The following is a 144,179-nucleotide window of genomic DNA, read 5'->3' on the forward strand; positions in this document are numbered from 1 at the left end:
CATATTTTGGAGAACTTGTAAGCATTTTAATTGATATTGTGGCAGTCCCAAGAGGAGAGAGTTACACTAGTCAAACCTTGAGATAACAAATGTGTACTGGATGTGGACCCTTAGTCCGGAGCGAAGGATGATAACCCACTGAGGATCAGCCCCGATGAACTCGTCTCCGGAAGGTGGTATGGGCGACAGCCCTATAGAAGAGAAAGTCCCACAGCACCACCAGGAGGCCCTCTGAGGAGCGGATAGCCTGGAAGCGTCAGGAAGCCCCCGAGGAGCGGGTACTACAGACGTTCCTATAGATATCGGGTACTACGAAGGAACAGGGTCTGAGACAGGTCGGAGACAGGTGGAGAAAGGCAGAGACGGGCCCAACCGGAAGTCTGAGGCTGGTAGCAAGGTGCGAGGTCGGAGTCCAGGCAGAAGATCCGGGGCCGGCAGCAAGATGTGGAGTCGGGGTCCAGGACAAGGTCAGGGCAGGCAGCAGACAGAAGAAAACCAAAAACAAGTCTGAAGTCAAGTCAGGAGAGAAAACAGCAAAGGCAAGGCAGGTAACACCACAGGGACCTAGTTGCAAGGCGTCTTGTTGGTCCAAGGGGAGGTTTAAATCTCCCTGGTTGATGACGTCATCTTCCGGGGCTGGCCTGGTTTTCACGCCGCAGCCCCTTTAAGGAGCGGAGCCTGCCACGCTCTCCCCGATGCTGCCTGCAGGGATGCCGGGGAAGTCGTGCCGCAGCCCACGCACCATCCGCCGCGTCGGGGGGGTCCCCCGCTCCGGCGAACCACCGAAGGTAGGGGTCCTGGCAGGGGGCTACCACGGCCAGGTATCACAACAGTACCCCCCGTCTTACGCCCCCTCCTGGAAGGACTGGGTTTACCAGGATGTGTTAGATGAAAGTGCTGAAGTAAAGTCTTATCCAAGATGTTCGCTGATGGTTCCCATGAGTTCGCCTCTGGACCAAAGCCTTCCCAAGCAATCAGATATTCCCACCATCTGTGGTTACGATGGATGTCAAGAATCTCCCGTACTAGATAGATCGGATCATCATCCGATTCAACAGCCGAAGGTCGAGGTGGAGCAGCGTGGAACAAAGAGGAAATCAACAATTTCAGCAAGGAGACATGGAAGGAATTAGGGATTCGAAGCCGTAAACGATAGGTTATGGGTCCCAGGTGTTTACTGATGAAGAAAGGTCCAATGTACCTGGGAGCGAGCCTCATGGACGGAACCCTGAGGTGTATATGGCGCGTACTGAGCAAAATTCGGTCTCCCGTGTTAAACAGTGGAGAAGTTCGACGATGTTTGTCCGTCATCCGCTTAGTAGTTTCAGCAGCATGTAGAAGTCTAGCGTTGGTAACCACCCATAGCTCATACAGCTGTTGTGCTGAAAGGTGGGCCACCGGGGAGGCGACGGAAAGTGGTAGAGGAAGGGGAGGCTTGACATAGACAACCTGGAATAGAGAATTCCTAGTAGCCGAGTGCGCGTAGGAATTATGCGAAAATTCGGCCCAGGGTAAGAGCGTGGACCAATCATCTTGGTGGTCGTTCACAAATAGACGTAGGAACATCTTCACTCCTCTGTTTATCCGTTCAGCCTGCCCATTCCCTTGGGGGTGAAAGGCTGTGGTAAAGTCCAACTGTACTCCAAATTTCCTGCACAGTGCACCCCAGTATTTGGCAGTAAATTGTGGGCCTCTGTCAGATGTTATATGGAGTGGAAGACCATGATAGGTGGAATACATGTAGAGAGAAGAGCCCTGCTAACTCAGGGGCGGATGGTAATTTGGGCAATGGGACAAAGTGCGCCATCTTTGAAAATCGGTCGACCACAACCCATATTACCTGATTCCCGGAAGAAGGAGGGAGATCCACTACAAAATCAGTGGATATATGGGTCCAGGGTTCTTGAGGCGGTGGAAGGGGTTGGAGGAGGCCCCATGGCTGGCCAGGTAACTGTTTTTGTTGGGCAGACTTCGGGCAAGAATCAACGTAGGCATGCACATCCCGACTCATATGGGACCACCAATAGTAGCGAGATAATAGTCCCAAGGTACGTGCTCTTTCAGGATGGCCAGCAGTAAGGGAATCATGTGCCCAGGAGAGTACTTTGGGACGAAGGTGAAGGGGAACCACCATCTTCCCTGGTGGTGCCGTATCTGTAGTGGCAAGTACCACCTTAGCTGGATCTATAATATAGGCAAGGGTTTCTTGCATGTCCTCCATCTCGTATAACCTGGAAAGGGCGTCTGCACGAGCATTCTTGGTTGCCGGGCAATAGAGTAACACAAAATCAAAGCGGCTGAAGAATAACGACCAGCGGGTTTGGCATGGATTCAACCGTTGCGCCTTGCTAAGGTATTCTAAGTTTTTATGGTCTGTGTAGACCGTAATTGTGTGTTGTGCCCCCTCCAGCCATTGCCTCCATTCCTCGAAAACCATTTTTATAGCCAACAACTCCTTATCCCCAATACGTAGTTCTTCTCGGCCTGAGAAAATTTGCAGGAGAAGTAAGAGCAGGGGAGTAGTGTTCCTTGATTGGAGTGTTGGCTAAGTATTGCCCCTACTGCAACGTCTAAGGCATCTACCTCCACAATGAATGGCCGAGTGGGATCTGGGTGATGGAGACAGGGTTCTTGCGAAATGCTGTCTTGAGTCTCTCGAAGGCCTGTACAGCCTCGCTTGGCCAATTCCTGGGATCCGCTCCCTTCTTGGTCAGAGCCATAATGGGTGCCACAATGTGCGAATATTGTGGAATGAAATTCCTGTAAAAATTGGCAAAGCCAAGAAAGCGTTGTAATGCATGGAGTCCCACTGGTTGCGGCCACTCCCGGATGCTAGCTAACTTATCCGGGTCCATTCGGAAGCCGGTGGTAGAGACAATGAAGCCCAGGAATGGTAAAGATTGCTTTTCGAAAAGGCATTTTTCCAGCTTTACAAATAACCGGTTTTCTCTTCGGCGCTGAAGAACTCGTCGGACACTGTGCAATGGGTGGCCAAACTCTTGGAATAGATTAGAACATCATCAAGATAAATGATTTCTCCTTTATGCAACATGTCCCGAAATACTTCATTCATTAAATTTTGAAATACCGCAGGCGCATTGCATAGTCCAACGGAATCACAAGATATTCATAGTGACCGTCGTGTGTATTAAACGCGGTCTTCCATTCATCTCCCGGTTTTATACGGACCAGGTTGTATGCGTCATGCAAATCTAGTTTAGAAAATACTCTGGCTCCATGAAGGCAGTCTAATAGTTCTGGAATCAGTGGAAGAGGATATCGATCCTTGAGCGTTATTGCATTGAGTCCCATGTAGTCAATGCATGGTCTCAATGACCCGTCCTTATTAGGAACAAAAAAGAAGCCCGCACCAGCCGTAGATGTAAAGGGATGGATGAACCCCAGTTCGAGATTCTCTTTACTATATTGGGACATGGCATGTGATTCCGGGCCAGATAGTGGATAAACCTGCCCTCTAGGTGGACTGGTATTAGGTAGCAGATCGATTGCACAGTCAAATGTATTGTGTGCCGAGAGGATCTCCGCCTTTTCTTTGGAGAAGACATCTGAAAAGTCTGCGTACTGAGGAGGCAGTTGAAGTTTAGTGGCGGCTAGTTGAATCTTGGATTGCGGTCTCTGATCTAGACAAGTGGTAAAACATTCCGAACTCCAAGCTGTGATCTGAAGAGTCTTCCAGTCAATGATGGATGAGTGTCTTTGTAACCAAGGGAGGCCCAGTACCACTGGGTGGACCGCTTTTTCCAGAATGAAGAAGGATATCTCTTCCTTATGGAGGATACCCGTATGGAGAGTAATTGGGGCTGTACAGGCAGTGACTTGACCTGGAAGATTCTCCCCTTGGATGGAGGAGATGAATAAAGGTGACTTGCGGTGAAGTTCCGGTATTTGTAGCCGATGGACCAGTTCCGCTAGGATGAAATTTCCTCCTGACCCTGAATCGATGAGGGTCAAGGTCGTGAGGGATCCTTGGAAATAATGTAGCGTAACTGGAACAGTACAGTGAGGAGCGAGATTGCTCCCTAGGGTCATCTCCTCGATGACTCCTAGGTCCAATAGTTTCCCGGACGTTCAGGGCATTGAGCCAGTAGATGTCCCTTGTTTCCGCAGTAAAGACAAAGTCCCATCCTCCTTCGGCGCTGCTTTTCCTCGGTAGTCAGGTGGCTCCTCCCCAACTGCATTGGCTCCTCCCTTCCCTCTGATGATGTTTCTGAAGTGGTTGGGGTAACCATGGGATGAGAGAAGGTAGGGGCCAAAGGAACCATACGCCGGGCTGATCTCGACTCTTTGGCCCGCTGTTGTAGTCGCCGGTCGATACGGCCCGCTAGGTCAATCAGTGCCTCCAGGTCATCTGGAATCTCCCGTGCTGCTAACTCATCTTTAATGCGGGGAGACAATCCCTCCAGGAAGATACCTCGTAGGAAATCTGTACGCCATCCCAGCTCGGACGCCAACGTACGAAACTCAACTGCGAAATCAGCCAACGTGCGTGTGCCTTGATGAAGGTTTAGGAGTTCTGAGGAAGCTGTAGACAGACGACCAGGCTCATCAAATACTTGGCGGAATGTCTGGACAAATCGAGGCAAGTCACCCAAAATGGAGTCTCCGCGTTCCCAGAGTGGGGATGCCCAGGCCAGGACTTTCCCGTCTAACAAGGAAATAATGAATGGAGTCTTCACATGATCCGTTGGGAATTGTTGTTCCTGCAAGGAGAACCTAATGAAACAGTGGTTCAGGAACCCTCTACACTGTTTGGCTTCTCCTGCAAATTGGGATGGAGCAAGCAGGTGTGTCACTGAAGTCTGAGTACTCGGAATTATTGGAGGAGGGACAGCAGCTTTTGCTCCACGAACCGAATGAAGGCGGCTTACCAAGCGTTCAACGGTAGCGGTCAAAGTCTCTAGACACTGCTGCTGCTGCTGTTGCTGCTGCTGCTGCTGCATAAGTTGTTGAGCCAGGCCTGGAATAGCCTGGAGGCCAGTCAAATCCACCGGGTCCATGGCCTTGCAACCTGTACTGGATGTGGACCCTTAGTCCGGAGCGTAGGATAATAACCCACCGAGGATCAGCCCCGATGAACTCGTCTCTGGAAGGTGGTATGGGCGAGAACCCTATAGAAGAGAAAGTCCCACAGCACTGCCAGGAGGCCCTCTGAGGAGCGGATAGCCTGGAAGCGTCCAGAAGCCGCTGAGGAGCGGGTACTACAGACGTTCCTATAGATATCGGGTACTACGAAGGAACAGACCGGTCCGAGGGTCTGAGACAGGTGGAGAAAGGCAGAGAAGGGCCCAACCGGAACTCTGAGGCTGGTACCAAGATGCGAGGTCGGAGTCCAGGCAGAAGATCCAGAGCTGGCAGCAAGGCGTGGAGTCGGAGTCCGGGCAGAAGATCCGGGGACAGCAGCAAGGTGCGGAGTCAGAGTCCAGACAGAAGATCCGGGGCCAGCAGCAAGGCGAAGAGTCGGGGTCCAGGACAAGGTCAGGGCGGGCAGCACACAGAAGAAAACCAAAAACCAGTCCAAAGTCAAGCCAGGAGAGAAAACTGCAAAGGCAAGGCAGGTAACACCACAGGGACCTAGTTGCAAAGCGTCTTGTAGGTCCCAGTGAGAGGTTTAAATCTCCCTGGTTGATGACGTCATCTTCCGGGGCCAGCCTGGTTTTCGCGCTGCGGCCCCTTTAAGGGGCGGAGCCTGCCGCGCTCTTCCCGATGCTGCCTGCAGGGACACCAGGGAAGTCGCGCCGTGGCCCGCGTGCCGACCGCCGCGTCAGGGGGGCCCCCCGCTCCGGTGAACCACCGAAGGTAGGGGTCCTGGCCGGGGGCTACGGCGGCCACGTATTGCAACAAAATGCATGTGTAAGCAATTTAAGATCAAGGTAATCTAAAAGCTGATGAAGCAATCAAATATACAAAGAAAGTATGATTTCTGTATAATACAGGAAATATAAGAAACCATAGACAGTTTTGAGTCAATCAAGACACAGGACTTAATGCGCACGTGCGCATGTAGGAGCGTATATTATAAAATAGCTCTGGTATGTGTATGTGTGCATCTAATTTTGCAAGTGGGCATGGTAAAGTCGTGTTTCAGTTTTGCAAGTGGGGGAATTTTATAACAGGCAAGTATCCACGCCATGATCAGTTTCACCAGTTCGTCCACCAGTTTGCCCATTCTCCAGCTCTGTCCTCCAAACCTCCCTGGTTCATTAGCCTGCATACCTGCCCAGTTAACCCAGACCCCTAAAACACCTCAAAGATGCTTGCAAACAGTTTTATTTACACGTAGACCTCCTCATTAGCAGAAGTAAAGTCATGTGACACTAGAACTGGGTGTGTACCCAGGTGCATATGTACTTACCCACTCATCTCTTGGCCCTATTCTGGCATGCCCACACCCTGCCCACATCACGCCCCGCCCTTTTTTCTCTGAAGTGAGATATTTGTGCATTGGGACTTGTACATGCATGTGTTCTACATGTGCCGACTTCTCACGATTGTGGCGCATGCACAACTTTTAAAATTCACCTTCAAGAGAGGAGATTACATCTTTGAGAATGATAACATTACCTAACATAATGGGCTGAGGAAGTAAAGGAGAACATTCATGTTGAGAAATCCAAATAGCTTCTGATTTAGAAGGGTTGACCTTTAACTTATGGAGGAGGAGCCAGTTTGCAATCAGATGGAAACAATTATTAAAGATGCTATAGAAGATGATGTTTTAGTATTTAAATATGCAGCTATCTGGATATCATCGGCATATAGAGAGAGCCTAAACCCAAAATTCTGAATCAATGTAGGAAGTGATGAACTGAAAAAATTAAAATACACAGTTAAAAAAAAGATGGGAAAGATAGAACCTTGTGTATGGTGTTGTAATTTTAGTATGTTTTGAAGATAAATTTATGATTGCGTTCCAAATTTTAAAAAATCCAGGGGAGCGTATAGAGAACTCTGTGGGTTCCTACTAAGGGGAATAGTCCAACTTTGTAGGCGGAAAAGATATAGTATAAGAGCAGGTGTTAGTTCCCCCATGAGGAAGTCTGAGTTGATGAGCTCCTGCTACCATCTTAAGTTGTGGAATCTTTAGTTGACCATCCCAGGAATTGCATGTTCCTTTTGCTCTTCCCTCTTTGCTTTATTTTTTAGGGAATGTCCCTGGGGTCTCTTTGATTGAGACAAGGATAAAGAAAGAAGACAGGATACCTGTTTTTATTATGATTTTAGAAACCTTTTATTTTGAAGGGGGATATTTTTCCTTCTTTCCTGCCTTTTATTTGGTTTCCCCTTTTTTTTTTTTGAGTACTTTCTATTTTGTTCTTTGCCTGAGTACCCTAAGGCCCACGACTCAATTCTTTAACATCAGAGGAAGTGATGTCTCTCACGGAGAGAGAACCATAGAACCATTAGTGTCTTCATGGAGGAATGAATCAACATTCATTCCAAGGAAGAAGGTGTAAGGAACAAGAGGAGAAGACCAGGGCATCAATCAGCTGTGTCCATGTCATCTCAATGAGATTAATAGGAAGAAAGGAGCAGAAATGCATCAACCAGGTCTGATGTGAAGAAAAGAGAAGAACAAGGAGTAACTGAGGTAAAGTTATACAAAATGGGACTTTTAACTAAAACAACTAAATTGGGTTAGAATCCTTCCCACCAGCTCTGGAATAGAAGCTTAAAAACTGCCTCAATGCTTGTTTGACAGACCCTCCTGGTCTCGCCACCAGATGTCACTATCCCTGAAATTTTAACACTCTAGTAAAGGGCCATCCATACCCTTCAATCCCTCCCAACTGGAAGATCTAGATTGGATGCCTGAAGACTATTTAGCCCAGCCATTTAAGACACTAGGGGTTCAGTTTGAGAAATCAAGGGAAGAGTAAGGATGATTGTTTTACACTATGGTGAGGCCTACCAACTTTACAATGGACTTTAATGTTTGATTAATAATGGTTTAGATGATGGTACAACACACAGGACCTAGAAGAGTAATCTTCCATTGTCAGGAAATTCTGGACACTGAGTAAATTAACATTAAAAGGCAAATTTTAAAAGCCCTACATGCTTCAAAGCTGGGAGATATGCGCAAAGGTATGGGCTGGCACATGTTGCATGGATTTCAAAAGGCGCCCAAGTTCGCGTATCTCCCGGTACACCCACAAAACCTTTTTTTCAAAAAGGGAGTGGGACGTGGTGTGGAATGAGCATTCCTGGATTTATCAATGAAACCAGTGCATAAATACTTACGTGCAGAGGCACGTGCCAGGGTCCCCTACCATGTATCGTTACTTCTGCTATGGATAACCTGTAAGTAATAAAATAAAAAAATCTAGGCTAGTCAGCGGGGTTTTAAGGGTGGGTGCTAACAGGGTAAAAGGGAGGCTATTTAATTAGGGGGGTTAAGAAGCCCTATCCTTTACCTGGGCCAACTGGGAACGAACAGGGGAAACTGGTAATTGCATCGGCGCGCGTCTACTAAAATTCTACCAATTTTCACAGTAGAAGCAGCATTTGCATGCACATGAACAGCCTACTTTATACCATGCAGGCATATACGCGTATATGTTCTAAAACAGCTGGGTCTCTGGGCGTAAGCTGGCATACGCACGTACATATGTGCCCACACTCCGGTATCAAAGTTATCCTCTAAGAGAGGACTGTAACATCTAACATTGTGTTTGAGGGGTGATTCCTGGGTCCTAGAGGGTACACCTAAGTTCTAAGGAATATTTATTGATCGATGGTGCCTCATGTACTCTCTTTGGCCTTATTCAAATCCAGTCTAAAAACTCTCCTTTTTGATGCCACTTTTACACCTTTACAACCTGATAATTTCTCTTTCAGCTTTACTGATTTTAACCCTTTTCTTAAGAAATGAAATTCCCAATGTTTCTTTTACATTGTATGTTGGTCTTGATTAGATTGTAAGCTCTATGGAGCAGGGACTATCTCTTATGTGTTTTTGCACAGCACTGTGTACATTGATTAGCACTATAGAAGTGATAAGTAGTAGCAGTACTGGTTGAAGCGATGGGGGTACAATAAAATTACTTTCTATTTTTTAGGTTCCCTGTGGTTTTCCCCATTAGGAATTCCTTGGTGTTCATCTCTGGTCTGATTAGAATGACATAACATTTGGGGAAGAATATACAACCCAACAACCCAGCACTGGAGGACAAAATTGCAAATATTTCCACAGCCACCGTGTATTTCCCTCTTGTGCTTAGGTAAGCAGGGATGAAAGAGAGCCAGACAGCAATGAATATAAGCATGCTGAAGGTGATGAACTTAGCCTCATTAAAGCTGTCGGGTAACCTTCTAGCTAAAAAAGCTACAATGAAGCTGATAGCAGCCAAAAGCCCCATGTATCCCAGCATGCACCAGAATGCAATCAATGACCCTTCGTTGCATTCAAAGATTATCTTCCCCATCTGAGATTTCATGCTTATTTGGGAAAACGGGGGAGCCACGATCAACCAAGTGACACAGATGAGGACTTGGACCAGGCTGCAGGCTAACACCAAGGTGCTGGGCAGTTGTGGTCCTACCCATGACCTTAGATTGCTGTTTGGCTTGGTGGCCTTGAAGGCTATGGTCACTATGATGGTCTTGGCCAACAAGCAGGAGATGCAGATGACGAATACAACACCAAATGCAATCTGACGCACCATGCAGACTGGGTTTGTGGGGTGGCCTATGAACACTAATGAGCAGCCGAAACACAGGATAAGGGCCAATAGAAGGAGGTAGCTCAGTTCACGATTATTCGCTTTCACAAGTGGAGTGTGGTGTTTCCAGATGAAAACTGCAAGTATAGCGGCTGGCACCAGGGCTCCTAGCACTGAGGTAACAGCAAGCATCATGCCCAGGGGTTCTTGGTAGGACAGAAACTCAATGGACTTCTCCTGGCATCCGTCATTTCTCTTGGTGGGCCATTGGTCATCAGGGCATTTCATGCAATCTGTGGCATCTGTAGGAAAAAAGAGATTCCATGTGTGGCTTAGATCAGGGAAAATCATTACAGGAATAAAATGAGAAAGTAAACATGATTCATCTTTACAGAGGCATTATCCTTTGCCAACTACGTTTTGCCAGAACTTGTTGAGTTTTAAGTATGAGGGGGATAGTAAATTGCTGGGCTCCGATTACTTTCTAGGAGGACTTTAACCCCTAACAAGTGACTCACAATATGATCAAACATATCGTCGGTACAGTGTGCTGCGGCAGTCAAAAAAGCAAACAGAATGTTGGGAATTATTAGAAAGGGAATGGTGAATAAAACGGAAAATGTCATAATGCCTCTGTATCGCTTCATGGCGAGACCGCACCTTGAATACTGTGTACAATTCTGGTCGCCGCATCTCAAAAAAGATATAATTGCGATGGAGAAGGTACAGAGAAGGGCTACCAAAATGATAAGGGGAATGGAACAACTCCCCTATGAGGAAAGACTAAAGAGGTTAGGACTTTTCAGCTTGGAGAAAAGACGACTGAGGGGGGATATGATAGAGGTGTTTAAAATCATGAAAGGTCTAGAACGGGTAGATGTGAATCGGTTATTTACTCTTTTGGATAGTAGAAAGACTAGGGGGCACTCCATGAAGTTAGCATGGGGCACATTTAAAACTAATCGGATAAAGTTCTTTTTTACTCAACGCACAATTAAACTCTGGAATTTGTTGCCAGAGAATGTGGTTCGTGCAGTTAGTATAGCTGTGTTTAAAAAAGGATTGGATAAGTTCTTGGAGGAGAAGTCCATCACCAGCTATTAAGTTCACTTGGAGAATAGCCACTGCCATTAGCAATGGTAACATGGAATAGACTTAGTGTTTGGGTACTTGCCAGGTTCTTATGGTCTGGATTGGCAACTGTTGGAAACAGGATGCTGGTCTTGATGGACCCTTGGTCTGACCCAGTATGGCATTTTCTTATGTTCTTAAACACCTGATTCCGCGAGATTATGTAATGGGAGTGTATTTTTTGGATTTGAGATTAATGAACTGCTACTGTGGTGCCTGCAATGCCATCCTAAAGCTCAGGTACTGTAGTTTAGTTGCATAAATCAGTTACTATGCCAGGTTTAATGCAGACCTGCCTCTACAGGGTTAATGGTCAGGCTGAGAGTGAGGGAGGTTGAGTATGCTTAGCCTTTAGGATCCCTGCTGACCTGTCTGGAACCAATCAGAGATGGGAATATGCCTCAGAGACAGTGCGGGCCTGCAAATTCTGCTTGCGTTTTCTTTCTCTTGTGGATTTTCTTCCAGAGTTACAAAACTGGTGCCAGAAAAGGGCTGAGTCATTAGATACAGGCAGAGTATCTAATCCTGGAGACAGGAATGTTAGTGTAGCCCCTAAGCCATTGAAGAGCTGTTAAAAACATTAACTATTGAGGCTTTTAAATGTATATTTCCTACTGAACCATTCTGTATTTATGTACTAGGGATGTGCATTTATCCTGGTTCGGCCACCCCGAAAATCGAAGTGGATTTTCCCGAAATTTCGTGAAAATTTGTTTTTCGGGGTTAGTGCGCACTAACCCCGAAATTCAGGGTGGCCGAAAAAAATCGGCCCGAACTGCGGGAATACGAAATTTCCCGTGGCAAGCCGATAACGAAGGCAGAAAAAAAAGGTTTGGCCGAATCACATGTCTATTATGTACTGTAAGAGAAAGATTGATTTTGTTTCCTCTTGAGGATTTTAGTTTAGGTTTTTACTGGGTGGGTCTGGATTTTTATGTATTTAATTAATGTAATATTTAATTTGGTATATGTTACTGAGTTTTTTTGTATTTATGTCTGTTTTGGGTTGTATTGGTATTATAATAAGTGTGGTGGGTTGTGGGTGGGTAGGTTGTGTTGGATGTATGTAATTATTTAATTATTGTTATTATGTATTGTTCATGCTTGCCTTGAACTTTATGTTTGTATTTTTCAGATTATGATTTATGAATATATAGATTTATTTGTATGTATATTTCAATTAAAGAAATTTTGTGATTTATTTGTTAGAATCCAGCCACCTTCCCAGATACCTCAGCGGCAGATGTTCACCATGTGGCAGGGAGCTGCATTGGATGCTCTGATGCTTGTGATCTTGGGACCCGGGAAGAGATGCTTAGAATGTATGTGCACATTGGTGTGCACGATTCAGCACACGTTGCCTGGAGATTCGGGTACTTGCCGCGATGATGTCACTGACTCAAGACTACTTAGCTTGGGGGGGGGAGGGCGCTGTTGAGCTCCGAGGGAGATGGCTGCCTGAAACTTCAGTTCCCGTCAACTTCTTTTCGTTTTTGCTTATTGCGGAGCATTATGCCACTGTTTCTGCCTACTTGTACTGCTCTCTGCCTTCCAGGATGTCTATCCCCAAGTCAGACAAGATAGAAGCAGCCTCTGCAGCTGTTTCTGGATCAAAATGTACCAAACATGATCCCCGACACCAGAAAAGCAGCCGCCGAATAAAATTGCATCATCTTCTGATCTCATCATTACCGAGCTCCAACAAATGAAAGAAATGCTACGACAGAACACTGAAACTACCCGTGCTATTAAAATGGAGCTGGCTGATTTATCCTTGGCAGTGGCTTCCTTGTAGCCGCACCTCAACTTCCTGGAACAGCGGATCAGCCTATGTGAGGACGCCATTGCGGATTTGAAATCAACCTCCATCAAGATGGCGGCACTGCAAATTGACATCGAGGATCTCTCTAATCGCAATCGCAGATACAGCCTATTTATTTATTTATTTTATTTAAAAGAATTTATATACCACTTTATAAAATTAGTTTTTTGTCAAAGTGGTTTACATTAGGAAAAAAAATAATAAGAAAAAAGAAAAAGAAAAAGGTAATAAATAAATAAAATTAAAAGTACGTAAAATTACTTAGTAGCTGGAAGAAATTCCAGCTAGAAATAAACAAGTATTTACTAAAGTAAATAAAAATAAAACTGTTGCCGTGGAACTTTACTAATAATATGGAAGGAAGGGAAGAAGGTAGAGAAGTGACAAAGTGAGTCCGTAAGCTAGGGAACAGCTGGGAAACAAAAGGAAGGGAGGGGAAACGAGATGAAAATGAAATGAAAAATATGATGATGACTGTAAATGAAGTGGTGGAGAGGAGTTTATGTTTGTTCTGGAGTAAGTGTTTTAAATGCTAATTGAAAAAGATGGGTTTTGAGTGATTTTTTGAAATGGGAAGGATTTGAAATTAAACGAAGAGGGTTGGGAAGGGAATTCCATAAAATGGGTCCAGCTACCGAGAAAGCTCGTTTTCGGGTGACTTCTAGCCTTGCTAATTTAGGAGAGGGGATATCTAGAAGATTTTGGGTAAGAGAACGTAGATAACGGGTAGGTTTGTAGATCCGCAATGATGAGCAAAGCCAGATGGAGGTTGGGTTATGGATCAAGCCATGTATAATAGACAAAATTTTAAATTGAATCCTAAATTTTACTGGGAGCCAGTGTAACGATTGAAGGATTGGGGAGATATGGCTGTGTAAAGGGGTCCTGGTTAATATTCGGGCGGCACTATTTTGAATCAATTGGAGGGGATGTAGAGAGGAATCAGGTAGTCCTAGATAGAGTGCATTGCAATAATCTAATCCGGAAAATACTAGTGATTGAAGAATGGTTCTATAGTCACGGTAAAAGAGTAATGGTCGAAGATGTTTTAAAAGTCGTAGTTTGTAGAAGGATTTTTTGGTGAGTAAAGAGATTTGTTGTTTCATGGAGAGATCTGAATTAATAATTATGCCTAGATTAGTGGCATAACGAGTTATGGGGATAGATATATTATTTATTGTCAACTGTGTAGGTGGACCTATTGAGGAATCTGTAATGGAGGAGAGATGTATGATTTCTGTTTTTGAAGAATTTAATTTTAGACGGTTGTGAGAAAGCCATGAATTTATAGTAGAGAGATAAAGAGAGACCAGAGCTAGTGTTACAGACCAGGATGTTTTGTATGGGACATAGAACTGAATATCATCTGCATAAATTTTGAATTGTAAATTTAGAGAAGATAGAATATTACATAGAGGAAGAAGATATATGTTAAACAAAATAGGAGATAATGATGAGCCTTGAGGGACGCCAGAATTAATAATATAAGAAGTGGAAGTGTGTTGGTTAAAGTTGACTTGCTGAGGGCGGTCTAAAAGAAATGATGAAAACCAGTTTAAAACTGTACCTGTGATGCCAATGGATTTTAAACCGGAAATGAGAATTTGATGGTCTATTGTATCAAAAGCTGATGAAATATCTAAGAATACTATAATGTAGTCAGTGTATGAGTCGAAAGCACGGAAAAAAGTGTCGAAAGATGATAGTAGAAGTGTTTCTGTTGAATGTCCCTTTTTAAATCCATGTTGATTGATGTGAAGAATATTGTAGTCTGAGAGAAAATCGGTAAGTTGTTTTAATACTGCAGATTCTATTAGTTTTGCCAAGGAGGTAAGAGAAGCAATGGGTCTATAATTGTTGAGATCTGTGATATCCTTAACTTTTTATTTTAGAATTGGAAGTATAGATGTCTTTTTCAAATCAAATGGAAATTCTCCAGTTTCAAGAGACTGGTTTACCAGTAGGTGAAGAAAAAAGCAGGCCTCTTGTTTGAGGGCTTTGAAGAAAGCTCCGGGGCATGGGTTGTAAGGAGAGTTAGAAACTTTATGCTTACTTATGATAGTCTGGATAGAACTTTCTGATACCGGGGAAAATTGTGACCAAGAGTGGATGGGGTCTATCTTTCATTGTGTTGGGTAGGGTAAGTTGGAAAATTCCTTTGAGATATTAAGTACTTTTGTTTCAAAATGCTTAGCGATTTTATTGCAGAAGTTAGAATCAAGATCTATGACATATTCATTTTGAGAAGTGGTAAGAGATTTAACAATATTGAAGAGAGCATTGGCATTGCCATTGGCTTTGGAAATTATATTTGCATAATGATGTTTTTTTGCTAGGTTTATTTCCTTATTGTAACATCGTAAATTGCAACGGTATGCGTTTTTTGTTTCGGGAGTTCTAGTAATACGCCATTTACGTTCTAATTTCCTGAGGTTACTTTTGAGAATATGTAAAGCTTTAGTATACCAGGGGGCATTGGGTTTCTTCCGAATATTAGGTTTTATAGGCTTGTAGGGAGCTATGTTATCTAGAGTGTTTGTAATCGCGATATTCCAGGTTGCTACAGTGTCATTTATATTGGATGATAAGGTAGTAGGTAAACTGGGGGAGACTGTTTCCACAAATGAATCAGTAGTGATGAATTTCCTTTTATAAACTATTGGTAGTTTCTTTGAAGATGTGTGTTTGCTGGAGTTAATACTAAGGGAAAAATGAATTCTGTAATGGTCTGACCAGGGAATAGGAACTGTTGTAATTGTATTCCAAATAGGGAAATGGCAGAGTGGATTGAAAAACACCAAATCTAGTATTTGTCCTTTAATGTGTGTGGGGGTGTTTATGAGTTGTTCCCAGCCTAGGCCGTTCATGGCGTCTAAAAAGGAGTTGGTGATTGTGTTTGGGTTGGTAATATGTAAATTAAAGTCACCAAGCAGTATAGTTTTATTCAAATCTATAGAAAGTGTGGAAATAGTTTCTAAAAATATTGAAATATCTAAGTTAAGACAACCAGGGGGGCAGTAGATAAGTCCTATATTTAAGATAGAAGTAGAAATAAGAAGCATTTCAAAGGAACCAGGAAGTGTTAATTGTCTTTTTATGGGTTTTAGAGATGATTTAATGATAGCTAGTAAGCCCCCACCTCTGCGGTTCGTTCTGGGTTCTGATATAGTAATGTAATCTGTGGGAGTTAAATTGTTTACAATGGCTATGTCAGAGGTGGTTAGCCTATGTATCCTCGGGATCCCTGAAGGCAAGGAGGGAACAAATATTCTCTCTTATCTACATACCTTAATTCCGGCATGCCTACAGATCTCATTTGGCCTGCCACTGGAGATAGAATGGGCACATTGGCTTCCGTCTCACTCCACACCTAACGCGCCATTTCCTCGTCCGGTGATCCTGAAACTACTGCGCTACCAACACATCTTGGCTATTTTACAAGCTGCAAAATTGCGCCAGTCAATTCATTTTGAGTCATTGAAGCTTTTTTTTGTGCTGGATTTGGCCAAAACAACAGCACAGAGTAAAAGAACTTTCTTGGTGCTGTGGCCTCAACTTTGGGATGCTGGTGCTAAATATGGCCTATTGTATCCGGCCAGGATGAGGGTAAAAAATAATAATTCTACCAAAGTCTATGATATGCCAGATGACCTGCATTCTTATTTGCCCTCTTTGCCTGCTTCTTCAGCCATGGTGGGTTGAATATACTGTTTTCCTTTTTTTTTTTTTTTCTCATCTGGATGCCTTTTTTTTGTGGGGCTGGACTTCTTATTTTTCCTTCTGGATGGACTCCTTCACCTTCATCATTTTCCAACTTTGTTGACCATGCTCTACCTTCTTGGCAGCTGCCTATAACTTTCTTAATTCTCCAGTTCTATTGCCTACTAGACATTCTCCTTACAATATTTTTGCTGCTTTTTTTCATCATACAACTGTTATCTCTGCTTTCAATACCACGCTTATTGTTTTCTGGAGTTTTGGGATCGGCTACTGCTTGTCTCACAGACTCCTTCACTTATGTCCATATGTGGGATTGGTGTGGCTCTTTTTTGCTCTGCCTTTGCTGGTAGATGTTCCTCTTCCTTTACGTTTATTCACACACTTATGGACACACATGGTTTGGTGGATCTTTGGTGGCTTTTACATTCCACTGATAAGGATTTCAATTATTTTTCATTTCCACATTAATCCTACTCTTGTATTGATTATTTTTTAATTTCTAAAAGTATTTTAAATTTGGCTTATATGACAAAAACGTTTCCCATCTTGCTCTCAGATCATGCTTTGATTTCTCTCTCCCTTCACTGGAACCTTACATTATCTGATACACCTAGCTGGCGTGTTAATGCGGTTTCTTGGAGGATTCATCTTTTATTTCTCAAATATTGACCACCATTTCTGATTTTCTTGCTGTTAATGAGGTCCCTCAGACTCCCTTACCCATTGGTTGGGAAGCTTTTAAGGCCACTCATAGGGGTATGATTATCAATTATTCTGCGCACCTTAAACAAATCAGGTCTAGTGAATTACTTGATTTAGAATCTCAGACCAGCCACGTGGAATCTCTGCATATATCTACCTGGAACAGCATTGTTCTTGCTTCCTTATATAAACTCAAATATCGCTACAATAAACTTTTAAGTGCTTCTGCGGGTAAATCCATTTTCCTTCAAAACTCCTGTTACTATGCAGAAAATAACAAGTCTGGGTGACTATTGGCTACTTATTTACAGAGGCTGAAGGAACATAAGAGGATTGTTGCTCTTAAGTCCAAGTCTCGTACCTTGGTCATCAAGAGGGAAGAGATTTTATGCCAATTTCAAGATTTCTATAAAGATTTGTCTTCCTTTGAATTACAGCATGATCCCACTTTAATTACTAAGTTCCTCTCCAATTTGACTCATCCTACTTTATCATCTCTAGAGAGTGACCACCTGAATGCTCCTTTAACTGTCTCTGAAGTGAAGAAAGCTCTCTTTTCTCTACAAGTGGGTAAGGCTCTGGGTTTCGATGGCTTTTCGCTCAAATTTTATAAGGCATTCTCTTCCCTCTTGGATCCTAAGTTGTATGCTTTATTTTTGTATATGGGAACCCAGGATCCAACTTCTTCTTGCTTTAATGAAGCTAAAATTGTGGTTTTTCCTAAACTGAATCGGCATCCGCTATCTCCTGATAATTATCAACTCATCTCTTTCTTAACACTGATTATAAGACATTAGCTAAAATATTATCCTCCCATCTGGAACAGGTTCTGGATAAACTTATACACCCAACTCAATCTGGTTTTATGAAAGGTCAATTTATTACAGATAACTCGCGCTTATTTGTGGATATACTTCAAATTTATAATAATTTGTCTTCCCCTTTAGTGGCGATATCCCTCGAAGCTGAAAAAGCATTTGATCATGTGAATGGGATTTTGTGTTTGAAATCCTTTGCTGGTTTGGTTGTGGCGCTTCTTTAATTTTCTATATTAACTCTCTTTATTACCCGCCTGCCACCTCTGTTTCAATTGATGGAGCGTCTTCTGACTCATTTATATTGCACAGAGGTACGAGGCAAGACTACCCATTTTCTCCCTATTTATTCAACCTTTTATTGGAACCTTTATTGCTTGCTTTATGACAACATGTTTTAGACCTTACTTGTAATAACATGGAATATAAATTATCAGCTTATGCTGGTAATTTAATTTTATATGTTTCTCAATCTGAGATAGTATTACCTCATATTATTCGATTTATTTCCTCCTTCTCTCTTATTTCTGGCTACCATGTTAACTAGAGCAAATCTGAGATGATGCCTTTTAATATCCATGTCACTTCTTTGGCCTCTACGTTTTCTACTTTTCAATGGGTTACTAGTGGTTTAAAGTATCTTGGTATTTCTGTCCTACACTTGATCAAGCTATTGCTAAAGCTGCAGATAAAATATGTGCAACGGTATCTGACCTTACTAATCGATGGTTCTCCTTACATCTTTCTTGGTGGGGCTGTTTGGATACTATTAAAATGGTCATAGTGCCTACAATTAATTTTTTACTTCGTATGCTTCCTTTTTTTTTTTTTTTTTTTTATAAAAGATTTTATATCGGCTTGGTTAGAATGCTCCCTTTATTTTTGTGGAAGCATAAGACTCTACAGAGTGCTCTGTCCACACTTAAACTACCTAGGGACAGTGGTGGTGTAAAGTTACCCGATTTCAGAGTGTATTTCAGAGTGTATCATTCAGCATTCATTTTACGCCAAGCTACTGCCTGATTGGCAGGTCATGTTCCCGATGTTACAAAACCGATTTGGCATGATATTGAAGTATATTTTGTACATCCTCTCCCTCTTTTTGCACTCCTGGGCTTTTGGTCAATTTTCCATCTCTGAAGTCCACACCACCATTTATGCTACTTGCTCTGTGTTTCACTATCTAGAATCCACTTTGGAGCACTTAACTACACCATGGGGCACTTCCTCTTTGACTCTGATTTGGCGTAACTCATTTTTTGATTGGATTCCTTGGATTCAAGTTGGTATCTGGTCTCTAAGCCATCTAGTATCAGGGTCCAGTTGGCACTCATTCTCCCAACCAATGTCCATGTATGGTTTACATGCTTAACAGTTCTATCGCTACCTGCAGTTTCAGCATTGTGTTCATATGTTACACTTGGACATCCTCACTGACCCTCCACAGTAACTTGTTGTTTTCTTTTTTCGTAGATATTATTTTGTATGTTAATATACTCATCCTTTGTTTATCTCCTCTTTCTGGAGAGGCAGTTTTACCTTTCAGACTTCTGTGTTGTTTAATAACCTGTTTTTCAGTTTTTTTGCTGAAACTTGTAATTATAAATCAATAAACAGATTTGAACAACAACAAAAAAAAAAAGACTACTTAGTCTGCCTGGACTTGGATTCGTTGCCTCAGCAAGAAAGTCTCCTGGTTCAATATCCTTCTGGTTCTAGTCTTATGTCTTGCTCAAGCCCTTCTGCTTGGTTCCATCTTCTCAGCCTTCAGCTTTGCTTCACTCTTTGCCTGTGGCTCTACTGAAGACTTCAGCTCCACTTCAGCCTCACCCTTGTTTCAAGGCATCAGCTTTGTCACAAGCCATAAGTCTCAAGCCATTAGTCTAGTCATTGCTTGGTTTCATCCGTAGTCTGGTGTTTGTATAAAATTTTGGACTCAGTAATAATCTGGCCAGTGCCAAGACTCACTCACCTACTGCTGGCATTGGTCTCAGAATTCTACCTACGAGGCTGCATCACGGTAATATCGGCGCACGCATACGCAGTTCCTTCCAGTTTGCTGAAGCCATGAGCTCAGTGAACGCGTCCCTGCTACAGGCCATCACTGCCTTGATCACCAAGATGCAGAATCAAAAAACAGAATTGATTGGTCTCCTGCACCCGTTCAAGCAACAGGCCCAGCAGTAACTCGATCAAGTAAAAGACTCATGTCCATCCTCAGTTCCACTTCTTGTGAACCCTGCACTGGCACCTATCCGGACTGGTGAGTCTTTGATTCAACTACCGCCACTGCAAGGTATGGGAGTTATCCTAAAGCATGCAGAGGATTCCTTAATGTGTGCAAGATGCAATTTGAATTACAGCTAGCTCGCTTTTTCTTTGACCATGTCAAGATCATGTATATACTCTCCCTGTTAGACAGTCTAGCTGCCTCTCCCTTTTGGGAAGAAGATGATTTGCTTCTCAGGAATTTGGACAATTTCATTCAGCAATTTCATCTGATCTTTGATTAACCTAGGTGTGTCTCATCCACTGCCACAGAGCTCCTTCATATTCATCAGGGCAATTGTTCTGTTGGTCAATATCTGGTACAATTCCATACCTTAGCTTCTGAACTAGGTTGGGGCCAAGGTAGCCAAACTGTCATTATTTGACAAGGATTATCCAAGAGAATAAAAGATAAACTTACAGCCCAGAACCTTCCTCTATCCCTCGAAGCACTCATTGCCTTGCAAATCTTATTAATCTGAGATTCCAGGAACAGACTCGTGAAAATAAGAATTCTCAGTGACATCACTCGTGGTTCCCAGACCTCTGAATCTTTCACAATCCATCCTGGAAGCATCGAAAATGGCTACTTTTGAAGAACCCATGCAGTTGGGTAGTACCCAACTTTCCCTTGATGAGAAACAAAAGTGAAGATCGCAAAATATCTGTTTCTACTGTGCCGCACAAGATCATTTTGTCCATTAGTGTCTCTTGAGACCAGAAAACTCTATAAAGAGAAGTCTCATCGGGAAGGCAGCCTTGCACCATCCTGCTTCCTCTCCACTACTAATGGTTCTGATGTGTATTACCTATGGAAAACACTAAAGCTTTAGTAGATTCCGGAGTTGGGTGCAACTCTATTCAAGAATCATTGCTACATCAATGTGGTTGTCCTACTACAGCTTAACCACCCTTTTGTCATTTCGTCCATTAACGGAGAACCCTTACCTGGTTGTGTGATGACAGCTTCCTCACCCATCATGATTCAGATTGGGTCTCTCCAAGAAAGCATTAAGTTTTATGTGCTATCTAAAGCATCCAGCCCTCTTGTACTTGAACTACCCTGGCTGAATCTTCATCAAACATCTATTGATTAGAATTTCTTACAGATTAACCAATGGGGTCCATCCTGCCGAAAACATTGTATCATTTCATCTTTGTCTCTGGCCTCTTCACTTCAAACCACCTCGTCTGAAGTGCAGGTTTTGCTACTTCAATGTACATCCTTTTCCCACGTGAATTCTGAACTGTGTTGTCCTCCTGCCAAAAAACATTTGTCCGTTGATTAGGACTAGTCTCAGTATTTGTCCAAGCTTTCAATTTTTTCTTCAGTTAAGTCTTCTGCTTTGAATGGTTTTTCAGTCCAGTCTAGAAACCAAAGAATCTCTGGATCCTGGGTCTGGACCCCCGAGCCCACAATTGGTAAAATAGTACCTTCATCTCCTGAGAAGTCAAAGAGAAGAGGCTTGATAAGGGGACTTGAGGAGGGAGTACTGTTGGAATCCAGTCACCTTCCCAAATTACTCGGTGGCAGAAGTTCACCATGCAGCAGGGAGCCACCATTGATGCTCTGACATGTGTGATACTAAGACCCGGCAAAGAGATGCTTAGGAAGTATGTGCACATCGGTGTGCATGATTTGGCACATGATGGTGGGAGAGTTGGGTATCCACCCTGATGATGATGTCACACACTCAAGACTTCTTAGCGTGCTTGGACTTGGCTTCATTGCCTCAGCAAGAAGGTCTCCTCATTCCTTCTCCTTCTGGTTCTAGTCTTCTGTCTTGCTCAAGCCCTTCTGATTGGTTCCTTCCAAAAAAGTATTACCTGCAAATTTTTGGGACAGCGATGGGTGCCACTATGGCCCCTACCATTGCTAATTTGTTCATGACAGAATTTGAAAAACAGTGGCTCAATAATGTATCATTTTTGACAAAGATTGTTTTCTACAAATGTTACATCGATATTTTTAGCTTGTGGAGTGGAACAGGCAAAGAGTTATCTTTTGAAAGATAGATTAACACCTGTGATGAGAAAATACAGTTTGTAATGCACTATACTTTTTTGGAAATATCATTTTTGGATGTATTGTTGAAGAAAGTAGATTCAGGAGATATTATTAAAAGTGTCTTCAAGATACCTATGTTACATTTTGAAAGTGCACATCCGTTGCCATTAAAAAACATTCTTCCCTTCTCACAGTTTTTGAGATATAAGCAAAACTGCTCAAATTCCCAGATTTACATAAAGGAATCAACTCCATTAATATCATTATTTCAAACAGAGAGGTTATCCCAACAAATGCATAAAAAATGCGTTTAAAAGAGCATTATATTATGATTGGGATGCCCTGTTAACCCCACAATGCAAACAAAAAGATCCAGAAGTAGTCACTTGTGTCACCAAGTATTTGCCCACATCACGTAAGATTCTTAAATGTATGCGTAATCACTGTTTCCTTATCCAGATGATTCCGGGTATGGAAAATTTGGAATTTAGAGTGGCTTTTTCAAGAAGCAAAAATTTAAAGGAAATTTTAAGACCATCTACACTATATGAAAAATCAGATCGAATAAGTTCCATTGATGGGAATATTCCACTTGGTCATCACAAGTGTGGTCATTGTAAGATTTGTGACCAAACTTTGGAACTTAAAGAATTTAGTTGTTCACAAACTCAGTACCAATACAAGTTGAATAACTTCACGACATGTCAAACGGATTTTGTTATTTACATCATAAAATGTCCCTGTAACAAAATCTATGTGGGTCAAATGAAAAGATCATTGAAATTAGGAATCTGTGAGCACAAAAGCTATTTAAAGAACAGAAAGGAAACCGCTCCAATTGTTGCACATTGCATCAAAGAAAATCACAATGCAAGAGAATTGCGGTGGTTTGTGACAGATCACATTAAACAAGATCTGAGAGGGGGTAATCGAGAAAAACGACTGTTTAGAAGAGAACAAGAATGGATTTTCAAGTTGCGTTCAGAAGAGCCCATTGGTCTTAATTCTAAGATTGAATGGTACAGTTTACTTAACTAAAGACAGACGGATCAGCGGCCAGCAATCAGATACATGGCTGGGCATGCGCGGATCTGTCAAAAGAGTCAAGAAATTTAAACCTGACGTCAGATTACAACATACATTATTACGTGCTTAATGATTGGTTCTTTTTCAAGCAAGTCAGCTGTTTAAAATGTGCGGCCATGTTTCAAACATTTAGATTAAGCCCGGCAACCAAGAAAGAGGGTAGAGATAAAATTTTGAGTATTTCCGACAGCACCAGTCATAGAAAAATATTAATGAAGGTAATAACTAAGTTTGTTTCATCTATGGTTTCAATTATAGAGTCCACCCTGATGCAGCATTGAAGAGAAACGATGGCCACGTTGGCGGCAGCCAAATAATATATGGTGTTGGCGAAGGGTACGGTATTGATGTCAGAAGAAAAAACAACTGAGAACGAGCAAAAAGATAAGTGCCTTGTTGTTAAAAGATGTCAGGCTAAAATTCATATTATAGGACATATAAAGCAATGTTCTGTTAATTAAGGTTCAGAACGGTATAAGGTTTCCCGTCTGGAACTAAAGTAGGGCTATAATGTAAAATGGCTGAAGACTATTTGCTGTGGTAAAAGTTCACATTAATTGAAGATATTAAAAGAAGATCATCAGCTGTGTGAAAGCAGAATTTAAGTGAAGATAACAAAAAGAACTTTTCATGAAAAAACAAAATTAAGGGGGCATAAAAGACCAGTGACTGAAACAATTGGCTAACAATAAGTTTCTGTGATAATCGGATCCTTTGCTAATACTGAGGTCTTCCCTCTATTATAATTTTTTTTCCTTACAGTAATTTGATTGAGTGATTAATAAAGTTTATATTTTTAACAGTAAAGCTATACATTAGAGCAATAATAATGTTAGTGATTTTTGACAGCAAATAGTCACATTCATAACTAGTTATTTGTTGGATACAAGCACCTGTGCACCAAATTTTAAGTGGGTGGGCACACGCATGTGTGTGCAAATCCCAGTTACATAAGAACATAAGATATGCCATACCTGGTCAGACCAAGTGTCCATCAAGACAGTATCCTGTTTCCAAAAGTGGCCAATCCAAGTCACAATTTCCTGGCTAGTACCCAAACATTAAAAAGATCACAAGCTACTAATGCTGGTAACAAAGAGTGGCTAATCCCTATTGATTAATAGCAGTTTATGGGATTCTCTTCCAGGAACTTATCCGAACCATTTTAAACCCAGCTACACTAAATGCCTTAACCACTACTGTATACATCAGGGGATTTTAACTTGGCATGCGCTGACACCATTGCCAGTTAAACCAGTTTATCCCCAGTTCACCCAATTCCAAGTTTAATAGTCTTCACTCTCCCCAGTTAACCCCGACCATTAAAACCCCGTAGATCTGCCTATTTTTCTTTATATTATAATTTACCCCTCCTCCGTAGCAGAAGTAAACTTACAGGGCAGGGGATCTGAGCGTGTGCCCAGGCACGTAAGTATTTATGCGAACATCTCTGATTCATGCTCCAAAACACCCATTCCCTACCCAGACCACACCCACGTGCTGCCCTTTTTGGAAAACTTTGATGCGCGCATTCCTGGAGATTCACACGGATTCAGGTGGCTTTTCAAATCCACTCGATGAACAAGCCTGACTTATTAGTTCATCCTCTAATTAATGTGTGTGCCAGGCTTTTAAAATTCACCTTTAAGATGGTTACAAAGCGGAGCCCAGGGGTGCGGCAATTGTATAACTTGCAGGTGCATACACGCGCATGCTATAAAATACTCAGGTCGCGCACACGTCTGCTCAGTTGTAAGTGGGTGCACGCTTAGGTGCGTAAATCCCATTTCTACCATGTAAGTGAGGGTATTTCATAATGGGCGCTCATCCACACCATTGCCAGTTCACCCAGTTAAAAGCTAAGTCCTCCAAACCCCCCTGGTTTAATAGCCTGCACGCCCCCCAGTTTCCTCAGTCCCTTTAAACCCATGAGAAATGGCTATTTTTGTTATTTGTAAGTTAAACCTCTTCCATAGCAAAAGTAAATTTACACAGCATGGGACCTGGGTGTGCAAGCAGGTGTGTAAGTATTGACATGCACATCTTTTGGATCTGCCCCGGAGCACACATGCCCCGCCCAGACCACGCCCACCCCTTTTTTAATCTCTGTGAGATGTGCGCGCAGCCCAAGTTCTGTGTGCATTTCGGAGCTTTGAAGATAATTTCAGCACGCATCGGGCTTTTCAAATTCACTTTTAATTATTTATCCTCTTAAGTGGAGGGAAGAGAATGGGTGTCACGGGGAGAGGTGAGTTAGCCAGATAAGTTATCCAGCTAACACTTGTCCCTCCATAGAGGTGTCCTAAAGCTAGCCAGATATATTCAGCTGGGTGGTAGGCTACGTTAGCCAGAGAAGTTATCCAGCTAACACTTGTCCCTCCATAGAGGTGTCCTAAAGCTAGCCAGATATATTCAGCTGGGTGGTAGGCTACGTTAGCCAGATAAGTTAGCTGACACCTATTGAAACTTCAATGGGAAATAATTACACTTGAACCTACCACTCTCGTCCATATCCCCCCGCACACTTGTGAGTCTGCATTCATCCTCTTTCATTTGCTAGCGGATTTTAAAAATGCTACACGTGCCAAAGTCGGGAGATATGTGTGTGACTTGGTCTGGCGTGCAATGCGCAGATTTAAAAAACCGCGCAAGTATGCGTGTATCTCCTGATATGCACACAAATGAAAAAGATCAAGAAAGGGGTGGAGCATGGGCAGGCCGAGTCTTTAATATGAAGTCTGTGAATAAGTATTTATGTGCTCGAGCACGTGCCGGGGTCCCCTATTGCGTAACTTTACTTCTGCTAGGAATGGCGTATAAGTAAGAAAATAACAAAAACTTAGTGGGGTTTTAAGGGTTGGGGCTAATAGGGTATTTATTTTTTATTTATTTAAAAACTTTTCTATACCATTGCTAAGTTAAATACCATCGCAACGGTTTACATGTAGGCATATATTTAATGTCGATAAAAGTGTACTATAGTACATTCTAACAGGTGCCATTAAAGGTTCGGTTACAATATATCAATATACATAGTCATTTAGCGAAGTAGATCATGACCAGATGTACCAAGGTACTTACTCGGGTAGTTTTATTACACATAGTATTATAATTATGTTTTATTGTGGTGTAGAGTTCATAGACTAATCTACTGTAAAGTCCTAAGTGCTGTGTGTCGGTACCTTTCTGTCTTTTCCTGACTAGTTTCGCTCTTTTCACCCATCTCTTTGTAAAATGCTTGTTTAAAAAGCCATGTTTTTAAACTTTTCTTGAATGCCTTGAGATCACTTTGTAGTCTGATCTCTGGAGGCATTGTGTTCCAGATTATGGGTCCTGCTAGTGATAGGGTAAACGTGAGGAAGTTCGCTACGGGGTTTAGGAAGTCCTCTCCTTTTCTGGGGTAAACGGGGAAAGAACTGGGGAGGCAGGTAATTGCATCAGTGCATGAATGTACTAAAATCGCCCTACTTACGTGATCGAGGCAGCATTTGTGCACACATGCGCACGTCAATATAAAGTCATGTGCACATGTATGCGCATATAGTTGATTTTATAACAGGTGCACATATACACCTGGTCAAGATGGTGAGGCTGACAGTGAAATGCTAAGAGAAATTAGGGAAGCTAACCAAATTGGTAGTGCGGTAATAATGGGAGACTTCAATTACCCGAAAATCCAAAGAAGCAAAACCTTGCACATCCGCAAGTATTAGGGAAACATGGTGCAGGACAAAACTCACTTCCACTAGAAATTCCAATTTTTTTGTTTATTTCAAAATATTCAGCATTTCAAAATTGTTCTACTGGCAACTCCTGTCTATTTCAGCATTCCCTTCCCACTCCTTCTTTTTCCCCCACTGCACATTCACCATGAATTCCTACCCCATCCCCATCCTCAAACACTACATCCCCTACCCCCACCCAAAGTCAAATTCATCACCACAACCCTATAGATCACTACTCCCCATCATTACCACCCCTCTCACCCAACTAATCGGCCTCACCACCTTTGCAATCCTCCTTTTAAATGCACAATCCATAGTCACAAAAACTGTACTTCTTAATGACATCCTCTCTGATGATCGACCAGACATCTGTGCCATTACTGAGACCTGGCTAAAATCCTCTGATACTGTTTTGCTCAACCAACTTCCCACAGACCAATACGACATCATCTCCGTCCCGCGTCCCAAGAAACGTGGAGGTGGACTCCTTTTAGCTGCAAATAAGAACCTTCAATTATCCCATCACCCTACCCCCTCTCCTCACAAATTGGAAATGGGATTATTTAAATCCCTAAGAACCCCCCACCTCCAAGTATGCTTAATCTACGCACCCCCAGGTATCCTCGAGAAAAACCCCTCCTCAATAAAATTCATCACCAAAAACATTAACATATACCTTCCTGTATCATCCTTGGAGACTTTAACCTCCATATTGACTCCACCCCCCGATCAGTCTCCTGTGACTCCCTTATCAGCTCTATGAAGGCCTTAGGCTTTCGTCAGGCTGTCACCTCCCCCCCACACAAGGCAGTCCATACCCTCGACCTCATTTTCACTAATGCACTCGTACACTCAGAACCCCCCACATGCACTCCAATACCCTGGTCTGACCATTACCACATTGAAACTACCTGCTCTTTAAAAATCACTAATAACACCACACTACCCAAAAAAACTATCTACTTCCGCAAACCATGCAAAAGTGATGACCTCATCCCAGCCTTCACCAAGGAACTCTCCAATCTAGATCTCACTAATGCAGATTCCGCTTTCACCTACTGGTCCAAAATAACAAGCACAATTGCCGACCACCACTGCCCTACCCTGTCCCGAGAAATAAATCCAGCAAAGCACAAAAATAAGCCATGGTATACCTCTGAACTCAAGAATATGAAACTCCCTCTTCGTAAAAGAGAAAAAAGCTGGCAACAAGATCCATCTACCTCACAACTCGCAAACTTCAGAGCCTACCTTAACTCCTACAGAGAGACTATCAATAAAACAAAAAGAGACTTCTACGTCCAAAGAATATACCAATACCAATATAATGCCCGAGCTCTCTTTGAATTCGCAGCCAACTTAACCAAATCACCCTCCCTCACCACCCCCGACTCTGATGCCCAGGCCAATTGCGAAAAGCTAGCGCAATGCTTCCATGACAAAATCCTCAACATTATGTCACGCTTCCCTGTACCGCTACCGCCAGTAAACAACCACTCTACCCAAATTGTTGATGTCCCTCTCCCCACCACCACCAACACCCCAATTTCCGATCCCCCTCCAAACCTCCCGTTCTTTATCAACACCACTGAAATGGAAGTTGACTCCATTCTTAAGAAAATTAAACCAGCAGTACACCTTTCCTACAACACATTGGGGCGGATTTTCAGAGCCCTGCTCGCCTAAATCCGCCTAAATCTGGGCGGATTTAGGGGAGCAGGGCCCTGCGCGCCAGTGTGCCTATGTTCAATAGGCCTACCGGCGCGCACAGACCCCGGGACTCGCGTAAGTCCCGGGGTTTGGCGAGGGGGGCGTGTCGGGGGCGGGCCCGGTCGGCGCGGCGTTTTGGGGGCGTGTCGTCAGCGTTTTGGGGCGGGCCCCGGGGCATGGTTACGGCCCGGGGCAGTCCGGGGGTGTGGCTGCGCCCTCTGTACCCGCCCCCAGGTCGCGTCCCGGCGCACTAGCGGCCCGCTGGCGCGCGGGGATTTACGCCTCCCAGAGGGAGGCGTAAATCCCCCGACAAAGGTAAGGGCGGGGTTTAGACAGGGCCGGGCGGGTGGGTTAGGTAGGGGAAGGGAGGGGAAGGTGAGGGGAGGGCAAAAGAAAGTTCCCTCCGAGGCCGCTCCGATTTCGGAGCGGCCTCGGAGGGAACGGGGGTAGGCTGCTCGGCTCGGCGCGCGCCGGCTATACAGAATCGATAGCCTTGCGCACGCCGATCCAGGATTTTAGCGGATATGCGCGGCTACGCGCGTATCTACTAAAATCCGGCGTACTTTTGCTTGCGCCTGATGCGACAGCAAAAGTACGCCAATTCGCGCAGTTTGAAAATCTACCCCATTATTCTATATAATGTGTTCATAGATATTTTATTGTATATAATATATATGTTATAATGCATTCATGCTTTTCAAGTCTGCTGTAAATCCAAGTTTGTTGAATGTTTATGTTTATTTATATTTTGTATATTTATACTTATATTTATAATTATTTTATTTTAAGTCGTTCGCTGCTTTATCTATAAGTTCATACGAAGTTAGCCCTGTTATCTGTACCCTCTTGTTTGATGTAATTTCCAACTTTGGTTCTATGTAAACCGACGTGATATGTACTAGTACATTAACATCGGTATATAGGGGAGCTTACCCGGAGAGACGCTCCGAAAGGAGGAAGGGCACTCTGGACTGAACGAGCCTCGGTGAGCGGAACAACGACTCCCCTCCCACCCGTGACGTCAACAACAGCGACGCCTGGCTGTGCCGATTTAAGGAGAGGCATAGCGGCGCACAGCCAACGGCGCGCGGCCAAAGCCGCGCGCCAAAGAGGCGCACCCCTGGGGAAAATTTTTTCTGGGTACTTCTAGTGGCATATATATGGGTAAAAAGAGGAAAATCAAGATATCAACATCGACTCCATTGGGGAAAGAGATGAAAGGCCCAATGGACACCCATATCATTCGGAGTCAGACCTCTCGGGAGGTGGCCCAGGAAATATCTTTTTCTTCGGGGACTACCGTGAGTCCTGCCCAGGACCAGAGATCCAACGGCCCTCCCGATCAAGAAGGGGTAAGTGTTTCAAATACCCCTGAAGTGAGGGAGGGAATAACATCTAAAGAAAATGGACAAAAGTCTCTAGAGCAGGCGCCAGAGGAAATTCAGGCGCCTGATAATATCTCCCTAGTGGACGTTTGGAAAGCCATCACCAAAGTGGAAAGGATGGTTTCCCAGTCCATAACTCAATCCACTGTCTTTACTGCAGAAATTAATGTGAAAATGGAAGATTTCAGCAAAAGGATGGAGCAGGTTGAAGCCTCTAATTTATTAATGGGCTCTCAAATAGGATCCCTACAGACAACTGAGGCCACCTTCATAAAAGACACTGTGATATTATATAAGAACTTGGAAAATATGGAAAATTTATTACGCAATAAGAATCTGCGATTTTTAAATTTTCCATATACGAGGTTATTATCTCCTCAAGAACTTTTCAAAAAATATGCAAATGAGATTTTACATATTACAAATGATATTTTGATATAAAAAATGTACTATGTATCTAATTTTAGGAGAGAAACAATAGAACCTGAAGGAGGAATAGATGTTTTGAGTGAAAAAAGCCCAAATTTAACATCCTTTTTAGAGGCCTCAACGGATGATATAGCCACAAGGGCCACATTAATTGTGGCTTTCTGTTTAGAACAAGATAAGAATCATGTTCTACAGAAATATTTTCAGAATAAAAGTTTTCTATTTTGTGGCAAATTGGTACAAGTATTTCCTGATGTCTCTAGGAATACCCAGTGTAGAAGGAGACAATTTCTTTTGATGCGTCAAAGAGTGTTAGCCCTAGGGGCAACATTTTTTCTTAAGTTTCCCTGCAAATGTATTGTGATTTACCAGAAAAATAAGTTTGTTTTTCTTGAACCTTCTAACTTAGAGGTATTCCTTTCAGATAAAGGCGGGTAGAGATTGAGTTATTAGTTGGAAGCTTGCTGGTCAAAAATATATTTTCTCTCTTATATTCAATAGATATGAATATTTCTTTGAATTATATTCTTAAATAATCTCCCCTATAAAGTGGACTTTTATGTAGAATAGAGGAAAGTATTTGCTTTGTTTTGATTCAAATGTGGATGTATTTGTTTGCTCTTTTTACATTATACCTTTTCTTTCATTGTAAAAAATGTTTGAGAAACTCAATAAAGTATAAATAAAAAAAAAAACCCATCGGTATATAAAAGCCTTAAATAAATAAATAAATAAATAAATAATAGCAATAACTTGTCAAAGTCCCCCGACACGGTCCCGTGTTTCGCTGTGGCTGCATCGGGAGGGACCAGGCATATAATTGTGATCTGCAATAAGATGTACATACAAATAAATAGTGGAACATATTGGCTACTTGAATATATCATCATAGAACACACATACCTTTAACATCAATAAGCGGAGCGCGAACGCCCTCAAAAGTGACAGCCATTTAAAGAGGGAAAAAGGCGCGAAAACGGAACCTCTCGCGAGATCCATCTTAACCAATCACAAGTAAACGGATTCACTCACTCAGTCAAAAAGGTACCATTCAATGTCTTTGTTAAGTCCTTTAGGGTGAACAGTATCAAGGGTAAAAATCCATCTCTGCTCTCTCCGACCCAGCATCTCTGAGAAGTCACCCCCCCCGAGGTGGGTGGCTGACCACCTCTAATACTGTGAAGGAGAGATCAGAAATGGAGTGTCCGCTGTGGGACCAATGGGACACCAGGGGTTCATCCATTCTGAGTGACCGGATGTTAGAACAGTGTTCAATCATCCGCGTTTTAACCATCCTAATCGTCTTGCCTACACATAAAAGAGAGCATGGGCATTTTACTACGTAGACAACGCCTTTAGTGGTACAGTCAGAGTCTGAATAGAGTCTAAAAGAGCGACCAGAGATAGGGTGTACAAAAACTGAAACGGTGTCTGTATGGCTACATATAGTGCAGTGCCCACACGGTCTATGAGTGCCCCCCGTGCTGCAAGCCCTGTCAAAATTTAATGATGCAGTGTGCACCAACCGGTCACGCAGGTTTTTGCTCCGTCGGAATGTGAATCACAAGGGACTGTGAAAGAGAACTGTCAGTTCTAATGTGGACCAATGGCGCCGAATCATATCCGCTATCGTTTTACCCACAATTGAAAAGGGAAGAATACAGTTATTAACCATATCATCTGATCCGGTGGGTGGGAGAAAGAGCCAATCCCGGTTGGTATACAGAGCCCTTTTAAATGCCCTCTTAATCACCCGAGCCGGGTAACCCCGTTCCAAAAACCGGGCGGTCATGACATGAGCTTGAGTCAAGAAATCAGCACGAGAGGAGCAGAGACGACGAAGCCTTAGGAATTGTCCAGTAGGTATATTATCCCGTAGGGCCCTAGGATGACAGCTATAATAAGACAGCAAAATATTGCGATCCGTTTCTTTCCGAAACAGAGTAGTTTCAAATTTATCCTCCTTCACAAAGATCAAAATATCCAGAAAGGCTATATATGAAGGGTGAATGCAAAAATTAAACTGTATATTACAACTTAGGGAATTTACCCAATCAACGAACATATAAAACTGCAAGTCAGTGCCTACCCAGATAACAAATACTTCATCGATAAAGCGTAACCATAGATGTATAAAACTAAACCATTCTGAAGGATAAATAAATGTAGTTTCAAAATAGTCCATGTATAAACAAACAAGGCTAGGGGCCATAGTGGCCCCCATAGCCGTGCCCTTAATTTGTTGGTAATATGTCTCACGGAACTGAAAAAAGTTTTTAGTAAGGGCCAATTCCGATAACTGAATCAAAAACGACGTAGAGACCCGATGGGGTGCAGGACGTGTATTCAAGACGTTCTCAATGACTCGAAGTGCCTCACCCTGAGGGATATTGGAATACAACGAGACCACATCCAAAGTCACAAAGAAGAATTTTTCCAAGGGGACCATTAAGTTGGACAGTATCAAAATTAGATGAGAGGAGTCCCTTACATAAGAGCGAATCATAGGTACAAAGGGTTTTAGGAAAACATCTACAAATTGGGACAGAGGCTCTAAAAGGGAGCCAATGCCCGAAACTATCGGGAGACCCGGAGGCTGAGATAATGTTTTGTGGATTTTGGGGAGGGTGTAGAAAAGCGGCATGATGGGATGCAATGTGACCAAAAACTTAGCCTCTTTATTTGTTATCATTTTACAGTCTACTGCCTGTTGAACAATATGTTTAATGTCCCTCATCAAAGATTCCATCGGGTCCGTTTGTAAGGGCATGTAGAATAGGGATGTGAATCGTTTTTCAACGATTAAAATTATCGTCCGATAATGTTAATATCGTCTTAAATCATTATAGAACACAATACAATAGAAATTCTAACGATTTATCGTTAAAAATCGTTAAATCGTGTTAGTGCGCACTAACTCCCGTTAGTGCGCACTAACTCCCGTTACTGCGCACTAACAGAAAATGATACAAATTGACACTTTCCTGGTCAGTAAAGGTCAGTTAGGAATGAATATGTGTTCCTATTGGCTGGCTGCCCTCTTATCTATTGATGTTACCAAGGTTCCCACTGAGGTGATGGTTGGGGGGATGGGAAATGGAACTGGAAACTCACGAACACCAACAGAAAATGAAACAAAGTGTTGACACTTCCCAGGTCAGTAAAGGTCACGTAGGAATGAATATGTATTCCTATGGGCTGGCTGTGCTCTTATCTATTGATGTTACCAAGGTTCCCACTGAGGTAATGGTTGGGGGGATGTGAAATGGAAACAGTTGGAAGCTTGACAAAAAAAGTAACGTGATGATCATCACTCATGTGACTAGAACTTGTTTGTTTATTATTTTTGTTATTTTTGTCAGGAAGCTCCCCCCTGTCTGTGAAGCCAGCCTCTCACTAGTAATGCAGGGAAGGAGCTGTCTCACCCTTCACCATCCTCCCCCCCCCCCTCACCCACACACCATTCACTGGCTGGGACATGGGGAGGGGAGGAGTGAGGGTCAGGCAGCTCCCCCCTGTGTGTGAAGCCAGCCTCTCACTAGTAATGCAGGGAGGGAGCTGTCTCACCCTTCACCATCCTCCCCCCCTCACCCACACACCATTCACTGGCTGGGACATGGGGAGGGGAGGAGTGAGGGTCAGGCAGCTCCCCCCTGTCTGTGAAGCCAGCCTCTCACTAGTAATGCAGGGAAGGAGCTGTCTCACCCTTCACCATCCTCCCCCCCCCCTCACCCACACACCATTCACTGGCTGGGACATGGGGAGGGGAGGAGTGAGGGTCAGGCAGCTCCCTCCTGTCTGTGAAGCCAGCCTCTCACTAGTAATGCAGGCGGGATAGGGCACTGCATGCAGGAAGATCACAACACCCCTGGTGTCAGGGTTAGGGCACTGTGTGCAGGAAGATCACAACACTCCTGGTATTAATAGGGATAGGGCACTGTGTTCAAGAAGATCACAACACCCCTGGTGCCAGGGTTAGGGCACTGTGTGCAGGAAGATCACAACACTCCTGGTATTAATAGGGATAGGGCACTGTGTGCATGAAGATCACAACACCCCTGGTGCCAGGGTTAGGGCACTGTGTGCAGGAAGATCACAACACTCCTGGTATTAATAGGGATAGGGCACTGTGTGTACATGAAGATCACAACACCCCTGGTGCCAGGGTTAGGGCACTGTGTGCAGGAAGATCACAACACCCCTGGTGCTAGGGTTAGGGCACTGTGTGCAGGAAGATCACAACACTCCTGGTATTAATAGGGATAGGGCACTGTGTGCATGAAGATCACAACACCCCCGGTATCAGGAATAGGGCACTGTGTGCAGGAAGATCACAACACTCCTGGTTTTAATAGGGATAGGGCACTGTGTGTACATGAAGATCACAACACCCCTGGTGCCAGGGTTAGGGCACTGTGTGCATGAAGATCACAACACTCCTGGTATTAATAGGGATAGGGCACTGTGTGCATGAAGATCACAACACCCCTGGTGCCAGGGTTAGGGCACTGTGTGCAGGAAGATCACAACACTCCTGGTATTAATAGGGATAGGGCACTGTGTGTACATGAAGATCACAACACCCCTGGTGCCAGGGTTAGGGCACTGTGTGCAGGAAGATCACAACACCCCTGGTGCTAGGGTTAGGGCACTGTGTGCAGGAAGATCACAACACTCCTGGTATTAATAGGGATAGGGCACTGTGTGCATGAAGATCACAACACCCCCGGTATCAGGAATAGGGCACTGTGTGCAGGAAGATCACAACACTCCTGTTTTTAATAGGGATAGGGCACTGTGTGTACATGAAGATCACAACACCCCTGGTGCCAGGGTTAGGGCACTGTGTGCATGAAGATCACAACACCCCTGGTGCCAGGGTTAGGGCACGGTGTGCAGGAAGATCACAACACTCCTGGTATTAATAGGGATAGGGCACTGTGTGCAGGAAGATCACAACACTCCTGGTATTAATAGGGATAGGGAACTGTGTGCATGAAGATCACAACACCCCTGGTGCCAGGGTTAGGGCACTGTGTGCAGGAAGATCACAACACTCCTGGTATTAATAGGGATAGGGAACTGTGTGCATGAAGATCACAACACCCCTGGTGCCAGGGTTAGGGCACTGTGTGCAGGAAGATCACAACACTCCTGGTATTAATAGGGATAGGGCACTGTGTGTACATGAAGATCACAACACCCCTGGTGCCAGGGTTAGGGCACTGTGTGCAGGAAGATCACAACACCCCTGGTATCAGGGTTAGGGCACAAGTTCTAGTCACATTGACTGATCACATTACTTTTTTTGTCAAGCTACCAACTGTTTCCATTTCCCATCCCCCATATCCTGTCAGTGGGAACCTTGGTAACATGAATAAATAAGAGGGCAGCCAATAGGAATACATATTCATTCCTAAACTGAGCTTAACTGACCTGAAAAGTGTCAAATTGTATCAATTTCTGTTAGTGCGCACTAACTCCCGTTAGTGCGCACTAATCGGAAAAAACGATTTTTAACGATTTTTCAACGAAATAATCGTGCCTAACACGATTTTCTTCTCCTGCCACACGATTTCAATCGTTAAGACGATATGGCACACGATTCACATCCCTAATGTAGAAAGAGGAGTCACTTAGTTGACATAGTGCCTCGGCCTCATAATCTGTCCTATTCTGAACCACAATACCACCCCCCTTGTCCGCAGGTTTTATTACTATAGAATTGTCTCTATCTAAACCACCTATGGCTATTTCCTCCTCCTTAGATAGATTGTAACGTACATATTGTTTTCTCAAAACTATAGTTTGGGCATCCTTACAGACCAAGCGTTCAAAAGCCCCTAATAGCGCATCCGTCGGACTTAACAAAGACATTGAATGGTACCTTTTTGACTGAGTGAGTGAATCCATTTACTTGTGATTGGTTAAGATGGATCTCGCGAGAGGTTCCGTTTTCGCTCCTTTTTCCCTCTTTAAATGGCTGTCACTTTTGAGGGCATTCGCGCTCCAATTATTGATGTTAAAGGTATGTGTGTTCTATGATGTTATATTCAAGTAGCCAATATGTTCCACTATATTTATTTGTATGTACATCTTATTGCAGATCACAATTATATGCCTGGTCCCTCCCGATGCAGCCACAGCGAAACACGGGACCATGTTGGGGGACTTTGACAAGTTATTGCTATTAACTTTGGAGTTGCCAGTAGAACAATTTTGAAACGCTGAATATTTTGAAATAAACAAAAAAATTGGAATTTCTGGTGGAAGTGAGTTTTGTCCTGCACCAGACTTCAATTACCCCAATATTGACTGGGTAAATGTATCATCGGTATATGCTAGAGATAAAAAGTTCCTGGATGGAATAAATGACATCTTTATGGAGCAATTGGTTGAGGAACTGACAAGAGAGGGAGCAATTTTAGATCTAATTCTCAGTGGAACATAGGATTTGATAAGAGAGGTAACGGTGGTGGGGCCACTTGGCAATAGTGATCATAATATGATCAAATTTGAATTACTGACTGGAAGGGGGACAGTAAACAAATCCACGGCTCTCGTGCTAAACTTTCAAAAGGGAAACTTTGATAAAATGAGAAAAATTGTTAGAATAAAACTGAAAGGAGCAGCTACAAAGGTAAAAAGTGTACAAGAGGTGTGGTCATTGTTAAAAAATACCATCCTAGAAGCACAGTCCAGATGTATTCCACACATTAAAAAAGGTGGAAAGAAGGCAAAACGATTACCGGCATGGTTAAAAGGGGAGGTGAAAGAAGCTATTTTAGGCAAAAGATCTTCATTCAAAAATTGGAAGAAGGATTCAACAAAAGAAGACAGGATAATACATAAGCATTGGCAAGTTAAATGTAAGACATTGATAAGACAGGCTAAGAGAAAATTTGAAAAGAAGTTGGCCGTAGAGGCAAAAACTCACAGTGAAAACTTTTTAAAATATATCCAAAGCAGAAAGTCTGTGAGGGAGTCAGTTGGATCGTTAGATGATCGAGGGGTTAAAGGGGCACTTAGAAAAGATAAGGCCATCGCGGAAAGATTAAATGATTTCTTTGCTTCAGTGTTTACTGAAGAGGATGTTGAGGAGGTACTCGTACTGGAGAAGGTTTTCATGGGTAATGATTCAGATGGACTGAACCAAATCACTGTCAACCTAGAAGATGTGGTTGGCCTGATTGACAAACTGAAGAGTAGTAAATCACCTGGACCAGATGGTATACACCCCAGAGTTCTGAAGGAACTAAGAAATGAAATTTCAGACCTATTAGTAAAAATTTGTAACCTATCATTAAAATCATCCATTGTACCTGAAGACTGGAGGATAGCTAATGTAACCCCAATATATAGAAAGGGATCCAGGGGCGATCCGTGAAACTACAGACCAGTTAGTCTGACTTCAGTGCCAGGAAAAATAGTGGAAAGTGTTCTAAACATCAAATCACAGAACATATAGAAAGACAAGGTTTAATGGAACAAAGTCAGCATGGCTTTACCCAAGGCAAGTATTGCCTCACAGATCTGCTTCACGTGTTTGAAGGAGTTAATGTTGTGAATCTGTCCGCATGCCGCGGGCAGATTCCCCACCTACCTGCCTTAGTTTCACGGCAGTCTGCCGCTGCCACCATCCCCTGCGGCCTGAAGGCCGCAGCAGTTCCTGCCCTGCTCGGCAGGGCTGGTTCCGCCGCTAAGCCGCCGCTGCTGACATCCCCCCTGCGGCATGATACCACTGCCGAGATCCCTCCTGTGCAGCCAGGGGAAGCCGCAGCTGTCCCGCTGACATCTGCGGCCTGGAGGCCACTTCTGAAGCCTGCTGGCCTGCCTCCACGGCCGGGAGCCGCAACGTCATCACTGGGGTCCTCGTCGGATGGCAGAAGGCCTCCCTGAAGCCTGCCTGCTCCTCCCTGCGCTGTTTCCTCCGTGTGGCTGGTGCCGCTGTCCAGGGTCCTGTCTCTCTTCCTGCTTCCTCTTAGGCACCAGCAGTCGCCTCTTCACTGCATTTAAAGGGCCCACGGCCGGATATGCCCTGGGCTCCACATGACAACTTCCTGCTTCAGCCCTATAAGAGGGCCTCCTCTTCAGTCATTCCTGGCCTTCGGATCAGGTTGCACATTTGTCTGTATCTTCTGACCGGTCCAGGTCCTCCTTGGTCTTCTCCTGCTTTGACAGCTTTGTCTTCTTGTCCCTGATGTCCTTCTGCTCGCACCAGCTCATTTCCCACGATGTGTCTTGGGGCTCCTCCCTGAGTCATGCCGTGGCTCAAGGGCTCACAACACCCACTTCAGAAACGACCGTGCCCTCGGTTTGTAACAGCCGCCAAGGCCGTGCTCGTAACAGTTAATAAACATGTGGATAAAGATGAACCGGTAGATGTAGTGTACTTGGATTTTCAGAAGTCGTTTGACAAAGTTCCTCATGAGAGGCTTCTAGGAAAAGTAAAAAGTCATGGGATAGGAAGTGATGTCCTTTCATGGATTACAAACTGGTTAAAAGACAGGAAACAGAGAGTAGGATTAAATGGACAATTTTCTCAGTGGAAGGGAGTGAGCAGTGGAGTGCCTCAGGGATCTGTATTGGGACCCTTACTTTTCAATATATTTATAAATGATCTGGAAAGAAATACGACGAGTGAGGTAATCAAAATTTGCAGATGATACAAAATTGTTCAGAGTAGTTAAATCACAAGCAGATTGTGATACATTGCAGGAAGACCTTGTGAGACTGGAAAGTTGGCCATCGAAATGGCAGATGAAATTTTATGTGGATAAGTGCAAGGTGATGCATATAGGGAAAAATAACCCATGCTATAGTTACACAATGTTATGTTCCATATTAGGTGCTACCACCCAAGAAAGAGATCTAGGTGTCATAGTGGATAACACATTGAAATGGTGGGTTCTAGAGATGTGAATCGTGTGATCAATCGTCTTAACGATCGATTTTGGCTGGGAGGGGGAGGGAATCGGATCGTCGCCGTTTGGGTTTTTAAAATATCATGAAAATCGTGAAAATCAAAAACCGGCACACTAAAACATCCCTAAAACCCACCCCGACCCTTTAAAATAAATCCCCCACCCTCCCGAACCCCCCCAAAATGCCTTAAATTACCTGGGGTCCAGTGGGGGGGGAGGGTGGGAAAACCGGCACACTAAAACAACCCTAAAACCCACCCCGACCCTTTAAAATAAATCCCCCACCCTCCCGAACCCCCCCAAAATGCCTTAAATTACCTGGGGTCCAGAGGAAGGGTCCCGCTGTGATCTTCCACTCTTGGACCTCCAGTGCTTGTAGAAACGGCGCCGGCACTACCTTTGGTTTTTCCGTACGGAAAAACGATTCGCGGCAGGAGATCGCTCCCGGACCCCCGCTGGAACCCCAGGGACTTTTGGCCAGCTTGGGGGGGCCTCCTGACCCCCACAAGACTTGCCAAAAGTCCAGCGGGGGTCCGGAACGACCTCCTGCAGTCGAATCGTGTTGTCTACGGCCGGCACCATTTTGCGCAAAATGGCGGCGCAAAATGGCGCCGGCCATAGACAACACTGGATAAAGGGTATCCTCGCTGTAAAATCTTTCTGCCAAAATTCGAGCCTGTTTCTTGAATTCAGAGTTATCTGTACACAGTCGTCGTATGCGCATAAACTGGCCAACAGGTAGATTTAACTTAAATGTGGTAGGGTGAAAACTATCAAATCTTAAGAGATTGTTGCGGTCACTGGGTTTTCGGTACAGAGTGGTGATGACAGAATCTTCATTTTTGGTGATGAGGATATCTAAGTAGGACACTTGATAATGATGAAAATTCATAGTAAATTTGAGACAAGAATTCAATGAGTTGAGCCAAATGTGGAATTCCTGAAGGGCTGTTTGCGGTCCTTCCCATATGATGAACACATCATCTATATATCTTTCCAATGCTTCAAGAATGGAGACCATGGATGCTGTTGAATGTATTGATTTTCAAATGCTGTAAAGCACGGCAGCATTGAAGACAAAGGTTTTGAAGCGCGGCGGCGCTCCGCACAAGTAAGGAAATTCCGCTTCAAATATATTTACTCTAATACCGTCAAAAATATTTTATCATAAATGGACAAAAAAAGATAAAAAGAGAAAATTTAATAAAGTAGTGAATTGAAGTAATTCAAAAGACTTTATCGGACCGATGATTAAAGATGACCCGTTGTGGTTGAAAGTGTGGCTTACTGCCTAAATCAACCAAGGGTGGTATGATGGTCCACATTTCTAGATAAATTCTATGCACAGAAAAAATTTAAAAAAAACTTTTGGTTTTTGCAACGTCTTTTTGTGAGATAAGTGTGGTTCGTTGCACGTTCATCATTAACTGTTTTTGTATAGTAGATTTCAATTACCCCAATATTGACTGGGTAATTGTAACATCAGGACTTCCTAGAGACATAAAATTCCTGGATGTAATAAATGACTGCTTCATGGAGCAATTGGTTCAGGAACCAACAAGAGAGGGAGATATTTTAGATTTAATTCTTATTGGAACACAGGATTTGGTGAGAGAGGTAACGGTGGTGGGGGCCACTTGGCAAAAGTGATCATAACATGATCAAATTTAAACTAATAACTGGAAGGGTGACAATAAGTAAATCTGCAGCTCTAACACTAAGCTTTCAAAAGGGAAACTCTGATAAAATGAGGAAAATAGTTAGAAAAAAACTGAAAGGTGCAGCTGCAAAAGTTAAAAGTGTTCAACAGGCATGGACATTGTTTAAAAATACAATCCTAGAGGCGCAGTCCATATGTATTCCACAGATTAAGAAAGGTGGAAGGAAGGCAAAATGACTACCATCATGGTTAAAAGGTGAGGTGAAAGAGGCTATTTTAGCCAAAAAAGAATCCTTCAAAAATTGGAAGAAGGATCCATCTGAAGAAAATAGGATAAAACATAAGCATTGTCAAGCTAACTGTAAAACTTTGATAAGACAGGCGAAGAGAGAATTTGAATTGAAGTTGGCCATAGAGGCAAAAACTCATATTAAAAACCTTTTAAAATATATCCGAAGCAAGAAAACTATGAGAGAGTCAGTTGGACTATAAGATGACCGAGGGGTTAAAGGGGCTCTTAAGGAAGATAAGGCCATTGCAGAAAGACTAAATGAATTCTTTGCTTCCGTGTTTACTAATGAGGATGTTGGGGAGATACCAGTTCCGGAGATGGTTTTCAGGGGTGATGAGTCAGACGAACTGAATGAAATCACTGTGAACCTGGAAGATGTAGTAGGCCAGATTGACAAACTAAAGAGTAGCAAATCACCTGGACCGGATGGTATGCATCCTAGGGTACTGAAGGAACTAAAAAATGAAATTTCTGATCTATTAGTTAAAATTTGTAACTTGTCATTGAAATCATCCATTGTACCTGAACACTGGAGGGTGGCCAATGTAACCCCAATATTTACAAAAGGCTCCAGGGGCGATCCGGGTAACTATAGACCAGTGAGTCTGACTTCAGTGCCGGGAAAAATAGTAGAAACTATTCTCAAGATCAAAATCGTAGAGCATATAGAAAAACATGGTTTAATGGAACACAGTCAACATAGATTTACCCAAGGGAAGTCTTGCCTAACAAATCTGCTTCATTTTTTTGAAGGGGTTAATAAACATGTGGATAAAGGAGAACTGGTCGATGTAGTGTATTTGGATTTTCAGAAGGCATTTGACAAAGTCCCTCATGAGAGGCTTCTATGAAAACTAAAAAGTCATGGGATAGGAGGCGATGTCCTTTCATGGATTTCAAACTGGTTAAAAGACAGGAAACAGAGAGTAAGATTAAATGGTCAATTTTCTCAGTGGAAAAGGGTAAACAGCAGAGTGCCTCAGGGATCTGTACTTGGACCAGTGCTTTTCAAAATATATATATAAATGATCTGGAAAGGAATACGATGAGTGAGGTTATAACATTTGCGGATGATACAAAATTATTCAGAGTATTAAATCACAAGCGGATTGTGATACATTACAGGAGGACCTTGCAAGACTGGAAGATTGGGCATCCAAATGGCAGATGAAATTTAATGTGGACAAGTGTAAGGTGTTGCATATAGGGAAAAATAACCCTTGCTGTAGTTACGCGAAGTTAGGGTCCATATTAGGAGCTAACACCCAGGAAAAAGATCTAGGCATCATTGTGGATAATACTTTAAAATCGTCAGCTCAGTGTGCTGCAGCAGTCAAATAAGCAAACAGAATGTTAGGAATTATTAGGAAGGGAATGGTTAATAAAATGGAAAATGTCATAATGCCTCTATATCGCTCCATGGTGAGACCACACCTTGAATACTGTGTACAATTCTGGTCGCCGCATCACAAAAATATATAGTTGTGATGGAGAAGGTACAGAGAAGGGCAACTAAAATGATAAAGGGGATGGAACAGCTCCCCTATGAGGAAAGGCTGAAGAAGTTAGGGTTGTTCAGCTTTGAGAAGAGACGGCTGAGGGGGGGATATGATAGACGTCTTTAAGATCATGAGAGGTCTTGAATGAGTAGATGTGAATCGGTTATTTACTCTTTCGAATAATAAAAGGACTAGGGGGAATTCCATGAAGTTAGCAAGTAGCAAATTTAAGACTATTCGGAGAAAGTTCTTTTTCACTCAACGCACAATAAAGCTCTGGAATTTGTTGTCAGAGGATGTGGTTAGTGCATTTAGTGTAGCTGGGTTCAAAAAAGGTTTGGATAAGTTCTTGGAGGAGAAGTCCATTAACGGCTATTAATCAAATTTATTTAGAGAATAGCCATTGCTATTAATTGCATGAGTGGCATGGGATCTTCTTAGTGTTTGGGTAATTGCCAGGTTCTTGTGGCCTGGGTTGGCCTCTGTTGGAAAAAGGATGCTGGGCTTGATGGACCCTTGGTCTGAACCAGCATGGCAATTTCTTAGGTTCTTATGTCTTACATTTCACCTCATAGCCTTCCAGGCCTCTTTACTCCATCAGTTGTTGCCTCTGTGTTTTCCAGGCATGTGCAGCTGTTACACTCTCCTCCACCAGAGGGGAGGAGTTAGCTATCTGCTATCGCGCACCCCGCCAGGAGGGTGGAGTTAGCAATATATTCTGCTTTTCTCCTGAAAGAGGGAGGAGTTAGTAATATGACATGATCTGCTCCTCCAGAGGTGAGGAGTTAGCTATTTGTAGTGCTTACCTTGCCAGGATGGCGGAGGTAGTAATCTGTTAGCGAACTGCTGTTAGATGCTCCTGTAAGGAAGGAGGTAGTAATCTGTTATGGAGCAACTCCCCATGGAAGAGGAGTTGACAATCTGTTCAATGATACTCTTCTGAGGAGAGAGGATAACAATAGGTATATTGTAATTCACTTCAGAGATAGCAATCTATCATGCCTCTGCTACGGAGTAGCAATCTGTTATATATATAGGCTGCTGGCAAGTCCCATAGAAAAAGAAGGTAGCTTTCTATATAATACTTCCGTAAGTGGTGGTAGTGGTCGGTAGTGGTTGGTTCCCACAGAGTGATTGTAGTGTAAGAAATGGCCACTAGGAGGAAATGGTGAATCCCTGGGCCGATGGCAGATGACAGCGCCCCCAGGAGTATATCCTGAGAGGAACCAACGGCTAGGCTAGAATATGAGATAAACATAAATAGTTCTTTATTAGACTGGAAGCTGGACCACCAGTGGTGGCAGTAGTGAGTCGAGGTGTTCGGCAGGGCTGAAATCCTTCTGATACTGGAATATAATCTATGGCTCGCTGAGCTGTAGAACGAGACTAGAAGTAGTGAGTAGACAGGGTATACTGGATACAAGATGGTACACTCACAATAGTAGATGTGTGCAATGGTCTCTATGCCACAGAGAGTCTTCAGTATATTCAGGAACAGGAGCCGTAGGTGATCACTGGTTCCTATAAACAGTCTGTAATAAGAACTCACAATAGCTGTATATGGAATGGCTTCTAGCGTAAAAGAGAGTCTGTAAAGGATTCTAGGAACATGGGCCCTCATGGAGCGCGTACCGGTTCCTATCTGCAATCTTGCCAATGTAACTCTCGATCTCCGTACCTGCGATAACACCTTGGACGGAAGGGCGTCTTTAGAGCTATAGGAATATAGGTCCTCATGGAGCGAGTACCGATTCCTATGTACAATAGAACTCACTGTGTTCACATCCACGATTGCCTCCAGGCAATGAGGAGTCTTCTGAGTATCCAGGGATGAAGGCCCACGAGGAGCGAGTACCAGATACCATCTTGGCAATCTGAAATCAAGAAGAGAGAGCGGAGCCCCCATGGAGCTCGTACTCCTGGTAAGTTTGAAAAGGCCGAGCAGTGGAGAAGGATTCCCCTCACTGACTCGGATCGTTGTTGCAAGTATCGTGGACTGCCGAAGCAAGTCCTGTTGGAGTTCCTTGTTTCAAGTAGCGTGGACTGCCGAAGCAAGTCCAGAGGAGTTCCTTGCTAATTCGTTAGAGGTTAGCAAACAAAGACCTTTTAAAGTGGTAATGGATGACGTCACTAAGAGGGGACGCCCCTGAGGTTCGCGCCCTTGCTGGTACAAAGTCTGGAGCGCGCGCGTGCGCACACCCTTACGTCATCAGGAACATGGCGGATCCATAGCGTCAAGCCAGCCCGGGGACACCGGGACCAAAAAGCAGGGAGAAGCCATGCCTGCATCTGTCCATCAGAGCCGAAGGGAGTCGCCAACAAGGTAGAGAGGGTGGAGCAAGGGGCGAGAAGAGGCACAAACGCAACAGCAGCTTTGCATAGTATGCGTGACTGATGATGAACAGCGCTCCCTGGTGGCTTCCATTGTATCCATGCACACTGTGCAAACCCCTCCTCCTCTAACCGACAGACTTCACCATCCATATTATAGATATAGATTGTTTGTTAGCTTCCAGGACCTCATAAGTCTCCTCTGAGATCACAACATAAATACATACAATACAATATAATTCTTGTTGGGAAATGTAATTTTTAAGATTGCAATATATATGTTGCTCTCTCTCCCAAGGACGCTACCCAGATGACTTTAAAGTGGCTTCCCTCAAACCACTCCTAAAAAACCCAACCTGGATCCTAAAGACCCAAATAATTTCCGCCCAATCGCCAACCTCCCCTTCATAGCAAAGGTCATGGAAAAATTAGTGAACACTCAACTCTCAGACTACTTAGAAGATAACAATCTCCTTTTCCCCTCCCAACATGGGTTCCGCAAAGCCTTTAGCACAGAATCACTCCTTATTTCCTTGACAGACTACCTCATCATGGGCCTCGACAAAGGACAATCATTTCTACTGATTCTACTGGACCTCTCGGCAGCGTTTGACACTGTCAATCACTCCATCCTCATAAATCAGCTGGCTACTATAGGAATCACTGGCGCCGCACTCAACTGGTTCAAAACCTCTCTCAGCAACAGAGGCTACAAGGTTAAAATCCAAAACAAAGAATCATCACGATACAACTCAACCGTAGGAGTCCCACAGGGTTCCTCTCTGTCCCCTACCCTCTTTAACATCTATCTCTTACCGCTATGCCAGCTCCTCTCGAGCCTCAATCTAAAACATTTTCTATATGCGGATGATATTCAGATAGTAATCCCCATCAAAGACACTTACTCGAAAACTCTAGATCACTGGGAAAACTGCTTCCAACAAATCAAACACCTCCTCACTAGTCTAAACTTAGTATTAAATTCTTCCAAAACTGAACTCCTGCTCATCTCTCCTGAGAACAGTAACTCCACTTCCACTCACCCTTGTAACCCACAATCCACGCAACTGAGAGACCTAGGAGTTTTAATTGACAATCGGTCGAATCTGAAAGCTTCCATCAACAAAACCATCAAAGACTGTTTTTACAAACTCCAAGTCTTGAAAAGGATAAGACCTCTCTTTCACTTGCAGGACTTTAGAACAATCCTCCAGGCAATAGTTTTTTCAAAGTTAGACTATTGCAATTCTATCCTACTTGGTCTCCCTTCCTCCTATACCAAACCGCTTCAGATGGTACAAAACATGGCAGCTCGAATATTAACAAACACCAGGAGAAGAGATCACATCTCCCTTATTCTAAAAAGCCTTCACTGGCTGCCTGTGCACTTCAGAATTCTCTACAAATCCATCTCCGTCATCTACAAAATCATTCATCAACATACTTCTATCGACCTGCAAATACCTCTCCTCTTTACACCATGCTTCTAGACCTACCAGAGACGCATATAGAGGATCACTCCAGGTTCCTCTAACTAAAGCCACTAGACACATCACCTTGAGAGATCGGGCTTTCTCTACCGCCGGTCCCCCGTTATGGAATTCCATCCCCCCCGACCTAAGACAGGAACCCTGCCCCCTAACCTTCAGGAAGAGACTTAAGACTTGGCTCTTTAAACAAGCTTTCCCGGACTCCAGCTAACGTCCCTCAATTTCAAGGTCTATAACACAACCAGCTCATTTAACTGTTCGTTGTAAATATTTAAATTGCTTTTAACCTTTTTCTTTTTCATTCCGCTCCCAGTTTAAGCATCCCTGTTTTTTGTAACTGCTCTCTTCCGCACCACAGTTCCTGTTTGTGTTTTCTGTTTATGCACCATCGTTTTATTGTAAACCAGCATGATGGGATTTTATCTTGAATGCCGGTATATAAAAACCTTAAATAAATAAATAAATAAATAAAAAATGTTGGAAGATGTCTATCTATTAGCACCTGTTCAGAATTGAAAATTCCAGTAAAATGTTTGCCCATTGAAGTGATCTAGATGGAACCCCCATACCCTCTAATACCAACCCTCCATCCTACAAGAAGTGCTCATTACAGGGTGGAATTCATAGCACTCACCGGTTTGGTTACTAAACTCATCTTCAGAGCAGGGGACGCAGTCAAAGCAGCAGGCAGGTTTCCCATCCAGAATGGCCTTCCGGAACCCAGGACCACAGCTCTCACTGCAGGTAGAGATGGGAGCCTTAATGGAGAGAAGTGTGAAGGGGAACAGAGCAAATTTATGTATTAATAATGAACCAAGGGACTCTCTTTTTCACACAAAAAATTATGTTATATTATTTATTTAATACTATTTATATCCCGTCTATTGAGAAACAATTGTACTAGGTGGGTTACAACATCTTAAAATCAAACAATCTTAAAATACAGCAGATAACTTTTGTGATCTTATCTTGGAATGACGGTATATAAAACACCTAAACAAACAAGCAAACAAATAAATAAATAATTATATAATTAACATACATAATACATAAAAATCTACAACAAACCTTTTATCATGCTAGCCATCAATGAGAACACACTTATTTCAGGTTAAAAATTTGCTTAAAGAAATGGGCTTTTAAATATTTTCTAAAAAGACAAATTTTGTCAATTGTACGCAATTTCTCTGGCAAAACGTTCCATAGCTTAGGCCCCATCACAGTAAAACTTCTAGATCTTGACATTTTTTTTTTAATTCTTTATTTATCAGTTTTAACTTTACAAAACCATCAATTTTGTAAATATAGAAAAAAACACAGATAGGATGGAAAAGGAAAATACCTATATTCTATAAACATTACAACATATAAGCAATAATATTTAAACTTCCATCCTTCTTAAATTTATAAATCAATATACAATAAACTTGCATGAGTTTTTAGGATCCGAAATCATAGAGAGTGTCTAATAAATGAATAATTCATTTTTTAAACAATAAGGCCGACATCTAACAACCACTTATCTTTTACGTATTAATGGGAGAGGATGTAAGGGGGGTTTTAGATGTAAGAAAACTTTTTAATTGCTGAAAAGTGAAGAATATATTGACTTCTGCTCCTTTCTTTAAGATACACTTACAAGGAAACTTTAATTTAAAACTATATCCCAACGTAATAGCCTGTTGGCGAAGGGTTAAAAATTCCCTACGCCTTTCCTGAGTGATAGGAGACAAATCAGGAAAAAGTTTTACATTTTCATTATGGAAAACGGTGGGAAACTTCCTAAAGTAATTTTTCATTATTAACTGAACATCCAGCAATGATATTAACAAAACCAATAACGTAACCCTGTATTTTACTTCTGTTGCCGAATCTTCTAAAAATTCAGTTAAATTTTCCTGTATATTTACTCTATTTGTTGTTGAAATTACTTTAGGCAAAAAGAAACATTTATTTATAGCAGGTCAATTTTCTTCCTCAAAACAAAGGACTTCCTTCATAAATCTCTTTAAAGAAATATATGGGTTTTCACCCAAAACTCGTGGAAAATTTAAAATCCTTATGTTTAAGTGTCTAGAGGCATTTTCTAATGTTTCCACTCTTCTTGCAGTGAATTGGTTATCTTTAACCACTGCAGCTTTAACCTTTACATTTTCTTGCTCCTTTCCTCCAGTTTCACAATTTTCCTTGAAACTTGATCAAGTTTCTTCTGAAATTCAGACAAATTTTGGGAGCCTTGAGATGCCAATAACTCCACTTTTTCACTTAGTTGATTTACAGCAGATACAACCCCCACCATCAGGTCCCATAATGCAGCCATAGTCACAGTCTCGGGGCGGTCTGGGATTTTCAGGGGTTTAAACGCTTGGGCAGTTTCTTGTGGTAATGGCAGGAAAATATCCACTGGACTTACCCAGCTACCCCTTCTCCCTGCCCGCATCCAGATATTCCGGCGCTGGCACTCACTTCTCCTGGGACGACCAAGTTTGTAGAAAATGCTTGAAAAGCTGCGGTCAGCGTTGGCGTCTCTGCCTGTAACCCAGAAGGAGTTCCCACTTTCAGCGCGTCGGGTTGAAACACCAGCCCCGTTCCTTGTGTCAGTGCTGCTCTTTGCTCTGGACTCAGGGTAGTCTCTTCCGGAACGGAATCCTCTCTCTCAGACCGCCGCTCCAAGGGCTCCTCGACTCCTGGTACATCTATGGTTGAGGAGATAAGGAACCAGGTAATCTCCTGTTGTAGTACCGATATCAGTGGGGGTGTCGAGGGGTAAACTCTGACTTTACCCTTCCTTTTAAGTGGCAAATTAGGAAATTAAAGCAGCTTTTCTCGAGAAAAAACAGGAGCGCCTCGGCGCCAGCTCTTAACGTGCCGCCATCTTGGATCCCAGGACTTTGATCTTGACATATTTAATTTTACTTCCTTTGCTGGAGGGATTACCAGCAGCTTCCTATCACTGGATTGCAAAGAACGAGCAGGAATGTAGTATTTCAAAAGATAAGAACATAAGAACATAAGAAATTGCCATGTGTGATGAGTTGAGCCAGAGTGGAGTCTCTGTGCTGTAAAACTTTGAGGTGTTTTCCTCAATGGGACGGTTACTTTGCAGGAAGGAAACTACATTTCCCAGATGCCCCGGTAGTCGGCCTAAGGAAGGGTTGGGGGCAGGGAAACACAGAGGCGCTTCCTTCCTAGGGAGGGGCACTCTATCTGGACATAAAGAGAGTAGCCCTCCAAAGAGAGAGGGAGAGGAGAGCTGGAGGGAAGGCAAGTAAGATCCAAAGCCTGAGGCTGGGGGATGGTGCCCAGGTAGACCTTTTCCACTAAAAGCTAAGTCAGCTCTAACAAATGGTTTTAGGACTGCACAAGCCCGGGGAGCTTGTAGCAGGGAAAAGAGTTGTTTTACTTAATTAAGGCAGCTGGAGGAAAAGAGGTAATTAGGACCTGGCAGCTGGCCTAAGGAGTCGTTCCTGCAGGGGGGGAGGTTTCAGTACTATGTTATACTTGGGGGATGAAGAATGTACTGGGGGAAAAACCTACTTGGCCCACATGTTGTGCAGGGGAAAGTATGCTAGAAACTCAGAGTGAGAAGCTTGGTTGGTAATGCTTGTTAAGTTGAGTGTTTTGCCTTTCTGTGGAGTTTGATTTAATTAATAAACTTCAATACATAAGAAGCTTCTGCCTGAATGTAATATGTTATGTTAAAGGGCTGCCAGGGAGGTGACCCTTACTCTAGTGGAGAATGAGGGAAGTTTGGTCTCAGGGGCCTAGTTGTAAGAGGGCCTTCCCTTACAAGTGGTGCTGACCCATAGCCTCCTTGCCTCATGGTTATCCTCTACTCCTGTCTCGCGGGAGAAACTTCAGGAAGGGATCTGCTATAAAGGACTTTGTGGAAGCAGTCCTTGATAATTAGCCCCGAGCCTGAAGTCACCGCTGAGGACCTGCCACCAGGGGCGCCATCATTGCCACACATGCTGGGTCAGACCAAGGGTCCATCAAGCCCAGCATCCTGTTTCCAACAGAGGCCAAACCAGGCCACAAGAACCTGGCAATTAACCAAACACCAAGAAGATCCCATGTCACTGATGCAATTAATAGCAGCGGCTATTCCCTAAGTAAACTTGATTAATAGCAGTTAATGGACCTCTCTTCCAAGAACTTATCCAAACCTTTTTTGAACCCAGCTACACTAACTGCACTAACCACATCCTCTGGCAACAAATTCCAGAGCTTTATTGTGCGTTGAGTGAAAAAGAATTTTCTCCGATTAGTCTTAAATGTGCTACTTGCTAACTTCATGGAATGCCCCCTAGTCCTTCTATTATTCGAAAGTGTAAATAACCGAGTCACATCTACTCATTCAAGACCTCTCATGATCTTAAAGACCTCTATCATATCCCCCTCAGCCGTCTCTTCTCCAAGCTGAAAAGCCCTAACCTCTTCAGCTTTTCCTCATAGGGGAGCTGTTCCATCCCCTTTATCATTTTGGTTGCCCTTCTCTGTACCTTCTCCATTGCAACTATATCTTTTTTGAGATAAGGCGACCAGAATAGTACACAGTATTCAAGGTGTGGTCTCACCATGGAGCGATATAGAGGCATTATGACATTTTCCGTTTTATTAACCATTCCCTTCCTAATAATTCCTAACATTCTATTTGCTTTTTTGACTGCTGCAGCACACTGAGCCGACGATTTCAATGTATTATCTACTATCACGCCTAGATCTCTTTCTTGGGTGGTAACTCCTAATATGGAACCTAACATTGTGAAACTACAGCAAGGGTTATTTTTCCCTATATGCAACACCTTGCACTTGTCCACTTTAAATTTCATCTGCCATTTGGATGCCCAATCTTCCCGTCTTGCAAGGTCCTCCTGTAATGTATCACAGTCTGCTTGTGATTTAACTACTCTGAATAATTTTGTATCATCCGCAAATTTGATAACGTCACTCGTCGTATTCCTTTCCAGATCATTTATATATATATTGAAAAGCACCAGTCCAAGTACAGATCCCTGAGGCACTCCACTGTTTACCCTTTTCCACTGGGAAAATTGACCATTTAGTCCTACTCTCTGTTTCCTGTCTTTTAACCAGTTTGTAATCCACGAAAGGACATCGCCTCCTATCCCATGACTTTTTAGGTTTCGTAGAAGCCTCTCATGAGGGACTTTGTCAAATGCCTTCTGAAAATCCAAATACACTACATCTACCGGTTCACCTTTATCCACATGTTTTTTAACCCCTTCAAAAAAATGAAGCAGTTTTGTAAGGCAAGACTTCCCTTGGGTAAATCCATGTTGACTGTGTTCCATTAAATCATGTCTTTCAATATGCTCTACAATTTTGATCTTGAGGATAGTTTCCACTATTTTTCCCGGCACTGAAGTTAGGCTCACTGGTCTATAGTTACCCGGATCGCCCCTGGAGCCTTTTTTAAATATTGGGGTTACATTGGCCACCCTCCAGTCTTCAGGTACAATGGATGATTTTAATGATAGGTTACAAATTTTAACTAATAGGTCAGAAATTTCATTTTTGAGTTCCTTTAGTACCCTAGGATGCATACCATCTGGTCCAGGTGACTTGCTACTCTTTAGTTTGTCAATCTGGCCTACTACATCTTCCAGGTTGACAGTGAATTCGTTCAGTTCGTCCGACTCATCACCCCTGAAAACCATCTCTGGAACTGGTATCTCCCCAACATCCTCATTAGTAAACACAGAAGCAAAGAATTCATTTAGTCTTTCTGCAATGGCCATATCTTCCCTAAGAGCCCCTTTAACCCCTCGGTCATCTAATGGTCCAACCAACTTCCTCACAGGTTTCTTGCTTTGGATTTTTTTTAAAAAGTTTTTATTATGAGTTTTTGCCTCTATGGCCAACTTCATTTCAAATTCTCTCTTTGCCTGTTTTATCAATGTTTTACACTTAACTTGACAATGCTTATGTTTTATCCTATTTTCTTCAGATGGATCCTTCTTCCAATTTTTGAAGGATGATTTTTTGGCTAAAATAGCCTCTTTCACCTCACCTTTTAACCATGATGGTAATCGTTTTGCCTTCCTTCCACCTTTCTTAATGCGTGGAATACATATGGACTGTGCCTCTAGGATTGTATTTTTAAACAATGTCCAAGCCTGTTGAACACTTTTAACCTTTGCAGCTGCACCTTTCAGTTTTTTTCTGACTATTTTCCTCATTTTATCAAAGTTTCCCTTTTGAAAGTTTAGTGTTAGAGCTGCATATTTACTTATTGTCCCCCTTCCAGTTATTAGTTTAAATTTGATCATGTTACGATCACTGTTGCCAAGTGGCCCCACCACCGTTACCTCTCTCACCAAATCCTGTGTTCCACTAAGATTTGCTAAATAAGGCCGGGATTCATCATTCTTCGCATAATGATGAATCCTGCGAAAACGGGGGGGGGGGGGGCGGGCCTGCGAAAGCCTGCTGCCTTCGCACCACGGCAGTTCGCCAGATGCAGGCTTTCGCACTGAATAGCACCACTGTTCCGACTCTGAGCCTCGTTCTGGACGAGAGTCTCCCTAGCGCGAGTGTGCGCTTTTTCCTGAGACTTAAAGGGGCCGTGATGCGCTAGGGCTTCCGGACTCCCTTTGATGATGTCACTTCCTCTGGAGTATTTCATGCAAGCTCTTGCAATCAGAGCTTGCCTTTGCAACTGGCTTCCTCCATAGTTGTCTGGGCTCCTGCTACTGTGCCTGTCTCTAAGGATCCTGTCGTTTGTCCGCTGCCTGACCTCGACCTCTGCTTATTCTTCGCCCACGTCTGACCTTCGGAATCTGACCTTTGCTGATTGACCATGCTTATCCTCCAGTCCTGTTCCGTCACCCTGTTGTCTCATCCCCTGTCTGTTCCTGCACTCCCCCAGGTAGTACCTTTGGACTGACTCTTGGTGCTGACCCTGGCTTGCTTCTTGATCCGCCTCTCTGCCTGCTGCCTGCCTGTGACCTCTGCCTGTTCCTCGACTCGCCTGCCTGCTGCCTGCCTCCTGTCTTCGGCCTCTCTGTGACTTTGTCTGACCTCCGGTATCTGATCTCTGCCCTGTTGATCATCCTTCGGTGTTGCGTTCGTGCCTCTTCTCGCCCCATGCTCCACCCTCTCTACCTTGTTGGCGACTCCCTTTGACTCTGATGGACAGATGCAGCCGCGGCTTCTCCCTGCATTTTGGTCCCGGTGTCCCTGGGCTGGCTTGATGCTATGGATCCACCATGTTCCTGATGATGTAAGGGCGCGCACACGCGCTCCAGACTTTGTACCAGCAAGGGCGCAAACCTCGGGGGTGTCCCTCCATAATGATATCATCCTTTACCACTTTAAAAGGTCTTTATTTGCTAACTTCTAATGAGTTAGCAAGGAACTCCTCTGGACTTGCTTTGGCAGTCCACGCTACTTGCAACAAGGAACTCCAACAGGCTAGATTCGGCAGTCCACGATACTTGCAACAACGATCCGAGTCAGCGAGGGGAATCCTTCTCCACTGCTCAGCCTTTTCAAGCTTACCAGGAGTATCTGCTCCACGGGGGCTTCGTTCTCTCTTATTGATTTCAGATTGCCAAGACGGGATCCGGTACTCGCTCCTCGAGAGCCTACGTCCCTGGATACTCAGAAGACTCCTCATTGCCTGGAGGCGATCGCGGACATGAACACAGTGAGTTCTATTGTACATAAGAATCGGTGCTTGCTCCACGAGGACCTACATTCCTATAGCTCTGAAGACTCCCTTCCGTCCAAGACGTTATCGCAGGTATGGAGATCGTGAGTTACATTGGCAAGATTGCAGATAGTAACCGGTACTCGCTCCACGAGGGCCCATGTTCCTAGAATCCTTTACAGACTTTCTTCTACGATAGAATCCATCTCATAGACAGCTATTGTGAGTTCTTATTACAGACTGTTTATAGGAGCCATTGCTCGCCTATGGCTCCTGTTCCTGAATATACTGAAGACTCTCTGTGGCATAGAGACCATTGTAGACATCTACTATTGTGAGTGTACCATCTTGTATCCAGTATACCCTGTCTACTCACGACTTCTAGTCTCTCTCTACAGCTCAGCGACCCAGAGATTATATTCCAGTATCAGAAGGACTTCAGCCCTGCCGATCACCTCGACTCACTACTGCCACCACTGGTGGTTCAGCTTCCAGCCTAATAAAGAACTATTTGTGTTTATCTCATATTCTAGCCTAGCCTGTGGTTCCTCTCAGGATCTCCTCCTGGGGGAACTGTCATCTGCCATCGGCCCAGGGATTCACCATTTCCTCCTAGTGGTCATTTCTTATACTACAATCACTCTGTGGGAGCCAACCACTACCAAACACTACCACCGCTTACGGAAGTATTATATAGAAAGCTACCTTCTCTTTCTATGGGACTTGCCAGCAGCCTATATATATAACAGATTGCTATTCTGTAGCGGAGGCATGATAGATTGCTATCTCTGTAGCGAAGTGCAATATACCTATTGTTAGCCTCTCTCCTCAGAAGAGTATCATTAAACAGATTGTCAACTCCTCTTCCCTGGGAGTTGCTCCATAACAGATTACTACCTCCTTCCTTACAGCAGCATCTAACAGCAGTTCGCTAACAGATTACTACCTCCGCCCTCCTGGCAAGGTAAGCACTACAGATAGCTAACTCTTCACCTCTGGAGGAGCAGATCATGTCATATTACTAACTCCTCCCCCTTTCAGGAGAAAAGCAGAATAGATTGCTAACTCCGCCCTCCTAGCGGGATGAGCGATACAGATAGCTAACTCCTCCCCTCTGGAGGAGGAGAGCGGAGCAGATTGCTAACTCCAGTGAATCCGGCTCTCAAATATGAAATATTAACTCCAGTGAATACGGATGACAAATATGAAATATTAACTGCAGTGAATCCGGCTGACAAATATGAAACACTAACTCAAGTGAATTCGGCTGACAAATATGAAACACTAACTTCAGTGAATCTGGCTTAAGTTTGTTACCTTTAACTTCAGAGAATTCTACCTTCAAGAAAAGAATTGGAGAAGCCTAAACTTGAAGCCAGCTTTCAAGAAAGAATTGGAAAAGCAGAACTCCTGGGAATTCTGCTGAAGGTATTGGATGTTTGTAGCCCATGGAACCGGCTCACCTTTCTGCCTTGCAGGCTATACCGGGCCTGGCTCAATGCCTTTCAGGACAGCAACAAACCCTGGAGAAACTTACTGCAGCCTTTCACCAGCTTCATACACAGAAGGCACAAAGCACAGCTTCTATACAAGAAAACCAGTTATCAGAGATATCTTTAAAAGCAGCTGTTCCACTGGCGGCGCCTATTCGATTCTCTGGAGAACTACAGAAGACTTGAGGCTTCCTGAACCAGTGCAGCTTACACTTCACTCTACAACCTTCATTGTTTCCCACAAATCTCTCCAAGACCAGCTACATTCTGTCCTATTTGGATGGGAGAGCCTTGTCGTGGGCTTCTACATTGTGGGAACACAAGGACCCTATCTTGCAGGACATAGAAGGATTTATGGACTTGTTTAAATCAGTCTTTGATGACCCTGCTCGTATGTCTGTTGCTGGATTTGCTTTGGTGGACTTAGAGCAAGGTAACAGATCCCTGGCGGAATTTGCCATTGAATTTAAAACTCTAGCAGCAGAGCTATGCTGGGACCCCAGATGTTTGAAGACACTCTTTTGCAGAGGCCTGAACACTCGCATAAAGGAAGAGTTGGCTGCTCGTCAGACACCTGACTCGCTGGAAGAATTGATATCCTTAGCCACTCGGATTGACTGGCGGCTCCGAGACAATGTGAAGGAATCCGGCCTAAGATGTTTCCTGGGTAAAAACCTACCAGTGCTTCTGCACGAACAAGGGGATCAGCACCTCCTGCTGTGGAGAAGAAGGAACCGAAGGAATCTGGTCATGGTCACTTGACGTCTAAAGAGAGAAGATATAGAAGGAAGAATGGCCTGTGCATGTACTGTGGTCAGCCAGGCCATGATGTTTCTGTTTGCCCTAGTCGTCCGGAAAACGGACAAGCCTGAGTCCCGCGGGAGGACTGTTCTTGGGCTATACAGTAATATCTCCTCCACTCTCTCGTCCAGTCTCAATGAACCCTGAACCAGTGACGGTTCGAACCTCTGCCCTGAAGGACTCAGGGGCAGGAGACAACTGAGACAACTGAGACAACTGAAGAGAGTGCCTTGGACCCAGGGGCAGGAGACAACTGAGACAACTGAAGAGAGTGCCTTGGTATGCTCTTCTCATTGGCAGGAGACCAATGAGAAGAGCATACCAAGGCACTCTCTTCATCCCTCAAGCTAGAACGTCTCTAAGGAACAGGGCCTTTTCTACCGCAGGACCCACTCAATGGAACAATCTCCCACCGGACCTCAGACAGGAGCCTTGCCCAATATCCTTCAAGAAAAAACTAAAAACATGGTTACTCAACCTTGCATTTCCGGAATCCGCATTTTAGCTAATCACATTCTCTCTATATTGCAGCTCATCCCTGCTCATTTCTCTTCACAAATTTGGTTTGGTGGTTTAAGTTCTCTCTCATATCTCACTTTTTTTCACTAACCCATGGTCCCTTTTAAGAGACCCTCAGATACCCCTTAGTCTTATACTGCTTGTCTTTCCTCTATTCCTAGCCCTCTGCTTATCATCTTATTTTTTACCCTAATAGATCCATTCCCAACTCATTGGATCGATCGCTTTTATGACATTTATGACTATGTAATTCAAATTGTTTTCCTGGTCAGTTAAATTTATAACTATGTTGCCCAGTTTATTATACTGTATGTTCTTGGTTCTATGTATCGCCTTACTGGCAGTTTTTTGTTCCTTGTAAACCGGTTTGATTTGTATCTAATGCAAGAAGATCAGTATATAAAAACAAATAAATAAATAAATAAACTACCATCTCAGATGTTTTGTGGAATACCTGAGGAGTCCATGTGGTAAATTTGAAGATCCAATATTATATCACACTATGAAGTGGGCCTTGGACGATTCTTTTCACCACCTCTTCTTTTGAGGATCTTATCAACATCACCAGCAGTCTTTCTATTTCCTGCTGGTAGTCATAGCGGTTGCTATGCACGCCATAGCTAGGTGGCGCTCTTCATCTACAATGTCTTCTTGGATTACAAATTTGAGAACATTTCTACATTCTACCTACTTGGAAGCCGTGCTGAAGGACTACAGCACTGTTGATTCCAAAGTAGAAGTTATCTCTACCTCTCAAGTTGTGTTGGTCCATGTTCCTAGAATCCTTTACAGACTTTCTTCTATGCTAGAAGCCATTTCATATACAGCTATTGTGAGTTCTTATTACAGACTGTTTATAGGAACAAGTTCTCGCCTATGGCTCCTGTTCCTGAATATACTGAAGACTCTCTGTGGCATAGAGACCATTGCAGTCATCTACTATTGTGAGTGTACCATCTTGTATCCAGTATACCCTGTCTACTCACGACTTCTAGTCTCTCTCTACAGCTCAGCGACCCAGAGATTATATTCCAGTATCAGAAGGACTTCAGCCCTGCCGAACACCTCGACTCACTACTGCCACCACTGGTTGTTCAGCTTCCAGCCTAATAAAGAACTATTTGTGTTTTTCTCATATTCTAGCCTAGCTGTTGGTTCCTCTCAGGATCTCCTCCTGGGGGCACTGTCATCTGCCATCGGCCCAGAGATTCACCATTTCCTCCTAGTGGTCATTTCTTATACTACAGTCACTCTGTGGGAGCCAACCACTACCGACCACTACCACCACTTACAGAAGTATTATATAGAAAGCTACCTTCTCTTTCTATGGGACTTGCCAGCAGCCTATATATAGAACAGATTGCTACTCCGTAGCGGAGTCATGATAGATTGCTATCTCTGTAGCAAAGTACAATCTACCTATTGTCAGCCTCCCTCCTCAGAAGAGTATCATTGAACAGATTGTCAACTCCTCTTCTCTGGGAGTTGCCCCATAACAGATTACTACCTCCTTCCTTTCAGGAGCATCTAACAGCAGTTTGCTAACAGATTACTACCTCTGTCCTCCTGGCAAGGTAAGCTCCACAGATAGCTAACTCCTCCCCTCTGGAGGAGGAGAGCAGAAAATTCGGACTGGCCTCTGGACTCTGATCTCTAGTCTTAAACCTGATCATGCTCCTCACCTGTCTGTGGGCACGCCGGACTTCCACTTCTCTAGGAGACATTGCGAGGCCCACCTAAGTCCAAGCAGCCCGGGTCCCTACAGGCTCCTCGCGGGGGGACCTTGGGCTTCCAGTGGTGAAGCACTTCTCTGCCTCTATCTCCCTCCATGCTCTGCCCCCTTTGGACAGTCCCAGTACTACAACAGGACCAAAGGTCCACGCCCGAGCGCAACAGGTTGCAAAGGCCATGGACTTGGCGGAGTCTCCTGCCTTACAGGCCATCCTGGGCCTGGCTTCTAAAGTTCAAGAACATCAATGATGTGTTGAAGATCTCTCCGCTTCTCTGGAACGCCTACATACCCAATTGGATCAAGTGGTAGTGGATATGAATCACCTGGCTACTCGACAGGACTTCCTGAACCGGTTGAATGTTCCATTACAGCCTTCGGCGATACCTGCGCCAACTCTTGACCCAGGGCGGTCACCCATTTCCTTACCTACACCGCCTCGTTACACAGGTGACTTTAAACAATGTCGTGGGTTTCTGAACCAGTGCCAAATGCACTTCACTCTACAGTCTACCCTTTTTCCCAAAGACCGGGTCAAGGCCACATTCATTTTGTCTCTCCTGGAGAGTAAGGCCCTGGTTTGGGCCTCCCCGCTTTGGGAAAGTTCCGACCCTCTTCTGGCCAGCCTCCCACAATTCGTGTCCGCCTTCAGACAAGTCTTTGATGAAACTGGCAGACTTCCCACGATGGGCTCCGACCTGTTACAATTAAAACAAGGGAATCGTTCCTTATCTGAGTATGCCATTGAGTTTCGCACCTTGGCCACGGAACTCAACTGGCAAGGGAATAGCCTACATGCTATCTTCTTGCAAGGATTGGCACCCAGATTAAAAGACGAACTCGAGAGATTCCTGTGTCTCTCAAGGAATTAATTGATCTCGTAGAGAAGTGGAGAAGAGACGACTGAGGGGGGATATGATAGAGGTGTTTAAAATCATGAGAGGTCTAGAACGGGTAGATGTGAATCGGTTATTTACTCTTTCGGATAGTAGAAAGACTAGGGGGCACTCCATGAAGTTAGCATGGGGCACATTTAAAACTAATCGGAGAAAGTTCTTTTTTACTCAACGCACAATTAAACTCTGGAATTTGTTGCCAGAGAATGTGGTTAGTGCAGTTAGTATAGCCGTGTTTAAAAAAGGATTGGATAAGTTCTTGGAGGAGAAGTCCATTACCTGCTATTAAGTTCACTTAGAGAATAGCCACTGCCATTAGCAATGGTTACATGGAATAGACTTAGTTTTTGGGTACTTGCCAGGTTCTTATGGCCTGGATTGGCCACTGTTGGAAACAGGATGCTGGGCTTGATGGACCCTTGGTCTGACCCAGTATGGCATTTTCTTATGTTCTTATGTTCGTAGGAAAATTGGACTGATGACGTCAAGAGCGGGTCCAAGAGAACCAACTCAATCTGAAGAACCCTCGAGGACATCTTTCTCCACTGTTGAAAACCAGTTCCTGACTGCAGAGAACACTGAAGAACCAATGCAAATCAGTCGCGCCCATCTATCAGAAGCAGAGAAATCCCGCCGTCGCCAACTGGGCCTGTGCCTCTATTACGGAGATCAGGGCCACCATAGTCTTCGCTGCCCTGCGAAGAGAGAACCTTCTTCCCGCCAGGGAATCACAGGGTCAATACCCCTCCGTCTCACTATGACCTCACCATTGCTTCTTTTATCAACTTCAGGTTTAATACTCAGGCTCTAGTGGATTCTGGAGCTAGGGCCAACTTTATTCAATAGAGTTTAATAGACCAGTAACAGGTTCCTACTAAAGGATTATCGTCACCAATGGCTCTCTCATTGGGTTATGGTGACTCTTTTCCCGGAGCAGTGACCCAGACATCTCTACCACTTACATTAAGTGTTGGCCAAGATCACACAGAACTCATCTCCTTCTATGTCCTTCCCACAGCAGTTAATCCAGTTATTCTGGGCCTTCCATGGCTACAAAAACATCAACCCCAGTTTGATTGGGTCACAGCTGAACTCATCCAGTGGGGACCTCAATGTCCTGAGTCTTGCCTAGACCCGATTGAAGCCGCTCTTACCAACTCCTGCTCTTACCCAAAGAATCAGAAGACCCTGGAGACGAATCGACGTGAAACCTTTATCAGGACACATAAACAAGCTGTAGCGGGTCCTTTACCTCTCTTATCTTCCAAGAAAGACAAGGTCCGAGAGCTTCAAACCCTTCTACGACCAGAGATGGAGAAGCATTGCCTATCTCCAGATATAACCAGAACTCCGAGTAATTTGAGAAAACCTTTTCTCCCATATTCTGGGGAATCTCAAGCGAAAGGCCCCCATGATCTCAAGGAGAATGGGCATCCCACGCCACAAGCCTCTCTTAAGGGGGGCCTTAAGGAGGGGGTACTGTGACGAAGTCCGGCCACGGAACCCGTGGCTGGCTCTTCTCACCATGTGCTCTCTGTCCGGGCGACCACCTCTCGCTGCGCGGCACGGTGGGGACGTCGTCGTCATTTACCTCCGGTCCTCACGCGGTCCTCCCGACTCCGAGCCCCGTTCCGGCCGAGAGTCTCCCTAGAGTGCGCGCGCGTGCCCTTTCCCGAGACTTAAAGGGGCCGCAACGTGCTAGGGCTTCCAGGCTCCCTTTGATTTTGTCACTCCCTTGGGAGTATTTAAGGCAAGCTCTTGCAATCAGAGCTTGCCTTTGCAACTGGCTTCTTCCATAGTTGTCTGGGCTCCTGCTACTCTGCCTGTCTCTAAGGATCCTGTCGTTTGACTGCTGCCTGATCTTGACCTCAGCTTGTTCTTCGACCATGCTTGACCGCTGCCTGATCTTGACCTCTGCTTGTTCTTTGACCACACTTGACCGCCGCCTGACCTCGACCTCTGCTTATTCTTCGACCATGTCTGACTTCCGGAACCCGACCTTTGCTGCTTGACCATGCTTATCCTCCAGTCCTATTCCATCGCCCTGTTGTCTCATCGCCTGTCGGTTCCTGTACTCCCCAAGGTAGTACATTTGGACTAGCTGTATGGCCGTATGGCCGGCGCCATTTTGCAATACGGCAATACGGCCATATGGCCGGCGCCATTTTGCAATACGGCAACGAGTGCAGGAGGTCGCTCCCGGACCCCCGCTGGACTTTTGGCAAGTCTTGTGGGGGTCAGGAGGCCCCCCCAAGCTGGAAAAAAGTCCCTGGGGGTCCAGCGGGGGTCCGGGAGCGATCTCCTGCGCTCGTGACGTCGGGGGACAGGAACCAAAATGGCGCTGGCGCTACCTTTGCCCTGTCATATGACAGGGCAAAGGTAGCGCCGGCGCCATTTCTATTAACGCAGCCTTGGCCCGAGAGTGGAAGATCACACCGGGACCCCCCCACTGGACCCCAGGTAATTTAAAACATTTTGGGGGGGTTCGGGAGGGTGGGGGATTTATTTTAAAGGGTCGGGGTGGGTTTTAAGGTTGTTTTAGTGTGCCGGTTTTCCCGCCCTCCACGGATTTACGATTTAAACGATTTAAAAACAAAACAAAACCGCGATGATCAGATTCCCTCCCCCCCCAGCCAAAATCGATCGTTAAGACGATCGATCACACGATTCACATCTCTAATAATTACACAATGTTGGGTTCCATATTAGGTTCTACAACCCAAGAAAGAGATCTAGGTGTCATAGTGGATAACACATTGAAATCATCGGTACAGTGTGCTGCGGCAGTCAAAAAAGCAAACAGAATGTTGGGAATTACTAGAAAGGGAATGGTGAATAAAACGGAAAATGTCATAATGCGTCTGTATTGCTCCATGGTAAGACCGCACCTTGAATACTGTGTACAATTCTGGTCGCCGCATCTCAAAAAAGATATAATTACGATGGAGAAAGTACAGAGAAGAGCTACCAAAATGATAAGGGAAATGGAACAGCTCTCCTATGAGGAAAGACTAAAGAGGTTAGGACTTTTCAGCTTGGAGAAGAGACGACTGAGGGGGGATATGATAGAGGTGTTTAAAATCATGAGAGGTCTAGAACGGGTAGATGTGAATCGGTTATTTACTCTTTCGGATAGTAGAAAGACTAGGGGGCACTCCATGAAGTTAGCATGGGGCACATTTAAAACTAATCGTAGAAAGTTATTTTCTACTCAACTCACAATTAAACTCTGGAATTTGTTGCCAGAGAATGTGGTTCGTGCAGTTAGTATAGCTGTGTTTAAAAAAGGATTGGATAAGTTCTTGGAGGAGAAGTCCATTACCTGCTATTAAGTTCACTTAGATCATAGCCACTGCCATTAGCAATGGTAAGATGGAATAGACTTAGTTTTTGGGTACTTGCCAGGTTCTTATGGCCTGGATTGGCCACTGTTGGAAACAGGATACTGGGCTTGATGGACCCTTGGTCTGACCCAGTATGGCATTTTCTTATGTTCTTATGTTCTTATGCATTGAAAGTGAAGTATCAGTTTTTCTCCCCTGGCGATGAAGCAGAGATCTATGCTGGATATGCATTGAAAGTGAAGTATCAGGCTTATTAGGTTTGGGGTAGTTACCGCCATAACAAGCAAGCTACTCCCCGCTTTTTTTGTGAATGGAAATCCTTTTTTCACATTACCTCTTGCCGTTGAAGCTTAGAGCAATGTTGGAGTCGCATTAACCGTGTGTATGTTTATTGAATAAGGGTATTATCTCCAGGTAGTAACTATCATTCTCGCGAGCCACCCACTCTTCATTCACATCCTCTAGACTTTATGGATCCACAGTGTTTATCCCACGCCCCTTTGAAGGGGCGTGGGATAAACACTGTCTCACTCCGTGCTCTGCCCGCTATGGACAGTCCCTGTACTACCACAGGACCAAGGGTCCACCCCTGAGCACAATAAATGGTACATAAGAGATGAAAGAGATGAAAAAAATGAATGGGAAATTTAAAAGACAGGAAGAATGCTTTGAAAATAAACATGGATGCTAAAAAGTGTGAAATCATTCATTTGATGAAGAAATCTCCACAAGCTACATATCACTGTCTCTTTGTATGACACACAAAGCAATACCGGAACCTTTCTGACAAAGCTAACCTGCCTGAATTTCAGCTCTGTGTAGCTCCCTACGTCCATCTTGGGAGCCTGTCCATGTTCCTGGTGAGTGACTCTGTTCTGCTGTCACCAGGAGCACCCTCCCTCCCCATCCTGGTGGGACTAGAGGACCCACCCACTTTGCCACATCATCACCTGGCCTCTGAGATAAGGGTGGAGAGCTACACTGGAGGTGCCACATGCTGGTGTATTGTATGCTGAAGGAGCATGACAAAGCAGCGCACCCCTTCATACGCCCCTTCGTGTGCACTTTGTGAGCCCTATGTGATCCTTATTGATTTGCAGAAATCTATATTGTAATGGTCTTTCATTTTATCATGGTGTCAGAAAACATAAGAACATAAGACCCCCAATATTTAAAAAGGGTTCTAGGGGTGATCCGGGAAACTACAGACTGGTTAGCCTGACTTCAGTGCCAGGAAAAATAGTGGAAAATGTTCTAAACATCAAAATCACAGAACATATACAAAGACATGATTTAATGGAACAAAATCAGCATGGCTTTACTCAAGGCAAGTCTTGCCTCACAAATCTGCTTCACTTTTTTGAAGGAGTTAATAAACATGTGGATAAAGGTGAACTGGTAGATGTAGTGTACTTGGATTTTCAGAAGTCGTTTGACAAAGTTCCTCATGAGAGGCTTCTAGGAAAAGTAAAAAGTCATGGGATAGGTGGTGATGTCCTTTCGTGGATTGCAAACTGGCTAAAAGACAGGAAACAGAGAGTAGGATTAAATGGACAATTTTCTCAGTGGAAGGGAGTGGGCAGTGGAGTGCCTCAGGGATCTGCATTGGGACCCTTACTTTTCAATATATTTATAAATGATCTGGAAAGAAATATGACGAGTAAGATAATCAAATTTTCAGATTATACAAAATTGTTCAGAGTAGTTAAATCACAAGCAGATTGTGATAAATTGCAGGAAGACCTTGTGAGACTGGAAAATTGGGCATCAAAATGGCAGATGAAATTTAATGTGGATACGTGCAAGGTGATGCATATAGGAAAAATAACCCATGCTATAGTTACACAATGTTTGGTTCCATATTAGATGCTACAACCCAAGAAAGAGATCTAGGCATCCTTCTGCTTTGCCGATCGCACTAAGGGAAGGCCTGCGCAGTCGGCGCCCAGACCCGCCGGGGAAAGGCTCTTGAAATCTCCCTTCCCCCCAACGGATCTAAGCGCCGACCACGAGATTCTATTACCTGCGCCGCCCATCCGATAGCAGGCCTCTACGAGCGTCCACACTCCCCCCGAGTGCAGCCAATTACCGCGCTCGCCCGGCCAGCCTATCATCGCGGCTCGAGAGGGTTTAAATCCCCGAGCCACTCCGGAGCTGTTCTTCTGCTTTGCCGATCGCACAAAGGGAAGGCCTGCGCAGTCGGCGCCCAGACCCGCTGGGGTAAGGCTCTTGAAATCTCCCTTCCCCCCGACGGATCCAAGCGCCGACCATGAGATTCTATTACCTGCGCTGCCCATCCAATAGCAGGCCTCTACGAGCGTCCACACTCCCCCCGAGTGCAGCCAATCACCGCGCTCGCCCGGCCAACCTATCATCGCGGCTCGAGAGGGTTTAAATCCCCGAGCCACGCCGGCGCCGCGCGCCGATGGAGCGCATCAAAGGGGCAGGCCCCTTTGTGCGCCCCTTCGTGGAGCCCCGAGTGGAACCTTCTGCATACCCTTCCTGCCCAATATCTTTCCACCTCATTCATTGCCCAACATCCTACTTTATTGGGCTCCAGCCTCAAGATCCAGCAGCCCTTCATTTTCCAGCCATCTAATAAGCGACCATGCTCAGCAGGCCATCACAGCCTCCTCCATAACTATCCCTACTCTAGTTTTGCCCTTCGCTCTTTGCCCACCTCTCTAGCTACCATGCGCTCCTTCACCATTCCCATTACCTACAACCACCTGAGGAGACTTCCTAAGCCCTACACGCACTCTCTCAACCGCCAACAGAGGCTCATTCCCATCTCGCTTTCGCCCGTCACCCAAATACTCGGCCTGGCACTATTCTCACTGACTTTATTCAATGCGCAATCTATCTCCAAGAAAACGCACATACTCAACGACCTCCTCTCCGAAACTAGACCAGACATCTGTGCTATCACAGAAACCTGGTTAAAAACCTCAGACACTGTACTAATAAATCAGCTCCCCACCCAAGCCTACGACCTCCTATCTATTCCCAGGCTCAAAAAAAGAGGAGGAGGGCTGCTCCTAGCAGCCAAAAAAGGGCTAGGCCTGACCCTTCAGGTCACTAATACCTCAGCCAATCTGGAATTTGCTCTCTTCAAATCAAAACACCTACTCATAGGATTAATTTACGCTCCCCCAGGAATACTTGAGGCAGACCCATCCCCCATCATTGAACTCGCTGCAAAACACCTTAATGCCGGAAAACCAGCCATCCTGATGGGAGACTTCAACCTTCACATGGACGTTCAACCTCGCTCCACTAACTGCGAAACCCTACTCACCTCACTCAGCCATATGGGTTTCAGACAAATTATCAACGATTCCACCCACAAAGCAGGTCACACGTTAGACCTGATCTTCATAAATGAAGGAATACGGCCCCATTCCAACCCAACATGCCTACCGGTACCATGGACAGACCACCGAATCATCACCTCTGTGCTAGAGATTAAAGAGCACCCTCCTCAAGCAATACACACTACCTCAGTTTCCCTCAGGAAACCGTGCACCGGAGAACTCCTCAGCTCCCATCTATCCAAGGAGCTAGTTCACCTTGACCTTTCGGACGTCAACACAGCCACAACATCGTGGATTAACATTACCAACAAGGTCGCACATCAAGTGTGCCCCATGACCACGAAAACTCTCCATCCGGACAAGGACAACAGGAAACCTTGGTTCACCCCCGAACTGAAGTCGCTCAAACAGGAACTCAGATGTAAGGAACACAGGTGGCGTAATTGCCCTTCCACAACAACCCTCTTAGCCTATAAATCTTGCCTAAACTCATACAGAAACGTCATTAACAGAACCAAGAAAGAATTCTTCTCCAAAAAGATACACCGCTTCATCTTTGACTCAAGAGCTCTGTTTTCCTATGTATCAGCTCTCACAAAACCAGCTACGCCTCCTCATACCAGACGATCAAGCTACCAACAAAGCCAACGAACTGGCAGACTACTTTGAGAGAAAAATCACCTCCCTCATCACTCCCCTCAAGGGGCCCTCTCATCATCCAAATTACTCATCCACCTCCGGTTCTCAACTTTCGCTCTCAACCCTCCAACAACATAATTCATCCCCAGCTTCTCTTGCCACCTTCGAGCTGACGTCTGCCTTAGAAATTGAAAACATCCTTAAGAAGATGAAACCTTCGTCTCATCCTTTAGACCACATCCCATCCAATCTGCTGTTCTCCATCCCTAACATCATTGCCAAACCTGTAGCAGACATCATAAACTGCTCTCTGTCGCAAGGCCAAGTCCCTGACCAATTCAAGCTTGCTATGCTCAAGCTTCTACTCAAAAAACCCAACCTTCCTCTCGGAGACCCAGCCAACTTCAGGCCCAGAGAAAACTTGCCAATGATCGCCAAAATCATGGAGAATGTTGTAAACAGACCACTATCCGAATTCTTAGAAGAAAACAACATCCTCACCTCAAACCAATTTGGATTCCGAAAGTCTCTGAACACCGAATCTTTATTAGCCTCGCTATCAGACACCATCCTCCTTAATCTTGAAAAAGGTCAACCTTACCTACCCACACTTGCCTCCTTCAGCGTCTAGCTGACATCGGCATCACAGGATCGGCGTTTGACTGGTTCAAATCTTTCCTTGAAAACAGGTTCTATAAGGTCAAGATCAATAACAAAGAATCACACCCTATCAGTTGAAAGTTGGGGGTACCCCAAGGATCATCCCTTTCACCCACTCTATTCAATATTTATCTCCTCCCACTCTGCCATCTACTAACCAACCTCAAGCTAACACACTTCCTATACGCGGATGACATACAAATCCTCATCCCTATAGCTGAATCTCTCCATAAAACGTGGTCTTATTAGAACAACTGCCTCTCAGCAATCAACAACCTACTCACCAGCCTCAACCTCGTATTAAACACCAACAAAACTGAGAATCCTCCTAATACCCCCAGAAAACTGCATCCCGCTCAACCCTCCAACTTCCACCCAATGCTCTATCACTTCAACTTCCACCCAATGCTCTATCACTTCAATCGACCAAACATCACAAGTAAGAGACCTAGGTGTGCTACTAGACAACCAACTCAACCTCAGCAAGTTCATAAACAATACTACCAAAGAATGCTTCTTTAAATTGCAAGTATTAAAAAAATTAAAACCACTTCTGCACTTCCGAGACTTCCGCCTGGTACTACAATCTATCATCCTCCCGAAACTGGATTACTGCAACTCCCTCCTTCTGGGCCTTCCCGCTAGCACCATCAAACCACTTCAGATGGTCCAGAACGCGACAGCCAGAATCCTTACCAACACCAGCAAAAGGGATCACATCACCCCCATCCTCCAGAACCTTCACTGGCTGCCTATTAAATTCAGGATTCACTTTAAGACCCTTATGATGATACACAAGGCCCTACACAACATCTCTCCCCTCAACCTAACTTTTCAACTGCAGCAACACATCACTAAAAGACCGATAAGAAGTGCCTACAAGAACATGCTACACACCCAGCCGCCAAAAACTTCACTGAGGAAACGCGCCCTTTCCACTGCAGGTCCTCCACTTTGGAATTCGCTCCCTCCGGACCTCCGCCAAGAACCGTGCCTTATGACTTTCAAAAAGAAGCTAAAGACTTGGCTTTTCGCCCAAGCGTTCCCGGAGAGCTAAGGCCCGATGAAGTAGAGGACGTTATAGACCCCAGTCCATCTATCCCACTGTACATATGTTTTTGAGTTGTACTTGGAATGTAGTCCTTTTTATTTATTATTTCTTTGTAAGTTCTGTTTTTCAATTTTCAATTTGTTCCAATGTATTTCCGCCCCTGAGGCGACAGTTTCAGTTCCTTGTAAACCGGTGCGATATGTATTTTATACAGGAACATCGGTATATAAAAACTAAAAATAAATAAATAGTGGATAACACATTGAAATAGTCGGTTCAGTGTGCTGCGGCAGTCAAAAAAGCAAACAGAATGTTGGGAATTATTAGAAAGGGAATGGTGAATAAAACGGAAAATGTCATAATGCCTCTATATCGCTCCATGGTGAGACTGCACCTTGAATACTGTGAATAATTCTGTTCGCCGCATCTCAAAAAAGATATAATTGCGATGGAGAAGGTATAGAGAAGGGCTACCAAAATGATAAGGGGAATGGAACACCTCCCCTATGAGGAAAGACTAAAGAGGTTAGGACTTTTCAGCTTGGAGAAGAGACGGCTGAGGGGGGATATGATAGAGGTGTTTGAAATCATGAGAGGTCTAGAATGGGTAAATGTGAATCGGTTATTTACTCTTTCGGAGAATAGAAAGACTAGGGGGCACTCCATGAAGTTAGCATGTGGCACATTTAAAACTAATCGGAGAAAGTTCTTTTTTACACAACGCACAATTAAACTCTGGAATTTGTTGCCAGACGATGTAGTTAGTGCAGTTAGTATAGCTGTGTTTAAAAAAGGATTGAATAAGTTCTTGGAGGAGAAGTCCATTACCGGCTATTAATTAAGTTGACTTAGAAAATAGCCACTGCTATTACTAGCAACGGTAACATGGAATAGACTTAGTTTTTGGGCACTTGCCAGGTTCTTATGGCCTGGATTGGCCACTGTTGGAAACAGGATGCTGGGCTTGATGGACCCTTGGTCTGACGCAGTACGGCATGTTCTTATGTTCTTATGGGATATTGTTCTGTTGCCTCCTGCCTATGAGATTCTCCTGACTACTCTGCTGGCTCATGGGTGGGAACATTTCCAACAGTAAGATTTTTATAAAGAGTTTGAAAACATGGCTTTTTAATCTAACTTTTAAGGCTAGTATAATTAAATATTGATTGTTACAAGTAAGATGGTGGGATAACATCAAACAGGCAAAGATTACATTTACCAGAATGGTCAAGATAGCTTTTATTGCAGTTTATATTTTATTGTATTATGTATATTATTGTAGTGCATATTTTTTGATTTTATGGTGTGTTGTACTTTATAGTGGTTTTTAGTTTTTAAGGCCATTGGCCGGCCCCTGAATATTTGGGGCCGGCCAATGGATTGTAATTACATAGAAGTTATGTTATATTAAGAATGTATTATTGTAAATTGCCATAACCTTTGGAATGGCAGTCAATAAATAAATAAATAAAACAAGACAGGCCATGCACCATTTTTTGGGCATTTTATTGATCCTTCCTTGAAATGTCTCCGGCTTTTGTTGGTGTAGTTTACATAATTCATCCAATACTCAACATGAGATTACACCAGAGATCTGTACAGTACAGAGTAGGGATGTGCAGAGCAAAAGTTTAAGTTCATATGTCCATATGTCCAAAGGGGGTCCTATTTGCGGTCAATATGGACATAAACAGAATTCAATGAGTTGAGTATATGTCCATATGTGCAAATAAAAATTTAAACCCCTCACCCTCCTTAATCCCCCCCCCCCCCCCCCCAAGACTTACCACAACTCCCTGGTGGTCCAGCGGGGTCAGGACGCCATTTCTGACCAACTTTGCAAGGAGCACGTGACGTCGGCGTCACGTCGGAGTGACGCGTCGTCACGTGATTCCCCGCGGGGTCGCTTCCGGGATCCTCGTTCGGCCCAAAAGGAACTTTTGGCCAGCTTGGGGGGGCCTCCTGACACCCCCAAGCTGGCCAAAAGTTCCTTTTGGGCCGAACGAGGATCCCGGAAGCGACCCCGTGGGGAATCACGTGACGTCGGCGCCACGTCGGAGTGACGCGGCGTCACGTGATTCCCCGCGAGTTCCCTCCGGCACCCTCGTTCGGCTCAAAAGGAACTTTTGGCCAGCTTGGGGGGGCCTCCTGACCCCCCCAAGCTGGCCAAAAGTTCCTTTTGGGCCGAACGAGCGTTCCGGCGCGAACCCGCGGGGAATCACGTGACGCCGCGTCACTCCGACGTGGCGCCGACGTCACGTGCTCCTCGCAAAGGATTTCAGAAATGGCGTCCTCACTCCTCGCTGGATCACCAGGGAGTTGTGGTAAGTCTTTGGGGGGGGGATTAAGGAAGGTGAGGGGTTTAAATTTTTATTTTGGATCAACAATCGCGATTTCCAACTTATTCAACATTTATGTTCAATACGAATGCACACCCCTAGTACAGAGGTATTATTACTTCACTTCTTCCACTAGTAATACCTCTCTTTAGTTACCAAAGTATACTATTTACATATTATTGACTACTGCTAACCTTTTCTATGTCTTTTCATAAAAGCCTTCCCAAAATAAAGACTGGCAAACTCATGGAATATGGAGTGGTGATTCCAGACAGCTGTTAATGAAAAATAAATCAGAGTTGGATTCAAAGCAATGTGAACCTAAATTTGATTGATCAAGTCCATCCAAGTCAAATATTCAATTGGATTTCAATAAGATTAAAGAAGGCTCCTCCCATCATTACTTCTGAGCATTTTATCAATTTGTTATCTGTGAAGACAGAGAAATATCACCTAACCTGTGTATAGTCGTCATGCCACACAATCGCACTGGTGTTGATCTTGATGTCCTGGCCACTAGCTGCTCCAGAATCATAGTGGCCGATGTTTACATAGGTGAAGGAGTCACTTGAAGATAGGTGCCAGTTCAGAATATCATAAGGAACTGGCTGGTTGCCTTTTTGGTCAAAGAAAATCTCCTGGCCCATGGGGTTCTGGAAATGCACCTTCCATATGTAATGCAGGAGCTGTACCGAGAAAAGGAGATACATTGATTTTATTCAGTGGCAGCTTGCCTTCATGGAGGAGATTTGTAGAGGTGTTTCTCATTGATTGCTCACTATAATTGAAACACATCACAGACCACTAAAATTGCTCCAGGTTATAGCAGAGTTCTGTAGACAGCTCAGAACAGCATGATAGAAATGTGAACCGGAACCGGTTCTGATTCCGGTTCCAATTCACATCGTGGGTTATTTTTCGTCCGACCCGATCGCGGTTTTGTTTACCGGCTGCGCCCGAGCCGATAAACAAAAAACCCACCCCGACCATTTAAAACTAATCCCTTAGCTTCCCCCACCCTCCCGAACCCCCAAAAAATGTTTACAGTTACCTGGTGGTCTAGTGGGGGTCCCGGGAGCGATCTCCCTCTCTCGGGCCGTCGGCTGCCACTAATAAAAATGGCGCCGATAGCCTTTGCCCTTACCATGTGACAGGGTATCCGTGCCATTGGCCGGCCCCTGTCACATGGTAGGAGCACTGGATGGCCCGCGCCATTTTTAAAGATAGCGCCTGCCATCCAGTGCTCCCTCCATGTGACAGGGGCCGGCCAATGGCACGGATACCCTGTCACATGGTAAGGGCAAAGGGCCATCGGCGCCATTTTGATTAGTGGCAGCCGACGGCCCAGGAGTGGGAGATCGCTCCTGGGACCTCCAGTGGACCACCAGGTACATTTCAAAAGTTTTTTGGGGGGTCGGGAGGGTGGGGGAAGCTAAGGGATTAGTTTTAAAGGGTCGGGGTGGGTTTAGGGGTTATTTTTGTGTGCCGTTTTTCCCGCCCTCCCCAAAAACGATAAGAGAACCCCCACGAACTATTTCGTGGGGTTTTCCTATCGTTTTTGGGGAGCCCCCGATTTCTGACGATTTTGAAAATATCGTACAATATTTTCAATTGTCCAAAGCCCGATTCACATCCCTACAGCATGATCCTCCTGTGGTTTCTTTGTAGATATCTAGTAGCATAGAGTCCTAGACATCTCATAGGTCCTGAACAAAGCAGAGGTGCTTACCTGTAACAGGTGTTCTCCAAGGACAGCAGGATGTTAGTCTTCACACATGGGTGACAACATTGGATGGAGCCTGGCATGGAAACTTTGACAAGTAACTGAGCATGCCCAGCATGCCACCAAGCACGTGTCCACGCAGGGTCCCTCTTCAGTTTTATAACATAGAGTTTGCGAAAAAAGAAAATAACAAACCGTGAGAAAAACCAGCTGTGTGGGGTAGTGGGCGGGTTTTGTGAGGACTACCATCCTGTTGTGCTTGGAGAACATCTGTTACAGTTAAGCAACTCTGCTTTCTCCAAGGACAAGCAGGATGGTAGTCCTCACACATGGGTGATTAAGTAGCTCCAGGCCTCTCCAAACATGGGCAGCAGAGAACAGGTGCCAATGTGCACTACAACTGGAACTGCAGCCACCATTGGAGCAGGCCTGCACCCAAGGACAGGGCCCATGGAGTGAGAGTTAGGTTTTCATGGCTGGAATAGATTACGGAGGATGACACCATCATGAGGGGTTTTAATAATGGGCATAGATACCTCCTTATACTTCTCGATCTTTCTGCTGCATTCGACACAGTCAATCATAAAACTCTCATCTGCAGACTATCTGAAATTGGTTTTACTGGGTCAACTTTACAATGGTGTACTTCATACCTAAGCAATAGAACTTTCCTGGTACACTTCAATTCCAACAAGTCAGATACATTAACTCTGGACACTAGAGATGTGAATCGTGTGCCAGATCATCTTAACGATCAGGTTCGGCTGGGGGGGGGGGGGGGGAAATCTGATCGTTAAGATATGTGAATTGGAATCGTTTCCGATTCCAATTCACATCGCTAATTTTTTTTTAGGGAGGCCCGCGCCGCTAAAAAAAAACCCCAACCGACCCTTTAAATTGACCCCCCTTAGCCTCCCCCACCCTCCCGACCCCCCCCCCCCCCAAAACCTTTTAACATTACCTGGTGGTCCGGGGGGCCTCGGGGGACGATTTCCCGTTCCCAGGCATCAGCTGCGCTAAAAAACAATGGCGCCGATGCCCCTTTCCCCTTACCATGTGACAGGGTATCCGTGCCATTGGCCGGCCCCTGTCACATGGCAGGAGCACTGGATGGCTGGCGCCATCTTTAAAGATGGCGCTGGCCATCATTACTCATCAGCCCCTATAGGAGGCTGATGAGCGCCGGCCATCCAGTGCTCCTGCCATGTGACAGGGGCCGGCCAATGGCACGGATACCCTGTCACATGGTAAGGGCAAAGGGGCATCCCTACTGGACACAGGTGTCCCACAGGGTTCCTCTCTTTCAGCGACCCTCTTCAATATTTATCTTCTCCCACTATGTCAACTTCTGTCTGGTTTAGGCCTAACATACTTTATCTATGCTGATGATATCCAGATAGTTTTTTTTTAACTAAGATAAACTTGTCTAATTTATTCTCTTATTGATGTCATTGTTAATTATTATTAATTGATTTTTATATTTCTTTTATTGTTTTGCAGACTGTTATTCTTATTATATCTATTTGTAAACCATTGTGATGGCTAGTTCCAAATGATGGTAAAAAAAAGCTTGTAAATAAATAAATAAATAAATAAAGATGGACTGTCTGAAATGACTTTCTTGTTGGCCATCCTTGTCCAGGCAATAATGTGAGGCAAAAGTGTGGTGGAAACTCCAGGATGCTGCTGAGCAAATCTCACGAATGGGTACTGCCTGCAAGTGAGCCACCGAGACCGACATGGCCCAGACAGAGTGAGCTTTAACGTGGCCATCAAGTTGCAATCCCGCCTGTGCATAGCAGAAAATGATGTAATCTGCTAGCCAGTGGGATAGAGTTTGCTTGGAGACAGTGACTCCTAATTTTTTTCTGTCAAAGAAGATGAAAAGCTGAGTGGAGGTACGGTGGGGTGCTGTCCATTCCAAGTAAAAGGGAAGCGCAATCCAATGTGTGCAGGGCATGCTCACCTTGGTGAGTATGATCCCTCAGGAAAAAAAGGCAACACTATGGACTGGTTGAGATAGAACTCTAAATCCACTTTGGGAAGGAACTTTGGGTGTGTCCGTAGGACCACCTTGCCATGACAAAACTTTGTATAAGGCGGGTATGACACCAGAGCTTGCAGTTCACCTATCCTGAGAGCTGATGTAACCGCAAGCAAGAAGATTACCTTCCAGGAGAGGTACTTTAGGTTACACGAGCATAACGGTTCAAACTGAGGTTTCATGAGTTGCAAGAGGACTGTGTTGAGATCCCAGGAAACCGCCGAGGGGGTGGGGGGGGGGGCAAGAAGGGGACTGCAGTTGTAGTAAGCCCCTCATGAATCTGCCCACTAGTGGATGGGAAGAAATTGCAGAACCATCTGAATCCCGATGGTAAGCTCCTATGGCACTGAGGTAAACCATCACCGACGTGGCCTGCAGACCTGACTCGGAGTGCGATAACAAATAGTCTAGTAGTGCCGAAGGGCAGCAAGAGAAGGGATCTAGGCCGTGACCCTCACACCAGAAAGAGAACTGCTTCCACTTTAGATTATAGGATTTTCTAATGGAAAGCTTTCGTGATGCCAGAAGGACACGAGATACCCCCTCCGACAGGCCGAGGGCCTCTGCTGTGATCTGGTCAACATCTAGGCCGTGAGGGCAAAGGCCCACAATTTGGAGTGATGGAGCCTGTCCTGGTCCAGGGTAATGAGGTCCAGAGCCAAACCCAGCCATATTGGGGGGCACAAAGCCATGTCCCGAAAAGTCTGGAACCAGACCTGGAGGGTCCAGCAGGAAGCAATCAGAATCATGGAGCCCTGATCCTGCCGCAACTTCTGGAGTGTCTTGCTTAGGAGAGGAATGGGTGGATAAGTGTACAGCAGCCCCTTGCCCCAGTTAAGGTATAGACTGCGGAGTAGCAATCTGTTATGAATCTGTAGCTGAAGACTCCTGATGGGGAAGGAGTAGCAATCTGTTACCAGCAGAGTGCTTGGAGAGGGCACCCAGCTGTAGAGGAATGTCTATAGGTGGATCCTTGGGCCGATGGCAGATGACTGCGCCCCCTAGAGGATATCCTGAGAGGGACCACCGGCTAGGCTTGGATATGGAGACAGACACAGATAGTTCTTTTATTAGACAGTATAGTAGAACCACCAGAGGTGGCAGTATTGAACTGATATGCCCGGCAGGGCTGAAGTCCCTCAGGAACTGGAACAGCGATCCCAGGGTTGCTGAGCTGTAGAGAAACTATAGATAGTGAGTAGACAGGGTATGCTGTGTTCATAGCCAGAACTGGGTGACAAAACTCACATAAGGTCTTAAGAAAGCTCAGTAGCTGGAAAGGGTTAGGCCCTCGAGGAGCGAGTACCTGGTTCCAGGGAAAGCTCTGAGAGAGCGATGGTAACACACAAATGTCAGTATCTGTGATAGCTTCCAGGCAGTAGAGAATCTTCAGAGTGTTCAGGAACATGGGCCCTCGAGGAGCGAGTACCGGTTCCTATCGGCAATCTGAAATAAAGAAAAGAGAGCGAGGCACCCGAGGAGCGGGTACCCCTGGTAAGTCCGAGGAGGCAGAGTAGCTTGCGAGAAAAGCCTAAGCAATCCCCAGCAATCCCCTTTGCTAACTCGAATCGTTAGTGAATACTGAGACCTTTTATATTGGAAGCAGATGACGTCATCCCAGGGGGACACCCCCGAGGTTCGCACCCTTGCTGATACATCAATTGGAGCGCGCGTGTGCGCGCCCTTCGTCATCAGGCAACATGGCGGATCCGCAGCATCGTGCCGGTCCGGGGACGCCAGAGGGAGACGGCAAGAAGACGCTGCATCAGCTAACCGTCCATAAGACCCGGAAGGAGTCGCCACAGAGGTAAAGAGGGCGGAATGAGGGCGTCGAGCAGCAATAGTCACAACAGAGAGGCAATGACCCTGTCCCTCCCTGTTGTTTCAGGTACCACATGGCCACCTGATTGTTGGTCTGAACCAGAATTATCTTGTTCACGAGGAAGTCACGGAACAGTCACCCGCAGGGCATAGTGGATCGCTTGTAGCTCCAAGAGATTGATCTGGAGCTGTGACTCCTGAACTGACATCTATATAAATAAAAATGTAAATGTTCGTTTGTTCAAAATCTTATATCTCTGAAAGTTATTCACCGATTGCTTTGTAATTTTGACACAACGTTGCATTCCAATACGCGCGTGTTTTTATATACCTATATTATATAGATGTCACACCTGTGACAGGTAAAAACATGCTTTTTGGGAAAAACAGCGCCATCTGTTGCATGTAAAAGCAACACTCGCTATCTACAATATAAATGGGCTTTGACCGACGGACCGCAAATGTGCAGTAGAGAGCAGCTCTACCACGAATGTGCGGACCATAGAACTCTGCGCTACGTGCTGGGTGTCACAAAGGGGAGGAGGAAAGGGCAGACGAGTCGCCGCTCCGAGAAACGGCTCAGCCTGTTCCTCCGCCGCTGAGGAAGGGGGGGAGGGAGTAGGGACTGCCGGACAGTTACACACAGGAGGAGGAAAGGGTAGAAGAGTCGCCGAGCCAGTCCGTTCACTGCCGGGGAAGGGGGGGAGGGAGTTGGGATGGCCGGAGCAGAGCAAATGCAGTAGAAAGCGGCTGTGAAGAGATCACCAGCAGCTGCATCCTGCAGCAGCCAAAGCGCAAAGAGCTGAACAGAGAACAGCTCGCCTTCCTCCCCTGCCCCCTGAGTCCCGCAGATAAGAGAAGCCAAGTAAATATCCCGCAACTGCGGGGGGGGAGGGGAGGGGGAAGCCAGTGCTGTCAAGCCGCCCATGGGTCTCGGCCACCACAGGAAGAGTTGTGCATCGCTCCACCCCCACTCCCAGCAAAGCACCGTAACGAAAGTGAAAACCAGCGCCCTGCTCCCTCCTCCCTCTCAAGCCCCCGATCGGATTTCTTACAGACACAGGTCTCCCAGAAAGAGCAAAGTAAGCTAGGCTACGTGTCCCAAATCTGTTGCAGTGCCTGCCACCTGCCCTTTGCGAGGGGGAGGGGGGACGGAGTGTTTTCCTCACTCTCCCAGACACAACAGGCAGGGGAACTTTGCAAGCTCTTGTGAGTGCAGAGCAAAGACTTAGGTGGAGAGGGGACAAAAATATCGCCCGTTTTAACTGTGTGAGAGAGAAATGTGTTAATGTGCGTTGAAGGCGAGTGTGAGTGCCAGAGAGAGAAGGAGACTACGTGAGGGATTGCGTATGTGTGAGAGGGATTGGGCATGAGTGTGTGAGGGCCAGAGGGAGAGTGTATGTGCAAGAGAGAGAGAGGAAGCCTATGTAGGGGGCTGTATGAGAGAGAGAGTCTCTAACCCCCCCCCCCCCCAGCTCTCCACTTATAGGTTAGAGTGGAAGGGGTTGAGTGTAGAGGGGAATGGGAGAGCAAAGGAGTTGGGGCCGGTAAGGATAGAGTGAAAGGGGTCTGAGTCTGTCTCTCCGCCACCGGGGAAGGGGGGAGGGCGTTGGGATGGCAGGACCTTTATGCCTCGCGAGATACCCCTCGGCCACCGCTGCAGCTCCTACCACCGCTGCCGCCTCTGGCCCTTTGTGGTGCTGGGGGGGGGGGGGGGAGGAGTGGGGCAGAGCAAAGACGTAGGAGGAGAGGGGACAAAAATCTCGTCCGTTTTAACGGGCTTAATGTCTTGTACTAAATATTTTATGATTCCATTTTAACTTTCCGATTGCGTTATTAAATTGAATTTTCACAGATTTTGATTTATTTTCATTTTGATTTAATTATTTCATGTGACATTGCATTGGAATTGAGCTGTGTCGTTTACCATACTGTTCATTTACTGAGTATAGTTTTTTTTTCTTTTTTCATTCTTTTTCATTTCTAGAATTATGCGGTTTACATCTAGACACGGATTGCTTCTCACATGGACAATTATATGTTGCGTGTTCTAGAGTCGGAAAACCAGACAATCTCTATATGTGCACAGGCAATGGAACAACAAAAAATATTGTAAACACACAAGCATTGTGAAATTAAAGATATTAGAAATGTGCGCTTTCTCTTTTCTTTCTTTTCCATTTAATCTGACTGAGCCACTGCAACGTGTGGCCGGGTACAGCTAGTAAGAACATAAGAACATGCCATACTGGGTCAGACCAAGGGTCCATCAAGCCCAGCATCCTGTTTCCAACAGTGGCCAATCCAGGCCATAAGAACCTGGCAAGTACTCAAAAACTAAGTCTATTCCATGTTACTATGGCTAGTAATAGCGGTGGGTATTATCTAAGTCAACTTAATTAATAGCAGGTAATGGACTTCTCCTCCAAGAACTTATCCAATCCTTTTTTAAACACAGCTATACTAACCACTAACCACATCTTCTGGCAACAAATTCCAGAGTTTAATTGTGCGTTGAGTGAAAAATAACTTTCTCCGATTAGTTTTAAATGTGCCACATGCTAATCTCATGGAGTGCCCCCTAGTCTTTCTATTATCCGAAAGAGTAAAAAACCGATTCACATCTGACCAGAGCTCTTGGGTGCGATGGCCCAGCACATGCGCTCCCCATTCCATCTGAGAAGCATTGTTGATGAGCATAACCTGAGGCGGAGCACTCCAAAAAGGACAACCCTGATCCAGGTTCGGGGGGATTGTCCACCACAGAACGGATTGCCGTAGGTTGGTCGAGACAAGGATGCGAACACACAAATCCTGCAATGCCTGATACCACTGAGAGTGGAGTGTCCACTGTGCTCATCGCATGTATAGCCAAGCAAATGGGGTGACATGTACCATCTCCGGCATGTGGCCCAGCACCTGGAGAAATTGATGAGCAGAGATATGTGGGCAGTCAGAGACGTGCTGGGCAAGAGCAGCTAAGGTCTCTACCCTGCCTTGAGTCAGGAAAGCCCTCAACTGGATGGTGTCCAGGTGTGCCCCAATGAAGTCCAGCTATCTAGATGGCTGGAGATGGGATTAGGGATAGTTGATCAAGATTCCCAGGGTCTCCAAGGTGTCAATTGTCAGATGCAAGGCACTCTGAGCCCTCTGTTGGGAGTTGCCCTTGATGAGCCAAACATCGAGGTAGGGGAAAGCATGAACTCCCCATGTTCAAAGATGTGCCCTGATAACTGCCAGACACTTGTAGAAAACCCAAGGTGCAGATGCAAAACCAAAAGGGAGGACATGATACTGATAGTGCTATCCATTGACTAGGAATCGTAGGTACTGCCGATTCACCTGAAAAATGGGGATATGGCCATACATGTCTTAGATCGAGGGAGCAGAGCCAGTCTCCTGCTCAAAGAAGGGGAATTAGGGTACCCAGTGAGACCATTTTGAACTTCTCCTTTACCAAAAAATGGTTTAGAGCTCTCAGTTCCAAAATGGGCCTGAAGCCATCCGTCTTCTTGGGGATTAGAAAGTACCTGGAGTATAACCCTTTGCCCTGTTGGCTGGGAAGAATGGGCTTGACTGCCTGAGCCAAAACATGGGTACAAATCATCTTAAACATTTTTAGGGCAGACTCTACCACCACTGATTGGTGGGGGAGTTGATGGTGGTCAAACCCAGTGGACAGCTGGACTAGGTACACTTCATCTGTTTTTTGTTGACCAGTGGCACCAAGATGGGATAAAAACATAAGCACATAAGAAAATGCCATACCGGGTCAGACCAAGGGTCCATCAAGCCCAGCATCCTGTTTCCAACAGTGGCCAATCCAGGCCATAAGAACCTGGCAAGTACCCAAAAACTAAGTCTATTCCATGTGCCCATTGCTAATGGCAGTGGCTATTCTCTAAGTGAACTTAATAGCAAGTAATGGACTTCTCCTCCAAGAACTCATCCAATCCTTTTTTAAACACCGCTATACTAACTGCACTAACCACATCCTCTGGCAACAAATTCCAGAGTTTAATTGTGCGTTGAGTAAAAAAGAACTTTGTCCGATTAGTTTTAAATGTGCCCCATGCTAACTTCATGGAGTGCCCCCTAGTCGTTCTACTATCCGAAAAAGTAAATAACCGATTTACATCTACCCGTTCTAGACCTCTCATAATTTTAAACATCTCTATCATATCCCCCCTCAGCCGTCTCTTCTCCAAGCTGAAAAGTCCTAACCTCTTTAGTCTTTCCTCATAGGGGAGCTGTTCCATTCCCCTTATCATTTTGATAGCCCTTCTCTGTACCTTCTCCATCGTAATTATATCTTTTTTGAGATGCGGCGACCAGAATTGTACACAGTATTCAAGGTGCGGTCTCACCATGGAGCGATACAGAGGCATTATGACATTTTCCGTTTTATTCACCATTCCCTTTCTAATAATTCCCAACATTCTGTTTACTTTTTTGACTGCCGCAGCACACTGAACCGACAATTTCAATGTGTTATCCACTATGACGCCTAGATCTCTTTCTTGGGTTGTAGTACCTAATATGGAACCCATAGGCGGCTCACAAATGTCATGGACTGGCACCGCCACCACCTCCTTTGGGGCATCCATGAATTGTAGGATCTCAAGCATTTTGTGCCTTGAGTCCTGTTCTGTTAACAATTGGAAAGGCACCGCCTCAGCCATGGCCTTAACAAACCCAGTGAAGAGGGCTCAGAAGACAAATCTTCCAATTCCTCGGAGGAGGATATGAAAGCCTCCCCCTCCCATGGGTCATAGGGAGTTTCTCCCTCATTGTGACCCTCTGGGGATGCAAAGGTTCGAAGGCCCATTGGCATGTGTGGCTTGGTCCTCGAGGGCACCGGTAGGGGTGCCAAGGGCATCAGGATGTCCTGAGACTGCAAGGGTGACATGGGGTCCGATGGCATCATTGGGAATAGGGGCACTGAAGGAACTGGTGGAACTGACCCCAGTATCGCTGGGAAAGCTGGCAGGTGAGATAGAACCATGCATCTCCAAGCCGCTCCTCGGACGAGTTGCTCACTGGTATGGGGGCTGGGGGCAGTGGTGCGCCCATGGGCCGCGGAGGCGCTTGGTGTTGCGGTCCCGGTCGCGGCACTTGCGACCGGGGCCTAACCTCTTGGCTCCTGGCATCGGGTCCAGTCTCGCTGGAGGGCTTCGCCGGGTTCCGGGCCTGTTTGGCTGTGTCCCTGTGGGGACGACGCCATCGGGACGCCGAAGCCAGCCGCCCTCTGCCTAGGCGCGTGCACCTGCAAAGAGGCCGAAGATATAGGCCCTTTCCCGCCACTCAATGCTCCACCCGCTCCCGTGACATCAGACGCCGGCGGTTATGTAAGGTTGGCGCCTGCCTCTATCAGACGCCTTGCAATGAGGTTACCTTGCGGTTCCTAGTTGCTGTGTGCCTCGGAGTTCGCTAACGTCTCGCTTGTAGCCTGCTTCCGTTCCTGCCTGGTTCTTGCTACTGTGTCCTGCTTCAGTTCCAGCCTGGTTCCTGCTTCTGTGTCTTGCTTCACTTCCAGCCAGGTTCCTGCCTCAGTATCCTGCTTCAGTTCCAACCTGGTTCCTGCTTCTGTGTCTTGCTTCAGTTCCAGCCTGGTTAGTGCTTCTGTGTCTTACTTCAGTTCCAGCCAGGTTCCTGCCTCAGTATCCTGCTTCAGTTCCAGCTTGGTTCCTGCTTCTGTGTCTTGCTTCAGTTCCAGCCAGGTTCCTGCCTCAGTACCATGCTTCAGTCCCAGCCTGGTTCCTGCTTCTGTGCCGTGCCTCAGTTCCAGCCAAGATACCTGCTTGATCCTAGTTCATCTTCACAGCGTCCTCACTCTCCTAAGTCCCAGCGGCTGGGCTCCTACGGGCTCCTCCCAGGGGAGTCTCGGCTTCCAGGGTGAAGACTTCACCACCGATCTCCTAAGTCCCAGCGGCTGGGCTGGGAGTCTTAGGGGAGTCTCGGCTTCCAGGGTGAAGACACCTCTTCTGTTCTCCTAGCCCTAATCCCTCGACTCCCACAGGCTCCTCCTGGGGAGTACGGGCTCCCTGTGTGAAGGCCAGCTCCTTCACCCGGCCTGGAGTCTGCCTCCCGGCCTGCTCCCTCTCATATGGAGACTATAGTCCACTTTACCCTAGTCTCCGGCAGGCCGGCCCAAGGGTCCACTAAACAGTTAAACCACAACACTTGGGGCACAAGAGCCGGCTGTGTTGGTAAAATACCGATAAGAACATCGAGCGGCTCCAGCAAGGGTGCAAGCACCGGTGGAGCAGGCTCTTGCAGCAGAGGCAGTACTTGGGAAACCAGAGGCTAAATGCCCTGCAGGGCCTGGCCAACTGCCAACTGCACGTGCCTAACTCCTCCTCCAAGGCCGGCGAGGAGAGCACGGCCTGAGGAGGAGCTGGCAAAATCGGTACATACCCCTGTGTAAGCGTGTCTGAGCCATCCACCGGTGTCGGTGGAGGCCACTTGGAGGCATCGGTGGGGTCGGAGGGAATGGAGGGAATGGCCTCCTCCACCCTCGACCGCTTCGTGGCAGGCACTGAGGTTGATGCCTTTTCATGGTCTGGTTTTGTGGAAGAAGAGGACCAATGCCAATGCTTCTTAGATATTTCTCGATGAATACCGTGGTCCTTTCCCAATACCAATGGCGACGTCAAGGAACCGGACTGGGAAAAGATGAGAGGGACAACTAATGGTCCCCTGTGCTCATCTCAGGGCCAGGCATGATGGGGGGAGGAGAACCTGATGGAGTAGGAGCCGGGAGCTCCTTTCCAAGTAGAGTGGATGTTCCTGATGCTGAGGACGGCTCCGAATGCTTGGACCCAAAAGGTTTTTCCATTTTATTGAGGTGGGACCGATGACCCTTCAGGGTCGTCTAGGCACAGAGATCACAGACACAAACATCGTGGAGGAGGCCCCAGGACAATGGACATAGACCCTTTGGGGGTCTGTGATGGACATGAATGGGGGCACTGGGGGCACCATCAGAAGCCGGTCGATGCCATTCGAAAAAGAGTACGACGCGTGGTTGATGGTCGTCGGGCACCGGGAGGGGACGCCATTAGCAATCGACCGTGATGACTCATGAAACTTAATGATCGCAGGCCGAGGTGTATGAGGGACCCTGTGAGATGTGTGGAAGGCAAAAAACCACTTTAAAGTAACACATTTCTCCAAAAAGAAGCATGAGCTCTAAAACTACGAGGAACAGCTCCGCAGAAATGTAGAGACTGAAGAGGGACCCCACATGGACACATAGTTGGCGGCATGCTGGGCATGCTCAGTGTGCCTGTTAAAGTTTCTAGAAACTTTGACAAAAGTTTTCCATGCCGGGCTCCATCTGACAATGTGTGAGGACTACCATCCTGCTTGTCCTTAGAGAACCTGGGTTGTTTGTAGGCTGTGATGCCTTTTATCAGATTGTCAGGAGAAGGCCCCTGTGTCTGAAAATTTGATGTATAGTAACATCTTTGGATAAACTTTACATTAATGTAAGAAAGTTTATCACAACATGCAAAGAAACAGAGAAGCCTAGAATTTTCTTAAAAGTCTGTGCATCAGTTCAACACAAAGAAGGAAACGTTTTTGGAAAACATTATTGAGTCCATTTTGAAAGCACTTATTTGGGGTGGATTTTCTGATTCTGCATAAGTGGAATTTCATTTACCTGAACTCATGCCCAAACTTTAGTCACATGCATTCTCTTAGCCACAGACTAAAGAGCCATTCCATGGAGCATTTTGGAAGCGTGATAGGAACTTCTACATGTATATTTGTTTTAAAAATGTATGGACATAGCAGGTATGCCACTAACACACAAACGTTATAGGGACCAGCTGATACTATATACCACAAACAAAACTCTCCATTTATGTTACGGTCCCAGGCCATGCCCCGGTCCCTCCACCTCCTCCGCCGATCCGATGCACTTGGCCCCGCCCCCTAGGCGCGCGCGTGAGCAGGGGCTCGAACATTTAAAGGGACCCGCGCGGGAAGAGGGAGAACAGCCCTTGGATGACGTCAGACGCTGCAGGGTATTTAATCCCTGCAGCTTGACCTAAACCTCGCCTTGCAACGAGGTTCACTCTTTCTCAGAGTTACTAGTTACTGCGTCTGGATCCCTGATATTCCCTTCGGTCTCGCTCCTGGCTTACAACCTTGCCTCGTCCACCGACTTCTGGCTTCAGCTTCAACCCCTGTCTGTACGCCGGCTTCTGGCTTCTCTTCATCCTCAGGCGTCCAGTTCTTCGCCCACCAGGAGGTCTCGCCTAAGTCCCAGCGGCTCGGGTCATCACGGGCTCCTCCTGGGGGGACCGTGGGCTTCCAAGGGTGAAGTCTCCATCGACCTCCTGGTGCTGGCTGCGTCCCTGTTGCATTCGTGCCTGCTCTTCGCCCTCGCTCCACCCTCTTGACCTGTGTGGCGACTCCCCCCTGGTCTGAGGGATGGCTGCTGCCATGGCGTCTCCCTGCCTTGTCTCTCCGGAATCCTCGGGTTGGCCCGACGCTGCGGATCCGCCATGTTCTTGGTGATGAAAGGGCGCACGCGCGTGCGCTCTAGAGTTTGTACGGGCAAGGGCGCTAACCTTGGGGGTGTCCCCCCGTGGTGACGTCATCCACTTCCACTTTAGAGGTCCTTACTTGCAACTACGGATAGAGTTAGCAAGGACGCGAATCTTACTTGTCTTGGTATCGATTCATCCTAGCTACTCTGCCTTCTTGTACTTCCTGGGGTATCCGCTCCTTGGGGGCTCCACTCTCTCTCTTCTTGATTTCAGATACGAAGACGAGATCCGGTACTCGTTCCACAAGGGCCTACGTCCCTGAATGCTCAGAAGACTCCTACTGCCTGGAAGCGATCGCAGACGTGAATACTGTGAGTTCAAATACAGATAGGAACTGGTACTCGCTCCACCAGGGCCTTTGTTCCTAATCTCCGAAGACTCCCTTCTGTCTAAGACGATATTGCAGCTCAGCAACCCAGAGACTGCAATTCCAGTATCAGAAGGACTTCTGCCCTGCCGGGCACATCAGTTCACTACTGCCACCTCTGGTGGTTCTACTGCCTGTCTAATAAAGAACTATCTGGGTCTGTCTCAATACTCCGGCCTAGCTGGTGGTCCCTCTCAGGATATCCTCCTGGGGGCGCTGTCATCTGCCATTGGCCCAGGGATTCACCAATTTCCAATAAATGTTTATTCCTTACACTGCCACTCTGTGGGAGCCAACCCACAATAGATCATTAACTCCGCCTTCGGAGTATTACAACTTGCTAGCTCCTCTCCTTGGGGGAGCAGCATTGAACAGTCCCAGGCCTGACTCCTCAGGTCCTCGGTCACAGAGGATCTTGCCTAAGTCCCAGCGGTTCGGGTTCTCATGGGCTCCTCCCGGAGGGACGCGAGTTTCCAAGGGTGAAGTCTTAAAGGGCATTCTCCTCAGCGCTGCCTCCCGGCTGCGACATCCACTGTGGTTCCCCACAGTGCATCACCATCAGTCTCAGCCGACTCAAGGGTCCACACCCGTAACAGTTTGCAAGGCCATGGACCCGGTGGATGCCACGGACTTGAAAGCCATTTCTGGTATTGCACAGAGATTGCATCAACAACAAATATGCATTGATTCTATGATGACGACTGTGCAGAGACTAGCCAAGCGAGTAGATGGAGACGCCGCACTCAGCCCTCCGGTACCCGTAGCGGTGGCCGATATCGGACCGGTCACGCCCACACAACTGCCTGCGCCCTCACAGTACTCTGGGGATGCCAAATTATGCCGAGGATTTCTTAATCAATGCTTCATCCGGTTCAACCTTCTGCCAGCCCAGTTTCCCACGGATCGGATTAAAACCAACTACATTATTACCTTGTTGGATGGGAAACCTCTGGCATGGGCGTCCTCCCTATGGGAGCGTCAGGATACCCCCTGGCTAACCTGGAACAATTTGTAACAGTCTTCCGGCAGATCTTCAATGAGCCTTCCCGCAGGCCTTCTGCCGCCTCAGAGTTACTTCAGCTCCGTCAGGGCAACTGGCCCTTGTCCGAGTATGCAGTAGAATTCCAGACACTAGCAGCCAAGCTGAACTGGGGTAATGACAGTCTTCACGGCGTATTCCTGGAAGGTCTCTCCCCAAGACTCCAAGACGAACTGGTGGCAGGGTCCTCCTGGACGACCTGAACAGCCTCATTGACTTGGCGGGTCATGTGGACAGCCGCATCCAACGCCGCTTCTGGGAGGGGAGGTCTTTTCGGAGACTCGGGAACTCTGGTATCCCATTTTCCAGACCTGTACCCTCTTCTTCCGCTTCTGCAGGGAGTCAGGACCCAGAACCCATGCAGTTGGGCAGGGGCCCGATCTCTCAGGAAGAGAGAAAAAGACGTCGTGCCCAGGGCCTATGCCTATATTGTGGTGGCAAGGGCCACTTCCTTGCTCAGTGTGGCGAGCGGCCAGGAAACGCCAAGACCTAGGCATAGTCGAGGAGCTAACCCTAGGTAATACCACTTCTGCCTCCCCGTGCACTGTCCCAGTGACTATCCTCCTCCCTGGAGGAAACTTCGATATGCTAGCCCTGATTGACTCCGGAGAGGGGGGAAACTTTATCCACTGGGATTTAGTCCAACAACTACAAATCGGGGTCCAACCTCAAAGGTCTCCCATCAGAGTGTCTTCCATTCACGGGACTCCCCTTCCGGGCACTATTTCTACTTGCACCAAGCCCCTAACGCTTCGCACTGGACTCCTGCATGTAGAGGAGATCTCCTTCCTCATATTGGAAAAATCCATGCATCCGGTCATCTTGGGTCTACCATGGCTTCGGAAGCACTCCCCGGTTATCATTTGGGAGACTCTCCAGATTGCATCCTGGGGCTCGTCTTGCTTTGACACCTGCCTGACCGTGGTTCCTCGACCCTTGATACCTCTCCTGACCACCCCCCTGGCGTTGCCCCTACAGTATCAAGACTACTTGGATGTCTTTTCAAAAGAAAAAGCTGAACTCCTTCCGGAGCACCGACCCTTTGATTGTGCTATCAATCTGATTCCAGGTACCATGCCGCCACGAGGACGGGTATATCCTTTGTTGCTCCCAGAGACTCGAGCCATGTCTGCGTATATCCAGGAGAACTTGGATAGAGGGTTCATTCGGTCATCTAATTCCCCGGCCGGCGCTGGGTTCTTCTTTGTGGCAAAGAAGGATGGGTCTTTCCGGCCCTGTATAGACTATTGTGGTCTGAACAACATTAATCTATGTGACCGATACCCGCTACCATTAATTCCGGAGCTACTGGATCGACTACAAGGAGCCAAGGTGTTCACGAAGTTGGATCTCTGTGGGCCATACAACCTGGTGAGGATTCAACCAGGTGACGAGTGGAAGACCGCATTCAACACGAGGGACGGCCACTATGAATACCTGGTCAGGCCCTTCAGCCTCTGCAACGCTCCCGCGGTGTTCCAGAATCTCATGAACGATGTGTTGAGGGACATTTTACATACGTCGGTCATCGTTTACCTGGATGATGTGCTGATATACTCGAAGAACCTGGATTCGCACCGCAGAGATGTTCGCAGGGTGTTGTAGAAACTTCGGGATAACTGGCTCTTTGCTAAAATGGAGAAGTGCCAATTTGAGCAATAATCCCTACCCTTTCTCGGGTATATTGTGTTCTCCACGGGTTTCCATATGGACCCTGAGAAAGTAATGGCCATCAAGGACTGGCCTCAACCCGTTGGGGTCAAGGCACTTCAGCGCATCCTTGGCTTCGCCAATTTCTACCGACAATTTATACCCCACTACTCCAGGATGGTGGTTCCACTTACGGCCCTCACCAAGAAGGGGGCCGATGCTAGAAACTGACCTGCAGCTGCGCTGCGAGCTTTCCAAGAACTAAAGACAGCCTTCCTTCAGGACACATGTCTCCATCACCTGGACCTCCAATGTCAGTTCATTGTGGAAGTTGATGCCTCCGACGTGGTGGTTGGAGCCATCTTGAACCAAATATCCGGCAGCGGGAGATCCCTGCCGTGTTCCTACTTTTCCCGGAAATTCTCACCCGCAGAAAAAAAATTATGGCATAAGAGACAAGGAACTTCTGGCCATCAAAATGGCCTTCGAGGAATGGCACCAATGGTTGGAGGGAGCCCTACACCCAGTGATCGTTTATATGGATCACAAGAATCTGGAATGTCTTTGCCACGCCCAGCGCCTCAACCCCCGATAGGCTCGGTGGTCCCTCTTTTATAGCCACTTCAACTTTCTCCTAAGCTACAGGCCAGCGTCCAAGAACATCCGGGCAGGCACCCTCTCCTGTACGGCGGAGACGGAGGATACCCCTAACCCGCCACAATACATTCTCGACCCGCCCAAGGTGCTTCTTGTGGCGTCCGACGTGGTTCCTATGGGGAAAACAGTAGTACCGGTTTGCCTCCGGAAGAAGGTACTGTAGTGGGCCCATGACTGCCTGACTGCAGGTCACCCAGGGGTAGCTAGAACCCAGGAATTACTTTCCGAGTTCTACTGGTGGCCCCTGTTTAAGAAGGACATCCGGTTCTATGTCAGCTCCTGCCCGACCTGTGCTCAACAGAAGACTCCTCCCAGTGCCCCTGGGGTCTTCTTCAGCCACTGCCTATCCCTACCAAACCGTGGACCCACTTGTCCACGGACTTCATTGTCGATCTGCCCCCTTCAGAAGAATTGATGGTGATCTGGGTTATGATTGACAGATTCTCCAAAATGGCTCACTTCATTCCCCTCGCTAAGTTGCCTACAGCACCTGAACTTACAAACCTGTTTACCCACCACATCTTTCGCCTTCATCGACTCCCCCGACACATCGCCTTGGATCGGGGCTCGCAATTTATGGCAAAATATTGGAGGGCGCTTTGTAAAATATTTGGAGTCCAGCTAGATGTCACGACTCAAGACTTCCACCCTCAAGCTAACGGCCAAGTGGAGCATACAAACCAGACGTTGAAAACTTTCCTCCGGTCCTTTGTGGGAGATTTACAAAATGATTGGGTGGCTCTGCTTCCATGGGCGGATTTCTCGTACAACCACCACCAGTAGTTCTCCTTTCTATATGGTGTATGGGAAACGTCTTCGACCTCCCTTGCCCTTGCTGTTGGTTGTACCGTCTCCGGCCATACAGCTCACGGCCCAGTAGTTGCGTAGTCTCTGGACCTCTCCCGACTGAAGCTGCAACGCACTGCTATTATCGCTAAGAAATACGCAGACCGCCTACGAAGTCCGGCTCCAGCCTTTCTCCCCGGGGATAAAGTATGGTTAAGCACGAGATATCTTCGCTTGCGGCTTCCCTCCATGCACTAGGCCCCAAAGTATGTCGGCCCGTTCCCCGTCACGGAACGGGTAGGGGCAGTCACTTACCGCCTCCGCCTCCCACCTACGCTCAAGGTCCACAATGTCTTCTAATAAGAGGACATTCTCCTGCCTGGACTACAAAATGTGGTACACCATCCGATAGGACATGAGAAGTCAAGGACCACATGAGATTCAGAAACACTATAAGACTTGGCTGTTCAGATCAGCTTTCCATTATTTAAAAATAACAAGAGATCACCCTTCTCCAGTACAGGACAGCATACCTTCCATACGCATCTACCTCTCATTTATCCTTTTACTGATCTCTGCTGCTTATTGTCCAGCTATGTTATCTCAACCTAGCTTGATGGACTCTCTTCCTGGGTAACATCAAGCTAGGTTGAGAGAACATTGTACAAATCTCATCGTTGTGTGAGTTTCCACACTCTGAAAGACATCAAATCTTCACAAGAGTGCACAGTTCTGTTTGTATGTCTCACTCTGCATATCAAAGTGGTCCCTAACCCCTACACTACTACCTAAACCTCACCTTGAGTTACTAGGTGGGCCTCCTATAGTAGCATAAATAGCTGCTTACTATGGTGCCACTCCAGAGGTTCTCTCCCTCTCTCTTTCTCTCTCTCTCTCACTCCCCCATTTCAGGCCCATCCCCAGCCTGCAACAGAATTTGCAAACAAAAATCACAATTTGCATTATGGGCATATTGCACAACTTAATGCCAATGAAAAAGTTGTAGTTATTTTCAGTGTTAAAACTGTGCAATATCATGCTTTATGGCTTTGCACTTTGCTAAGCCAGCCCACATTTACAAAATTCCTACCGCTGACTCCGCCCCAATCCCTCCCCTTTTAAAAATTAGCATCGCACCATGCTTTATGGTGCTTTGCACATGCGAGTTGGAAAATGACCCTATATATTTGTTATAATATTTTATGTATGCTGCAAATTGCACAAACCAATTGTTATGAGTTGTGGACCCTTGGGCCGGCCTGCGGATGATGAAGGATGGATAGAAGATCTCCGCAGTGGATGAAGTGGCTGGGATGCGGAAGGAGCCAGTATACCAGTCAGAAGCTTCACCACTGGAAGCCCGTGTTCCCCCCAGGAGGAGCCTGTGAGGACCCAATCCACTTGGACTTAGGCGCAGTCTCCCGGAAATGAAAGTCCAAGAAGAAATCCAGATGACACAGACGAGGTCGAGAGCAGAGAGGAGGGACGGTCCGAAGGTCAGGACTGGAGGCAGACAGGAGAAACCAGAAGACGTACTGATGGATCAGTTACCAGGGCTGGATCAGGAACAAAGGCTGGATCAGGAACGGAAGCTGGATCAGGAAAGGAAGCTGGATCAGGAACGGAAGCTGGAAATGCAACTAGAAACTCTCAAGAGTGAACCTCATTGCAAGGCAAAATTCTAAAGCAGGGACTGGGTTTAAATACCCTGCCTGCATCTGACGTAATTCCGGGGGCCAGCCGTGGTTTCCCACCTCTGTTCCTTTAAATTTGTGCTCCTTGCTCGCTTGCGCGCGTGCCTAATGGGTGGGGCTATGGCAGAGAGCTAGGCGGCATCTCCCTTGTGGAGATGCCATCGCGGAGAAAAGCCTGTAAAGGTCTGAAGAAGCGTCGGGGAGTGAGGCTGCTTGCTGGGGCAGACAAAGAAGGTAAGAGCCCGGTTGCGGGACCCGCGACCAGGATCGCAACAGCAATAAATAATAATAATAATAATTCCTTATCATCCCTACCAGACCAGTCCACAGACTTGGGATATCTTAGGATATTCTCATCTACCAGCAGATGGAGACAGAGAAAGAAAGTATCATTGGCCAAGGTTTAGGGACTGTCTCTTCATTTGCTGTTGTTTATTCACAGAAACAGTATTGCAGTATGTTGCAGTCCTTTTATTTGAGCTGCAAGGATGCACATGATGGTGTTGGGGGGAGCTGAGGGGGAGGAAAAAGCTGTTCAATTAAGGTCCAAGCATCCATACGTCACTTCTGAGAATAGGGGAGTGATTGTCCCAGTTTTATGAGAAGTGGAACCATTACAACTAAGGATGTGCATTTGTTTCAAATGAATTTAAAAAATGCGATGAATAAAAGAAATTTGTTTCATTTGAAGGGCCCTGAAATGAATTAGAGCCCCCCCCCCCCCCCCATGAATGAACATAAGAACATAAGAAATTGCCATGCTGGGTCAGACCAAGGGTCCATCAAGCCCAGCATCCTGTTTCCAACAGAGGCCAAACCAGGCCACAAGAACCTGGCAATTACCCAAACACTAAGAAGAACCCATGCTACTGATGCAATTAATAGCAGTGGCTATTCCCTAAGTTTAATTGATTAATAGCCATTAATGGACTTCTCCTCCAAGAACTTATCCAAACGTTTTTGAACCCAGCTACACTAACTGCACTAACCACATCCTCTGGCAACAAATTCCAGAGCTTAATTGTGCGTTGAGTGAAAAAGAATTTTCTCCGATTAGTCTTAAATGTGCTACTTGCTAACTTCATGGAATGCCCCCTAGTCCTTCTATTATTCAAAAGTGTAAATAACCGAGTCACATCTACTCGTTCAAGACCTCTCATGATCTTAAAGACCACTATCATATTCCCCCTCAGCCGTCTCTTCTCCAAGCTGAACAGCCCTAATCTCTTCAGCCTTTCCTCATAGGGGTGCTGTTCCATCCCCTTTATCATTTTGGTTGCCCTTCTCTGTATCTTCTCCATCGCAAATATATCTTTTTTGAGATGCGGCGACCAGAATTGTACACAGTATTCAAGGTGTGGTCTCACCATGGAGCGATACAGAGGCATTATGACATTTTCCATTCTATTAACCATTCCCTTCCTAATAATTCCTAACATTCTATTTGCTTTTTTGACTGCTGCAGCACACTGAGCCGACGATTTTAAAGTATTATCCACTATGATGCCTAGATCTTTTTCCTGGGTGGTAGCTCCTAATATGGAACCTAGCATCGTGTAACTACAGCATGGGTTATTTTTCCCTATATGCAACACCTTGAACTTGTCCACATTAAATTTCATCTGCCATTTGGATGCCCAATCTTCCAGTCTTGCAAGGTCCTCCTGTAATGTATCACAGTCTGCTTGTGATTTAACTACTCTGAATAATTTTGTATGATCCGCATATTTGATAACCTCACTCATCGTATTCCTTTCCAGATCATTTATATATATATTGAAAAGCACCTGTCCAAGTACAGATCCCTGAGGCACTCCACTGTTTACCCTTTTCCACTGAGAAAATTGACCATTTCATCCTACTCTCTGATTCCTGTCTTTTAACCAGTTTGTAATCCACGAAAGGACATCGCCTCCGATCCCATGACTCCTATCCCAAGACTTCCCTTGGGTAAATCCATGTTGACTGTGTCCCATTAAATCATGTCTTTCTATATGCTCTACGTTTTTGATCTTGAGAATAGTTTCCACTATTTTTCCCGGCACTGAAGTCAGGCTCACTGGTCTATAGTTACCCGTATCGCCCCTGGAGCCTTTTTTAAATATTGGGGTTACATTGGCCACCCTCCAGTCTTCAGGTACAATGGATGATTTTAATGATAGGTTACAAATTTTAACTAATAGATCAGAAATTTAATTTTTTAGTTCCTTCAGAACCCTAGGATGCATACCATCCGGTCCAGGTGATTTGCTACTCTTTAGTTTGTCAATCTGGCCTACTACATCTTCCAGGTTCACAGTGATTTTGTTTAGTTCGTCTGAGTCATCACCCTTGAAAACCATCTCCGGAACTGGTATCTCCCCAACATCCTCATTAGTAAACACGGAGGCAAAGAATTCATTTAGTCTTTCTGCAATGGCCTTATCTTCCCTAAGAGCCCCTTTAACCCCTTGTCATCTAATGGTCCAACCGACTCCCTCACAGGTTTCTTGCTTTGGATATATTTTAAAAAGTTTTTATTATGAGTTTTTGCCTCTATGGCCAACTTCATTTCAAATTCTCTCTTCGCCTGTCTTATCAATGTTTTACACTTACCTTGACAATGCTTATGTTTTATCCTATTTTCTTCAGATGGATCCTTCTTCCAATTTTTGAAGGATGTTTTTTTGGCTAAAATAGCCTCTTTCACCTCACCTTTTAACCACGACAGTAATCGTTTTGCCTTCTTTCCACCTTTCTTAATGCTCGGAATACATATGGACTGCGCCTCTAGGATTGTATTTTTAAACAATGTCCAAGCCTGTTGAACACTTTTAACCTTTGCAGCTGCACCTTTCAGTTTTTTTCTATTTTCCTTATTCATTGCATTCATTTGAAATTAATGTTTTGGGCCTAGACCTGGGCTTGAGACTCTGGATTTGGATCCAGTGGGCAGAGGCTCATATGTGGCCATTGCAAAGAGCTCTCATCTCTTGGTGAAATCCTCATTCTCAAGAGTATGAAATCCATTTACCCCTTGAGAAGTATGCCTGAACAGAAACCCAACATGGAGAAAAAAACCCCAGAATCCTTGGTTTTCTTAGCCTGCCTGGGCTGAATGAACTCTAAGTGACTTACTGAGAATGACTTGCAGGTTTCTCAGGACATGTGGACAGGCTGGCTCCATACGACGATTCCTATTCATAGGGTCATACAAGGAAGACACCAATGGTGGCAGCTTCAGGCACTATTCTCAGGAGTTTCTATAAACACAGCCATAGATATGTTAATTGCCCTGACCAGTAAGATTCTAACAGAACAAAGGACTATCTAAAGAGTGATGGTAAATGGGCCATATCTGGAAAAGAGTAATCAGGTCAGTTCAGGGATAGTCACATCATGGTAGGAGCACAAGATGGTGCCGGCCGTCCATTGCTCCTACCATGTGACAGGGGCCAACCAATGGCACCGGTAGCCCCTGTGACATAGTAAGGGCAAAGGCTATCGGTGCCATTTTGAATACCAGTAGCCGACGGCCTGAGGGCAAGAGAATGCTTCAGGACCCCCGCTGGACCACCAGGGACTTTTTGCAAGTCTTGGGTGGGGGGTCAGGATGGTGGGGGATATATTCGTTATGATACATTGCATTCGTGTGGGTTCGCCTTATGTTTCGGAACCCCACGAATGCAACGAATAGGGACATATATGATGTGGATTGCGCATTCATTCAAAACGAATGCACATCCCTATTGTTCAATATTGAATGTTATCTATAAAAGAAGGGTCATTTCCTGTATACAGGGAGATGCTGGTCAGTTTGTCAGAGAAAGGGTATCCATCATTCAGCATCTCCCAAGAATACTTATACTGATTAATACAAAGAAATTATACTTTCTAAAAAGTCTAAGTGTTCTTGTATCCCTGGATTTAAGCGTAAGGTGTAGTTAACACCCTTTTTCCAGAGGCCAGATGCAGTCTGTTGTGGTAGCTCTCCATAGGCAACTTGTCAAGGGGGACAGAGTTGGAAATTCTGGAGTGCATGGTGATTACCATTAATACAAGTCTCAATGGTTGGGGAACACATTGGCAGGGATGGATGGTGCAAGATCTCTGGAGTGTGGAGAAGTCTTGATGTTTGGAAAAGAGGACAATCAGGAAATCCTTGCTCAAGTTTCTACCACTACTGAAACGAAAGGCAGTGAGAATATTTTTGGACAATGCTACAGAAATAGCTTATGTGAACCAGCAAAGCAGGACCAGGAGCACATTGTTTGTGACAAAATGTGAAGCTGTTGCTCCACGGAGCAGATAGTTATCTTTTAGCATTACGAGCAGTGTACATTGCTGGTGTGGAAAATATTTAAGTGGATTATTTGAGTAGACACACTGGATCCCAGAGAGTGAGAATTGTTGGGAAAGGCAATCGCTTGGATTCTGTCTGAGTGGGAGGTTCTTCAGATAGACCTGAAGGCATTTGCAGTCAATGCTTTTTCAGCATTGTCTTCTTATACTAGGGACAGTTTTGCAAGTTCTTTGGCTTCTCCTTCAGATGTGGTACATTTCCTGAAAGGGTTGGGGATGCTTCCCCAATTGAAATCTCATCCTGGTTTTGGCTACTTTGTCAACATCTCCTTTTGAGCCCCTAAAGAGAGTGACATTGAAAGCAATGTTTCTGGTGGCAATTTGTTCTGCAAGCCGGGTTTTGGAAATTCAGTCTTTGCCGTGTAGGGATCCCTTTTTGAGGATTTCTTTGGAAGGGATTTTAATTTGCACAATGCCTTCCCTTTTGCCAAACATGTTCTCAGCTTTCCATATGGATCAGTCAGTGGAATTACTGTTTTTTTCAGAGACTTGGTTTGGGCAGAAAGCTGATGGAACTGCACATGCTTCTGAGGGTTGTGTTTTCTGAAGGTAACCAACAATTTTAGATAATGAGATCATTTGTTTCTGCTGTTTAGTGGAAATAAGAAAGTTAGAAGGCTTATAAAGCTGTAAGTGCATGGTGGATTAAAGAAATGAACTCATTGGCATACATATGCAGAGATTTGGTGGTGCCAAAGGGCATGTGATGGGCAGAGTCGCAGTTTGTAGCATAACGAGATTTCTAAGGTTGCTACTTGATCCTCAAACATTCCTTTTCCAGATATTGCTTTGGGTAGAAAATACTGACAGGCTGTAGATGGCACACTGCCTTAAGAGGAAGTTTCTGTGAAACTTTCTTTCCATGTCTCCATCTGCTGATAGGGGAGAAAAATCCAAGTATATGGACTTCAGGAAATAAAAATTGAAAGTAAGAGACCTAATTTTACTTTTTTGAATATGTCTTAACAGTTAGCACTGACTTTTGGCTTTATTAACCCCTTTTTGAAGGGGATAATAAACATGTGGATAAAGAACCGGCAGAAGTAACGTATTTGGATTTTCAGAAGGCATTTGACAAAGTCCCTCATGAGAGGCTTATAAAAAAACTAAAAGTTTTCTTATAAAACTAAATATTTGACTGGGGCTCAGTCAAATTATCAATGCCCCAACACATAAAGCAGGTCATACACTTGAGCTTGTCTTCATCAACACTAACATTTGGTCAAACCACCAAACTAAGATAACAAAAATACCATGGTCAGACCACTAAAAAAGCACAACTAAATCCTTCTCATACCATCCACCTTTTTGCATTGAAACTCTTCAAGCAAATCTTCAAATTGAACTAACTAACATAGACCTGTCAAACACCAAAAACGCAACCTCATCCTGGATTACCATAACTAGAACTGTAGCTGACAAGATAAATCCCTTGATAAAGAAAACTATAAAAGAAACAAAAAATCAAAACCTTTGGTACAATGAAAATATCAGAGCAGCCAAACAGAAACTCAGAAAAAAAGAGAAATCATGGAGAAACAAAAAAACAACCACACTATTAAATGCATACAGAGCACAACTAGCTGAATACAAAAAACTCATCGCTAAAACAAAAAAGACTTCTACACTAACAAAATAAACAAATACCAACAAAACCTTAAGATGCTCTTCAACATAGTAAAAAGCCTAACCAAATCATCTTACGATGACCAACCACAAGCAACATCAAAGATCTCTAGTAACGACTTCGCAGACTTCTTTAATGAAAAAATCAAAACCCTCATAAAGTACAAGCTAAAAAATGACTCACAAGACCAGAAAATACCAAACATTCAAACAAAAAGCTGGCCCTATTTTGAGACAGCATCTTCTTTAGAAGTCCAAATGATCATTAAAAAAATGAACCCAGCCAAACACCCTATTGACGCCATTCCCATTACAACGATAAAAAATCTTGAACCACCAATAACTAAAATGATAACTGAAATCGTAAACCTCTCCGTCACGGAAGGAAACTACCCTGAATGCCTAAAATCAGCAATCATCAAACCCATTCTCAAAAACAATAATCTTGATCCTGAAAACCCAATGAACTACCGACCCATATCAAACCTCCCTTTCATTGCCAAAATCATTGAAAAAGTCATCCACACACAACTCACTGACCACCTAGAAGAAAACAATATCCTGCCACCCGCTCAATTTGGCTTCAGAAAACAACTGAACACTGAAACCCTTCTACTAGCAATGAACGACTTCGTACTCAAAGGTTTTGAAAAAGGCCAGAGATACCTGCTAATCCTACTCGACCTTTCTGCAGCCTTTGATACAGTAAATCATTCCATTATGATTAACCGTATATCCGAAATTGGAGCTAAAGAAACAACCCTACAATGGTTCTCCTCTTTCCTATCTTACTCCTACCAAGTACTACTCAATGATTCCCTCTTAAAGAAAATCAATCTAAACACGGGAGTTCCCCAGCGATCCGCTCTGTCAGCAACACTCTTTAACATCTATCTGCTTCCTTTATGCCACTTCCTATCAAATCTCAATCTGACACACTTCATCTATGCTGATGATATTCAAATATTAATCCCAATAAAAAAATCACTAGAAGAAACTTACAAATTAACAGCAACTTACCTAAACAATATAAAGGAAATTCTAACCAACTTAAAACTCATCCTCAACTTCGACAAGACTGAAATGATTTTATTAGACAGAAAAAACAACTCTCCTCAAATACCACCACTCAACCTAATGAACCAAAGTTCAGTTATATCTCCAAACAACCATGCCCGCAACCTCGGAGTAATAATTGACAGAGAACTTTCTTTTAAAAACCATATCACAACAAAAATCAAAGATGGATATCATAAACTACTTACTCTCCGTCATATAAAACCTTTTCTTTCCAATAATGACTTCAGAACAGTCCTTCAATTCCTAATTTTCTCCAAGATAGATTACTGTAACTCACTCCTTTTCAACCTACCTATAAACACCATTCGCCCACTGCAGATCCTACAGAACACTGCTGCAAGAATCCTCACTGGATCCAAAAAACGCAACCACATCACTCCAATACTTATCTCACTACACTGGCTACCAATAAGATTCAGAATTGAATACAAAGTACTATCCATCCGCCATAAAATTATATATGAAAAAGAAGAAAATTGGCTAAGTTCATCTATAAAACTACATACCCCAAATAGAAACCTCAGATCAGCAAACAAGGGACTTCAAAAAACACCTCCTATGCATTCCAAGCAACTCACCTCAACCCAAAAGAGAGCAATTTCTCTAGGTAGCCCAAAACTCTGGAACTCCCTACCAACTGAACTCACAACTCAAGAAAACCTAAAAACATTCAAAAAAGAGCTAAAGACATGGTTATTCAACAAAGCATAACAACTCACCCAATGAACAACACAACAACTTCACCCTCCACTTCAACCTGAAGATTAAATGAATATTTTTTATTTTATTTTTTTATTTAAAAACTTTTCTATACCGTCGCTAAGTTATATACCATCGCAACGGTTTACAAATAGGCACATAGACTAAGGTTAGTAAATCTAGGATATCGTACATTCTAACAGGTGCCAATAAAGTTCGGTTACAATTTCATAAATAAAATCATTATTTGAGTAATGTTGGTCAAGTCGAGGTATATTATTGAGTTACTATCTCTTTGAGATATTACTTCTTAAATGTAGGATTGATTAAATTCATTCTCATCTGCATTACTCTGTACTTTCAATCTCTGCCCTCCACACTCTTTAGTGAAGGCTTTTTTAAAGAGCCATGTTTTTAAATTTTTCTTAAAAGTTTTGAGATTATTCTGTAATCTGAGTTCAGGGGGCATCATGTTCCATAGTATGGGCCCAGTCAATCATAAAGCCCTTTCTCTCACTTGGGTTAATTTTGCTGACTTTACTGAAGGGATTGTTAGTAGTGCTTTGTTTGCTGAGCGGAGGTTTCTTTGTGTAACGTGTACTCGTAAGGTTGTGTTTAGCCAGTCTGCTTCTTTATCATATATTAGTTTGTGTATGGTACATAAGGCCTTGTATTTTATCATGTATATGAACTTATCTCAACTATGGACTATAACTATGAAGTTAAACGTAAACCAGAACAGTAATTAACTAACATTTGTCTCCCCTATGTTTAACAACAGTTTAAACCTTTTTGAAACTCTGTTTATCCCTTAACATGTAACCTTCATATTTGTAAACCGTTATGATGGATTTATAATGATGAATTCGAATGACGGTATTTAAAACCCAATAAATAAATAAATAAATAAAAGGTCATGGGATAGGAGGCGATGTCCTTTCGTGGATTTCAAACTGGTTAAAAGACAGGAAACAGAGAGTAAGATTAAATGGTTATTTTTTTCAGTGGAAAAGGATAAACAGTGGAGTGCCTCAGGGATCTGTACTTGGACCGGTGCTTTTCAATATATATATAAATGATCTGGAAAGGAATATGACGAGTGAGGTAATCAAATTTGCAGATGATACAAAATTATTCTGAGTAGTTAAATCACATGTGGATTGTGATAAATTGCAGGAGGACCTTGCAAGACTGGAAGATTGGGCATTCAAAAGGCAGATTAAATTTAATGTGGATAAGTGCAAGGTGATGAATATAGGGAAAAATAGCCCATGCTGTAATTACACAATGATAGGTTCCATATTAGGAGCTACCACCCAGAAAAAAGATCTGGGCGTCATAGTTGTTATTACATTGACATCATTGACTCGGTGTGCCTCGGCAGTCAAAAAAGCAAACAGAATGTTAGGAATTATTAGGACGGGAATGGTAAATAAAATGGAAAATGACATAACACCTCTGTATCGCTCCATGGTGAGACCATACCTTGACTACTGTGTACAATTCTAGTTGTCATATCTCAAAAAAGATATAGTTGCACTGGAGAAGGTAAAGAGAAGGACAACCAACATGATAAAAGGGATGGAACAGCTCCCCTACGAGGAAAGGCTGAAGAGGTTAGGGCCGTTCACCTTGAAGAAGAGATGGCTGAAGGGGGGATATAATAGAGGTCTTTAAAATTAAGAGAGGTCTAGAACGTGTAAATGGGAATCAGTTATTTACTCTTTTGGATAATAAAAGGACTAGGGGCCACTCCCTGAAGTTAGCAAGTAGCAGATTTAAAACTAATTGGAGAAAATTCTTTTTCACTCAACACACAATAAAGCTCTGGAATTTGTTGCCAGAGGATGTGGTTAGTGCAGTTAGTGTAGCTGGGTTTAAAAAAGGTTTGGATAAGTTCTTGGAGGAGAAGTCCATTAATTGCTATCAATCAAGTTGACATAGGCAATAGCCACTGCTATTACTGGCATCAGTAGCATGGAATCTACTTAGTGTTTGTGTACTTGATAGATACTTATAGCCTGGATTGACCTTTGTTGGAAACAGGATGCTGGGCTTGATGGACCCTTGATCTGACCCAATATGGCAATTTCTTATGTTCTTATGAGTACCTGGTGTTTGAAGATCAGTCGAGTTTCCGCAGACTGAAAAGCATACGTGAACTTTTGCAGTTAAATGACCTTTTAAAAATGTACCTCATACTGTTTGTCATTACCATGTAGTGAACTGTATGGGTCAAGCATACTTACAATCACATATCTCAAACAAACACTGGCACTTACCTGCCAAGGCTTAAAGTGTTTGATGTCCCCGCATGATCCATTGAAGAAAGGTCCTTTTCCAGGTTTACAGGAATGCATGGCATGCAGGGCATGAGCCACCACGTACACAGTGTAATAAGCATTATACGTATACCTTAGGTTTGTCATATCAAAGAAACGAATATCAAGTGTCCTTGGGTCTTCCTTCCCTGTGCAGAGTTGCCCTTTTCTGCTTAGTTCTTGAAGAGTGGCCTGGTCCATGTTGGGGTCAGCCCACCTGCAGCCAAAAACTTTTTCCCAATACTGCCTAACAAAGATGTCTTCTGTAGTTCTGAAAGGATGAAGATCATAGAGGTAGTCTTTGAATCTTGGAATTTTGCCTGTAGGAACAGAGAATGCAATGGATCCTTTAAGAGTTTTTGAAAACTCCTTTACGTTATATGTTGAAGAGGTAGACAAGGATTCTGAAATAATCCAGACTTTCCCAGATATGTCACTCTTTGCAATTGCCAGCATCACTGGATAAAGGTTGACACCAGTGGAAAAGACCACGATGACTCTGGCTGTCATTTTCTTTACTACCTCCAAAATGTGCGGTGTGTTCACTTGAGAGGCAACTAAGGGGATGTTTTCATGGAAGGCTACACAGACCCCAGCCTTTATCAGCTCTTCTTTTAGCATCTGACTCCCTATTTGTCCATAGTCACTGTCCTCAGCGAGGATTCCAATCCAGGTCCAACCGAAGAAGGTGATCAACCGGGCAATGCCCAGAGACTGGTACTCATCACTTTGAGTAGTGCGGAGGAAAGAAGGAAATCGACTTTTATCACTAAGAGTGGCTACAGAAGCGGCATAGCTGATCTAGAAGAATTTCATCAACAATATTAATTGGTTTTTCTAACACTTGATCATCAGTTATGAGAATGATAATAATATGCATTTTTTCCCTCTTTTTCTTAAAGGTTATCTCAAGACATGCTAAAAGTTTTCCTACCCTAATAGTGTCCCTTTGTCCAAAGGTAATCAAGCAATTTACCTCCACTTTCCATTCTACTTCTTGACAATGATTAATAGCAACCAAAATGACTTCCTGTACAGCCACATCTTCAATCTGGCTTTCAAAGGGTTCCAAAAAACAAATTGAAATTACCTTTGCAAATAACCAGAGCAGAAGGATATTCCATACCTGTGCATGTTTGTAGACCCCCAGTAGCTGAGCCAAAGTTATGGATGTTCGAGACTTTCCATCTCCAACCACCGCAGCTAACGGCGATGTTCCCCTGCAGGTGTAATTTGGGATGGGATCTTTGTGCCCGGTGAGTTGCCACATTGCGCCTTGCAGAGACCCGGGTGGAGTATCACAGGAGTCGTATAGCCAGAACCCCAGGGTGATGTTGGGCACCAGGGTGCCATTTCTGTTAATTTCTTCCAAGGCAAATACCATGGCATGCATCTGCTGGTAAATAAGTAATTGTAGTCTATAAAAACAACAGAAATGTGTGATATAAATGGAAGACAGGCAAATGTACATGTAATGGTGAATTTCTAATAGAGCACCCATCTGGCCATGCACAAATTCAGCTGATTTTCAAAAACAAGGTACCCGTATATATTCAGTTGAAATATCAACTTATTTTGCAGACACAATTATGCATATACACTTAAATGAATACACGGGGACATTAACTTTCAAATGGGCGCACATATGCACTGATGCATGACCAGAGACGTGGCTGTTTTATAATATGTGCGCCTGTTATATAATAGGCTAGGTGTGTGTATATGGGCTCCTAATTTGAAGCTTGTGAGCTCACAGCAGTGTAAGTCAGTTTTGGATCATGCAAATGAGGGTATTTTATAACAGAGGCACTTCCAGCTGTGGACCAGTCTCACCAGTTTGTCCACCAGTTTGCCCATTTTTCTCCTTGCTCCTCTCAATCCCCCTGGTTTTTAGCATGCACTCCTCCCAGTTACTCCAAACCACACAAACCACTCACAGATGCCTGTATTTTTTTTATTTCCATCTCCTCCATAGCAGAAGTAAAGTTAGGAGGCACTGAACCTGGGGGCACACCCAGCCACATAGGTAAATGTGCGCACATCTCTTGGCCCTGCCCCAGAACACCCATGCCCCACTCATACCACCACCCTTTTTCCTCTGATGCGAGATGTGCATGCATTGGCACTTGTGCATGCATTCACCCGCTTTATAAAATAGGAGTGGGATCTGCCGGGTATTTGCTAGTGATCCGGATTGAACACTATCGGAGACCAATGCAGGGCTTCATGGACCTTTGGTCTGACCCAGCATGGCACTTTTTATGTTCCAGAGGATATTTCTTGAAACTAAGAAATAGCAGATTTAAATTAAATTTTAAAAGTCTTTTTTTTTTTTAGTTAATGAACAATTAACAATTGTATGATGGTGCTGTCATGAAATTAATTATAATGGCATGGGAAAAGAAGCATGGGGAAAATAATCTGTCACTTACGTGCTGCAAAGCTGGATGCTGGGAGCCTCAGTGAAGAGAATCGGGGGGAGTTTGGCTTTAGCACTGTGAATAGGGATGATCCCCCCTATAATGATGTCCCCCTGCTTTATGTATCCTGTTACCTTTGCAGTGCTTGGCTGAGAGTTGACTTTAGCAGCATTATAAACAAGGATGGACAGTATCAGGAAATAAGTCAGTGCCGTCAACATAATTTCCTGCATCGAGCTGTGCCAATCTCTACCTGTCTTTCTTGCAGATTTTGCCTTGGGTTGAATGGAAAAAAAGAACTTTGTTATCCCATGTGAATGTGAAAGAGTATGGCTGGGGTTAGAGTTAGAGTTAGCATCAGGTTTATGGTTATGTCTATTGTTAGGGTTAGAGTGAAGTTCAGGGTCATAGGATTAGAGTTAAGGTTAGATTTTGAGATAAAGTTAGAAAGAGGATTAAAGATATGATTAGGGTTAGAGTGAAGGTTAGGATCAAAGTCAGGGTTAAGTGAAGGCTCAGTGTAAGGGTAAGGGTTAGGTTTTGTGATAGGGCTAGGATTAGGGTTAGGGTGGTCATAGGTTCTGTGAAGGATTCCATTACTGAAGGCCTGATTTATAAAGTTTTTTTGGCTAAGATTAAAAAAGAGGAGTGAAATTTCTTAAAAATGACTTGCAAAGTCTAATAAATGAGTAACTCTATTCCTAAGACTGCTTTTTAGAAAACATGCATCAAAAAACTATAAATATTGTAGGGACAAGGTTCAAAGCCCTTTACATGGGTGACAGATAACTTACTCAGTTAAACTGCCTCTCTGAAACTGCCCTCCCTCAACCCATCTACACGTGCATGTGTTCTTCAGCAAGCTACATTTAAGGGAGGTGTTCCTTGGGGTTTGTTTTGGGCAGGATAAGAAAATAAGTCATAAAACGCCAGTGCAGATGTCCCCAGGTCCTTTTTTCCAGTGTGAAAGATTATGAATGTCCTTCCTCATTGAGAACCAATGTCAAGTTCACAGGTAAAATGTGGCCATGGACTTTGCTCTCCACTCTAGTCTCCATCCTCCATGGATGCAGATTACCGACTTTTGGTAAAGGTACAGCTATTGTTTATCATTTATTTTCAAATAAATTATTATTTCTATTATGTTTTAATGTTTATTTTTTATGAAATTCAGTTCATTTTCCACCTCCCCCCTTTTTCTGTTGGGTGCTGACTCTGTTTTGATGGGAGCATTGTGCCGGTCCTGGAGGAAGCTGGATTCCTTGCAGGATCAACATACAAATCATTCAAAGGGGCTGTTGAAGGTGAGTCTTGGAGATCCTATGAGTCCCTTCATCCATGTCCTATCTAAAGATCTCCAGAAGTTGATCTGGAGAAGGCCAGCTTGGTGCTCTCAGTAAAAGACACTCACTGACCTGTTTGGAGAATTCTCATGTTCGGCTCCTGCAAAGGATTTGATTTTTAAGAAGCAAACAAGTACAGGAAAACCAAGGGGGATTATTGAGAAGCACAGAAAGTGCAGAAGAGAGGCGGGGGCAAGGGGGGGGGGAAGCGGGGCAATAAGCAGAGAGATATTATGAGAGAGAGAGGGGCAGGGAGGGTGGAAAGCATTAGCAGTGCCTGCCAAAAGCTGATTCACTTAGAAAATGTCAGACAGATGGGAAATCTCTGGAGAAGAAACTTTTTCTTTCTATGCCCTGCAAGAATAAGGACCTTATCTAAGTGTTAGGCAAAAGAAATGCAAACAAGAAAAACAATCCTGGGCTACCAGACAGTTGGCTTCACACAAGTTTTAAGTGGCACAGGTTTTGCCCCCACTGTTAATGTCCTGCATCATCTAGGAAGTGCTAAATAAAATGCACAGTAAAATGGAGCCAGGAGAAAAGTGTGAGATTCCCAGGGACATTTGCCTGGTTTTTACATTCCAGCCATGCGAGGGACAATAGTCCCCCCTTTGCTATCTGCACACGTGTTCGCTGGTCACTGTGCTTGGGTGGATCTTTTTCCCCTTCAAGATGTTGCCCTGTTTCAAACTTGTGGAAAACTAAATGAATTGAGGCCTTTTTCTTGGACCTTTTTTGCCCAAATCTGTCTGCTCAGATTTGTGACTGCGTTTCTAATGTCTCTTCAATAAATAAGATTTGAAAAGCTTACGCACTTCTGCTCGTCCTCCTTTGAAGTGAAGCTGGAGCTCTCTCGTGGGGTCTGATGCTGGTGCTGTTGATTCCTGGTTTATAACTTTTCAGGTATTCCCCCATTGCAAGGACCAATTTCCATGATGGAATAATTGCTAATTGTTCTGTGGATTTCACAAGCCACGGAGGAGAATGTGATTGATAAACAAAGCCATGGACTTTGAAATGAGCACATTTAAGTGAAATTACTCTTAACTACTCTGCTATATAGGACAGATGCTAAAAAAGAGCTGTTTTTTTACCCAGGCTGCAATTATGCATAAAACATTAAAAGATATCTGCCATTTTCCTCACTGTGGAATGAAATGTAAAGCTCATATCAGCAGCAACAGATGAGTGTGAGAAATGTCTTTTTCTCCAGTTATTATTCAATATTTCATGTTAAAGGCCAGGTCTAAGGTGATGCCGTAGGCTAGGATAAGGAGTAAGTTATCTGCAGACATCTTATTGTGTCACTGTGATGTCAGCAACACCATTATTGTGATGTCATCCTTATGATTCATTCTACCTCATCCCCATAAAGGTCAAACTCTGCTTACCCTACATACCCTGCAAAAGGTAGCTGACTGCACCCTGCCCTGAATGTTACTGAGGGAACAGGCCATGGGGGTTTCCATCATAAGGCCCAGCACATGATAGGAGCAAAGCCTGGTTGGCAACATTTTGAAAAAGGTATCAACAATCCCAGAGCTATGGGGTGCTCGGGGCCGCTCCATACCACCAACGAGTCTTCTTTAGGAGTGTGTGTGTGTGTATATATGTGTGTGTGTGTATGTGTGTGTGTGTGTGTGTGTGTATATATGTGTATGTGTGTGTGTGTGTGTGTATATGTGTGTGTGTGTGTATGTGTGTGTGTGGCGGGCAGGGAGTCTGGAGGCCTCTAGATCACCAGGTTCTGTTTTCAACATAAGGGATAGAAGTGTGGGGGAGGGGCACCCTAAAGCCCCATGGTTGAAGTTTTTTGGAAGCTAGGATTCAGGGGGGGGGGAAGGGGTATGGGCACTGGGCTTGTCAGAGGTCTTGCGAGCTAGAACTGCAGAGTCAGTGACTGTACTTGGTAGGGATGTGAATCGTTTTTCAACGATTTAGATTATCGTCCTGATAAGGATTAAATCGTCATTAATCCGTAAATAGTGCGATGCAATAGAAATTCCCCCGATTTATGGTGAAAAATCGTTTTTTTATTAGCGCACGCTAACAGAAAATGATACAATTTGACACTTTTCAGGTCCGTTAAGGTCAGTTTAGTAATGAATACGTATTCCTATTGGCTGCCCTCTTATTTATTCATGTTACCAAGGCTCCCACTGACGTGATGGTTTAATATATGGGGGATGGGAAATGGAAATGGTTGGTAGCTTGGCAAAAAAAGTAATGTGATCAGTCAATGTGACTAGAACTTGTGCCCTATCCCTGATACCGGGGGTGTTGTGATCTTCCTGCACGCAGTGCCTTATCCCTGATACCGGGAGTGTTGTGATCCTCCTGCACGCAGTGCCTTATCCCTGATACCAGGGGTGTTGTGATCTTCCTGCACACAGTGCCCTATCCCTGATACCGGGAGTGTTCTTATCCTCCTGCATGCAGTGCCATATCCCTGATACCATGAGTGTTGTGATCTTCCTGCACGCAGTACCCTATCCCTGTTACCGTGAGTGTTGTGATCTTCCTGCACGCAGTGCCCTATCCCTGTTACCGGGAGTGTTGTGATCTTCCTCCACGCAGTGCCCTATCCCTGTTACCGGGGGTGTTGTGATCTTCCTGCACGCAGTGCCCTATCCCTGATACCAGGGGTGTTGTGATCTTCCTGCATGCAGTGCCTTATCCCTGATACCGGGAGTGTTGTGATCTTCCTGCACGCAGTGCCCTATCCCTGATACCAGGAGTGTTGTGATCTTCCTGCACGCAGTGCCCTATCCCTGATACCGGGAGTGTTGTGATCTTCCTGCACGCAGTGCCCTATCCCTGATACCAGGGGTGTTGTGATCTTCCTGCATGCAGTGCCTTATCCCTGATACCGGGAGTGTTGTGATCTTCCTGCACGCAGTGCCCTATCCCTGATACCGGGAGTGTTGTGATCTTCCTGCACGCAGTGCCCTATCCCTGATACCGGGAGTGTTGTGATCTTCCTGCACGCAGTGCCCTATCCCTGATACCGGGAGTGTTGTGATCCTCCTGCATGCAGTGCCATATCCCTGATACCGTGAGTGTTGTGATCTTCCTGCACGCAGTGCCCTATCCCTGTTACCGTGAGTGTTGTGATCTTCCTGCACGCAGTGCCCTATCCCTGTTACCGGGAGTGTTGTGATCTTCCTCCACGCAGTGCCCTATCCCTGTTACCGGGGGTGTTGTGATCTTCCTGCACGCAGTGCCCTATCCCTGTTACCGGGAGTGTTGTGATCTTCCTGCACGCAGTGCCCTATCCCTGTTACCGGGAGTGTTGTGATCTTCCTGCACACAGTGCCCTATCCCTGATACCGGGAGTGTTGTGATCTTCCTGCACGCAGTGCCCTATCCCTGTTACCGGGAGTGTTGTGATCCTCCTGCACGCAGTGCCATATCCCTGTTACCGGGAGTGTTGTGATCTTCCTGCACACAGTGCCCAATCCCGGTTACCGGGAGTGTTGTGATCTTCCTGCACACAGTGCCCTATCCCGTTTACCGGGGGTGTTGTGATCTTCCTGCACACAGTGCCCTATCCCTGATACTAGGGGTGTTGTGATCTTCCTGCATGCAGTGCCCTAACCCTGATACTGGGATGTGTGCAGGAAGATCACAACACCCCTGGTAAAATCATCCATTGTACCTGAAGACTGGAGGGTGGCCAATGTAACCCCAATATTTAAAAAAGGCTCCAGGGGCGATCCGGGTAACTATAGACCAGTGAGCCTGACTTCAGTGCCTGGAAAAATAGTGGAAACTATTCTCAAGATCAAAATCGTAGAGCATATAGAAAGACATGATTTAAAGGGACACAGTCAACATGGATTTACCGAAGGGAAGTCTTGCCTAACAAATCTGCTTCATTTTTTTGAAGGGGTTAATAAACATGTGGATAAAGGTGAACCAGTAGATGTAGTGTATTTGGATTTTCAGAAGGCGTTTCACAAAGTCCCTCATGAGAGGCTTCTACGAAAACTAAAAAGTCATGGGATAGGAGGCGATATCCTTTCGTGGATTACAAACTGGTTAAAAGACAGGAAACAGAGAGTAGGATTAAATGGTCAATTTTCTCAGTGGAAAAGGGTAAACAGTGGAGTGCCTCAGGGATCTGTACTTGGACCGGTGCTTTTCAATATATATATAAATGATCTGGAAAGGAATACGACGAGTGAGGTTATCAAATTTGCGGATGATACAAAAGTATTCAGAGTAGTTAAATCACAGGCAGACTGCGATTCATTACAGGAGGACCTAGCAAGACTGGAGGACTGGGCATCCAAATGGCAGATGAAATTTAATGTGGGCAAGTGCAAGGTGTTGTATATAGGGAAAAATAACCCTTGCTGTAGTTACACGATGTTAGGTTCCATATTGGGAGCTACCACCCAGGAGAAAGATCTAGGCATCATAGTGGATAATACTTTGAAATCGTCGGTTCAGTGTGCAGCAGTCAAAAAAGCAAATAGAATGTTGGGAATTATTAGGAGGGAATGGTTAATAGAACGGAAAATGTCATAATGCCTCTGTATCGCTCCATGGTGAGACCGCACCTTGAATACTGTGTACAATTCTGGTCGCCGCATCTCAAAAAAGATATATTTGCGATGGAGAAGGTACAGAGTAGGGTGACCAAAATGATAAAGGGGATGGAACAGCTCCCCTATGAGGAAAGGCTGAAGAGGTTAGGGCTGTTCAGCTTGGAGAAGAGACGGCTGAGGGGGGATATGATAGAGGTCTTTAAGATCATGAGAGGTCTTGAACGAGTAGATGTGACTCGGTTATTTACACTTTCGAATAATAGAAGGACTAGGGGGCATTCCATGAAGTTAGCAAGTAACACATTTAAGACTAATCGGAGAAAATTCTTTTTCACTCAACGCACAATAAAGCTCTGGAATTTGTTGCCAGAAGAGGTGGTTAGTGCAGTTATTTATTTATTTATTTATTTATTTATTTAACAGTTTTATATACCGACCTTCATAGTAAATAACCATATCGGATCGGTTTACAATTAACAAGAATAAAAAACTGGGGTAACTATTCAAGTAAACGAAAGATAAACAGTAAGTTAGTGTAGTAAGTTAGTAAGTTAGTATAGTAAGTTAGTGTAGCTGTTAGTAAGTAAGTAAGTAGTAAGTAGTGTAGTAAGTTAGTGTAGCTGGGTTCAAAAAAGGATTGGATAAGTTCTTGGAGGAGAAGTCCATTAACGGCTATTAATCGAATTTACTTAGGGAATAGCCACTGCTATTAATTGCATCAGTAGCATCGGTTCTTCTTAGTGTTTGGGTAATTGCCAGGTTCTTGTGGCCTGGTTTTGGCCTCTGTTGGAAACAGGATGCTGGGCTTGATGGACCCTTGGTCTGACCCAGCATGGCAATTTCTTATGTTCATATGTTCTTAAATCTACAATATCAACCTATGTTGACTTTGTACCCTACACAGTGCCTCTGTAAACTATGGGAACACAGAGGATGAACTAGAGTACAACTACCACCAGTTTTCTATAGTACTAGAAACATTAACGTAGGCTCCTAAGAAAGATTTATGGAAAATGGCCCATATTAAGAAGGTCATGAAAACTATTGAGCATATGAAATATGCAAGCTCCAAACATCTTATGTCAGCTTTTTATGTTCTTACATTCCAAATGATGCAAAACAGGAAAAAGAATTTTCTGGAAAGAAGTGATGCACAAATACATGAAACTGAAATTAGAGATACTAGAACTAAACTCAGACAGGCACAGCGTTTGGGGTCAGGCCCTTGTAGTGAATTAAGGGCTGGATAGGCAGGCACAACGTTTGGAGTCAGGCCCTTGTAGTGACGTAAGGGCTGGATGGGCAGGTACATCAGTTGAGGTCAGGCCCTTGTAGTGACATAAGGGCTGGACAAACAGGCACAACGTTTGGGGTCAGGCTCTTGTAGTGACATAAGGGCTGGACAAGCAGGCACATCAGTTGAGGTTAGGCCCTTGTAGTGATGAAAGGGCTGGATGGACAGGCACAGAGGTTGAGGTCAGGTACAAATTGGTGCAAGTCTTGAGCGATGATGGCTCATGATATCTCCTGTCATTGAAAATACACGTTCACTGGGTACACTGGTTGGTAGACATGACAGATATCTCTGAGCCACTTTGGCTAGGTGTGGCAAGACAGTGGACTTGTGTGCCCTATATGCCAGTGGATCTGCCTGCATGTCCTATATGGGATCTGTGAGATACCGTGTCACTGACATTTGTGATGGTGTCTCCTTTGCTTGAGTGGGCTGAGAGTTCTTCTTGCCAGCTGCTTTCGCTCTATCCCATTCCAGAACAGATGATTTTTTAGGGGCAACATGGCTTTGGCGTACTGAAGTGGAGGAGGAGGTACTAGCTGTTGCTGACAGAGTGCTGCTCCTGCTTGGGCTTGCACTGCTCTCTGAAGTGCCCGCTGTTTCCTCCTCTGCTTCATGCCTAATCTGTCTCTGCCTATGTTGCTCCTGTTCACGGATGTTTACTAACAGCAGTTCCTTTACATATGTGAGACAATCAGACTGTAGGGCGAGTTTCCCTTTCACACGGGGATCACAGAGTGTGGCCAGCATGTATCTGTGGTCTTTTGTTAAAGGTCTTAATCTCTCTTGCACCTGCTGCTGCAAAACGTCCAGACAATGCAGCAGCTCAGCAGTCATTCCCTCTTCCTGTTTAAAGCCCTCCAAATTTTCCTCCAGAAAATTAACTATAGGGATGATGTCAGCCAATGTGGCACTTCCAGAACTCAGCTCCTCCGTGGCATCCTTGAAAGGCATCAGGATTTTTACCAGCTGACTCATGACTAACCAGTCATGATGCCCTAGGGGATTCTGCACACCTATGTCCATTTCCACAGAAAGGTCATGAAGGAGTGTCTGCTGCTCTACTAACCTCTGCAGCATCATATATGTGGAATTCCATGGGGTGCCAATGTCTTGAATGAGATTCTTGTGAGGCATCCTCAAATCAGTCTGCTTTTCACAGACAACCTGCCCCGTCTTCACACTTCTGTGGAAGTGTGCTGCTATGCTCCTGCACTTGTGTATTAACATATGAAGGTATTCATTCTCTAGGTGATTGGACTCCAACCCCAGGGCTGACTTCACTACCAGGTGCAGAGTGTGTGCAAAACATCGGATGTCCTGAAAGTGCCCGTCACTATTGCCTTTACCATGTTTGCACCACTGTCTGTGACAAAGAACCCTGCCTGAAGATTCCTGTCTCGCTGGTGTAGCTGCCAGCCTGCCAGCATCTGTCTGATGCATGCTAGAATATTGGCAGCGGTATGGGCATCATCCATCAGGTGGGTGTGCAGTAAAGCCCACCTCCACCCTGATACTTGTTCACTAATAGAGCTGCTACCTGCCCCTGCCTCAGCCAGGTCCCACCAGTGTGCTGTCAGGGAGAGGTAAGAGTGTGCAGCATTCATTGTGGTCCAGATATCGCAGGTGAAATGCACACTCCCCTGTGCCTTAGCTAGCAGCGCTTGGATGCGACTGTGACACTGGTTGAACAGGCTGGGGAAGACCTTTCTGCTTAAATGTGGTTCTGGAGGGGACTTTGTAATTTGGAACTAAGACCTTCAGCAAATGCTTGAAACGCACATTCTCCACTATCTGCAAGGGCTGGTCATTAATGACAATCATTTCCCCAATGCTCCTGGTTACAACATTTGAGGCTGCCTGCCTCTTTCCCCGAGACAGCGTTACCGAACACCACTCCAATTCCTCCATGGTGGGTTGTCACTTCTGACACATGGCAGGGGGCTGCTGGGCTGCCACCTGACTGCTAGAAGGGGCTGAGGGCGTGGGATGAGTCTGCTCCTTTTCAACTACTTTACACTGCCATTTTTAAAGATGGCGCCGGCCATCCAGTGCTCCTACCATGTGACAGGGGCCGGCCAATGGCACGGATACCCTGTCACATGGTAAGGGCAAAGGGCCATCGGCGCCATTTTTATTAGCGCAGCCGATGGCCTGAGAGCGGGAGATCACTCCCCGCGCCCCCGCTGGACCACCAGCTAATTTTAAAATGGTTTTGGGGGGGTTCAGGAGGGTGGGGGAAGCAAAGGGGTCATTTTTAGAGGGTCAGTGGGTTTTTTTTTATCAGGCCATCGGCGCCATTTATATTAGTGGCAGCCAAGATGGCGCCGATGGCCTGAGAGCAGGAGATCGGTCCTGGGGCTTCCACTGGATCACCAGGTACTCGTAAAAGGTTTTGGGGGGCTTTAGGAGGGTGGGGGAAGGTAAGGGTTTAGTTTTAAAGGGTCGGGGTGGGTTTAGGGGTTGTTTTGGTGTGCCGGTTTTCCCGCCCTCCCTGAAATAACTCCCGTTAGTGGACACTAACCCATTAACGATTTTTCACGATAAATCGGGGGAATTTCTATTGTATCGCGCACTCTAACGATTTATGACGATTTATAAAATATCGGACGATTTTTTTAAATCGTCAAAGACCGATTCACATCCCTTTAAAATATGCCAAGTACACACATGTGGGCTCCTAATTTTAAGCAGTTATAGGAGTGAATGTTATTCTCACCTTTCCTTAGGACATGTTGGCTTTTACATGTGCAAGTAAACGCATTTTAAAACATGCGCACATGAAAGAAATTACCACGTTGACCAAGTAGTCCACCAATTTGCCATAGAGATAAGGTCATCAAGATCCCTCTGGTTCTTTAGCCGACACTCTCCCCAGTTTACCCAGACCCCTCTCCCAGTCCGTTTTTGGTTATAACGAGTTTTACTCACACTTACACCTGATAAAGGGCAGAAGTAAATATGCGCAGGTAACAGCCCTAGGCATGCTGCATTCGCCAGTTTTAAAATCGGGACTTATGCACGTAAATGCTGGCCTTACCCTAGAATGCCCCGACACACCCCAAATGTGCCCCTTTTTTAAATGCTTTCTGTTGCTCATGCATGCACATATGCGTGTAATTTGCCACTTTTAAAATAAGAGTTGTGCATGCTTGGCCCATATTCTTGCATATCTGAGCCTTTTTACATGAACAATTCTTTTAAAATTCACCTCCTACTGTACAAAGTAGTTCACGACTGCCTCAGAGATGTTTTCTTATATTTTGGATATGTATGATGTGTGTCTTTCTATTTTTTGAAAGTCTTGCGTGAGGAGACTTGAGCCAGATGACTTAATACTATCATTAGTCCCACAAATGTGGAAACCTATATTTGTTGTATGGACTTGGATTGTGCATCCCGGACTGACTTCAATTTACCAGAAGGCCTGAACATTCCATAATGTGGTAGACGTGCAGGTCAAGGATATTATATACCAGATCGGACTTTTCCTCTATACACTTGGAATTTTTTTTGTATAAATGTTTTTATTGACATTTTCATTCAGCATTAACATCATCTCATTCTTTATCCAAGTTACACGTATAAGCCAAACAAATATAAAACCCTCTTCCCATCTTACTCCTCTCCCTTCCCAATTCCCCCCTCCAACAATCAGGAGTCTTAAAGAAATATATCATTATAGAATTATCCGTAACAGCATACTATAAACAATCCTGCAAACACTCTGAATTGGCACACTATTAACCTTCCTATTATGCTGAATTGGACATTTCCGATACCCGAATGAGTGCATGGCAGTATTAATTTATATGGCTTAAATTAGTCAAAACCGTTGTGCAAAGCGTCAAAACCAAATTTCTCCTGAAGCTCCTTTGGTAGCTTGCCCATATATACCCCTCAGACTTCCAAAAACTAGAGACAACTAGAGACACAGAGGACCTGTGCGAACCTTGTTGCAAGGCCTGGAAGGAGCCCAGATACAGGGTTTAAATACCCTGATGGCGTCTGACATCATCCAAGGCAGGGCTAAGGTTTCCCCGCGCTGGCCCCTTTAAGAGGGACTCCTCCTCGCGCGCGCGTCTAGGGGGTGGAGCTAGCCGCAGCGGATCGTCGGCGTCTCTCCCGAGGAAGGAGAGACACGCTGGAAGTGCTGCAGGCCTGAGAAGGCCTCGAAATGACCCGGGCCATCCCCGAGGTAGGTGGAGGGACCGGAGCACGGCCCGAAACTGCAGCACAATGGGCTTGTGCATAAGAGTGCCTATATCTGTTATGCGCCATGCCGGCGGCCGTCCTGCGCACGGGCCTGCTCACTTTCATGGTTCTATAGCGGGTCCCGGGACGACCTCCCTCGCGGTAGTTGCCAGCCCTGCCAGGCCGTGGCGTCCCACGGCGGCAGTTGCAGGGCCTTCACTGCGCGCCAGGCCTCACATCGAGGCTGGGTGGCCTCTGCCATGTTAGCCACGCCCCTTTGTGCACGGACCGCCCGGACTCATGTAGGGCCGAGGGCGGGTCCTAGCTCTGTGGCACGCCCTGATTGATCCCTCGTTATAAGGAAGTTCCTGGCTATGCTTCCTTGCCTTGGCAATCGGGTCGGTTTGTTCTAAAATTGCCTCTCTGTTGTTCCTGTTCTTGCTTGTTCCTAGTCTCGTTCCAGGATCCTTCTGTTCCAGTTCTGTTCCAGACCTGTTCCTGCATCCTAGTTCCTGCGTCCTGCTTGTTCCTGTGTTCGTCTGTCTGTCTACCCAGGTAGTACCCTCGGACTGTCTTACTGGTACTGCCTTCAGTTCGCTCCTGACCTGCCTGTTTGCCTGCCGCCTGCCTCAAAGACCTCAGCTTGTTCCTGACCTGCCTGCCTGCCACCTGCCACCTGCCTCATTCCTCAGCCTGCCTTTGACCTCATCTGACCTCCAGTACCTGACCCCTGCTTTGCTGACCATTCCTCAGACTGACCTCTGGATCTTGACCTTTGCCTGCCTGACCTTGTCTCCAGATTCTGGCTCTGCTCCTCGCCTTGTCATCACCAACTCTGTTCTGGTTCTCTGTGTTCCAATGAGCCTCCAACTCTGAACCCGATCACGCTCCCCCTGTGTCCGTGGGCACGCCGGACTTCCATTCTCTCAGGAGACCCCGCGAGCCCCACCTAAGTCCAAGCAGCCTGGGTCCCTACTGGCTCCTCCTGGGGGACTTCCAGTGGTGAAGCTCTACATAGCCTCTGTCTCCCTCAGTGCTCTGCTCCCTAGGGGCAGTTACCTCCTGTTCCCTTTCAGGAGATGTCATTCACTGCCCCAGGACAAGAGTCCACCTCCGAGTGTATAAAGCCTGTTGTGGTTATAGTGCTCAGTCATAAGAGAAATAGATCTTATTTATTTTATTTATCTACTTTATAAAATTTTATATATTGCCTGTAAAACAGGATATCCAAGTGGTTTACAAATAAAAAACATAGATAATAAACCATATGCATAAAAAGTTTAAAGTTTTTGGACAATACAAGACTGGTAAGACAGACCTTTAAGCCAGCTAACCACTGTAAAAATAGCCTGCACAAAACTGGAAAAATGTCCATCTGCCAGAGTTAACAATCAAAGGCCTGAGAAAACAGTCAGGTTTTTACTTCTTTTAAAATTTTAATTGACTTCTGCTCCAACGTCCATAAATAGAGTGTTCCAAAGGAAAGGTACTTGATAAGAAAACATGCAATCCTTTGTAATTTCCAATCTAATAACAGAGGGAGGAAGTTGAAGAAAGCACTTTTAGGAGGAGTGCAGACTACAGGAAGGTAAATAAGGAACCAGGAGTTTTGAGAGGTAGAGCAGAAAACCGGAATGAAGGAATCAAAAGGACAAAGGATTCTGAATTTCATTCAATAGGATATAGGTAGCCAGTGAAGAGACTATAAAATTGGAGTGTTATGTTCTTTCTTTTTTAGACCATAAATATGTTTTGCTGACATATTTTGGAGAACTTGTAAGCATTTTAGTTGATATTGTGGCAGTCCCAAGAGGAGAGAGTTACACTAGTCAAACCTTGAGATAACAAATATGTACTGGATGTGGACCCTTAGTCCGGAGCGAAGGATGATAACCCACCGAGGATCAGCCCCGATGAACTCGTCTCCGGAAGGTGGTATGGGCAACAGTCCTATAGAATAGAAAGTCCCACAGCACCGCCAGGAGGTCCTCCGAGGATTGGATAGCCTGGAAGCGTCAGGAAGCCCCCGAGGAGCAGGTACTACAGAAGTTCCTATAGATATCGGGTACTACGAAGGAACAGACCGGTCTGAGGGTCTGGGACAGGTGGAGAAAGGCAGAGACGGGCCCAACCGGAACTCTGAGGCTGGTAGCAAGGTGCGAGGTCGGAGTCCAGGCAGAAGATCCGGGGCCGGCAGCAAGGTGCAGAGTCAGAGTCCAGGCAGAAGATCTTGGGCCAGCAGCAAGGTGCGGAGTCGGAGTCCAGGACAACATCAGGGCAGGCAGCAGACAGCAGGTAACACCACAGGGACCTAGTTGCAAGGCGTCTTGTAGGTTCCAGGGAGAGGTTTAAATCTCCCTGGTTGATGACGTCATCTTCCGGGGCTGGCCTGGTTTTCGTGCCGCGGCTCCTTTAAGGGGAGGAGCCTACCACGCTCTCCCCGATGCTGCCTGCAGGGACGCCAAGGAAGTCGCGCGCGGCCCGCACACCATCCGCTGTGTCGGGGGGAGGGCCTCCCGCTCCGGCGAATCACCAAAGGAAGGGGTTCTGGCCGGGGGCTACCGCGGCCAGGTATCACAACAGTACTCCCCATCTTACGCCCCCTCCTGGAAGGACCGGGTTTACCAGGATGTGTTACATGAAAGTGCTGAAGTAAAGTCTTATCCAAGATGTTCGCTGATGGTTCCCATGAGTTCTCCTCCGGACCAAAGCCTTCCCACGCAATCAGATATTCCCACCATCCGTGGTTACGATGGACATCAAGAATCTCCCGTACTTGATAGATCGGATCATCATCCGATTCAACAGCCAAAGGTCGAGGTAGAGCAGCGTGGAACAAAGAGGAAATCAATGATTTCAGCAAGGAGACATGGAAGGAATTAGGGATTCGAAGACTGGCTGGAAGCCGTAAACGATAGGTTATGGGTCCCAGGCATTTACTGATGAAGAAAGGTCCAATGTACCTGGGAGTGATACTCATGGACAGAACCCTGAGGTGTATATGGCGCGTACTGAGCAAAACTCGGTCTCCCGTGTTAAACAGTGGAGAAGGTCGAAGATGTTTGTCCGTCATCTGCTTAGTAGTTTCAGCAGCATGTAGAAGTCTAGCGTTGGTAACCTCCCATAGCTCATACAGCTGGTGTGCTGAAAGTTGGGCCACCAGGGAGGCGACGGAAAGTGGTAGAGGAAGGGGAGGCTGTGGCTGCTTGCCATAGACAACCTGGAATGGAGAATTTCCAGTAGCCGAGTGTGCGTTGGAATTATGCGAAAATTCGGCCCAGGGTAAGAGCGTGGACCAATCATCTTGGTGGTCGTTCACAAATAGACGTAGGAACATCTTCAATCCTCTGTTGATCCGTTCAGCCTGCCAATTCCCTTGGGGTTAAAGGCTGTGGTAAAGTCCAACTGTACTCCAAATTTCCTGCACAGCGCACCCCAGTATTTGGCAGTAAATTGTGGGCCTCTGTCAGATGTTATGTGGAGTGGAATACCATGAAGGCGGAATACATGTAGAGAGAAGAGCCCTGCTAACTCAGGGGCGGATGGTAATTTGGGCAATGGGACAAAGTGCTCCATCTTTGAAAATCAGTCGACCACAACCCATATTACCTGATTCCCGGAAGAAGGAGGGAGATCCATTACAAAATCAGTGGATATATGGGTCCAGGGTTCTTGAGGCAGTAGAATGGATTGGAGGAGGCCCCATGGCCGGCCAGGTAATGGTTTTTGTTGGGCACACTTTGGGCAAGAATCATCGTAGGCATGCACATCCCGACTCATATGGGGCCACCAATAGTAGCGAGATAATAGTCCCAAGGTACGTGCTGTTCCAGGATGGCCAGCAGTAAGGGAATCATGTGCCCAGGAGAGTACTTTGGGACAAAGGGGAAGGGGAACCACCGTCTTCCCTGGTGGTGCCGTATCTGTAGTGGCAAGTACCACCTTAGCTGGATCTATAATATAACTAAGGGTTTCTTGCGTGTCCTCCGTCTCATATAACCTGGAAAGGGCGTCTGCACGAGCATTCTTGGTTGCCGGGCGATAGAGTAACACAAAATCAAAGTCGCTGAAGAATAACAACCAGCGGGCTTGGCGTGGATTCAACCGTTGCGCCTTGCTAAGGTATTCTAAGTTTTTCTGGTCTGTGTAGACCGTAATTGTGTGTTGCGTCCCCTCCAGCCATTGCCTCCATTCCTTGAAAGCCATTTTTATAGCCAACAACTCCTTATCCCCAATACGTAGTTCTTCTCGGCCTGAGAAAATTTGCGGGAGAAGTAAGAGCAGGTGAGTAGTGTTCCTTGATTGGAGTGTTGGCTAAGTACTGCCCCTACGGCAACGTTGGAGGCATCTACCTCCACAATGAATGTCCGAGTGGGATCTGGGTGATGGAGACAGGTATGTTATAAAATAGCTCTGGCATGTGTATGTGTGCATCTAATTTTGCAAGTGGGCATGGTAAAGTCGTGTTTCAGTTTTGCAAGTGGGGGAATTTTATAACAGGCAAGTATCCACGCCATGATCTGTTTCACCAGTTCGTCCACCAGTTTGCCCATTCTCCAGCTCGGTCCTCCAAACCTCCCTGGTTCATTAGCCTGCATACCTGCCCAGTTAACCCAGACCCCCAAAACACCTCAAAGATGCTTGCAAACAGTTTTATTTACACTTAGACCTCCTCATTAGCAGAAGTAAAGTCATGTGGCACTAGAACTGGGTGTGTACCCAGCTGCATACGTACTTTCCCACTCATCTCTTGGCCCTATTCTGGCATGCCCACACCCTGCCCACATCACGCCCCGCCCTTTTTTTCTCTGAAGTGAGATATTTGTGCATTGGGAATTGTACATGCATGTGTTCTACATGTGCGGACTTCTCACGATTGTGGCACATGCACAACTTTTAAAATTTACCTTCAAGAGAGGAGATTACATCTTTGAGAATGATAGCATTACCTAACCTAATGGGCTGAGGAAGTAAAGGAGAACATTCATGTTGAGAAATCGAAATAGCTACTGATTTAGAAGGGTTCACCTTTAACTTATGGAGGAGGAGCCAGTTTGCAATCAGATGGAAACAATTATTAAAGATGCTATAGAAGATGATGTTTTAGTATTTAAATATGCAGCTATCTGGATATCTGTAATTTCCACCTTTTTGTTATCATGTAAACCGACATGATGTGTATTTTAATGTCGGTATAGAAAAACTGTTAAATAAATAAAATAAATAAAAATAAAATATAGAGAGAGCCTAAACCCAAAATTCTGAATCAAAGTAGGAAGTGATGAATTGAAAAAATTAAAATACACAGTTAAAAAAAAGATGGGAAAGATAAAACCTTGTGTATGGTGTTGTAATTTTAGTACGTTTTGAAGATAAATTTATGATTGCGTTCCAAATTTTAAAAAATCCAGGGGAGAGTTAGAGAACTCTGTGGGTTCCTACTAAGGGGAATAGTCCAACTTTATAGGCGGAAAAGATATAGTATAAGAGCAGGTGTTAGTTCCCCCATGAGGAAGTCTGAGATGATGAGCTCCTGCCACCATCTTAAGTTGTGGAATCTTTAGTTGACCATCCCAGGAATTGCATGTTCCTTTTGCTCTTCCTCTTTGCTTTATTTTCTAGGGAAGGTCCCTGGGATCTCTTTGATTGAGACAAGGATAAAGAAAGAAAACAGGGTACCTGTTTTTATTATGATTTTGGAAACCTTTTATTTTGAAGAGGGATATTTTTCCTTCTTTCCTGCCGTTTATTTCGTTTCCCCCTTTTTTTTTTGAGAACTTTCTTTTTTGTTCTTTGCCTGAGTACCCTAAGGCCCACGAGTCAATTCTTTAACATTAGAGGAAGTGATGTCTCTCACGGAGAGAGAACCATAGAACCATTAGTGTCTTCATGGAGGAATGAATCAACATTCATTCCAAGGAAGAAGGAGTAAGGAACAAGAGGAGAAGACCTCTGCATCAATCAGCTGTGTCCATGTCATCTCAATGAGATTAATAGGAAGAAAGGAGCAGAAATGCATCAACCAGGTATGATGTGAAGGACAGAGAAGAACAAGGAGTAACTGAGGTAAAGTTATACAAAATGGGACTTTTAACTAAAACAAATAAATTGTGTTAGAATCCTTCCCACCAGCTATGGAACAGAAGCTTAAAAACTGCCTCAATGCTTGAGCGGCAGGCCCTGCTGGTCTGGCCACCAGATGTCACTATCCCTGAAATTTTAACACTCTAATAAAGGGCCATCCACACCCTTCAATCCCTCCCAACTGGAAGATCTAGATTGGATGCCAGAAGATTATTTAGCCCAGCCATTTAAGACACTAGGGGTTCAGTTTGAGAAAGCAAGGGAAGAGTAAGGATGATTGTTTTACACTATGGTGAGGCCTACCAACTTTACAATGGACTTTAATGTTTGATTAATAATGGTTTAGATGATGGTACAACGCATGGGACCTAGAAGACTAATCTTCCATTCTCAGGAAATTCTGGACACTGAGTAAATTAACATTAAAAGGCAAATTTTAAAAGCCCTACACGTTTCAAAGATGGGGGATATGCGCAGAGGTTGGGCTGGCATATGTTGCATGGATTTTAAAAGGCGCCCAAGTACGCGTATCTCCCGGTACACACACAAAACCTTTTTTTCAAAAAAGGAGTGGGGCGTGGGCATGGTCTGGCGGGGTATAGGCATTCCTGGATTTATGAATGAAACCAGTGCATAAATACTTACGCGCAGAGGCACGTGCCGGGGTTCCCTACCATGTATCGTTACTTCTGCTATGGATAACGTGTAAGTAATAAAATAAAAAAATCTAGGCTAGTCAGAGGGGTTTTAAGGGTGGGTGCTAACAGGGTAAAAGGGAGGCTATTAAATTAGGGGGATTAAGAAGCCCTGTCCTTTACCTGGGCCAACTGGGAATGAACTGGGGAAACTGGTAATTGCATCGGCGCGCGTCTACTAAAATTCTACCAATTTTCGCAGTAGAAGCAGCATTTGCATGCACATGAACAGCCTACTTTATACCATGCAGGCATATACACGTATATGTTCTAAAATAGCTGGGTCTCTGGGCGTAAGCTGGCATACGCACGTACATATGTGCCCACGCTCCGGTATCAAAGTTATCCTCTAAGAGAGGACTGTAACCTCTAACATTGTGTTTGAGGGGTGATTCCTGGGTCCTAGAGGGGACACCTAAGTTCTAATGAATATTTATTTATTTATAACACATTGAAATCGTCGGTTCAGTGTGCTGCGGCAGTCAAAAAAGCAAACAGAATGTTGGGAATTATTAGAAAAGGAATGATGAATAAAACAGAAAATGTCATAATGCCTCTGTATCGCTCCATGGTGAGACCGCACTTGAATACTGTGTACAATTCTGGTCGCCGCATCTCAAAAAAGATATAATTGCGATGGAGAAGGTACAGAGAAGGGCTACCAAAATGATAAGGGGAATGGAACAACTCCCCTATGAGGAAAGACTAAAGAGGTTAGGACTTTTCAGCTTGGAGAAGAGATGACTGAGGGGGGATATGATAGAGGTGTTTAAAATCATGAGAGGTCTAGAACGGGTAGATGTGAATCGGTTATTTACTCTTTCGGATAGTAGAAGGACTAGGGGACACTCCATGAAGTTAGCATGGGGCACATTTAAAACTAATCGGAGAAAGTTCTTTTTTACTCAACGTACAATTAAACTCTGGAATTTGTTGCCAGAGAATGTGGTTCGTGCAGTTAGTATAGCTGTGTTTAAAAAAGGATTGGATAAGTTCTTGGAGGAGAAGTCCATTACCTGCTATTAGGTTCACTTAGAGAATAGCCACTGCCATTGGCAATGGTTGCATGGAATGGACTTAGTTTTTGGGTGCTTGCCAGGTTCTTATGGCCTGGATTGGCCACTGTTGGAAACAGGATTCTGGGCTTGATGGACCCTTGGTCTGACCCAGTATGGCATTTTCTTATTTTCTTATGTTCTTATGATGGTGCCTCATGTACTCTCTTTGGCCTTATTCAAGTCCAGTCTAAAACCCCTCCTTTTTGATGCCACTTTTACCCCTTTACAACCTGATAATTTCTCTTTCAGCTTTATTGATTTTAACCCTTTTCTTAATAAATGAAATTCCCAATGTTTCTTTTACATTGTATGTTGGTCTTGATTAGATTGTAAGCTCTATGAAGCAGGATTATCTCTTATGTGTTTTTGCACAGCACTGTGTACATTGATTAGCACTAGGGATGTGAATCGATTTTTGAGGATTTAAAATATCGTCTGATATTTTTTAAATCGTCATTAATCGTTAAAGAGCGCGATACAATAGAAATTCCACCGATTTATCGTGAAAAATCATTAATCGGGTTAGTGCACACTAACGGGAGATAGGACACAACCTAAAAACCCACCCTGACCCTTTAAAACCGCTCCCTTAGCCTCCACCACTCTCCCGACCGCCCCAAAAATGTTTTAAAATTACCTGGTGGTCCAGTGGGGGTCCTGGGAGCATTCTCTCGCTCATGGGCTGTCAGCCGATAAACAAAAAACCCACCCCGACCTTTCAAAACCGCTCCCTTAGCCTCCACCACCCTCCCGACCCCCCCAAAAATGTTTTAAAATTACCTGGTGGTCCAGTGGGCCCCAGGAGCGATCTCCCGCTCTCAGGCCGTCGGCTGCCACTAATAAAAATGGCGCTGATGGCCCTTTGCCCTTACCATGTGACAGGGTAACCATGCCATTGGCCGGCCCCTGTCACATGGTAGAAGAACTGGACGGCCGGCACCATTTTTAAAGATGGCGCCGGCCGTCCAGTGCTCCTACCATGTGACAGGGGCCCACTGGACCACCAGGTAATTTTAAAACATTTTTGGGGGGTCGGGAGGGGGGTGGAGGCTAAGGGAGCGGTTTTAAAGGGTCGGGGTGGGTTTTTTGTTTATCGGATTGGGCGCAGCCGATAAAAAATAAACCGATCGGGCCGGACGAAAAGAAATGCACGATTTGAATCGGAACCGGAACCAAACCGATTCCAGTTCTGATTCACATCTCTAATTAGCACTATAGAAGTGATAAATAGTAGCAGTACTGGTAGAATCGAAGGGGGTACAATAAATTATTTCGCATTTTTCAGGTTCCCTGTGGTTTTCCCCATTAGGTATTCCTTGGTGTTCATCTCTGGTCTGATTAGAATGACATAACATTTGGGGAAGAATATACAACCCAACAACCCAGCACTGGAGGACAAAATTGCAAATATTTCCACAGCCACCGTGTACTTCCCTCTTGTGCTTAGGTAAGCAGGGATGAAAGACAGCCAGACAGCAATGAATATAAGCATGCTGAAGGTGATGAACTTAGCCTCATTAAAGCTGTCAGGCAACTTTCTAGCTAAAAAAGCTACAATGAAGCTGATAGAAGCCAAAAGTCCCATGTATCCCAGCATGCACCAGAATGCAAACAATGACCCTTCGTTGCATTCAAAGATTATCTTCCCCATCTGAGATTTCATGCTCATTTGGGAAAACGGGGGAGCCACGATCAACCAAGTGACACAGATGAGGACTTGGACCAGGCTGCAGGCTAACACCAAGGTGCTGGGCAGTTGTGGTCCTACCCATGACCTTAGATTGCTGTTTGGCTTGGTGGCCTTGAAGGCTATGGTCACTATGATGGTCTTGGCCAACAAGCAGGAGATGCAGATGACGAATACAACACCAAATGCAATCTGACGCACCATGCAGACTGGGTTTGTGGGGTGGCCAATGAAAACTAATGAGCAGCCGAAACACAGGATAAGGGCCAATAGCAGGAGGTAGCTCAGTTCACGATTATTCGCTTTCACAAGTGGAGTGTGGTGTTTCCAGATGAAAACTGCAAGTATAGCGGCTGGCACCAGGGCTCCTAGCACTGAGGTAACAGCCAGTGTCACGCCCAGGGGTTCTTGGTAGGACAGAAACTCAATGGACTTCTCCTGGCATCCGTCATTTCTCTTGGTGGGCCATTGGTCATCAGGGCATTTCATGCAATCTGTGGCATCTGTAGGAAAAAAGAGATTCCATGTGTGGCTTAGATCAGGGAAAATTATTACAGAAATAAAATGAGAAAGTAAACATGATTCATCTTTACAGAGGCATTATCCTTTGCCAACTACGTTTTGCCAGAACTTGTTGAGTTTTAAGTATGAGAGGGATAGTAAATTGCTGGGCTCCGATTACTTTCTACCAGGACTTTAACCCCTAACCAGTAACTCACAATATGATCAGATATCTGATTCCGCGAGATTCTGTAATGGGAGGGTAATTTTTGGATTTGAGAATAGTGAACTGCTACTGTGGTGCCTGCAATGCCATCCTAAAGCTCAAGTACTGTAGTTTAGTTGCAGAAATCAGTTACTATGCCAGGTTTAATGCAGAACTTCTCTACAGGGTTATAGGTCAGGCTGAGAGTGAGGGAGGTTGAGTATGCGGCAGTAGCCACAGAGGCATTCACGGAGCGGGATGCCAGTGGTTGGTGTTCCACCTTCACGGAGCGGAAGGATGGAGGGCTGCCATCTCCAAATTAAAAAAAAACCCAGGGGTGGGTAAGAGTATGTAAAATTAACGGAGAGTTCAAAGGCTATAGGTATTACCAATTATTAGGCTTATTCAATATTTGTTGATAGTTAATGTGGCTTTCAATGCATACTTCACTTTCAATGCATATACAGCATAGCTCTCTGCTTCAACAGCAGGGGAGAAGTAAAACTAATACTTCACGCATATCCAGCATAGCTCTCTGCTTCAGCGGCAAGGGAGAAGAAAAACAACCAATAAGGGCTGAATAACATAGTCTGGGTAAACAAATAAGTATGGGTGTAGCTTGCTTATTGCCGCGGTTAATACCCCTAACTAATCAAGCTTGATATTTCACTTGGATGCAGCTCCATCACTGCTCTCTGCATTAATGGTTGGGGTGAAAGGGAAATAGAACCAAAGGTTACTAAGAGCCAAGAGAAACAGATAAGTATGAGAAAAAAGAAGTGGCTTGCTGGGCAGACTGGATGGGCCGATTGGTCTTCTTCTGCCGTCATTTCTATGTTTCTATGTTTCTATGCTTAGCCTTTAGGATCCCTGCTGACCTGTCTTGAACCAATCAGATGGGAGTATGCCTCAGAACCAGTGCGGCCTGCAAATTCTGCTTGTGTTTTCTTTCTCTTGTGGATTTTCTTCCAGAGTTACAAAACTGGTGCCAGAAAAGGGCTGAGTCATTAGATACAGGCAGAGTATCTAATCCTGGAGACAGGAATGTTAGTGTAGCCCCTAAGCCATTGAAGAGCTGTGAAAGAACATTAACTATTGAGGCTTTTAAATGTATATTTCCTACTGAACCATTCTGTGTTTATGTACTAGGGATGTGCATTTGCCCTGGTTCAGCCACCCAGAAAATCGAAGCGGATTTTCCCGAAATTTCAGGAAAATTTGTTTTTCGGGATTAGTGCGCACTAACCCTGAAATTTGGGGCGGCCGAAAAAAGTCATCCCGAACCGCAGGAAAACGAAATTTCCTGTGGCGAGCCGATGACGAAGGCCGAACCAAAAGGTTTGGCCGAATCACATGTCTATTATGTACTGCAAGAGCAAGATTGATTTGTTTCCTCTTTACCTCCACAGGATACAGAACTATTCCTCCACTAACCTCTGACTTCCAAACAGTAGTTAGTCGAGTCTCCCTTCCCTTTTGTTTCTCCTCCCTCCCAACTTTATGTAATGCATCCCATATGCCAATACCCTTCTCTCCATGCTACCTTATTAACCGGTTTCCCGTTTTTCATTTTTCCTGTTTCCCAGCTAGTCCATGTTATTGATTACTATGTAATTGAAGTTTATTTTATTTTATATTATTCTTTTGTGTTCCATGTACACGTTCTGCCATGCATTTGCCTTTCTATCTCTATGTTCCTTGTAAACCGATACGATGTGAAAATGGTTATTGGTGTATAAAAAACTACAAATAAATAAATAGGTTTTTACTGGGTGGGTTTGGATTTTTATGTATTTATGTATTTATTTATTTATGTAATATTTCCTTTGTTACATGTTACTGAGTTTTTTTGTATTTATGTCTGTTTGGGTTGTATTGGTATTATAATAAGTGTGGTGGGTGGGTAGGTTGTGTTGGATATATGTAATTATTTAATTATTGTTATTAGCAGTAATTATTTAATTATTGTTATCAGCAGTACTATCTCAACTATCAAACTATCTGTCAGAAAATGACATATTACATGCAAATCAACATGGATTCCGCAAAGGTCACTCTACTGAAACCCTTCTACTAACATCTTTCGACACTATATTTCGGGCTTTTGACTCTTACACGGATCACATTATTGTTTTCTTAGATATTTCAGCGGCCTTTGATACCGTTGATCACCAAATTCTTATTTCTATTCTTAAGTCTATAGGTATATCAGGGACTGTACTACAATGGTTTATTTCATTTCTATCTGACCGTATCCAACAAGTCAATATAAACAATTATTTTTCCGGTCCATATTCTATTGCATCAGGTGTTCCACAAGGTTCCTCTCTATCTCCTATTCTCTTCAATATTTATCTGTTACCTCTTTGCCGTATTCTAGCCTCATTAAACATACAATTTAAAATCTATGCTGATGACATACAGTTCATGGTACCATATAACACCTCCTGGACCCATACACTATCCTTATATCTTTATCTCTCACAACTATAGACACTTGGCTCTCCCATAATCGATTGAAACTAAATCCCAAAAAAACAGAAATAGTCCACCTCTCATCAATTACTTACTCATCTATAGGCCCCCCACCCCAACTTATATTCAATGGAACTACTATCCCCATTTCCAAATCTGCAAAAAACTTAGGTATAACCATCAATTCAGACCTCTCACTTAAGCAACACATATCCTTGATCACCAAGAACTCATTCTACAAGCTTCAACTCTTAAAACGGCTCCGCCCTCTACTTTTCTTCCACAACTTCCGGACTATTCTTCAATCACTCATCTTTTCCGGGCTTGATTACTGCAATTCTCTATATATAGGTCTTCCAGAAAACACACTTCACTCACTTCAACTGATCCAAAATGCAGCAGCGAGTATCCTAACAAACTCTTCAATAAAAAATCATATCACTCCGATACTTCAATCTTTACACTGGCTACCAGTTAAATACAGAATACAATTCAAAATCCTGTCCATTATACACTCTCTTATCTACACACCCAACTCTGTCACTCTGTGCTCTATTCTTCGAATATACAAACCAACCAGGCATTTAAGATCACTGAACAAAAACCTTCTAGACATTCCTTCACCCCGACAGGCCCGTCTTGACATTACCAGAAAAAGAGCATTCTCAGTCATAGGTCCCATACTATGGAACGCATTACCAGACTCCCTAAGATCCATATCCAATTCCAAACATTTCAAAAAATCATTAAAAACACACCTATTTCAAACTGCATTCCATATATCACCCACCAAATAATACATTTCTCCTCTTCCATTCTCATAAATAATTTGGCACAATGTTATTACATACTGATTTGTTTATATTAACTAATTATTATTTTAAATAATTATTATTTTGTATTGACTATATTTTTGTAACCTTATATTTTTATAACTTCTACTTTCTTTTAATTTTTTAATTTTTTAACTTCTTTTGTTTATCTTTATTTTATTCAATTATGTAAACCGTTTTGACTAAACCTCGTTTGTAAAGACGGTATAGAAATACTTTTAAATAAAAATAAATAAATAAAATAAATGTATTGTTCATGCTTGCCTTGAACTTTATGTTTATAGTTTTCTGATTATGATTTATGAATATATAGATTTATTTGTATGCATAATATTTTAATGAAAGAGATTTTGTGATTTATTTGTTAGAATCCAGCCACCTTCCCAGAAACCTCAGTGGCAGATGTTCACCGTGCAGCAGGGAGCTGCCTTTGGATGCTATGATGCGTGTGATACTGCGACCCGGCGAAGAGATGTATGCATTGGTGAGCACAATTCGGCGCATGTTGCCGGGAGATCTCATTTGGCCTGGAGATAGAACTGGCACAAGGCTTCCATCTCAATCCACACCTAACGCGCCATTTCTTCGTCCGGTGATCTGAAACTACTGCACTACCAACACACCTTGGCTATTTTACAAGCTGCAAAATTGCGCCAGTCAATTCATTTTGTGTCATTGAAGCTTTTTTTTTTTGTGCCGGATTTGGCCAAAACGACGGCACAGAGTAAAAGAACTTTCTTGCACTGTGGCCTCAGCTTTGGGATGCTGGTGCTAAATATGGCCTATTGTATCCGGCCAGGATGAGGGTCAAACATAATAATTCTACCAAAGTCTATGATTCGCCAGATGACCTGAATTCTTATTTGGCCTCTTTGCCTGCTTCTTCAGCCATGGTGGGTTGAATATACTGTTTTCCTTTTTTCTTTTTCTCATCTGGATGCCTTTTTTGGGAGGCTGGACTTCTTATTTTTCCTTCTGGATGGGCTCTTTCACCTTCATCATTTTCCAGCTTTGTTGACTGTGATCTACCTTTTTGGCAGCTGTCTATAACATTCTTAATTCTCCAGTTCTGTTGCCCTCTAGACATTCTCCTTACAATACTTTTACTGTTTTTTTTTTCATCATACTAATGATATCTCCGCTTTCAATACAACGCTTATTGTTTTCTGGAGTTTAGGGATCGCCTACTCCTTGTCTCACAGACTCCTTCACTTATGTCCATATGTGGGTTTGGCGTGGCTCTTTTTTACTCTGCCTTTGCTTTGCTATTTTTTGTGGTGTGTTTTTATTTGTTTCTCCTTGCTTCAGATGACATGTTACTGCTTTCTAATGTTTGTTATTATCTCTGCCACCTTCAGAAATACTCCAAGGTTATTTATGTTATTCTGCCTATGATGGTTCTTTTCTCTCATTGATATACTTATGATGGCTACTGATCTTAACATTTCTTCTTTCAATGTGAATGGCCTAAATCTCTGTATTAAGTGGAAAAAGATTCTCACTCATTTACATCCCATTCATCCAGATATTGTATATTTACAGGAAACACACTTGACCTCCAAAGAATCCCTTAAACTTTGAACGGGTTGGGTTGGCCAGGTTTTATTTGCCCCTGCAGTTGGTAAATGTAATGGAGTCACCATCCTAGTTCACAAGTCACTCCCCCTCACCATTCTTCATCAAGAGGAAGATCTAGAGAGTAGATGGATGGCTGCAATGGTTAAAATCTTGAATACCATGGTTTAGTTATTTAATATATATGTCTCTAATTTGGATGCTTCAGCTTTTTTCATGTTGTCTCTGCTCTCTTATATAAATATGCTGATGTACCAGTTCTGCTGAGCAGTGATTTGGTTATGGACCGATAATCCTCTTGTCCTTTATGTTTATTCACTTACTTATGAACACAGATGGGCCTGGATTTTCTAATATCGCACAGGTTTGTGAATCCCGCGGTAACAGGGGGGCGGGTCTGCGAAAGCCGGCAGTGATCGCACCACTGCAGCGTTATCGCTGTTGGCTTTCGCACCCAATAACGCCACCGTGAAAGGTGGTGCTATTGGGCGCGCTAGTGGCGGTGATAACGGGTCTTACCTTATCGCCTCCAGCAAAGTTACCACCGCGTCCACCCCGATGCCGTCCCGACTCCTCTTCTTCCGGTCCCGACTCCGCCCCTATCAAGCTATCACACGCGAAAAGGGACTTTTCGCAGCATGAGCAATAGAAAATGACCCCCATGGTTTGGTGGATCTTTGGCGGCTCTTACATTCCACTGATAAGGATTTCACTTTTTTTCATTTCCTCATTAATCCTACTCTTGTATTGATTATTTTTAATTTCTAAAAATCTTTTAAATGTGGCTTATATGACAAAAACGTTTCCCATCTTGTTCTCTGATCATGCTTTGCTTTCTCTCTCCCTTCACTGGAACCTTCCATTACCTGATACCCCTAGCTGGTGTGTTAATGCGGTTTGTGGGAGGATTCATCTTTTATTTCTCAAATATCGACCACCATTTCTGATTTTCTTGCTATTAATGAGATCCCTCAGACTCCCTTACCCATTGGTTTGGAAGTTTTTAAGGCCACTTGTTGGGGTATGATTATCAGTTATTCTGCGCACCTTAAACAAATCAGGTCTAGTGAAATACTTGATTTAGAAGCTCAGATCAGCCATGTGGAATCTCTGCATATATCTACCTGGAATAGCAGTGTTCTTGCTTCTTATATAAACTCAAATATCGCTACAATAAACTTTTAAGTGCTTCTGCAGGTAAATCCATTTTCCTTCAAAACTGCTGCTACTATGCAGAAAATAACAAGTCTGGGTGACTATTGGCTACTTATTTACAGGGGCTGAAGAAATATAAGAGGGAAGAGATTTTATGCCAATTTCATGATTTCTATAAAGATTTGTATTCCTCTGAATCACAGCATGATCCCATTTTAATTACTAAGTTCCTCTCTAATTTGACTCATCCTACTTTATCGACTCTAGAGAGTGCCCACTTGAATGCTCCTTTAACTGTCTCTGAAATGATGAAAGCTCTATTTGCTCTACAAGTGGGTAAGACTCTGGGTTTCGATGGCTTTTCTCTCAAATTTTATAAGGCATTCTCTTCCCTCTTGGTTCCTAAGTTGTATGCTTTATTTTTGTATATGTGAACCCAGGATCCAACTTCTTCTTGCTTTAATGAAGCTAAAATTGTGTTTTTTTTTCCCTAAACTAAATCGGGATCCACTATCTCCTGATAATTATCGACTCATCTCTTTACTTAACACTGATTATAAGACATTAGCTAAAATATTATCCTCCCATCTGGAACAGGTTCTGGATAAATTTATACACCCAACTCAATCTGGTTTTATGAAAGGTCAATGTATTACAGATAACTCCCGCTTATTTGTGGATATACTTCAAATTTATAATAATTTGTCTTCCCGTTTAGTGGCCATATCCCTTGAGCTCAAAAAGCGTTTGATCACGTGGAATGGGATTTTTTGTTTGAAGTCCTTTGCTGGTTTGGTTGTGGTGCTTCTTTCATTTTCTATATTAACTCTCTTTATTACTTGCCTACCTCATCTATTTCAATTGATGGAGCATCTTCTGACTCGTTTATATTGCACAGAGGTACGAGGCAAGACTGCCCGCTTTCTCCCTATTTATTCAACCTTTAATTGGAACCTTTATTGCTTGCTTTATGACAAAACCCATATGTTTTAGGTCTTTCTTGTAATAACATGGAATATAAATTATCGGCTTATGCTGATGATTTAATTTTATATGTTTCTCAACCTGAGATAGTATTACCTCACATTATTCGATATATTTCCTCCTTCTCTCTTATTTTTGGCTACCATGTTAACTGGAGCAAATCTGAGATGATGCCTCTTATTATCCATGTGACTTATTTGGCCTCTAAGTTTTCTACTTTTCAATGGGTTACTAGTGGTTTAAAGAATCTTGGTATGTATTTCTATCCTACACTTGCTCAAACTATTGCTAAAGCTGCAGATAAAATATGTGCAATGGTATCTGAGCTTACTAATCAATGGTTCCCCTTACATCTTTCTTGGTGGGGCCGTTTGGATACTATCAAAATGGTCATAGTGCCTAAAATTAATTTTTTACTTCCTATGCTTCCTATTTTTTTTTTTTTATAAAAGATTTTATGTCGGCTTGGATAGAATGCTCCCTTTATTTTTGTGGAAGCATAAGACTCTACAGAGTGCTCTATCCACACTTAAACTACCTAGGGATACTGGTGGTGTAAAGTTTCCCGATTTCAGAGTGTATCATTCAGCATTCATTTTACGCCAAGCTACTGCCTGATTGGCAGGTCATGTTCCCGATGTTACAAAACAGATTTGGCATGATATTGAAGCAGATATTGTACATCCTCTCCCTCTTTTTGGACTCCTGGGCTTTTGGTCATTTTTCCATCTCTGAATTTACCCCACCATTTATGCTTCTTGCTCTGTGTTTCACTATCTAGAATCCACTTTGGAGCACTTAACTACACCATGGGGCTCTTCCTCTTTGACTCTGATTTGGCGTAACTGTCATTTTTTGATTGGATTCCTTGGATTCAAGTTGGTATCTGGTCTCTAAGCCAACTAGTATCAGGGTCCAGTTGGCACTCATTCTCCCAACCGATGTCCATGTATGGGTTACATGCTTCCCAGTTCTATTGCTATCCTAAAGTTTCAGCATTGTGTTCATATGTTACACTTGGACCTCCTCGCTAGCCCTCCACAATTGCTTTCTCTTGCCCAACTTTTCCTTTCTTACAGGCATATGGCTTCTGCCATTTATAAATATCTTAAACTTAGTTTAAAAGGTGCCTTGTCTTGGAGTGAACATGGTCACAAGACCTCTCTCTACCCACAGATTTTCCATGGCCCAGGTTTTGGTCGGTTGTTATCCGGCCTTCTCTTTCCTCTCAACTAACACAATCCTTTTTTTTTAGCGCACCACACCACTTGGACTCCATGGTCTTTATACAGAGCGAAGTTATCTTCGTTGCACTCATGCTGGTTGTGTGGCGAGCCTAAAGCAACTCTTTCTCATATGTTGTTTGATTGTTCTCATATTTATTCCTTTTGCAGTGAGGTGTGGGACAAGATATCTCAGATGCTTAGTTTACAAATGTCCTTATCTTATAAATTTATTATTGTTATAACTCCTATCCGCAGCCGGCTGCGGCTAGCCCCACCTACCTTTCCTGCCTGCTCCCGTTCTGCCGTAGGCGTCGGCGTGCGGGTGAAGGGAACCCCCTGAGGCAGGTCTCTGGCCGCTGACACTGGGCCGCGCTCTGACGGTGTCTCCGGCGGGGAGGGGGGGGGGGCGCCCCCCGGGCTTCTCTTCGCGGCATCGGGCCGCACTGCATGATTCCAGCGACGTCGTCCGGCTGCCCTGTCCTTAGGCACGAGGCTGCGCCTCCTGCTTTCATTTAAAGGGACCTCGTCACCTTAACCAGGCTCAGCTGCAGCAGATAGGTCAGGGTTAGGGAGGTATTTAAGGAGGCTTCCTCTTCTTATCCTTTGACTTGGCAACGAGTCTGCTCACTTTGGTAAGTCACCTGGTGCCTTGGGTTCCTGCTTCCTCTTGATTGATTCTTCAGCATCAACTTCAGACTGGCAAGTGGTGATTCTTGGCGTGTGACTTCGGACTGACAAGCGGTAATTCTTTGGCATGTGACTTCGGACTGGTGAACGGCGACTCTCTGGTACTCAATCTCGGACTCATTTGATGGATCTTCCACCTTCAAGGGCCCACCTAAGCCCAAGTGGCCAGGGTCCCTATGGGCTCCTCCCGGAGGGACCGCGGGCTTCCAGTGGCGAAGACCCAGCTGGCCCTTGCACCGACTCCGCACCTCTTCAATCTCTTAAAGGTCCACCTAAGTCCCAGTGGTCCGGGTCCCTATGGGCTCCTCCTGGTGGGACCGCGGGCTTCCAGCGGCGAAGAACCGGATAGTTCCCACTTCGACTCTGTCTTGCCACCCAACGGGGGAATCCGAGGAGTTGTCTCCTCAGGTAGTACCAACTCCCCGTCGGTCCAAGGGTTCACATCTCTCTAGGTCATAACAATTGTTGCTAAATCCTTAGCCCTGGATCCTCCATTTCCCTCTCAACAGGCTAAATTGTTTAACTTCTTTATTTCTATTGCCATCCAACAAGTTTTATTATGTTGGAAATCATCAGCTCATCTTAATATACAATTTTGGTGGCACTCTGTTTGTATTACAAATATGAAAACGTAGCTGCAGTGTGCTACAATAGAGTTTCTTATTGGGTACCCAAGATCAGTAGACTATTACTTTCAAGATGTATATTTATTTTCTTTAATTTTTTAAGTCACTTGTTTTTTTTTTCTGGTGGATATTATTTTGTATGTTAATATACTCATCTTTTGTTTATCTCTTCTTTCTGAGATTCCAGGAACAGACTTGTGAAAATACGAATGCTCAGGGACATCGCTCGTGGTTCCCAGACCTCTGAATCTTTCACAATCCATCCTGGAAGCACAGAAAATGGCTACTTTCGAAGAACCCATGTAATACCCAACTTTCACTTGATGAGAAACAAAAGTGAAGATCTCAAAATATTTGTCTCTACTGTGCCGCACAAGATCATTTTGTCCGACAGTGCCCCCTGAGACTAGAAAACTCTATAAAGAGAAGTCTCATCGGGAAGGCAGCCTTGCACCATCCTGCCTCTTCTCCACTACTAATGATTCTGGTGTGTCTTACCTATGGAAAACATTTAGTTCAAGCCTAAAGCTTTAGTAGTTTCTGGAGAATCATTGCTACATCAATGTGGTTGCCCTACTACAGCTTAACCACCCTCTTCTCATTTCGTCCATCAACGGAGAACCCTTACCTGGTTGTGTGACGACAGCTTCCTCGCCCATCATGATTCAGATTGGGTCTCTCCAAGAAAACATTAAGTTTTATGTACTATCTATAATATCCAGCCCTCTTGTACTTGGACTACCCTGGCTGAGTCTTCATCAACCATCTATTGACTAGAATTTCTTATAGATTTACCAATGGGGTCCATCCTGCCAAGAACATTGTATCATTTCATCTTTGTCTCTGGCCTCTTCACTTCAAACCACCTCGTGTGAAGTGCAGGTTTTGCTACTTCAATGTACATCCTATTCCCATGTGAATTCTGAACTGTGTTGTCCTCCTGCCAAAAAACATTTGTCTGTTGATCAGGACCAGTCTCAGTATTTGTCCAAGTTTTCAATCTTTTTTTCAGTTAAGTCTTCAGCTTTGAATGGTTTTTCAGTCCAGTCTGGAATCCAAAGAATCTCTGGATCCTGGGTCTGGACCCCCAAGCCCCCAGTTGGTAAAATAGTACCATCATCTCCTGAGAAGTCAAAGAGAAGAGGTTTGAGAAGGGGACTTGAGGAGGGCGTCACCTTCCGAAATTCCTCGGTGGCAGATGTTCACCATGCAGCAGAGAGCCACCATTGGATGCTTTGACATGTGTGCTACTAGGACCCGGCAAAGAGATGCTTAGGGAGTATATGTGCATCTGTTGCGATCCCGCCTGCGAGGAGCGCGGGCAGGCTCTTACCTTCTCACAGCCAGTCGGGCTGCTGACGCTGCTGCTTCTTTCTCCCTGAATCAGGTGGGGCCGTCCCCACAGCTGTTGCCATGCGGCCGGCTCCTCTGCTCCTGTTTCTGCCTTCCTCCGACGTGCTGCTGCGATCCCGGGACCTTCTACCAGCAGGGAGGCTGTCCCTTCCAGTGCCTGCTTCAGCCCGGGTCCTCACCCGGCAGGGAACCGTCCCTGCCGGTGCCTGCAGCTTCTCCAGCTCCCTGCAGTCAGCACTTCTCTCTTCAGCCTTGCAGCCTGGAGCAGTGCCTGCAGCCTGCTACAGCCCCCTGCCTCCCTGCAACCAGCCTTACCTCTCTGCCTGCAGTCTGCTACAGCTACCGGCTTGTCCTGCAGTCAGCCTTCTCCAGCTCTCTTCCTGATTTCATCTTCGTAGCTGGAAGCCGCTCCAGCAGCCTGCCACCTCTCCAGCTCCAGGGCAGGTCTGCTTCGCTGCTTGCCTGCTTCCTTGGGCCCTCCACGTGGCTGAGGATGCCACCAGCTTCCAGCTCATCTCTCCAGCTTCCTAGGGCGCGAGCACGCGCCTCTCGTCTGTTCTTCAAGGGCCAGCCAGGTGTGGCCCCTGCTGGCTCCTCCCTGGGCGTTGTCCACCTCAGCTCTACAAAGGGATTCAACGTTCAGTCTGTCTTTGCCTTCGCAAGGAGTTGGTCACTCCTGAGACCCTCGTTCCAGGAGCTGCCTTGAGTTCCAGCCTTCTGCAAGGTCTAAGTGTTCTATGTTTTCCTGTCGGAGCTTCTTGTCCAGTTGTTCCAGTCCTGATGTTTCCAGTTGTTCCAGTCCTGATGTTCGCTTGTTCCTGTTCCTGCCTTAAGGTCTGATTCCTAATCCGGTATCCATGATCCAGCCCAGATATTACAAGCCTTGCACCTTGATCCTGAAACTTGCCTGAAAGCTAAGTACCTTGCTCTTGAATCTCTTGAAAGCTAGCACCTTGATCCTGTGCCCTCCAATGTCCTGGTACCTCGCAGCAAGCTGCGCCGTGGTCCGTGACCAGCCCTCGGGGCGGGCTGATTAGGGCCATCTGTGATGCAAGCCATGTACCTCATTTCTAAGTCTCTGAGAAGTCCTTGTTCCTGATCCTGTTACCTGCCTTGGCTGCCGGTGTGCAGCAATCCTGCCTTGGCTGCCAGGGTGCAGCAATCCTGCTTTGGCTGCCGGTGTGCAGCAACCAGCTTCTTCCCTGTTACCTTGATGTTGGTGCCAGATCCAGTTCCTGATCCAGTCCCATATGTTCTGCCCTTCGTCTTGTCTGGCTCCTGAGCCTTCTGGCCTGTTGGGCCCTGGAGTGGCCAACAGGTGGGATTTGTCCCTGTGCTTTGGAGCTTCCCTTCCTGCCAGCCGACAGGGCTTCGGATGTCAGTATCCCAGCATCGGAGTTCACTTCGCCTGGATCTCTCCTGCATTCTCCCGTTCTCAGCGTGGTCCGTGACCTGCCCTCCAAGGCAGTGTTGGGGATGCATGGGACAGGGTGGCCCGTGACTCAGTCCCAGGAGTGGTCTGAGCGGGGTGCCCTGAGGGGCAATGCTCATGTCTTCCTTCAGTCCTTGTCCTGAGTCTACATCTGCACCTTCAGTACCTCACTTCAGAACCTACCCCTGCATCTTCAGTACCTTGCTTCTGAATCTACCTCTGCACCTTCAGTGCCTCGCTTCTGAACCTACCTCTGCATCTTCAGTACCTCGCTTCTGAATCTACCTCTGCACTTTCAGTACCTTGCTTCTGAGTCTACGTCAGCACGCCCAGTATCTTGTCTCTGAGTCTAAGTCTGCACGTCCAGTACCTTGCTTCTGAGTCTACGTCTGCACTCCCAGTACCCTGTTCCTGAGTCTCGTCTGAATCTATGTTCCAGTCTTCGCTGTCCTGGCCTCCGTCCGGCCTGCCGCTTCGTGCCGTACCCTGCGGCAGTTCCGAAAGGGCTGGGAACGGTCGGAGGACTGTTCACAAGACCAACATTGCGTTGTTGGGTCTTCCGAAGCGTGCAGGTCCGGAGGAGGGCCTGTCGCCTGGTCATCACTCCAGTCTTGCTTCCGTCCCATGCTCGGGCATGCCACGCCTCCCGCGGCCCTCTTCGGACTCCTCTGGGGCGAGCCGCGGCCCAAGGACACACCTCCCTCAGGAAGTGGGATCGCTCTCCTAGCGCTCCGCAACAGCATCGGTGTGCATGATTTTGCACATGTTGTTGAGAGAGTTGGGTATCTACCCTGATGATCATGTCACACACACTCAAAACTACTTAGCCTGCTTGGACTTGGCTTCGCTGCCTCAGCAAAAAGGTCTCCTGGTTCTTTCTCCTTCTGGTTCTAGTCTTCTGTCTTGTTCAAGTTCTTCTGATTGGTTCCTGCCTTCAGCTCCAGCCTGGTTCCATTTTCTCAGCCTTCAGCTTTGTTTCAGTCTTTGCCTGTGGCTCTGCTGCAGTCTTCATCTACGCTTCAGCCTCACCCTTGTTTCAAGCCATCAGACTTGCCTGAAGCCGTAAGCCTTATCGTAAGCCATAAGCCTTGCCTCAAGCCATCAGTCTTGTCCTTGCCTTGTTTCAGCTGCAGCCTGGTCTTTGTATAGATTTTAGGACTCAGTCATAGTCTGGCCTGTGCCAATACTTGCTCACCCGCTGCTGGCGAGAGTCTCAGGATTCTACCTACGAGGCTGCATCATGGCAAGAAGGGCGCACTCATACACAGTTCTTTACAATATTGAGGCCTATATTCAGTGCCTCTTAGCCAGATAAGTTCTAATGTATATGGCTAAGTAGTTTGTTTTAAATATTCAGCTACTGTCAGTGACCACCACTTAGCTGTATAAATACATGGATGGTAACTTTCAAACCAGCGTGTGAGTGCACATATGCGTGTGAGCGTCAGCTTTCACCCAGGGATATGGTCATTTTATAACATAGGTCCCAAAAAGCACGAAGGTAGGTGGTCTAAGAAAGCCGTCAGGAAGAAAACAAGAATTAGACGCCACGGTCTTTTTCAAAACTTTATTGAAGTGGAGACGTATATATTGGGCATTAAGAATATATAATTCTCCACTTCAATAAAGTTTTGAAAAAGACCGTGGCGTCTAATCCTCATTTTATAACATATGCACATGATATAAAATAGTCTTGCCATATGCACATGTGCACCAAATTTTAAGTGTGTGCGTGTGTGTGTGTGTGTGTGGGGGGGGGGGGGGGCACACGCATGTGTGTGCAAATCCCGGTTACATAAGATCATAAGATATTAGGGGTGTGCATTCGGATTGACCGCATTAGTAAAATGCAACTCATATTTTTTTTTTACTTAAAAAATTGATTCGACATAAACGATCGGATTTCCCACATATCGAACATAGATATGTTCGATATGTGGGAAATCGCGATTGTTGAGCCAAAATAAAAATATAAACCCCCTCACCCTCCTTAATCCCCCCCCCCCCCCCCCGACTTACCACAACTCCCTGGTGATGGAGCGAGGAGTGAGGACGCCATTTCTGCAATCCTTGGCGAGAAGCATGTGACGTCGGCGGCACGTCGAGTGACGCCGGCGTCACGTGATTCCCGGCTCGTTCGCGCCGGACGGCTCGTTCGGCCCAAAAAGAACTTTTGGCCAGCTTGGGGGGGCCTCCTGACCCCCCCAAGCTGGCCAAAAGTTCTTTTTGGGCCGAACGAGCCGTCCGGCGCGAACGAGCCGGGAATCACGTGGCGCCGCGTCACTCAGACGCGACGTCACGTGATTCCCGGCAAGTTCGCGCCGGACGGCTCGTTCGGCGCGAACAAGCCGGGAATCACGTGACGCCGACGTCACGTGATTCCCGGCAAGTTCGCGCCGGACGGCTCGTTCGGCCCAAAAAGAACTTTTGGCCAGCTTGAGGGGGTCAGGAGGCCCCCCCAAGCTGGCCAAAAGTTCTTTTTGGGCCGAACGAGCCGTCCGGCGCGAACTTGCCGGGAATCACGTGACGTCGCGTCTGAGTGACGCGGTGCCACGTGATTCCCGGCTCGTTCGCGCCGGACGGCTCGTTCGGCCCAAAAATAACTTTTGGCCAGCTTGGGGGGGTCAGGAGGCCCCCCCAAGCTGGCCAAAAGTTCTTTTTGGGCCGAACGAGCCGTCCGGCGCGAACGAGCCGGGAATCACGTGACGCCGCGTCACTCGACGTGCCACCGACGTCACATGCTTCTCGCCAAGGATTGCAGAAATGACGTCCTCACTCCTCGCTCGATCACCAGGGAGTTGTGGTAAGTCTGGGGGGGGGATTAAGGAGGGTGAGGGGGTTTAATTTTTTTTTTGCACATATGTACATATACCCAACTCATTGGATTTTTTTTATGTCCATATTGGCCGCAAGTGGGACCCCCTTTCGGACATAAAAAATATGAACATAAAATTTTGCTCTGCACATCCCTATAAGATATGCCATACCTGGTCAGACCAAGTGTCCATCAAGACAGTATCCTGTTTCCAAAAGTGGCCAATCCAAGTCACAATATCCTGGCTAGTTCCCAAACATTAAAAAGATCACAAGCTACTAATGCTGGTAACAAAGAGTGGCTGATCCCTAATGATTAATAGCAGTTTATAGGGATGTGAATCGTTTTTTGACGATTTAAAATATCGTCCGATATATTTTAAATCGTCAAAAATCGTTAGGGCCACGATACAATACCAATTCCCCCGATTTATCGTCAAAAAATTGTAAATCGGGGGAAGGGGGAGGGCAGGAAAACCGGCACACTAAAACCCTCTAAAACCCACCCCCGACCCTTTAAATTAAATCCCCCACCCTCCCGAACCCCCCCCAAATGCCTTAAATTACCTGGGGGTCCAGCGACGGTCCGGAACGGCAGCGGTCCGGAACGGCTTCCTGAAATTGAATCGTGTTGTCTTCAGCTGGCGCCATTTTTCAAAATGGCGGCGCAAAATGGCGGCGGCCATAGGCCAACACGATTCGACTGCAGGAGGTCGTTCCGGACCCCCGCTGGACTTTTGGCAAGTCTTGTGGGGGTCAGGAGGCCCCTCCAAGCTGGCCAAAAGTCCCTGGGGGTCCAGCGGGGGTCCGGAAAACGATCTCCTGCCGCGAATCGTTTTCCATACGGAAAATGGCGCCGGCAGGAGATCGACTGCAGGAGGTCGTTCAGCGGGGGTTCCGGACCCCCGCTGGACCCCCAGGGACTTTTGGCCAGCTTGGGGGGGCCTCCTGACCCCCACAAGACTTGCCAAAAGTCCAGCGGGGGTCCGGAACGACCTCCTGCAGTCGAATCGTGTTGGTCTATGGCCGCCGCCATTTTGCGCCGCCATTTTGAAAAATGGCGCCGGCTGAAGACAACACGATTCAATTGCAGGAGGCCGTTCCGGACCGCCGCTGGACCCCCAGGTAATTTAAGGCATTTGGGGGGGGGTTCGGGAGGGTGGGGGATTTAATTTAAAGGGTCGGGGGTGGGTTTTAGGGGGTTTTAGTGTGCCAGCTCACGATTTTCACGATTTTCACGATACTTTAAACACCCAAACGGCAACAATACGATTCCCTCCCCCTCCCAGCCGAAATCGATCGTTAAGATGATCGAGGACACGATTCACATCTCTAGCAGTTTATGGGATTCTCTTCCAGGAACTTGTCCAAAGCATTTTAAACCCAGCTACACTAAATGCCTTAACCACTACTGTATACATCAGGGGATTTTAACATGGCATGCGCTGACACTATTGCCAGTTAAACCAGTTTATCCCCAGTTCACCCAATTAAAGGGTAAGTCTTCCAAGTTTAATAGTCTTCACTCTCCCCAGTTAACCCCGACCATTAAAACCCCGCGGATCTGCCTATTATTCTTTATATTATAATTTACCCCTCCTCCGTAGCAGAAGTAAACTTACAGGGCAGGGGATCTGAGCGTGTGCCCAGCCACGTAAGTATTTATGCGAACATCTCTGATTCATGCTCCAAAACACCCATTCCCTACCCAGACCACGCCCACTAGGGGTGTGCATTCATTTGCCACGTATTGGCAATCCGCAACATATATGCCATATTCGTTGTATTTGTGGGGGTCACAAAACGTATGGCGAACCCCTGCGAATACAATGCATCACTAACGAATAAACCCCCATCCTCCTGACCCCCCCCCCAAACTTGCCAAATGTCCCTGGTGCTCCAGCGTCCAAAATGGTGCCGATAGCCTTTGCCCTTACAATGTCTGATTCATGCTCCAAAACACCCATTCCCTACCCAGACCATGCCCACGTGCTGCCCTTTTTGGAAAACTTTGATGCGTGCATTCCTGGAGATTCACACGCCAAACCCCCCTGGTTTAATAGCCTGCACTCCCCCCAGTTTCCTCAGTCCCTTTAAACCCATGAGAAATGGCTATTTTTGTTATTTGTAAGTTAAACCTCTTCCATAGCAGAAGTAAAATTACACAGCATGGGACCTGGGTGTGCAAGCAGGTGTGTAAGTATTGACATGCACACTTTTTGGATCTGCCCCGGAGCACACATGCCCCGCCCAGACCACGCCCACCCCTTTTTTGAATCTCTGTGAGATGTGCGCGCAGCCCAAGATAAGTGTGCATTTCGGAGCTTTGAAGATAATTTCAGCACGCATCGGGCTCTTCAAATTCACTTTTAATTATTTATCCTCCTAAGTGGAGGGAAGAGAATGGGCGTCACGGGGAGAGGTGAGTTAGCCAGATAAGTTATCCAGCTAACACTTGTCCCTCCATAGAGGTGTCCTAAAGCTAGCCAGATATATTCAGCTGGGTGGTAGGCTACGTTAGCCAGATAAGTTAGCTGACACCTATTGAAACTTCAGTGGGAAATAATTACACTTGAACCTAGCACTCTCGTCCATATCCCCCCGCACACTTGTGAGTCTGCATTCATCCTCTTTCATTTGCTAGCGGATTTTAAAAATGCTACACGCGCCAAAGCCGGGAGATATGTGTGTGACTTGGTCTGGCGTGCAACGCGCAGATTTAAAAAACCACGCAAGTATGCGTGTATCTCCTGGTATGCACACAAATGAAAAAGATCAAGAAAGGGGTGGAGCATGGGCAGGCCGAGTCTTTAATATGAAGTCTGTGAGTAAGTATTTATGTGCTCGAGCACGTGCCGGGGTCCCCTACTGCGTAACTTTACTTCTGCTAGGAATGGCGTATAAGTAAGACAATAACAAAAACTTAGTGGGGTTGTAAGGCTTGGGGCTAATAGGGTAAACGTGAGGAAGTTCGCTAGGGGGTTTAGGAAGTCCTCTCCTTTACTGGGAAAGAACTGGGGAGGCAGATATTTGTGACAGCGCATGAATGTACTAAAATCCCCCCACTTACGTGATCGAGGCAGCATTTGTGCACACATGCACACGTCAATATAAAGTCATGTGCACATGTATGCGCATATAGCTGATTTTATGACAGGTTCACATATACACGCATATGCGTATGTATGTTATAAAATTGCCGTGTCCATGTGGGCGAGCTGGCAAACATGTGCACATGTACGCGGGTCTTAATATTCATCTCATAGCCTTCCAGGCCCCTTTACTCTACCAGTTGTTGCCTCTGTCTTTTCCAGGGATGTGCAGCTTTGCATAGTATGCGTGACAGATGATGAACAGCGCTCCCTGGTGGCTTCCAGTGTATCCATGCACCCTGTGCAGACCCCTCCTCCTCCACCAGACAATCTTCACCATGCAT

At 45.1% G+C, this 144,179-nt stretch overlaps 2 protein-coding genes across 2 annotated transcripts in view; both read right to left on the reverse strand.

Moving 5' to 3' along the window:
• Positions 1-9,062: 9,062 nt before the first annotated feature.
• Positions 9,063-102,933, reverse strand: LOC115081105 (extracellular calcium-sensing receptor-like). The gene is made up of 5 exons (XM_029585618.1): positions 102,676-102,933; positions 101,511-102,350; positions 71,599-71,826; positions 47,315-47,438; positions 9,063-9,985 (listed from the first exon to the last, which is right to left on the reverse strand). Exons 1-5 carry the CDS (start codon positions 102,931-102,933, stop codon positions 9,063-9,065), a joined length of 2,373 nt encoding a protein of 790 aa, XP_029441478.1.
• Positions 102,934-124,457: 21,524 nt separating this feature from the next.
• Positions 124,458-144,179, reverse strand: part of LOC115081106 (extracellular calcium-sensing receptor-like) — a 58,651-nt gene continuing 38,929 nt past the window's right edge. Inside the window, exon 5 of the mRNA XM_029585619.1 lies at positions 124,458-125,380. Within this exon, the coding sequence (XP_029441479.1) occupies positions 124,458-125,380 (923 nt within the window). The remainder of the gene's footprint in view (positions 125,381-144,179) is intronic.

This window comes from Rhinatrema bivittatum, chromosome 19 (genome assembly GCF_901001135.1).
Source record: "Rhinatrema bivittatum chromosome 19, aRhiBiv1.1, whole genome shotgun sequence".
NCBI classification, from domain to species: domain Eukaryota; kingdom Metazoa; phylum Chordata; class Amphibia; order Gymnophiona; family Rhinatrematidae; genus Rhinatrema; species Rhinatrema bivittatum.

Coding starts and splice junctions, on each gene's coding strand:
- LOC115081105 (XM_029585618.1), bottom strand. CDS start 102,933: ATGGTATTTGCCTTGGAAGAAATTAACAGAAATGGCACCCTGGTGCCC. Junction 102,351..102,675: donor GGGTCTACAAACATGCACAG/GTATGGAATATC, acceptor AAATTCTTCTAG/ATCAGCTATGCCGCTTCTGT. Junction 9,986..47,314: donor TGAGTTTAGTAACCAAACCG/GTGAGTGCTATG, acceptor TTTTTCCTACAG/ATGCCACAGATTGCATGAAA.